At 36.0% G+C, this 144179-nt stretch overlaps 2 protein-coding genes across 2 annotated transcripts; both read right to left on the minus strand.

Moving 5' to 3' along the window:
* Positions 1-18613: 18613 nt before the first annotated feature.
* LOC127557629 (sodium-dependent phosphate transport protein 3-like) lies at positions 18614-67476 on the minus strand. The gene is made up of 12 exons (XM_051990941.1): positions 67382-67476; positions 59892-60017; positions 46012-46193; positions 31661-31894; positions 31486-31573; positions 31117-31203; positions 27343-27461; positions 25374-25539; positions 24939-25121; positions 24690-24831; positions 20124-20214; positions 18614-19191 (listed from the first exon to the last, which is right to left on the minus strand). The coding sequence occupies exons 2-12, from the start codon at positions 59977-59979 to the stop codon at positions 19057-19059; spliced, it is 1515 nt and encodes a 504-aa protein (XP_051846901.1). The 5' UTR covers positions 59980-60017; positions 67382-67476; the 3' UTR covers positions 18614-19056.
* A 10556-nt stretch (positions 67477-78032) lies between these two features.
* LOC127557630 (vomeronasal type-2 receptor 26-like) lies at positions 78033-91410 on the minus strand. The gene is made up of 6 exons (XM_051990942.1): positions 91358-91410; positions 90521-90812; positions 85472-86299; positions 82951-83178; positions 82021-82144; positions 78033-79018 (listed from the first exon to the last, which is right to left on the minus strand). Exons 1-6 carry the CDS (start codon positions 91408-91410, stop codon positions 78033-78035), a joined length of 2511 nt encoding a protein of 836 aa, XP_051846902.1.
* Between the last annotated feature and the right edge of the window lie 52769 nt (positions 91411-144179).

The following is a 144179-nucleotide window of genomic DNA, read 5'->3' on the forward strand; positions in this document are numbered from 1 at the left end:
GGAGATTGGTCTATAATTTTCTTTCTCTGTTTTCAACCTACCTGGTTTAGGTATCAGTACCATGTCTGTGTCATAAAAGGAGTTTGATAGGACTCCTTCATTCCCTATTTTTTCAAATAGTTTATAAAGTATTGGGGCTAATTGTTCTTTGAATGTTTGGTAGAATTCACATGTAAATCCATCTAGTCCCGGGGATTTTTTTTTAGGGAGTTGATTAATAGCTTGTTCTATTTCTTTTTCTGAAATGGGACTATTTAAGCAATTTACTTCCTCATCTGATAATCTGGGAAGCCTATATTTTTGGAGGTAGTCATTCATTTCGCTTAGGTTATCAAATTTATTGGCATAAAGTTGGGCAAAATAACCCCTTATTATTTCTTTAATTTCCTCTTCATCAGTGGTAAGTTCTCCTTTTTCATTTTAAGACTGCCAATTTGATTTCCCTCTCTCCTTTTTCTAATCAGATTTACCAAAGGTTTATCAATTTTATTGGTTTTTTCATAAAACCAACTCTTAGTTTTATTTATTAGTTCAATAGTTTTTTTTTACTTTCTATATTATTAATTTCTCCTTTTAATTTTAGAATTTCAAGTTTGGTAATTGATTGGGGGTTTTAAATTTGGTCTTTTTCTAACTTTTTAAGTTCCAGGCCCAATTCATTGATCTTCTCTTTTTCTATTTTATTCAAGTAAGCCTCTAAGGATATAAAATTTCCCCTTATTACTGCTTTGGCTGCATCCCATAAATTTTGATATGATGTCTCATTGTTGTCATTATCTTGAGTCTCATTGTTGTCATTATCTTGAGTGAAATTATTAATTGTGTCTATAATTTGCTGTTTCACCCAATCATTCTTTAAGATGAGATTATTTAGTTTCCAATTACTTTTTGGTCTATTTACACCTAACTTTTTGTTGAATGTAGTTTTTATTGCATTGTGGTCTGAAAAGAAAGCATTTACTATTTCTGCCTTCCTGCATTTAATTTTGAGGTTTTTATGTCCTAATATATGGTCAATTTTTGTGTAGGTTCCATGAACTGCTGAGAAGAAAGTATACTCCTTTCTGTCACCATTCAGTTTTCTCCAGAGATCTATCATACCTAATTTTTCTAATATTCTATTTACCTCTTTAATTTCTTTCTTATTTGTTTTGTGATTTGATTTATCTAAATCTGAGAGTGCAAGATTGAGATCTCCCACTATTATAGTTTTGCTGTCTATTTCTTCTCGCACAGAGGCTCTTTATCTTTAGCACATTTCTTTTAACCATCTTAAGCTGCCATTTCTAAATGCACCAATGACCAATTAGTCAATAACCATTAATTAAATGTCTACTGTGTACCAGGCACTATGAATTCAAAGAAAGGCTACCTCCCCCCAAAAAAAAACAAAACAAAGAAACCAATCAACCCCCAAAGTTTCTGCTTTTAAGCAACTCGCAATCTAATGGGAGAGACAATAGTGTACATGTATGGTATATGCAGGATCAATTGGCAATAACAGAGGAAAAACACTAGAATTAGGAGGGTTAGGAAAGACTTCCTGTGGAATATGGCATTTTACTTGGGACTTGAAGGAAGCCAGGAAAGCTTGTAGGCTGAGATAAAGAGGGAGGACACTGCAGACATGGGGGATGGTGAGGGCAAATACCTAGAGTTGGAAGATAAAGTGTTGTGCTCAAGAATAGCAAAAAAGCCCATATCAATGTTGATACTCCTTTGGTCTAGGAAGCTTTTCCTCCTTTTAGGACAATTAATAAAGAAATATGTTAGCAACTGTGTTTTTGACATAAGACAAAGAGATTATTAATAAAGCTGTGCAAAAACTTTGTTATCATTAGTTCAAATGTTATACTACATTGGATTTGGAGTGTAAATTAAAAGAAATATAAAGTAAAAGTAGCTGTCTTATACATCGACATTCAACTATTGTAGATTTAAATATTAATATATTTATTTAAATTTAAATGTATTTAGGGGACAGTGCAGTACAGTAGGAAAAGGCATCGGAGCTGCAGTGAATAGACCTTGGCTTGGTTCTATATTAGCTGTGTAATTTAGAAGAGTCACCTCTCTTTTCTGGTCTTCACTGTGCTTCTTGGCAAAATGGCTAAAAACCATGGCACCAGGCAATCAACAGACAAGTAAAATTCATGGAATTGAACCTCACTGATTGCCTGCAATCCTTTTGGACAGTTTCACATCCTAAGTACTTATTTCCTTTAACTTTTGACTCTCTTTGTCATGGCCTGCTTTGATAAGGCTGTTAGATCATGAAGTTTTTGTTGTTTATTGTTTCATTTATATCTGGCTCTTCGTGATTCCATTTGGAGTTTTCTTGGCAAAGATACTGGAATGGTTTTCGAGTTTCTTCTCCAGCTCGTTTTACAGATGAAGCAATTGAAGCAAACAGGGGGAAGTGACTTGCCTAGAATGACATAGTAAGTAAGTATCTGAAGCCGGATTTGAACTTTGGAAGTTGAGTCTTCCTGATTTCAGGCCTAAAACTCTATCCATAGCTGTCTCAGGTAGTGAAATAGAGTCTTATTTTTGTACTTTGGTTTATGCCTGGTAAAGGGGATATCTCTGCTGTACTCCTCTTATTTTCTGATATCAAGAGTATCTTTACTATGTAATGAGTTGATGTTGTTTCTTTAATCCTTTCAAAACTATTGTTCCTCTTCCATCTCACTTGTCCATTTTCGGATTCCCTTTCCAACTAGTATAAAATCACTTGTGTTTTTGCTATTTTTAAATAGTAAGATTTGCATGTTAAACACTTCATTGGTTTCCCTTCTGGGATTTCTAAGAGGATTCAGATTACCACCAGGTTATACCTTATATTAATGATTCCAGCAGATGTCAACAAAAAGACAAGGACATCAATATATTATTTTAAAATGGCACTGTGACTTTTAAAATAGAGTACAGTAAGGTTCCTCAACAGTGAGACTAGAAATTCCTAGAACTGCTATGAGAGGGATTCTTTAGTTAATTTTTACAAATTTTTCACTGTCATTTCTAGAACAAAAGTCATTCACTTTTTAGCAGAGAAAACATAAAAAATAAACTCAAATAAACTTTGAGCAGAGCTGTCATCTCTGCTTTCATTTTTTGTCACACAAGTAGAGGGTTTCATGTTCTTTGGGCCTCCTTTGATTAACACATTTTGGAGATTAAGATTGTCCCACCTACAGCAATAAAAGAGACTGAAGCAGAGGTCTGAGCCAATGGCACCTGTTAAAGGATCCATGGTCCCCTATGATGAAGTAGACCTCAGATCTTCCTCATGATCTGAGATACCTCCTCATTATAGGATCCTATTTTTATAGGGCTAGATATTCAGATTTTCAAGATTAGCTATATCAAGTACAAAATAATTTCATTGTTGACATATGATATATAGACCAAAATAAGCAAAATACTGTTTCATAAGGGTTACAAGTTGGTTGAAGCAAGAAGTGTCTCCAATGAGTAGGTGGTCATAAGATGAATGGATTTCTCTTTCGGTTAAGCAGGAGCAAATAGTACAAGCTACCAGTCAGTGACCTGAGTGGTCATAAGATGGTCGCCTGTTCCTATGGACAAGAGATTGGTCCTGAGGTACACAAATAAATTAGGGGGACATTCCAAGTAATTGTGTCATCTTCCTCAGCCACTGGCCTTGGTCACCATGACAAGGAAGAATAAGAGTGGAAAGCCCTTAACATTCTATAATTAAACAAGTGAACTTAGAATCTGCAGTTTATAGCTCTGGGGCCTTATATGCAGAATTTTGATATAATTCTAACAAATTGATTAATAGTGATTAGAATAGAGCAGGATTCCAAATGATTAATTTCTCATAATAGGTATTATCCTTTACGATCTTTGGTTTATTTTAAGTGTTAGCAATTCATCTCAACAATTAGTTCCTACTGATCCGTGGCAGTCAGATCTAGTGTAGAATTTGTTTTGGGGATTGGTTCTTCCTAGCTTTTAAAGCAGGAGTGAGGAATCTTTTTTCTGACAAAGACCATTTGGATATTTATAACATCATTCACTAGCCATACAAAATTATCAGCTTTAACATTGGCCTGCTATATTTGGTCAAATTTAATTAATTTAATTAACTCATCCCTGTTGTAATTTAATTAACTCACCTTGCAATTGTGGCCAGGTCAAATGATTTTGAAGGACTTATCCACCCCATAGCCAGTTTCCCCCTAATCCCCTTTGAAGGATCCAGGAACCTAAAATTTAATTTAATTAGGAACAGCTAATGGCACAGTGGATAGAACACTAGACTCGAAATCAGGAATTTCAGAATACAAATTTGGTCTCAGACACTTACTATGTAACCCTGGGGAAGTCAGTTAACCTTGTATGCCTCACTTTACCACATTTCCTCACTTAACCTCAGTTTCCTCACCTGTACAATGAGCTGGAGAAGGAAATGGCAAACTGCTCCAATAACTTTTCCAAGAAAACCCCAAATGGAATCATACAACTGAAAATGAATAAAAAGCAACAAAATGAGGGTAATGATAGCATCCACCTTGAAGGGTTGTTATGTGGATCAAATGAGATAACATTTGTAAAAAGTACTCTGAACAGTGCCTGGCATATATAAATGCTTACTTCTCTTTCTCCTTCTTTGCTTTCCTATATTGCCCATCCTCACACAATTAGTAAATCTCTGATTCAGGATTTGAACCCAGATCCTTGTGTTCAAATAAGATATTTGTAAATCTGTTTGAGACCTTAAAATGCTATGTGAATTCTGTTTACATTATTATTATTAATTTTATTAATTATTCAACCTGAAGCACATTCATCATCCCCATACTATACATTGTCTGGTATCCTACCTCCCCACCCAACTGTTTCTTCCAAATCTTGCTTAGTAAACAAAAATACACTTGTTGAGGTGTTCAATTAGATGACTGAAACGATTGAAATAATTCATTCCAGGAGATATTTTGAAAGAATTTATGGGCTAAAAGTAATCTTGAAGCTTTACGATATGCTACAGAGCTGTTTCTAAGCCAGAGATCATTGTGGTTTAGAAACCACTGACCTCCATAACAAGTCACTCACTCCCTTTCTCATTTTATCTTTTTTCTTATTTTTGAGGTGCTAAAATGTGAGGAATCAGTGTCACAACTGTGACAGTGTTACAACTTTTGAATAAAGAACTTTAACACAGTGAATTAGGTATTGCTCAGATAAAGAGAATTGAGGAAAGTCCCATTAGTGCAAAAGGGACATGTTAATCAGAAAATATGAAGGACAAACCTGAGGAAGAACCGAATGCTCCTTCTTTCCTCACTGAGATGTTCTCACCACCATGCAGGATATAGACAGCAAACAGCCTTCATCATGTAGCATCTTCAGTTTTATTAGAGATACTTTGGCTTGCCTTTTCCAGATTAAAGTTTATCTCTTTTTGCAGTTTAATTTTTAACTGCCTTTTTATTTTCTCAAGAAACAGCTTGATGGTTAACTGGATAGAGAAATGAAGTTAGGATCACTTGTTTCTTTAGAGATAAATAACTAAAGTAGTTGCCAAGTAAGTGCTTACAATATGCCAGGCACTATGCTAAACTCTGTGTGTGTGTGTGTGTGTGTGTGTGTGTGTGTGTGTGTGTGTGTGTGTGTAGGTATAGATATAATCCTTCTTTCTGGTTCAGATGACAGTGCGATTCATGGGTTGCCTGTATTCATACAGTTTCCCTCCCTTTTGCTATATTTGTCATCTCACACAGAGCATTGTATGAGATACTAAGTTCCTCTTCTTCCTTTTCCTTTCTTTCCCAGCATATCCTTTTCTCTTTTCTGTCTTCTAAAACCATCAAGACAGCACACAAATCACCCAGACCTTCTGTCTCGTTTAACTCTTTCTATAACTCTTAAATATATTAGAATCCTGAAGTAATATTTGTTTCTTCTGCTTTAATAGCATATAAACACTTCATCATTGTATGTCCCCTTCCAAAATTCATATTTATTTACCTTTATAGTTTTCTTTTTATGGATGTGTTTATATTTTAATAATTTTACACTAAAATTCAAGTTTTTCAGTTTTTATTTCTTTGTTTATTTATGAGTAGTGCTTGAAAGCACTTTTTTTTCCTCCATAGGAAAATTATGACATTTTACAGAGTAAATTATTCATTGTAAGTTTTTGTCCATTGCTTCTGGAATTCATATTGTAAGATATCTCTCAAAGTTACCACATCTTCTGTTATATTAACTATGGGTTCTTGTTACTTGAACTCTCTCTTTCTAGCTAGTTACAATATTTTTTTCATCTAAACACTTGGGATTTAAATTATGGAATTCCTGAAAGTTTTCTTTTTTTCTTTAGGAAGTAACCAATGAATTATTTTTATTTGCTTTTTGTCCTCTGACTTTAATTGATTTTAATGAGTTTCATTTATCAATTGTTGAAACATGGTATACATTATTTTAAAATAATTTTTGACTATGGATATGCAGGTAGCCTGATGATTCTGGATCTAATTTTCCAGGTAAGGTTTGTTTTTTGTTTTTCTTTGTATATCATATATCATTCTAAGATGAGACCTGATAGTCTGGAGACTACCCTGACAGTTTCCCCTTAAGGGAAGCTGTAATTTCTAGAATCTATGCATAGAAATATATGCTTATAGAACTTATTTGTGGTAAAATACAATAGCATTTTTGAAGGCTGATACAACTATCTCCTTGAAATAATATTTTACCTGTCATCAATTTGCTTTTTCTCCCTGATATGCAAACTTTCAAAATAATTATTTATCACTGACCTCTGATATGCAGTTTGACCAAATACAGTTAAGTCAACCAGAGTCATAGTGTAAGAACCCCATCTTAGAAGAATACTTTGAAGAACAAAGCCTCCAGCAAAAGGCAAAATATCCCTTTCCTGCTGAATGGAATAGATTCTGTATGTCCCCCAACTCTGTGCTATCCTTAAATGATTTATGCTCTAGGTTACTGCATATGTTTGAGTTGTATGTCTGGTCTACTTTTCTCTCTCCCCTTCCCTGTCATCGCCATTGCTTGAAATAAAGATTTGCACTGAAATAACTCTTTTTGTTTTACATGTCATTCTGATCACTTGAACCCATTAAGAAGGTTTCTTTTATATCTCAGTCTAGCCATCTTTCCTATATATATATAAACTGGATACCTGGACAAAGACTTATGCTATTGACAGCCACATTTAAACTATGAAACTGTCAACTCAGCTGTGAAAGTAAAGTTAAGTTGGAGAACTCTACATCTTCCTTATCAGAGAGGACTCTCTAATGCCAGGAGACTGTTTCAAACAATTGGAGCAGTCAGCAAGTTGCTGGAATAATATAGACATGAAGGTAGTTTATGTGGGCAAACAATATTCAGATGCCTCAATAGAAATTTGGAAAAAAATCCATAACTAATCTACACAGTGTTATTTTGTTTGGAAGGCATTTTAATTGCCTGTTTTTGATCTATATTTCAGCTTATAAGTCCTTGTGTTCTAGGATAGACCTTGGGTATGGATTAGGATGACAATTAAAAGCCACCTCCAAGGGAAAATATTCTGGAAAAGTTTATGTGTTTCAGGACTTCTAGACATAATCTACAGCAAACATTAGGAGTCGTGTGTGTTTTAAGATAACAACTTTAGTGACAAAATTCCTGTGTTTGGAGCAGTGCCTAGGAATGGCCTTACTTGCCACCTCAACCATATCAGCTGTAGGGGAAGTGAAATAAGATCCCTAAATTAATTTCACTTTTTATCAATCTGGCTAAAAAACAGAAAATGGACTTAACTTTTGCAAGGATGAAGGGGTAACTTTTGATGCTGACAAGTTCATCTACTATAAAAATTTAAGGAGATCCCCAATTTGAGATTAAGAAACTATTAATAGTCTGAAGCGAGTACATATTTGTGTGTGTGTGTGTGTGTGTGTGTGTGTGTGTGTGTAACATCCAGTATATTATTACATTGTCTATATTGTGTACCTTGATAAATCCAATGGACTTTTTCCTGCATCCTGAAAAGCAAAAGGGATGTAAAGAATGAAAACTGTCCTGTGGAATTTTTGAAACCTTCAAAAAAAATCAGAATATCTCTCTACTTTTATTATTCTGGTCAAGTTAGAAAGTCAGACAAAGCAAAAAAGAAAGAAGGTGATCTCCATCCCACCCCACCCCCACCTAAAGAAATTATAGCAGGCATCATAAACTAGAGATTAAATTTAACTGACATGTAATTTCTCTGCTATAAATTTCCAAATTGTGCTTTGAAAGATATCTTTTTTTGTTTCATTTTGAGTTTTGAGGAACCACTTTAGAATTTGTTTAAAGGAAAAATAAAAATAAAACATTGTGAGAGTTACATAGAAACAATATTTAGATCTCTTGCCTTTGTCTGGAAATTGTTTTAGTACAGGAAAGGAAGATTATTTCACATATTAAAAGGGGGGAAGGAACTGCAGTGAGTTTGAAAGTATTCACAGTGAGCTCCAAAATTTTTTAAAATGGGTTTGAAGTATGCAATTTAATTTATGTGCTGCTTAAGAACCACCTTTTATTAACTTCTCTCTCAAGAGCAACTTGAAAGTAAGTAAAATTCATTTGGGAAACTGTTTCACCTTGTCATATTTCTTTCTGTGAATGATATAACAGGATTTGATTATTTAGGTAAACTGAAAGCAAAGTCACCTAAAGATTTTGGAATAGATTATGCATTTCTAAGCTTTAAAAAAAAAAACCAAAAGATAACAGTATTGCAAATAATTGTTATTGTACAACAAAAACGTGTGCTAAATTGTCAAGGAGAAATTCAGCAGTGTAAAAATTAGTTTTAGAGATAGTCTGGGATGTGATTGGGAAATAAAGATGAGGACATTGAGAAAGTAGAAGAAAGGCAGTGAAATATCTGATCAGAATATGAAAATAAGAAAGGAGCAGTTTTGAAAGGCTTTTTATCTAAGTCCATTGAGAGAGAGAAAAAAAAAGAGAGAAGTTTAATCTAAGAGAAAAATGGGTGGAAAGTTAAAGAAAATTGTGGTCTGTTTTCATTGACATAATGTGAATGGAGGGTTTAGAGATAAAGGGTTTGGAGTTTTGGAAAGAGAGGGGAGATTTTTTAAAAAATCTCATTAAATAAAGGAATTAGAATAGCAAATGATAGCTCATTTCTGGAGCTAGCCTATTTCCATTTCTATTCAATTCTGGGTCTAATTCAATTTCTATTTTGTGAGAAAATTTACTCAATTGTGGTAATTATGAAAGCTTTTTGCATTGTCTCATGTGTCTGGGAAGCTGGACCAACCCTATCTGCTGCTTAAATACCCTTAATTAAAGGTATCTAAAGTTGTCCTGACCAGAAGCCCAATCAGATTCAAAGATTGATCAAGAAATTTATCACAATTTACATTTCAAGTCATCTATATAGCTTACCTTAAAACTGACCTTATACAGAACAATCATTTATTGTTTCCATGTTCCTTTGATTGCTTACAGCCATTGGGTGGGACGGGGAAGTAGGACAACTCTTTTTCTGCTTTCAGGGAATTACACCTTGTTCTCCTCTTCCCAACTCAAAAAATCCCTAATATTTCCTCTCAATTGCTTCTTCAGCTCACTTTACAAATGAAAAAACTAAGGCAAACAAGGTAATTTCTCCAAGGTCACACTGCAAGTAAATGTCTGAGGCAGGATTTGAACTTGTCTTCCTGACTCTAGGCCAGTACTCAATCTGCTAAATTAATTAGCTGCTCAATGTAGCACGTACAAAGTTACACAGCTACTAAGTGTCCGAGGCAGGATTTGAATTCAGATCTTATTAATTCCTGATCTAGCATTTGTACCCACTATGTATATTTGTACACAGAGCCAAACCTCTGCCTAAATATAAGGGATATTTTTAACTTGGGGGCCTAAGAAATGGTGATTGTATTCCTAACTTTTCATTTCATATAAACTCAGTAAAGCAGTAGGTGAGGTAACCATTTGGACCTGAGGTGTTGTAATTGCCTCTATGCTTAAAAGAAAATAATTATTGCAAAAGAACATGATTGCCAGCATCTACAACTGCCCCCTCCCCCCGACAAAAATAGCGATCTTCTGTAGTGATAACACTGTGGGTGGTTTTATGGAAATAAAAATAAAGTAAATTACATTTACATGCCCTAATTAGAATCAATTGATTACTCATATATTCCCAGTTGACTAAACCATGTCACTCTGCTGACATATTGTTTCTTTCTTTTAAATTTTTTAAAAATAGCTTTTTATTTTCAAAACATATGCAAAGACAGTTTACAACAATCACCCTTGCAAATTTTTTCTCCCTCCCTTCCCCTATCTCTGGTTCTAGACAGCAAGAAATCCAATATATGTTAAATATAATATATTCTTTCTATTTCTAATTGGCATTGCCCTCCTGTAAACCTTCCAGAACCATTCAAGAAATGAGCTTCAATTTAAATGGTGTTTTTCTGTGTCTGACAGTAGGAAAATATGTCTCAATATATGCTTACAGCCTTCCTCATCTCTACCAAACTTTCAACTCAACACTTTACAATCTAGCTTTCATATTCACCAATCTACTTAAATCATTAAAAATCACACATAATGCATAGTCACAAAATCACAGATTGTTAGAATTAGAACATTATTTTCCATTCTCCATAAACAACCGATAAATTCTTTGTAGATCGATGGACAAAGAGATATTAAATTTTAAAGCTGTGGACAACACTTCTCTTCTAACATTTTAATTGTCTTTTCAAGATTAAGGACTTTAATCACTAGATTGGGATAGAATTTTTATCTGGGTTCTTCAGAGAGGGTGTTATTGTGAAGCCATGCTTCATAATAGAAGTATTTGACCTTTGGGATGCTGGCTTTTGTTTTTGGAGTCACGATGGCTAGAAGTGGTTTGTAATAAGTTTAAACTTTAACATTATTTTGAGGAAGGGAATATGAATCCCCTCTTTTATTTAGGATGGGGTATGATGGGAGAACCATTTAATCATGTCACTCAGGCTTCTGGCTTTTGTGAATCTTGCTTTTTAGATGAGCACTGAAGATATAATAAAACCACCAAACTCCAGATCGAATATGACCAAATAGAAGACAGTAGAACCAGACTACTGAACTTATGAGTATTCTAAGAGATGTATTCACTATTCTCTCCTTAATTCATTTTAGGCAGTGAGATGGTACAATAGGTGGCATACTGCACTTGGAATCAAGATGCCCTGATTTCAAATCCTACCTAACCCTAGGCAAACCATTTAGCCTTTCAACCTCAGTTTTCTTATCTGTAAATTGGAAATAAAAATTGCAGCAACTTCTTGGGGTCCTTGTGAGAGTCTAGTGAGAAAACTGATGTAAAGCACTTTGTAAATCTTAAAGCACTATATAAATTCCAGCTATTATTATGTTTAAAAAGATGCTGTCACCTCTCAGAGAAATAACTGATTAAAGACACTATGTAATGTCTCTTTATTTGATTGCAACTATTTCATTGTAGGTGATTGCATCTTTGATGCTTCCAAGTGGAACAAAATTGAGCAATAATAACCCAACCAAACCATTCTTACTCAGTTCTCAAGTGATAGAAAACTTTATTTCCTCACATCTTGGTAAAAACCAATGGCCACATATAAAAGAATCTAATTTTATTTTCTTGTGATTGAAGAGAGCTATCTGCATCCAAAGAGATCTCTGTGGGAATTGAGTGTGAATCACAATGCAGTAGTTTTACTTTTTTATCGTTGTTCATTTGAATTTTGTTTTCTTTTTTCTTTTTTTCCCTTTTTTGATCTGATTTTTCCTGTGCAGCATGATGATTGTAGAAATATATAGAGAAGAAGTGTACATGTTTGACATATATTGGATTACTCGACAGCTAGGAAAGGGAGTTGGGGTAAGAGAGGGAGAAAAATATTTGAAACACAAAGTTTTGAAATGGTGAATTTTAAAAAGTGTCTATGCATGTGTTTTGAAAATAAAAAGCTTGTAAAAAAACAAACAAGAAAAAGAATTTAATTCTTACATCATAAAAATTGGAGTGAAAAAATGCATAAACTATCTTTATACTGTTTTTAAAATTTAAAATACTGTTTTTAAAAGATAAGATTTTTTGGAAAGAATGTATATCTTTACTCAGCTGCTAATATTTTACCACACTAGTTAAAAATATTAGTCACTAGAGAGAATGAGGAAATCAATTATCTTCACAAAGTCAGTTTGGTAATATTTATTCAAGATTATGAGATATTTGCTTTTTAAAAGTTTTTATTGATTTTTCTGTTTCTTATAACATGAAAATATCTCATGTATCTCTTCCCCACACCTCATATGGCAAATAGAACTTTTTGGAAATGGAAAAAAATTTGCAAACCAAATAGTGAAAAAGTGTGAAAAACACGTGAAAGATGTAACATCTTAGATCTTTCACCTCTATGCAAGCATAAGTTGGAGGTTTCTTATTCTAACTCTTCATTCAAATTTCACTTGATCTTCATAATCTTATCACATTTACTTTTAATTTTTTGGTGTGCATTTTCTCCATTTACATTGTCTTGGTTACTATGTATATTATGTGCTTGGCTCTCTTACTTCATTTGACATCAATTCATATTCTTATAGCACCATAATCTTCCATTACATTCTTGTACCACAATTTGTTTAGTCATTCCCTAATTGATGGGCAACTAGTTTATTTCTAGTTCTTTAATATCACAAAACTGCTTCTCTAAATATTTTTAAATATATGGGGACTTTTTTTCTTATTGATAACTTACTTGGGTTATAAACTCACGTAAGATGCTTTCTATGTAAATTTAAAACTATAAAATTTCTTGGATACCTTTATTGAACCCATTGCTAGTAAACTCTGGTACAAAGGGTCATACTCCTTAAAATTGCTTCTTCCCTTGGCTAGTTATCTTCCTGAATTGTTCAATGTCTATGATGTTTCTTTGCTTCTGGTTAAATGTGTTATTTTCCTGTTCCAATATCTCCTCTCAATGGGAGGGGAAAAGAAAGGAGGTAGGAAACTGTTTTTTTCTCCTTCCTCTAAAGAACTGTTCCTTTTCAGATGCTTAGCTTCAAATAGATCCAGTCTTCTGAACTGTACCACCATAATGTCTAGACAGGTTCACCAATTGATGAACTCATTGCTGAACTTTTTCTATTATTTAAAAATGCCAGAGGTATGGTTAGCTTATTTCATTAATCAATCAGATTTTCCTTTTTGGCTCAATGAAATAAGTTTTCCTCTTAAACTACTTTCTACCTACTCTGTATATATCTTAAATGTAGTTAGATATTTACATGTTATCCCCTCTATTAAACTGCATGCTCTTTTAAGGCAGGGACTGTTTTTTCCTTACCTTTTTCTCAGCTCCAGAGCAGTTTTTGGTAGATTGTAAGCATTCCATAAATGTTTATTGAATGATTGACTAACAGTCTGAATGAATAAATGAAATCATTAATTTAGGGATAGAATCCTGAACCTAGAGTAGGAAGACCTACATTTGAATCTTGCCTTAGACAATTAACATCTATGTGATTCTGGCCAAATCATTTAACCTCTCTGAGCTTTAGTTTCTACATCTATAAAATGGAGATAATAACAACACCTACCTCACAGAATTATTGTGAAGATAAATAATATATGCAAAATGCTTTGCAAACCCTAAAAGCATTATATAAATGTTAGGTATTAATAGTGTTAGTAAAAAATACTTTATAAATGATCTTTGATTGATTGACAGGAGAGTTACATATCCAGAAAAAGGTAAGGAGATATCTTTCAGGATATAGCCCAATATCTAGCTGAAACAAGAGCTCATCCATTAGCAATGTCTCATTTGGATATGAATTTGATGAGTAACAACACTGTGTAGAATCTATTAAATCTGAATGCATTCTTCCCAGAGATAATAAAGAAAAGAGTAAACTCTTGAAGTGTTGGGGTGGGAAACGAATGTTTATATTCCTGTTCTTATCATTGCTTTGAAGTAATTTCCATTTTGTAAAAACCATCTTCAATTGACATTAATTGGTTAAATAGGACTGAAGTGTTAATCAGTGATGATTAGTCTCAGGTAGAACCATAAAAGAAGGGGGATTGAGTCAATAGCACTTTAACCCCTCAATGATGCGTTAGAACCCTGGGAGACAATGTAACTGATATGAGTCTGAGCTATATATTTATCTATCTGTCTATCTGCATTGTGTCCCCATGATTTAAAGGTTATATACATCTATATTGTCACCCACAGACCAGTTTCAGTACTATAATGTATATTCTCTCTTTCCAAACACACATACTCATGTGTGTAATTTTCTTTTCTGTGTAAAAATTCTATACCTTTATCAGTAGAATATTAGCTCCTTCATGGTATACCTTTTTTTTTTTTTGAATCCCCAAAGCTTTTTTATAAAAATGGTGGTTAATAATTTTTTTATTGAATTTAATGAAGAAGCACTGCATATCAAGAAAATTACTTCTCTGTCAAAATTCTTGAATCACAGAGCAAAGAATGGTTAAGAACTAAATTATCATCAAAATTTATTAATTACTCACTAAGTGTACATTGGGTATTGTACATAGTGCTATATATAAAAACTCAAGCCAAACCAAAACAGAACACCAAAACAAAACAGGAATCAAACCATTCCTTTCTATTACGTGCTTACCTACTATTAGCAACTGGAGCAATGCAGAGATATTTTCATGGAAGACTGATCTGCCAGAAGAGGAATTGAAAGACAATAAAACCACAATGGAGGAATGACCCAGAAATGATGAAGGTACTTCAAATATTGATGGATGGTAAAGGGTCTTAAGTTGATGCCATTATAAGGATCTTCAAGGACTTGGAGGTACTTGGCCTGAAGAAAAGAAGAGTCAGCAAGATTGGCCCACTGGTTAACTTTTACTGAATTCTCTCTTGCTCCCTTTTCAATTCAATTCAATAAACATTTATTAAGCACCTGCAATATGCTAGGTACTATCATAAGCACTGGGGGCACAAATTAGAAAAAGTCAGTCCATCTCATTAAGGAACTTAACAATTTAATGGAAAAGGAAAGTGGTCAGGGAGTGGATTATAGGTTATACACAGTAAGGGAATGCCTTGTTCCATGGAGTTAAAACCAAGCAGAGAATAACCTGCAAAGACCAAAGTTTGCATTCTATAAAGGAAAGCTTTGAGTGAACTTTAGTATTCCTCTCTGAAGTCATCCAATAAGAAGGGAGAAGAGGGTGAGAGAGGTGGAAATATCCAAAGTGTTGAATATCCAAGGTTGAATTAGTAGCATCATTCTATAGAGTTTAAACCAAGTAGAGCTGTAGGTAGAAAATGGAGAGAATTAATGGTTTGGTAAGGAAGGAAGATATTTCTACTATGCATCATTTTTGGGGGGAGAATGTTTTTTGAAAGATTCTGAGAATTGACTTCTTCCCAGAGAATGTACTACAATTCAGTAAAAAATAGAGGAAAGAGGGAAAGCTAGGTGGTGCAGTGGTTAGAGCACCAACCCTGAAGTCAGGTGGACCCGAGTTCAACTCTGACCTCAGACACTTAACATGTCCTAGCTGTGTAACCTTAGGCAAGTCACTTAACCCCAATTGCCTCAGAAAAAAAATAGAGGAAAGAACCAAACACTGAAACATAGGAGGTCTGAAGACTGTGTTTTATGGACTTTTTGATCTTGAGTAAATCATAGAACCTAAGAATTTGAAGAGACAACAGAGGCCATCTTATCCAACATGCACTTGCTCAAGAATCCCAGCCCCTATTTTAACAACTTACAAATTAACCAATTAATTCTTGATTATAGCTCTCAGGCAAAGAACTTAAAAATCTTAAATTTTACTTGAAAAAGAACTTTTAAAAACCCAACTATATTTGGATCAGACTTAGGTCTGGCTTGCAAATTCTAACTGTTATTTCTCATTTTTGTATTCATGTGGCAGATAGAATAAGTCCAATCTTAGTGCTATACAATAGTCCTACAGATATGAAAAATGCTTTTTCCTCTCTAATATTCCCTTTATCCAGGACAAATATCCAGAGTTCCTTCAATCATTTCTTATACAGGATAGTTCTCAATTCTCTCACACCATTGTATGTCCTTTGAAAATTGATGTCCCAAGCTAGAGTCAGAACTTCAAATATAACTTCAAATAATTTGTGGAGATATTAAACAATTTTGTTATTAGAAGAGAAACAACAAAGCCAGTGATCAGAGGCCTTGAAGTCCATTTCAAATTGAATAAAGATTTTCTACACAATAAACCTGGTGAGTAAAAATTCAGATTTTTTAAAGACCATCAGTGATAATAAGTTCGCCATTTCTTAAAGCAGTTCATTCCACTTTTGAATAACTCACTGGTAGGTAATTTTCCATTATGTAAATCCTAAGCAGATCACTTAGAGGCATCTGAGGTCATGAGTTTTATTATTGGCTCTCTTTTTTAATATTATTACCTATAAATTATTAGACCTCTCTTTTGTTATTCCATTTCCTTATATCTGCCCAATATTCTTTGTGTACCAGCCTTGGCATATCTTTGGGGCCAGTTTTCTTTTTTTCTCTTCCCTTTTATTTTAATGGTTTTTGATTATAGAATTATAGAATTGAAGATGGGCTATAGGTTTTTTTAACCTGTTTTTATATACCTAGTATTTAGCACAGAACCTGGCTTATAATGAATGGTTAATAAATACTTGTTGATGTATTAATTGAATAAAATTTCTGAGACTTCAGACAAGCATGTTTTTATGGATCTTGGTAAATTGTATCCCATCCAAACATTGCTTCTATATTTTTAACTAAGGTCCAGAAATGCAAATACTGAGTTCAGATGTCATCTTCTTAGCCAGTCAATCATCTTCCAATTATGTCTTTCTCTTCTGAATCACTTACCTTTAACTGGTATTATAAATGAAGATATAATCCATGTCCTTAAAGCCTTCATCTGTCATTGATCAGGGAATCATAATTCTTAATGAGACTTTTCTGGTTCCTTTAGTTGGTAAATTTGTCTCCATTTGAGTCAGCAGAAGTGATCAGTTATAATTCAGGCCTTGGAATATTCTCTATTAGATCCCAGAAACAAAGCACAAGAAGACAGCATACTTCTCTTATTTATACTGGGCCAGCAAATCCCTGTGTTGGTAGCACTTGGCAGGTACTCATTAACACCCACTATTTTGTCTTTGATCATGATAAGATGACCCCTGACATGATGGATGGGTTCTTCATCACCATTCTTTAATACAAAAGCTTCTTTCTCTAAACATGATCTAGGACCATTCCATATCCCACCCTTTGCATAGTAAAGGGCTCATTTAGTTCCCTAAGTTTAGTAGCTTTCATTACTTTTCCATGTCACATTCTTATTTTACTGATAATCATAGCTTAGAATTTCCTTGTGCCTTTTTAAGTCATTTTTTGTTTCTTCCTTAGAACACTTCTTCCCAAAGAACGTTGAATTCTCCTTTATAACCTTGACTCTTTGCCTCAAGTATTTCCTTATTCTAATCTAGCCTCCATTCAAGTGACAAAATCATTTTCCAAATCACAGCCCTGACTACATCAAAGTCTTACTGAATAAACTACATTGGCTCTCTATAATTTCTAGGATCAAATATAAATTTTTCTTTTTTTAAATTAAAGACTCTTTACAAACTGGCTTCATCCTTGTGTATGCTCACTCTATGATCCAATCATACTGTACTACTCTTTGTTCCTCTCATATCTTCAATGTGCTCCATTTTTTGTCTTCATGTCATCCCCTCTTGCTTTTTAACTTTGACTTTGAAAACAATAAGCAAATGAACACTACTAAAACATTCTTCTCTGGCTACTGTTTCCCTACAAATGTTATCTTTTACTATTAGAATGACTAGGACCATCTTCATGTTTATATTGGTTTCCTCTCAATGTAGCATAGTATCTGGTACACTGTTGCTGTTCTGTCACTTTAGTTCGGCTTAAATCTTTGGAGTTTTCTTGGTAGACATACTGGAATGATTTGACATTTTATTTTCCAGGTAATTTTATAGATGAGGAAATTGAGGCAAACAGGGTTAAGTTATTTGCCCAGGATCACATAGTTTGTAAGTGTCTGAGGCCAGTTTTGAACTCAGGAGGATGAGGGTTTTTTTTTAATTCCAGGCCTGGCATTCTATCCATTGCACAATCTACTTGCCCTGCCTGAAACCCAGTAATCTTCCCTACTTCCCTTACATTTCATCTTTTTTCCTTAGTTTCCTCGTCAGCAAAATGAGTTGATTAGATTATAGCATCTTATAGAGCCCTTTTAACTTTTTACATTCTCCGAGTTAAAGTCCCACCTCTGATCTCTAAATCTTTCTGAATCCACTGATAACTATTTACTGGTATGATGCTGGAGGCCTGGAATGACATATTTCTGATTTAGCCATTTCAGGGATGCCGATTTCTTCATCTAGGCATATGGTTAGGTTTCTTAATTTTATACATTCACAGATTCCCCCTATAAAATAACATTAATTGCAATCAACCTGGTCAGGAAGAAATTGAGTCTGTGATAAAAGACACCAATGCAAAAGTTACTAAAGCCCCAATGAATAATTTTAGTGATCTAGATAAAGAGAACTACATCGTAGGGACACAGATGAAAAATGTCAAAAAGCAAATCCAGTGCTTTTAGAAAATAACAATTCTTCTATCAGTTACTATAAGATCATATCCTTCATGGATCAATGAATAATCCTAAGGCATTTGTACAGTTCTGCTTTATACAATGGGCATTTAAAAGTTCAGTTAAACAGGATATCAGAATATGCTGTACATGTAACCCACCTTAGCAAGTCAGGCTTCATATAAACTCTTTAGAATGTATGTTTAGCTTACACAGTTTGCATCTCAAAGTAATAACTGAGAATAGAATTAAAAGCAATTCAAACTTCAGCAGTTCGAGTGATTGAAAAAATAAAATGACAGCAAATAAAAACTCTTTAGAAGTTGCTAGAAAAGTTTTGACTTTGGCTCATCATTCATAAACATTCAGAAGCGCGTGAGTCTTTTCTCCTTAGCCCAGTCCTGGATGTCTGCTCGACCAAAGATTACATAGATGATCATTCCTGCCAGATTAATTGCAGCTGATAGCAAGAAGACATTCTTACAGCCAGATACAGAATCCTGTAGGTATAAAACTTACACTAGTATCATTCCAAAAATTTTCCATTCTTCCAAGTCTCCAAATTTTCCCTTCTGGTAAAATGTAGAAAAGTCCCATGGTAGAGGATCTAATATAGGGTTTTCATTTTGCATTATGGAGAGATTATCTTTTAGAGCTTGATAGGCAGCAAAAAAACAAGCTTCAAAACATGGACAGGGCAAAAGACATTTATAATAAAATTATGATTTGTTCTGTTTTATTTATGTATTTGTGTGTTAGCTTGTGGTTGTCCTTAAGAATGTAAACAGCAATATAAACAAGAGGGTTTTTTAAAAGCAAATTCTTGTGTGATTGGTATCTCTAGCAATCTAACTACTTTTTAGATCATTGAATTCTTACTTAGGTGGTTATCCAAAAAAAAAAAAAAAAATGAACAAAGTGATCTCTGTGAAGGCTATATTAGAATTAGACACAGATTCCATCACAGTTTAGATCTTAGATTAGAATTGGATTTACCAATGAAATCAGTACCTGTACTAGCCCAGCCCTGGAATCAGGAAGGACAATCTAACCTGGAGCATATATTAGCTGTGTGACTCTGAACAAGTTACTTAAGCTCTGTTTGCCTCAGTTTCCTTAACTATAATACAAAGATAGTAACAACGTCTATCTCAAAGCCTTATTGTGGAAACCAAATGAAATGTTTGTTAACAAAAAAAATGTAGCATAATACCTAACATATAGTAGGTGCTATATAAATTGTTATTTTCTTCCCTTCATTGATTCAACACTCTCTAGTTCCTTTTCTTTACTAAGTAGTTTTCACTTGATAAGTAAAATTCAAATTATTTTGAGACAAAAACTGCTTGGGGTTTATTTTGTGTTTCTCTCTATAAAATGTTTAGTCAGGGAAGGATTTAAATTCTATTTCTTAAATGAGATTATGTTTTACCTGATTTATAAGGTATCCAGTAACAGTGGGTGAAATAATTCCTGGTATCATAGTAAAAACTCCTCCAAGTCCCATAAGAAAGCTAGTATATCTGAGAGTAAAAAAAAAAAGTTTCCAGATTAGACAGATTTTTCATTTAGCCTGACATGAGAAATTACTCCATGTTTGAATGGCATTTAGCCTTTAAAAATGCTACTCTGATGCTTCATTGTAGTATGGAGATGACTATGGGTTCTTCAAACAATACCAGAAAGGGATAAGCTTTATAAGATTCTACCATGTTGTCAAGGCTTTGAGTACAACCATGGTAACAGACTGAAAGCAGGACCAGCTTTGTTAAGTATGGGAAAACTTCACCTGGCCACTTGGTGATGAAATTTTTGGCTATGACAACTCACAAAAAAATGGGAAAATGACTCTAATCTCTGTATAGCCCCTTTCACTTTTGCAATAATAAAATGGTGGAAAGAGGTCAAAAAGTGCAACAATCACACTGGTTTTTGGAGTATGTATAAATATGAATTTAGTTGTTAATATTTCAAATGTAAAATTCTTGGTCAATGAGCAATAAATGGACATATTGTAGAGGACCCAAATCATAAAAATCTTTACTTTTTTCAATAAATAAAGCCCAGAGAAAGAAGGACTTTGGAGCTAAATGAAAGTTTGAATCACAGCCTCTACAGAGAGGCAAAGAAAGGAGCTGGTGTAGTATATTTACTATGGATCAAATAGGCATAAAAATATTTTTCCATAGGCTTTCTCACATTGTAGTACTAAGTATTTGCCAAAAGACAATTTAAACAATTGCAGCTTATATACCAACATTTCTTAGTGAGGATGAAGAGTTAGGAAAATTCTATAAAGAACTTGACAAGATCCTTTAGATTAAATCAATATATACTTTGCTATTAGGTGGTTCCAATTAAAAAAAAGGTGGGGAAAGATGAGGATGATGGCATATATATATATATATATATATATATATATGTATATATGAATGAGAGAGGTTAAGAATTGTAGCATATCTTTTAAGAATCACAAATAGCTTCCCCCCCAAAAAAATGAGGAGACATCAGCCATAGGGAATACAATGTATACATTGTATATAGTATTGTATACATTGTACACAAATAGCTGTAACACATCAATGTCCACATTCTTTCAATAAATAAAATCAGGAGAAAGCACTTTGGAGCCAAATGGAAGGATGAGTCACAGAAACTCCATGGAAAAATGAAGAAAGGAATTCACAAACTAGATCTACTGCATGTCCAAAGGTAACAACAAATATAGTTATTTCTTGGAATATCTGTTAATCTTGTATTACAGTACTGTAACTATTTGCCAAAAGACCACCATGCAAATGATTGAAGTATTGAAGTTTTTTCACTAGCATCGATTGCTGAGCATGAAAAGGAAAAGTCTATTTTGAACATGGCAAGGTTTTTCAAATTAAATCAACATTCACTGTGATACTAAGTAGCTTCAATATAATAAATAACCCCATTCAAAGACCTTCTGATCTCTACCTGATAAACATCAGGAGAGACATCAAATAAAAAAAAAAGTTCACCATTGTGATGGAGGAGATCCAGTGCAAAGCCCCACCTGAAGAGAGTTTCTCTATGGATTTGGCAATTATTCAAAGCTTCTGTTTGCAAATCATATATCAAGCTGGTGACATCGAGTCCTAGAACCCTGAAGAGCTTCCTGAAAGAGATTTATAATCATGCCAAAGGATTTGGCCTAACCATTCATACAGGAAAGACCAAGGGAATGAAGAATGTTTATAACATGTAATGGATGGGAAATTGTAGAATTTGTTCAATTTGTATATCTGTGTTTGTAAATCTGTGTTAGACAGTGTAATTGGACAACAAATTATAACAAAAATTGAATAGGAGCAAAAAAGTGAGTTGAATTATTTTTGGGAAGTGGCAAGACTTCTTCAATGACCCCAAGCTTCTCATATAAACAAATGTTCTTTTTTTATACCAATATACTATAAATTTTATTGTACAGCATCAATACAGGGAATACAATTATCTCCAAAGATTTAAAAATGAATATCAGAAGGGAAATATTGTAGGTATGAGCTATCTGCAACATATACCCTTGAAGAACTTTTAAAAAATTTTTAAAAAAGGAAAAAAGGGAAATATATGATGGGAGAAGAAGATAGTCTGACAAGGTGGTGAAGTCGAGGGATGAAAAGTAGACAGCTTGAATTCTACATTAGTACCTTGGAAATGTCAAATGTCAAGAGAAAGCTAGAATGGGCTCTATTATGTAGGACAGATACCTGTAGGGTCTAGGAGGATATAGATAACAGTTTCACAAGATGAACAGACATGGTTGAATCCTGATCTATCACTGGCTCAAAAAGATTACAAATTTAGTTGGTTATTTGAATATAGGCTCTTAGAAAAACAGTAACTGCAATAACTGATAGGTCCAATCTTTTAGGAGCAAATTAAGTTTTAGCCTCTTCTACATGACATGAATAGACATAATTTTATGATACATGGCTCAATACTTAAAAATCTATCAGGGAACACACTGATATAGTAGCTCATTTGTACCAAGGAGACATCAAATTAGGTTCCTACCCTTAGGGAGCCTTAAGATGACAATATAACTTTTCCCCTGGGTCCACAACACAAGGTCTGTATCCTGAGTAAAGTACATGAAACCCACACAGCAGATAATGAAGCTTTGAGGTCTCCCATTGTTATAGATTGATGCCTTGTCTTGTGGCCTTGCTAAGCAGTAGACTTTTTCACTTCAGTCCTGGATTAATTCAGTTAAACAAACATTTCTTGTTTAGCTACCTGCTAGAGGTAAGACACTGGGAATATAAGGGAAAACTGTGAAAACTGTTTCTTCTCTCAAGAAATTTATGTTCTACTGGAAGGACCCACTCTCTATATATATATGTATGTATACTATATATATGATATGCATACATATACAAATTGTATATATAGATTCAAATTGTAAGGATATTTACATATATACATTTGCTATATAGACATACATTTGTGTATGTGCATATATATGCATATGCAATAATACAAAAAAGTAAGCATTAGGGTCATATAAAATTATTCTTGTCCAAAAACATCAACTATTTCTCTGATCCTCATTCAAATGGCAGGTATTTTTGAAGCATCAGATACAAGGTATTTAGCACCTTCCAAGAATATCCAGAATATTATCCCATTTCTCAAAATACTCATCTACAACAGTTTGGCAATAATGGAATCTCGATAATTTCTGCCCCTTTCTCTATTTCACCTGCTGTAATTAGAATAGCAATGCTACTGATTGATACTACAAAACTCCAAGAATCAGAATCAACACACTAATTAAGTTTCTCATATTGTGACTGGGTACAAAGAGATGCAAATCATCAAGTGGATAGAAATTATTTTCTGGCTCATTTAATCCATTTCTGGAAATGGATGAACGGTCACAAGTCGTTTAGTCCGAAATGAAAGATAAGACATCCTGTTGGCAGTTCTGTTTCCATAGCACTTATTATACTTATAAACTTCAATTTTATGTGTGGTCTGCTTCTATGAATTGAGATGATTGATAGATCCAAAACAAATGAGAGCAGATCTGATACTCCAGGCACCTACCTCAGAGAATATGATAGATATAGCTGAGAATTATTATCAGATGGGGCAAAATTCCATTAAAGACACAGTTTAGTGGATTTTGAAAAACTTGTTAGCTTATTACTTCCAACATCTGGAGTTTCATGTGTGGACATTCTTTTCCTCTGCAAATGTAGTTTGAAATCTTTTCTATAGCTCAATAGATCATCTCTGAGAGTAGCAATAGCCAAAAAATTTGCCTTGATGTGCATATGCTAACAAATCGTATTTAATTGGGCTGGTCCTTGAGCGATGAAAAGAGTCTCCATCACTGATTCTGTGTTTAAAGAGTTTCTAAATTGGTAGGAAAAGCTAGAGATTCAGGTATGTTTTGCTACCATTATAGTTGAAAACTACATCATCTCCATATGACTCTGCAGCATCAGAACAGAATCTTAGTGGAAGAAAATGACTTTAAAAAGGATAATAGTAACAGTAAGTCACATTTATTTATCAATTTATATTTTACAACAGAAGTGTCAAACATATAGCCCACAGGTCGCATGTGGCCTATAGTACTACTAAGTGTAGATTGAATGAGAGTAAAATGAAACCAGAGAATATTTAACAGAATAAATAAAATATAAATAATGTTGACATGTGGTTTTCTGAGTCAATATGCAGCTCACAGGAATCCTCATGGCTTAGTGGTCCCTTTTTCTTTTTTAGTTTGACACCAAAGTTTACAAAGTCGTTTCCTTATAATAATCCTGTAAAGTAGATAATATTCATCCCATTCTACAATTTTAGAAATTGACATTTTAAAAGTTGGGATTTTTTCTAGGTCATATACAAAGTGTAATATCAGGGATTTGTACCCAAGCTTTCTAGCTCCAGGATCAGTGCTCTTCCCACTATCCCACACTGCATATGGAAGAGGGGAAGAGGCTGGGAGCCCTACCTGGGAGCGATATCTAGGGAATTAATCATGAATCCCGAGTAACACAGGCAGCTTATTCCCATAGAGAGCATCAGTAAGGTAATAGCAGTGATGGAACTGACGTATGGCACAGCTGTGATGAATACTGATGGGAGAAGCATTCCTGGGGAGCAAGGACACACAAAAAACCATACACACATTGTTGGGAAAAATTCGAGGTCTACTGTAAGAAATTTCCTAGGGTTAAGTGCCCATGTGGAAATGCCTCACCCAGAACTGTGAAGAGTTTCCGAACTACTACTAGACTCAGAATCTTCTTGGACAAGAGGAAATCTGCCATTTGGCTTCCTATGGTAATACAGATCCATGCAGCAATAGAAGGCAGTGCACTCAGAATTCCATTCTGTGAAGAGAAGAATTGTTCAAGGAAGACATGGATACCAGAAAAAAATACTCAGTTGCTCAGACTAATCACAAGGATTGGCTCTTGAGTAAAATGATGAAGTTGATAAGTCTTGTAATTGGTTCACTCAGGCTTACTTTTCCATACCCATCTTTGTGTGGTTAAATAAATACCCCTAATATTCTGTAAACTTGTATACCACTATGCCTACCTACCATGACAGAAGTCTTATCAGCTTCATAGGAAGCAACGAGAATTGAATAAGCCATTCACAGAAGTAAAAGAAATCAGGAATCATATACTCACATTTCTGATGTCAAAATCAAACATAATGTTTATCAGTAGTGGCAGTGATATTGTCAGGTTGGTGACTAACCAGAATCGGCAAAAGCCAGTGATTATGATGGCCCAAAGTGGAAGGGACCTGATCATGGCATTGATGGGCAAAGACCAACTGGGAGAGCTGTTCTAAAAGGAAATGCAACAGTCAGTACAGAAAATAAAGCCTAGAGGAAGTTTTGCTTGAAGCAAAGTGTTTTTGCTATCATTCACCACTTCTGACCAGAATTGTGACTCAGAAAAAAATGCTATTAGGGATGGAAAGGGCAAAGTACAGGGACAGTCCCATTGAAATACAGGGAAAAGGCACATCCTGGCTTTCATAGACTAGCCCTCACACTAAAGAATTAAATGCTATAGTGATAGGAGGTTAGATGGGGAAGCCCAGGTACAGTCATACCAATGGTGCAGAAAATTATTATAAGGCAAAGTATAAGGATGGTCATTGCTAGGAAGAAGAATTCTCTCTTCCTTTTCCTTGTCCATGTTGGTCAAAACTCCATTTGCTGTGCTAATTAGAGTCCTTTTTCTAAGAAATCAGACCACAAATATAAGGTAGAAGCAACAGTCTGAAAATTTGGTGGCATCCTCTTTTGGAAAGGGAACTGGGCCAAGAATCAAGAAGTCTAGACTTGAATCTCAACTGTTCCATTTATTAGCTTTGTAACTAGGGGTGAGTCCATCCCCTTTCTGGGTTCCAGTGTTGTTTTGGTATTATAATGAGGATGATAATGACTGTACTACCTACAATAAATCAAGTGAAATCATTATTTCAGGAGAGTAACTTCTGTGCTACCAGCTGGAGTATGGCACCACATTTTAAATTAGAGATGCATAAAGCTGAGGCTCAAAGAAAAGAGCTTTATGGGCAAGGTGTAGGAGTTGGAATGATGAGAAAGACAACTGAGACCTTTTTCTCAACATTTCACTTGACTCTTCAAGGTACAAAAAGTTTCTGAAGAATAGATTTGAAAAAAAAGAGGGAGAGAGAGAGGATTTCCAGGAGTGAGAAATCAAGATTGTATTAGGGATGAAGAGGAATTGATTTGCTTGAAGAAGTAATATGCTCTAAGAGAAGTATAGTATTTCTGGGAGACAGTCAGTTGATGAGGTGAGCAGTGATTCAGGAGAGTCAGGAAGAATGGAGGAAGCTGGCAGACTCAAAAGAGAGAGCAGCATCCTTCTGCACAAGGATTTTTTCTGAGTGTGTGCCCAATGTCCCAGATAAGAATCAAGTAATTAAAAAAAAACCTTTCTCCTCCTTTTTTTGAACTGTTATTTTCAATCAGAATCCCTTCAATTGGCTAAGCCCATCTTGGAGGTCAAGAATGTTTGGAAGTTCTGGTTAATTGAATGAACATTTTCCCCTCGCTTTTGATTTGGAAGAAAATAGCTCATTGGCCTAAATACTTTGCATTACAATTCCTTGATTTTTGTCATGTCTGTTGACTGATCACCTGGGAGAACTGACTGAGTAGCCTATACATTACTAGTGTAAATGCATTTAAGATTCTATGCTTTTTGTTGACACTATGCTTTTGAATAAATAAACCATACACAGAAATGAGAATGAATTGAGATACAGGTGATATTCTGGGGCGGGGGAAGCTTTTCTAATGGAATATAGGATTCAATAGAGGTTTTGATTGGTCAAATCCACACTGGGGATACCAGTTGATGATAATGCTGCCTCCCAAGGAGGCAGGACTAAGTAGAATTCTGCTTGCTCTTGGAAAACCAGAGTGATCTTGGCACTTTGGCAGAGTGGCTAATTTTGAGTGGAGCATATTATCAAATGAATTTGATAATTTTCATGCCTGGTTGGTGAATGTGATCAGACTAAGGCTAGGAGTGCAGTTGGTAGTTTAATATGCAAAGCATTTTGTAAACAATTAAACACAATATAAAGGTAAGCTGTTTTTATTAACATACCTCTCCAGCCAATGAAAAAGTGATGTATTCCTTTTCACTCTCACTTATATAGGGGTGATTTATGGGATCATCATAAACTAGGAAAAACCAAATAACACAGCAGACACAGCCAATTCCTCCTAGGAAAAACAATACCAAGAAAATGTTGATGGATTTCTTCCTTTGATATGATTCTGCCTCATCTTGGCATCTCTTTCATCTCTCTCTCTAACTCTAACCCTAACCCGACTCTCTCTCTCTCTCTCTCATTCTCTGTGTGTGTGTGTCTGTCTCTCTATCATTTCTATATAATCCATATCAACATTTATATCTCAGTATCTCTATGTATGTTAATATCTATGATATTAATATCTTTATATCAACATCTTCATCTTTATCTATATCACAAATATCTTTCTCTGTATTTTATGTAATAGCCTCAATGTTCAGAAATCTTTTACTCATCTTATGTCTTTTGTTGTTGATTTCTCCCCCAAACTCACTCTTATCATTTCAACTTTCTAACCACCATTTTTTCCTTCTCCAAATATAGTCTCCCTTACTTAGGACTGGGCCTTATCGAATCCCACAAAATCAGAGAGCAAAAAAATCTCTTGATTTGAAAAAATCTTGTGGTCAGCATAGTTCAACTTCTGACTGAAAATTAATTTTATCTACATCATGTTGGTTAGCTGCCATTTGCCTGGAGAACTGCCGTTTTGTAGGACCCCATTGCACCTTAATCAGCTAGTTGTTTAAAAGTTTTCTTTATATCTCTGTGTTCATGGTTTTGTACATTTTAACCACTGCTCTTAGCTCTGCCTTTGAAAGTCCAGCAGAACACACTCATTGATCTTCCAAAATTCAGTCTTTCAAAGATATAAAGATTACTATTATGGCATGAAAGAGGAAATGAATGAGGTTAAAGCTTCTGAGCATATTGATTTGTTAATCAATGAAGGCCAGTTGCCTAACAAATCAGGACTAGTATTCCCCCTCAATTTTGACACTGGACCCCAAATACAAGGAGAGCCAGATTTTTGTACACTAAAAATGATTGAGTAATATCTAATAATTAAAAATCACACTTAACCAGAATACATATTAGGTAATGTAATGGGCTGAAACTCTTAAAAGGTGTGCTTGAATCAGACAACTGAGCATTTAAGGCTAATTACCTATTGGACAATAACTCTATTAGCATATGTTTGGAATTTCTCTTCTCTCAGGTAATGCTGGCTCAATGCTTGGGGATGAGAGAATGGTAGGTAAGGATAAGGGAGTGGAGTGAGAGAGGGGAGAGAACTTCACTTGGCCGCAGGATGGAGAGGAGAAAGTGTGGACTCTAGAATCAAGGAAGGATCCTTGGCAAAACCCCTGATAGTTTTGTCCATCTTCTTCACTCTCCCCTTAAAGACCAAGGACTTTTGCTTATCCTGACTCTAGTTGATTCTGAGGCCTCCAGGGAGATTTCTAATCGATTTCAATCACCTTTGATGGCTCAGTCAACTCCAGTGGTTTACTATTTGTAGTGGTCAGATTATTCCTCAAAATACTACTTTGGATAGTCTTCTCCTTTTCACTATCCAAATGATAGTCTTCATCATTTGCCTTTTGAACATTTCAAATTTGATGATCTGGAGTGATAAAAATAAAATAATTCTAAAATATATATATACATATGTATATATGTATATATATATAATAGTTCTAAAAATAGAACTATTATCTTTCCATCTAAAGCTTTCTTTTCCCCAAACTTCTGTTTTTGTAGAAGGGGACCATTATCCTTCCAATCTCTTGGGGTTGTAACCTTGGTATCATCCTGAACTCCTAATTCTCTCTCCCCACATGTGCAATTGTCAAATCTTAAGATTTTTAGCTTTACAATATTTCTTTCATCTAAACCTTCTTTCCACTCATACAGATACCACCTTAGCTTAGGATTCATCAACTTTATTACTGTAGTAATAGTAGTCTCCCTTCTTCAAGTCTTTCATAATTCCAGGCCATCCTACACATTTCTGCCAAATTGATTTTTATTTAAGTTTAAATCTCACAATGAGTCCCCTATTCAGATAACTACAATGGCTTCCTTTTGCATCTGGAACCAAATTTGAATGCCTCTGTCTAGCATTTAATGTCCTATGCAATATTTTCTTGTAATGAGCTGAGGCTTGAGCTGATGCACTGAGGTCCCAAGCACATGAGGCTAAATAATAAGTGGACCATATTCTATTAATATATAAGCTTGGAGAAAGAATGGCCCCCGCCCATTCTTTGTGCAAGTTCTGATGTGTTGTATAGGAAATTACAATTTTGGTGGGTGGAGGCAGGGGAGTGGAAAAGGAAGGGGAAAGAGAGACTTTTTGCACTGCCATTGCAACGGTTTGCTCAGCTCAGATCTCTCTCTGTTAGCTGGCTTCCTGTCGCAGCTGCCCATATTGCTATTGCAATCTTTCTTGCCCATATTGCTATTGCAATCCTTATTCATCTCTTCACTTCAATAAATATTGAAGATTTTTCCCTTAACCTGAATTCCTGACTCCAGCTGATTTTAAATACGCGGTCATTACATTTTCTAAAACAACAATTTATAGACTCATTTTATATTACTTTCCTTCTATCCATTCTGCATATATACCAGTGTGCCTCATGGAGTTATTCTCTTCCTTAATACACAACTCAAGCACAAACCTTTGCATAAAACCTTTGTTGATTCCCCCAACTACTACTAGTGTTTTATTTCCATTATTATTTTATATTTATCTATGTTGCACATATTTGTAATTATTCACTTTATATTTATTTATATAATAAATTAAAATGTAAGATCTCTTTGAACAGGCATTGTTTTATTATTTGTACTTGTATCTCTAGCACCTAGCATATTGACACAACAAAAACTTGATTGATTACAAGCAAAATTTAAATGCTTTAAAATTTACTCTTTTATGCCTGAACGCATACATTCAGTCCAATAAGATGGGTTAGCATTGTAAAGATATTGTCAGGAAACACTGTGTTTTCCAGAACTAAGGCCCAGAAAACGCAAGCTGTGCCTTGAACTTGGCATAACAACAATCCTTTGCATTCAGCTTCTGGAACTTATGGTCTCTAAGCTTTGGCAAGCATGAAGAGGTCCAGATATGAAATCCTACCATGAATAAAATACTGAAGAAGAAAAAAGCCTCTCCTGTCCCAAGAATAACATCAAGTGAACATCTAGCCAAAAAAAAAAAAAAGATTTCTAGAACTCCAAAAAGACTTTAAAAATCAAATGAGAAGATAAAAGAAACATTTGTTTCAAGAATTAAGAACAATTCAAGAAAAAGCAAGATGATTATGAAAAGAATCTAGTTGATTAATTAGAAAAGGAGATCCAGAATCTTAAGGATAAATATGATTCCTTTAAAACTAGAATTGAGCAAGGGGGAGCCAACAAAGTCATAAGAGACCAAGAAGTAATAAAATAAAATATAGAGAATGAAAAAAAAAAAGAATGTGATATATCTCACAAGAACAACAACTGATCTGGAGAACAAATTAAGACAAAACATAAGAACAATTGGACTACCTGAAAATTACTACAACAAAAAAGAATGTCAATATAATAGTACGAGAAATAATTAAAGAAAATTGTCCTGAATTGTGAAAATAAAAGGGCAAAATAGAAACAGTTAAAATCCACCTCTCATCACATGAAAGAGTCCATATGAGGAAAATTTACAAGAACATCATAGTTAAATTCCAAAACCCAATGGAAACATTTAGATTTGAGGGGAGATAACTTACCAAAGATATAAAAGATGTATGGCCAACCTAGGGATTGACAGATGAATCCGCCCACAAGGAGGACAGTGAAGATCCCTAAAATTGCACCTGAGCAGAAGACAGCAAATAAGTTGTGAATTATGGTATTGAAAGCTAAATTATTATGCTGACTGTAGGCCATTGGACAGAGGAAAAGTGAGTAATGGACATTTTAAAGTTATACAATATTTAAGGCAATTAAGAGAAAAATACACAAATATTCAGGATCCAGGATTCTTCTCCTATTTATAATCCTATTTTAAGGAGTCTCTTTTTTGTTACATCACAATAGAAGACAGTGATAAAGAAATAAGGAAATGTAACACAGCTACCACAATTTAGACTTCTTACCAGATGAGGTAATGCTACTTATTCTACTCCGTTCCAGTGGCGGAGCCCATTTCACCCAGAAAGATGGTGAAGTTCCAAATTCCATCCCCTGAAATGATGATACCATAATTTTTTAATCCCTAAAGAAAGTTGAGGAACACTACATGCTAGTTAGGTTTAGCACATATCTTAGTACCTGGGCCATGCCCTGGGCTGTCCTTGTCAGAATTATGTAAACCATTCCTTGGGCTGCTGCTAATGGTATTAAGAAGCTGAGAACTGAGGAGATGAACAATCCAATCATGAATATTTTTCTTGCTCCAAGCACTCCAGCGAAATACCCACTTGGGGTTAATGTGATGATTTGACCATATGTAATAGAACTGAGAATTATTCCCTGAATTTCTGGACTCCAGTCATAAACAGGGACCTGCAAGACAAGGAGATATCATTTCTAAGTGGTCCATGTAGGAATTGCAATAGTTTTATCAGTGCTGGAGAGGACCAAATTGAACTATAATTGCAGTATAAGAGAGACATCTTTATGTAATGAAAGGAAGGCTGAACTTTGAATCAGAGGAGCTGGGTTTGAATTTCAGTTCTGTTATTCTGCACCAGTGAATTTTCATATTTCTTCATTTCATATTCTTTGATATTCCACATTTGGAAATGAAATAGTTGCATTTGGTCATATATAAAGTCACTTTCAGCTCAAAATTCTGTTGGCTTCCATTCCCATACAACAAGGGGACTCTTTCCACTCTTCCTCCACATTTTAACAAACACATATTAAATGATTCCTACAGGAAGATGACATGAGTTGTATAGAGAAAGAAAAAGAAAAGAGAAGGCAATGTTAAAGGAAGAGTGGAAAGGAGAGTGGAGTTATAAAGTTACAGAAAGCATTCTAGAAAAGTTGACACATTAAGAAAAAGTAGAAAGATATTGTAAGGATGAAGATCATTCCAATCAATTATCCCATTCCACTTAAAGTGGAAAATATTATGCTTTAATACCTCAACTATATAATAAAAATTCTTTATTGAATCAATAGAATCATAGGCTTTAGACTAAGATTGGGAAAGATATAGATGTAGATGCCATTAAAAGCCATTGGATGACCTAGAAGTGGATGTTGAATAAAAGGGATGTTTGAATTAGTTGAGAAAGTGTGGTCAAGTCTATGGTTTATCTATAAAGTAGCAGAACATTTTGGGAGCCAGGGATTCAATCATTCAGCACTTAATGGTGCAGGTCTCCAGCCAAGTTACTGTAAAGGAATTATTGGGTAGGAGAAGGCTCCTCCCCTCTTCCAGAGTAGTATTTCATGAATCTCAGAGGATTTGAAGTTTTGAACTTTTCATTATCATCCTAGTAGTATGGATCTAGTATATACATCAGAAGCTAAAACTGGATCTAGTATATACATCAGAAGCTAAAACTCTTATTCTGTGTCAGGTACTGTAGTAAGTGATGAGGATACAAAAAAAAACAAACAAAAAACAGTCCCTGCCTTCAAGGATACTACAATTTAATAAAGGATACTACATGAAAACTAATACACACACACACACACACACACACACACACACACACATAAAACAAACTATATACAGAACAAATAGGAAATTAGGTAAGGCACTAAAAGTAAGTGGAGTTGGGAAAGGTTTTCTGTAGAAGATGGGCTTTTAGTTGGGGCTTAAAAGAATCCAAGGAGGTCATTAATTGTCCTGAATGAAAAAAAAAAATACTCTAGCCATAGAAGACAGCCAGAGAGAATGCAGGGAGCTGATCAGTGGAATGTTTTGTCTATAGAACAGGATAGTAGTGTTGCTGAATTGAAGAGTATGTTTTTGGGAATATAGTGTAAGAAGACTGGTAAAATAGAAAAGGACTAGATTATGAAGAGATTTGAAAGTCAAACAGAGCATTTTGTGTTTGCTCCTGGAGATATCAGGAAACCACTGGAATTTATCAAGTAGGAGAATGACTTGAGCAGACATACATTTTAGGGAAATTACTTTAATGGTCAAATAGAGAATAGATTAGAATGGGAAGACACTAGAGACAAACTTATCTGCAGATGATTACAATAATCAAGACATGATTGATGAGGGTTTGTACCATGTACCATGGTGACAGTGTCACAGGAGATAAGTCAGCATATTCAAAACATATTAGAAAGATGAAATTGATTGCTCTTTGCAAGAACTTGGATATAGGAGTTGTTTTATATAAATTTTTCTCCTGGTTCTACTCACCTTATTTTTTAAATTTATTTTTTATTAAAGCTTTTTATTTTCAAAACAAATGCATGGATAATTTTTCAACATTGATCCTTACAAAACTTTGTGTTCCAAATTTCTCCCCTTCCTCCCACCCCCTTTTTTAGATGGCAAGTAATCCAATATATGTTAAACATATTAAAATATATGTTAAATCCAATATATGTATATATATTTATACAATTATTGTGCTGAACAAGAAAAATCAGATCAAAAAGGGAAAAAATGAGAAAGAAAACAATGCAAGCAAACAACAACAAAAAGAGTGAAAATGCTATGTTGTGATCCACACTCAGTTCCCATAACCCTCTCTCTGGGTGTAGATGGCTCTCTTCATCACAAGTTCACTAGAATTGATCTAAATCATCTCATTGTTGAGAAGAGCCCCGTCCAGCAGAATTGAACTATAACCTTGGTGTTGCTGTTCTACTCACTTCATTTTGCATGAGTTCATATACGTCTTTCCAGGTTTTTCTGAAACCATTCTCTTCATCATTTCTTACAGTAAAATATTATATTTTATTCATATACTGCAACTTGTTTGCCCATTGCCCAATTGATGGCTTCCCTTCAAGTTTCCAATTCTTTCCCATCACAAAAAATATTTGTTATAAATATTTTTGTACATATGGGTCATTTTATAATTTCTTTTATTTATTTATTTGAGGTATAAAACTAGTAACTTTATTTATTTGGAGTATGGAGTTAGTAACATCATCAAAGTGTTATGTACAGCTTAATAACTTTTGGGAGCACAGTGTACTTATTTCTCATAATCTCCATCTGATTTGCCATTTCCTTTTTTTGCCATCTTAGTGGGATATGAGGTGATAATTCAGTTTTAATTACTATATCTCTAATTATTGAAGATTTAGATCATTTTTTCATATGATAATTGATAGTTTTGATTTCTTTCTCTGAAAACTGCCTTTTTACACCTTTTGACTTGATCTGTTGGAAAATGGCTGTTATTCTTATACATTTGACTCACTCTCTATGCATTTTAGAAATGAGACCTTTAGCCTCATTTCTAAAATATATAGAGAATTGACTCAAATTTATAAGAAATCAAGCCATTCTCCAATTGATAAATGGTCAAAGGATATGAACAGACAATTTTCAGATGAAGAAACTGAAACTATTCCTAGTCATATGAAAAGATGCTCCAAATCACTATTGATCAGAGAAATGCAAATTAAGGCAACTCTGAGATACCACTACACACCTCTCATATTGGCTAAGGTGAAAGGAAAAGAAAATGATGAATGTTGAACGGAATGTGGGAAAACTGGGACACTGATACATTGTTAGTGAAACTGTGAATGGATCCAACCATTCTGGAGAGCTATTTGGAATTATGCTCAAAAAGTTATCAAACTGTAGTGTTACTACTGGGTTTATATCCCAAAGATATCTTAAAGGAAGGAAACGCACCCACATGTGCAAAAATGTTTGTGACAGCTCTTTTTGTAGTGGCAAGGAATTGGAAACCGAGTGGATGCCCGTCATTTGGAAAATGTCTGAGTAACTTATGGTATGTGAATGTTATGGAATATTATTGTTCTATAAGAAACGACCAATAGGATGATTTCAGAAAGGCCTGGAGAGAATTACGTTAATTGATGCTAAGTGAAATGAGCAAAGCCAGGTGATCATTATATATGACAACAGTCTATATGATGATCAATTCTGATAGATATAGCTCTCTTCAGCAAGGAGATGATTCAAACCATTTCCAATTGTTCAGTAATGAAGAGAACTATCTACATCCAGAGAGAGGATTATGAGAACTGAGTATGGACCATAGCGTAGCATTTTCACTCTCTTTGTTGATATTTGCTTGCATTTTTGTTTTCCTTCTCAGGTTTTTTTTTTCTTTCTAGATTGGATTTTTCTTGTGCAGCAAGATAACTATATAAATATGTATACATATGTTGGATTTAACATATATTTTAACATATTTAACACGTATGGGACTACCTGCCATCTAGGGGAGAGGATGGGGGAAGGAGGGGAAAATTTGGAACAGAATGTTTTGCAAGGGTCAATGTTGAAAAATTATCCATGCATATGTTTTGTAAATAAAAAGCTATAATAAAATAATAAAAAAAGAAATGAGACTTTTATCAGATATTTTCCCCCATTTTGTTGATTTTGTAAAATTATTTTAGCTCTTATCATTCTCTTCATCTCCCATTTAGTCATGAACTTCTGCTCTACTTATAAGTCTGACAGGTCATTTCTTCCATCCTCCACTAACTTCCTTAAGATATGACCCTTTTCCTCTTAATTATGCACTCATTTGAGCTTACCTTGGTATATGGTGTGAAATAGTGACCTATATCTCATTTCTGTCAGACTATTCTCCAGTTTTCCTAGTAATCCTTTTTAAAATAATGAGTTCTCACCTCAATAGCTAGGATCTTTAGGTGTGAACTTTGTGTATGTGTGAACTGTTACACTGATCAATCTCTGTATTTGTTACTCATTACCAAATTGTTTTGACAATTACAATTTTATGTTTAACTTGAGATCTGGCACTGTTGAACACTCTTCCTAGTTCTTTTTTTTTTCAATTGATATACTTGATGTCCTTGAACTTTTGTTCCTACAGATGAATTTTAAAATTGTTTTTCCTAGTTCTATGAAGTAATTTTTGGTAAATTGATTAAATGAGTAAATTATTAAATAATGTATTGATTAAATTAATTAAGGTAGTATTATAATTTTTGTTCTATTGATTTGAGCTACCCATGAGCCATTAATATTTTTCCAATTATTTAGATATATCATTATTTGTGTGGAATATTTTAGAATTGCATTCATATAGTTCCTGTGTATTATTTTGACAGGTACTGCCAAATATGTTTTTCCTGTGAAGAGTTATTTTAAGTGAAATTTCTCTTTACATCATTTCCTGATAGGTTTTGTTAATAATATGCAGAAATGCTGTTTATTTACGTGGTTTTATTTAATATCCTGAAGCTTTGTAGAAGTTTTTTAATTGTTTAAATAATTTTGGTTAGTTTTCAAAATAAACTATTTTATTATCTGCAAAAAAAAAGTAATAATTTAATTTCCTCTTTATCTCAATATATTCCTTCCATTTTTTTTCTTGTCTTAATCTTTTTGGTTTTTTGCTACAGCTATCATTTCTAGTACAATATCAAATGATGATGATAATAATGGATATTCATAATGCACCTTTGATCTAGGTTATCACCATTATACTTAATACTTTCTCTTGGTTTTAAATAGATACTACGTATCATTTTAAGAAAAACTCCATTTGTTCTAATGCTTTCTAGTGATTTTTAACAGGAATGGATTTGCATTTTATCAATTTTTTCCATCTAATTATATAATTATATGACTTCTATTTGTTTTGTAATTTATATGGTCAATTATGCTTATAGTTTTCCAAATATTGCATTCTTGGTGTATTTCCAACCTGGTCATAATATATGACTGTTGTGTTATGTTGCTATATTCTCCTTGCTAATATTTTATTTAATCCTTTTGTGTCAATATCTATTAGACACCTTGGCCTATGGTTGTCTTTCTCAATTTTGACTCTGTGGTTTAGATATTATATTTGAAGTATAGAAAGAATTTGATAGGATCCCTTCTTTACTTGTGTTTTTTTTTTCAAATACTTTATGGAGCATTGAAATTAATTGCTCTTCAAATGTTTGGAATAATTCACATGTAAATATCTGACCTTTTTTTTTTCCCCTTGGAGTTCATTTATAAATTTATTCAGTTTCTTTATAAAGACAAAGTAATTTATGGACTTTATTTCCTGTTGTGTTATTCTGGGCAATTTGCATTTTTAAACTTCATTTAGATTGTCATCTTTATTTTTATATAGTTGAGCAAAATAGCTCCTAACAATTGTTTTAGAGTTTTTGATAGGTTGTGAATTTGCCTTCTTCATATTTCACATGAACAATTTTTCTTTTTTCTTTAAAAAAAAAAACAATTTAACTCATGGATTTTTATTTTACCTTTAAAATAAAAGCTTCTAATTTTATAATCCACTTTTTACTTTAAATTTTGTTAATCTCTCCTTTGATTTTCTGTTTTCAGTATGTTTTTTTGTTGTAGCTGTATTTGTTGATGTGGTTTTAAATTTTTTTAGTGTGAAAGAGGTAAAATTTTCCCCTGATCCCTTCTTTGGCTGCATCTCACACATTTTTGAATGTTGCCTTATTGTTGTCATTTTCTTTACTGAAATTCCTTATTATTTATATAATTTGTTCTTTGGCCTACCTTTTCTTTTGGGTTATTTGATCTTCACTTCAAAGACTTTTTATTGAATTAAGTAAAAGATGAATGAAATAATTCTGCTTTTCTATATTTGTGAGGTTTTTATGCCTAATATAGAGAAAATTTTGTGACTTTACCTCATACAGCTGAGAAATAGGTATGTTCCTAATGATTCTAATATCCTAATATTTTACAGAAGTTTATGATATTTAACATTTCTAAAATTATAATTAGATCCTTAACTTCCAGACTTTTGGTTTGATATTATTTAGTCCAAGAAGGTCAAATTGAAGTTTGCTCAGTATATTTTAATATTTCTTTCTATAACTCATTTAGTTTTTCCTTTAAGAATTTAGCTGCTTAAATAACTGTATGGCCATGTATACATATATTGTATTTAACTTATACTTAAACATATTGAACATGTATTCGTCAACCTGCCATCTGGGGGAGGGAGTGGGGGGGAAAAGGGGAAAATTGGGGCAAAAGGTTTGGCAATTGTCAATGGTGAAAATTACCCATGTATGTATCTTATAAATAAAAAGCTATAATAAAAAATAAAATAAAATAAAATGTTTGCTCATATATTGATAAAAATAATTTAGATGCTTTGCTATTTGATGCATAAATGTCTGATATTGATATTAATGCATTGTGTATGTGGTCTTCTAACAAAATCTTTCCCCACTTAGCTCTTTTTGTTGTTGTCATTCAGTAATATCCAATTCTTTCTGACCCTATTTGGGATTTTCATGGTAAAATCCTGGAATGGCTTGCATTTTCTTATCCAGTTCATTTCACAAATGAGGAAACTGAGACAAACAGGGTTAAGATACTTGCCTAGGCATTTACATAGCTAGTAAGCATCTGAGACCAGATGTGAACTCACAAAAATGAGTCTTCTAATTCTAGGCCTGGCATTCTACTCACTGCACTATCTGGGTGAGCTATTTTTAGGTCTATTTTTGCTTTTAGTTTGTCTGAAATCATGATTGCTACACCTTTTTTACTTCCATCTTTTTTAAACTTCAGATGAAGCGCAATAAATTCTGCTCTAGCACCTCATTTTAATTTAGAATGTTTCTTTCTGTTTCAAGTGTTTCTTCTAAACAAGATATTTTTGAATTCTGGTTTCTAATGCATTCTACTGTTTTCTTATGTTTTATAGTTTCCTCCCAATCACATTCATAGTTATGAGTATTACCTGCCTATTTTCTCTCTATCCCATTCTCTTACACTTATCCTCTTTCCCCCCATTGCCCTTACTTTTAATTCCTCTCCTAATCTATGCTAACTTTTGTTCTTCTCTTTCCACTTCCCTTAACCATTTCATATATTTCACAAGTTTTTGTACATATTTATTGTTCTCTCTTTTAATCAGTTCATTTGAAAGCAAGACATCATCTATTCCCTGTCCAGTTCTCCATCCTTATTGTATTAAAGTTCTCTTTGCTCATCCCATTAATGTGAGATAATTTTCCCCATTCTACCTCTTTCTCCCCTTTCTCTCTTACATTTATTTTCTCTACTTATTCTATTCTTCCCTAGAAATCATCTAAATATAATAGAATCACATTCAGGGCCTCTGTCTAATTAGAGTTCTATGACCCCTGATAATGAAGTTCTGATAAGCTATATGTACCTTCTCCAAAATACAATAAAATACAAATTACTTCCAATGTGCCAAGCATTATGCTAAGTATTGGGCCTACAAATAAGAAAAAAGAAAGAGAGCCGGAATTTATAATCTAATGGGAATTACAAAAAAGGAAGCTGAAAAGCATGGGTGGAGGCATAGAGAGTATCAACTGCCTGGAAATAATGATAATGCAGTTGAGATCAAGCAGGAAGAGAAATGAAGAGTTTGTTGAACTTTTGGGCACCCTTTGATGGGAAATTGGGGGAGGGGACTTTTACTTTTCTCTCTAGCCCTCCAATCAAAAGAACAAGACAACTGAAGGTACGGATGAAGTGTGAGTACCCAAGTACCAAAGCAATCTCTTGGTGATGAAGGTTGGAAGGGATGGAGAATGGTGGAGTGCTAGAGTTGAAAAGAATCAATGAAACTGGAGGGAAAAGGAATAGCTGCCTGAGCTCCTGGACTCTCTTTAAGGGAAGCTTTGAGAGAAATTTTTTTGTTCTGTTAGCAGTCCTAATCATATAAAAATGTAATCAGTTTAATTGTGTATAGTTCCTTATGACTTCTCACTCATATTTACCTTTTTATGGTTCTTTTGTCTCCTGCATTTTTGTGCCTTATTTCAACCTCAGTTTTGATGATTTCCTTAGAATTCTTTAAAGTCCTCTATTTCATTAAGTATTCATTTGCCCCCTGTAAAATTGTGCTCATTTTACTAGATAGGTTATTTTTAGTTGGTAAGTCTTTGCCTTAGAATATCATATTCCAACTTTACTCCTTTATACTGGTTGCTATTAAACTACATGTGGTATTGATTGTGACTCGGTATAGGTTTTTTTCTGGATACTTGCAGTATTTTTTCTATGATCTGGGAGCTCTGGATTTCAGTTACAAAATTCTTGGAAGTTTTCATTTTGAGGTTTCCTTCAGAAAGTGAGCAGTCAATTCTTTCAATTTCGACTTTTCTTTTTGCTTCTAAGATATATGGATAATTTATCTTAAATTATCTTCCCTTTACTTGTTTTCTGGATCAGTTGATTTTCCTATGAGATACTTCACCCCCCCCCCATTTTTTTCAGTCTATAAACTTGGTTTTATTATTTTCCTGTGTTGCATGGAATCATTTGCTCCTATTTGACCTGTTCTAATTTTCAAGGAATGACTTTTTTAGTAAAGTTTTAGTCTTCTTAATCCAAGCTACAAATTCTTTTTTCATATTGTTGTGCCTCAGTTTCCCTAATTGTACTGCTTCAGTTTCCCTAATTGTCTTGCCTCAGTTTCCCTAAATTGTTCTGTCTCAGTTTCCCCAAATTGTTCTGCCTTGGTTCCTTGAATTGTTCTGCCTCAATCCCCCTGGTTGTAACCCCTCTTCCTGACCATTAGGACTGAGATAATTAGGGCTGTAGATGGCCACTCTGATATTCCAAAAGAATCATAAAACTCCAGATGTCCTATTTCAGATATCTAATTGGTATCCTCTATCTCCAAGCTTCAGACTTTCTGGCTCTAGCTGGACATCTCCTTTACTCCCAGTTTATCAAAATTTATGGTCCTATCCCCCAACCTGTCAGAATCAGATTGATAGTTCCTTCTTGGAGATTCCCACTCACCAGAGTTTGGACTCCACCACCCTGTCTTTGTGTACCATGATAGCTTAAGAGCCACATATATCTATTTCATTGGAAACACACATTCCTTGCTGATGTTTAAGCTGATGCTGAAGCTAATGCTGCTGAATGCTTTGAGACATCAGCCCAGGGACTTAAAATCTCTCCCTCTCAGAAATCCAAATAAAATAGTAAAAACTCTCTAATCTCTATCTTGCCTCAATTTCTCCGGCATTACAATATTTTTTTCTTCACCCACTCTTATCCATTTTCCTATCCTTTCCTTTCCTGCTCTCATTTGGTATTTCTTTTTTTGCTGAGGCAATTGGAGTTAAGTGACTTGCCCAAGGTCACATAGCTAGGAAGTATTAAGTGCCTAAGATCTGAGGAAGTGTTAAGGTGCCCTGACAAAGTTTCTTCTAATCTATTGTAAGGTGTTCTTACAATCAATGTTTGCTCAGGGATACCTTGGGATCTCTCTTTGATTCTTTGCTTCCTGTTTTTGTTCCCTGCTTCTTTTCATCACCAGGCATTGTAATGCTCCCTGTCACCACTAATGGCATGTTCCTGTCGTGACTCTTTCCCCAATATCCACAGAATTCTGGATCCTTAAGCCACCTTGGGCCGTAAAAAAATAATTCACTGTGCCTTCTCCTTGATTCTTCCAATCAGAGTTCAGGTCCTCCTGACTTCAGGGCTGCTGTTCTATCCACTGTGTCACCTAGCTGCCCTTCTCATTTGGTTTTTAAAATAATTGTTTAATTTCTTTTTTAATTTTCCTAGCAATTTTTATTGAACTTGTGTCCAAGTGCATTGGGAGTGGGTGGGTGAGACTTTGCTTATAGATTTTTTCAAATTATTTTCTTTTGTATTTTATCTTAAACTTCCCTATCACCATAAATAAGTTTTTATGATGAGATGATTTTCTTTTTGTTGGTTCATTTATCCAACATACTTGTTGACTTTGGATTTTATGTTAACTCTGGGATGTGTAGGAATATCTAACCTGAGCTTCTGTCCACTTATGTTGTTCTGTTTCTTTTGACAGCTCTAGTTATGCCTTCCAAAGTGGTATGATCATTCCTCTTCTAGCCTGGTCCATATTTCAGTCTACTTCTTCTGATTGGTTGGTTGTTTCTGTTAACTTCTGTTTGCTTCAGAAACTATTGGCCCAATGGGAGGTTTGGCAGTTTAGGGCAATTAAATCATTGGTTCCCCTTTGATACAGGATACTGTAGTCTGCTTCTGAGATCAGAGCCAAACATCTATTGTTTGCCTCCCAGACTTTGTTCCATATTAGAGCTCAATGCTCACAACCAGATCTCTCTACTCTGAATCTATGACCCAGAAATGGGTAGGTAACAGAGCTGCCAGATGGCATCTGTTCTTACAATCAATGTTTGCTCAGGGATACCTTGGGATCTCTCTTTGGTTCTTTGCTTCCTGATTTTGTTCCCTGCTTCTTTTCATCACTAGGCATTGTAATGCTCCCTGTCACCACTAATGGCCTGTTCCTGTCATGACCCTTTCCCCAATATCCACAGAATTCTGTTTCCTTAAGCCACCTTGGGCTGTAAAAAATAACTCACTGTGACCTTTCCTTCATTCTTCCAATCAGAATTCTGCATGGTGCTGTCTCTACACCTTGGTGTGGGAAGTGGGTTTGTTTTGATGATCTCATCTCATCATGATTTCAAGTATCATTTTGACTCCCAGATCTACATATCCAATATTAATTTCTCCCTTGAACTTCAGTCTCATATTATCAATTGCATATCAAATATCTTTTTAATATTTCAACTTCAATGGAACTGATTATGATTTACTACCATAAAATAATCCTTTTTCTAATTCTCTCTATTTATGTTGAGCGAACTTGCCTTTCTATCATCCTAAATTTATGTATTTGAAGGCTTTAATGACTTTTCCCTGTCCTTTACTCCTAATATCCAGCTAGTTTGTTAGTCTTATGGATTCTACTTCCAAATGATCTCTCAAATCCATCAGTTCTTCTACAGTAACATCACCATTATCATAAATAATTGCAGCTCTGACAAAGTTTCCTCTAATCTAATATGATAACCTCCTAATTGATTTCTCTATCGCTTTATCTCTACTTTCTGTATTCTCTCACTTTAAGTTGAAACTAAAATCCTACCTTCCACAAAGAAGCCTTTACCAACCCCTCTTAATTCTGGTGCCTTCCTTCTGTTAATTATCTCCAATTTGTCCAAATGGTAGCTTGTTTGTATTTATCTGCATGTATTTACTTCCTTATTATCTCTCCCATGAGATTATGAGGTTCTTGAGAGCAGAGATTATTCTTTGTCTTTCTTTGTACTCAGTTCTGGAAACATAATTGGCAATTAATAAAAGATTATTGAGTTATTGGCTAATATTTTCCTTGCAAAGATGCCAAAATAATCTTCCCAAACTATTGACGACTATATCACTACTTTGCCCCAAAACATTTAGTACCTTCTCATTGTTTAGAAAGAAAAATGACAGCTTTGCCAGTTGGAATCAGAACCTTTAACAAAGCTAGCTCCAACCTATCTTTTCATCAGTGCTCAAATAATGAGCTAGGTAGTTGAATAGAGTCTGAATTTAGAGTCAAAAAGGCCTGAATTTTAATTCTGTCCTTTACTAGTTACATATTCAATATGTAACCATGGGCAAGTTATTTAACCTGTGTCAACAGTGTCTTCATCTGTAAAATGAAAATAATGATAGCATCATTGTTGTAAGATTCAATAAGATACTATGTAATGAGATATGTAAATAAGATACTATGTAAGATTCAATGAGATACTATGTAAATAAGATACTGTGTAAGATTCAATGAGATACTCTATAATGAGATATATAAATAAGATACTATGTAAGATTCAATGAGATACTATGTAATGAGATACTATGTAAATAAGATACAATGTAAGATTCAATGAGATACTATGTAAGATTCCAGAGATACTATGTAATGAGATACTATGTAAATAAGATACTATGTAAGATTCAATGAGATACTATGCAAGATTCCAGAGATACTATGTAATGAGATACTATGTAAGATTCAGTGACATACTATGAAAAAATGTTTTTCGAATGTTAAAGTGCTACATAAATGTTAACCATCCTTATTATTAGATTATTTCTTCACATGTGTTCCTACTTCATAAACCATATTCCAGTCACTAGTAATTTGTTGAATTCTTCCCTCCAACACAGGCCATTTGCCATTCTAAAATTGCAATTTTTCTTAATCTTAATCTCTCCAAATTTTTGTCTTCTTTCAAGGCTTAGATCAGGATTCACATTATTGATGATTATAAAGAACTAATATTATATAGCATTTATCATGAGCCAGGAACTACCCTAATCACTTTATTCTTGTTTGATTCTTTTTCTTATTTGATCTTTTTTAATCCTTTTTCTTAAAATAAGGTCCTTTTTCTTATTTGATCCTTACAATAACTCTGAGAGGTAGATGTTATTATTAATCTCATTTTGCAGAGGAGGAAATTGAGGCAAATGCAGACTAAGTGACTTGTCCAGAGTCATACAACAATTTTTCCTTGAACATCACTATTGTTTGTACTTTCTCCCTATTCAAATTATCTTCCAAAAACTTCAACCCCTTGCTCCTAATAAAATATAAAGTATGTGATTATTCTCATGGATAAGATGAACATATATGAATCATATGGGTCACAGAATGGGTAGATGGGTATACTCTAAGAATGATTGTTCATAGTTCAGTATTAACTTGATAAGAGGTTTCCAGTGGAGAGCCTCAGGAATCTATGCTTGGCCCTGTGCCACTTAACATTTTTATCTATAAAGACATTGGTAATATGCTCATGAAATTTGTATATGATGTGGGAAAGATAGTTAGCAAACTAGGTGATTGAATAAGGACCTAAATGATGTTAACAGGTTAGAGCACTGTGCTGAATCTAATGGGATGAAGTACAATAGGGATAAATGTAGAGCTTTGCACAGATATAAAAAAAAAAATCTTAACAATGGTAGGATAGGAATAGACCACAACAGCCACTAGGTGTTTTGAAAAGAATTTTGGAGTTTTACTGGACTGCAAGCTATATAGGAATCAGGAGTGTGAAATAGCAGCCAAAAAAAGCCAGTGGAAGGAGGAAAGGGAATAAACATTGATATAATGTCTATTACTTCAAGGCACTGTGTTAAGCACTTTTTACAAATATTATCTCATTTGATATACATAATAACCCTTAGCAATAGATGCCACAATTATCCTCAGTTTACAGTTCAGGAAACTGAGGCAAATAGAAGTTAAGTGATTTCCCCAGAGTCACACAGCAACTAAATATAGGGGGCTGGATTTGAAATCAGATATTCTTGACTGTACCACCAATTGTCTAATAATGTAATGATGAAATATTTTACTTCATTAGAGGGAAGATCATTTCTAGAATGAGGGAGTAATAATCTCATTGTATTTTTTTCATTTTAGTCTTCACCAAAAGTATTGCTTTCAATTCTAAGGCCCATGGTTTGACATTGATAAACTGAAGAGTGACTAGAGCAGGACAAACAGGATGGTGAAGAGCCGTAATTTTGTGATATATTAGTCTGTGTAGTAGAGTCCACCCTTCCATTGTATCTGTATGACTTCTAGGGCTTAATACAATATCACATATGATAGAAAAAATACAGGATTTTGGAATTAATCAATCAATGAAAGAAGTTTGATCTGTCATCAACTTACCCCTGCATCTGGGGTGACATCAGACTGCCCCTTCATGGAAACATTGGTCTGATTAGATTGGCCTGTACTGTTCACCATGGCAACAATGGCAATACTCAGACTCAAATTTTGTGAGGTAGTTACAAATAGACAGAAGTGTATGATGATTGCCAGACCATATCTTACTGACCAGAATCCTGGAACTGGAGAACAAATAAAGAGTTATTGTGCTAATAGTCTCTTTAGACTAAAATATTTTAGTAAGGCCTGCATAGGGCCATTGTCTTTCTGTTTTGTCTATTGTTTGTCACGGGGATTTGAACAGAATAGTATAAAAGGCAGTGGTTGGCAGGGCAAATATTGGATTGAAATAGATCCCAATAGAATATCCTCATCACCCAATCATCCTCAACCAAACCGTACCAATTATTCTGTACTTTTTTCACACTGTAACTATGAATCTCATCCCTTTGCATTCTCTTTTCTTTCAAGACTAATTGTTTTTCATCCAGCTAAACTGTTTCTACTCCATACCTTTCACCATTGCCATAACCCCTGCCAAGATACATTCCTATACACCTGCTCTGGAGTAGACACATATTATGTACACATATTATAAAGAGACAAATAAGCTATAGATTATGGAGAAGAAGTGAATTTGAACTTGGATATAAAATATACCTCTTGCACCTTACCCTGATACTCAAATAATTCTTTTATTGATTGACAGTACTAGAAATGCTAAAATTTTTATTCATCATATACTTATTGTTATACTTATAGTTCACAGGGATAGCCTCCCCCAACTTATAGGGAGTAAATCTCTTCAGGAGTGTTTCCTTCAATTTTAGAGTACTCCATGTATGCTGTGAGTCCACAACCCTAAAAATTATACATGAGTCCTTGTAAATGTATTTAATTTTAAATAATGAGACAGCACACAATTCACTCAAAATAAGAGGTATTTGGTAGAATGGCAGATATAATGAGAAAAGTAGCAATAAAACATTCATCCATAAACATAGGTGACCTAAAATAAACACAAGAAACATGGTGGAGACATAGAGATAAAAGACATGGAAAGACATACACACGGGAGCAAAATTGGTTAGGGAATACATGTGGAGGGATGTACAAATGAGGAATACATGTGGTCATAGAACAGCTATGGTGAAAGCAGACACACAGAAGATGAATTCATATAAAAAGACCACATAACAAATTTCTTTTTATGTGTTCAGCTCCTATTGACATTAATCTCATAATCTTCATTCTTTTAGTCACTAGATACAGGGAGATATTCTTGTAGTCTCCAAAGCATGCTGCTGCTGCTGCTGCTCTCTCTACAGAATATTGTTTTGTCAAACATCGCTCCATTGGGTGCTGTTCCACCATTGGATTCTGCTTATCCTTTGTTGCATACTTACTCTACACTATCTCTAACTTCTAGATCACCTAAAATCTTGGCTATGATGCTGCCTTTATTTTTATCCAGATATTGTGGGAAAGGGAGGAAATAACTTGTTCCAAAACCATCAGACACCCTGGCCCCAAATCCAGATTCTGAAACTTCTCATTTGTCAAGCAAGAGGTGATCAAACCCAAGCACAAACCTCTTTAGGCCAAAGAATGTGTTTTTTTCAGCTATTAATTTCCTTAGGTTTCTTTTTTTTTCTTTAAAAGATTCTTCCTGAGAAGTGGTTATTGAAGTTTTTCTTGTAGATTTCAAATGAGAAGTGACCCAGTTCCTCTTTGATCAGGGATAAAGGTAGGATTCCAGCAGATATATATCTATAGATTCAGAAGTGGAAGGAACCTTAAGAGCCCATCAAGCTTAACACTGTCATTTTACATGAGAAAAGTGATGATTAGAAGTTGAAATGGTTTGTGGAATTATTAAATGCCTGGTTGGGATGTGAATCTAAATCTTCCTAACTTTCAAGATCTGGTAAATTACATGATGTTTCCTATTGCCCATAATTCTTTACTCTCCACTAAACTTATTCTCTCCCTTCATGTAACATGAAAAATTTCCTGAAAACACTAGAACCTGAGAAAGATGCTTATATTTTGAGAGTACATAGACTATTATTCACTGGGAAAAAATGAAAAAGGAAAAGGAAAAGAATAACCTGGAAAAGGAGGTTTTGAAATAGTGAAGAGGAATTTTGAACACAAAGAAAAGAGCAAAATCCAAAAAGAATAAAATATAACAACAATAATAGCTCAGATTTGTATAGTACTTTTGAGTTTACCCAATGTTACTTTCACATTAACCTTGTAAAGTATTTGCCTATGATCACACAGCCACTAAGTGGTACACCTGGACCTTTAACCCAGGTCCTTTGATGCCAAGTACAGTAGTGTTTCCATGTTATCTTATTGACTCACAAAAAAATAGAACTATCATTGATCACATGATTTTAGAATTGCAGTAGATCTTAGAAACCAAGTAGAACAATCCATGTCCAGCAAGAATCTCCTTATATCTCCATTTGGCTTATGCTGGTTCAAATGATCTTAAATGAGAAAACACATCTAATTCATGATATTCATCAGTTTACTAAATATAATATAAAGACACTTTCATTACTTGAACTCAAATTCATCTCTGCAATTTCCATTCAGGTTTATCAATATATTCTCTGGAACAAAATGAAATATATTTAATATTCTAAGTAACATAGTTGCATTGGTCACACACCCAAAAGACATGTTCTCTTATTCAGCAAGAATACCATTGTTACTTCACCTAAACTATATGGAATGATGCTTAGATCTTTTACCAAGTTGGTGGGCCTCCTCCTTATGTTCCCAGGCTTATTGATATAATTCCTAAAATGTGATACTTATAGCTGAACTCAACTCCAAATTTGATTAAAGCAGAGTAAACTAGAGCTATTACCTTCTTAATCCCAGACACTGAATCATACAGAAGAGGGACTAGAGCTCTGTGTCAGAAGGCAAAACTCGTAAAAATGGATAGGTGTTTCATACATGGGGAATTTTAAGGAAAAGTATTCTAAAAATTAGAACCTTTCAAAAGTGCTGGCTCTATAAGGGTATAAGTTTTCTAACTGTATTCTTTCCAACAGAAACTACATGTCTACTTGTTGGAGTTATTATAGAAAATATCTCTTGATAGTTATAAGTTGAAATAGATGTGCCTTGAATTTTCTTCCAATTCTTAAATTCAGTGACTCTATGATGAAGTTAAAGGACATGTTTAGGTTTAGGATATGTGCTATATTATTACAACATAAAATACATAATGAATTCATGAGGGATCCAAATAAAATTTTATGGGAAATTTGCAGGAAAAGAGTGATGGCAAACTCAGAAATAATGGCTATTTGGCAAGATAGGTAACAATTAAGTTAGACTTTAACAAATGGGAAATAATTCAACAAACAGTTGAGATGTTGTGGGGCTTTGTTTAAACACAAGCAAAGTCTCAGAAGCAGAAAAAGGTGAGCTATATAATGTCTAATTTCAGTAGTCTAGATTGGATGAAATATAGTTGAGGTAGAAATTTACTGTGGGAAGCCAGTGAAGCTATAAGAGATCAAGAAATAAAACAAAATATAAAGAATGAAAAAATAGAATAGAATGTGAAACATCATATAAGAAAAGCAGATCAGGAGAATAGATCAAAAAGAGAAAATATAAAAATAATAGGACTACTTGAAAATCATGACCAAGAAAAGAATCTTGATGCAATAATGCAAGAAACAACCCAAGAAAATTGTCCTGAAATGATAGGATATGAGGAAAAAGTAGAAATAGAAAAAAATTCACTGATTACCACCTCAAAGAAATCCTTTGTAGAAAACACGTAAGAATATTATTGCCAGATTTTGAAACTCCCAGAACAAAGAGAAAATTTTGCAAGAAAAAAGAAAAAAACAATATTTTGGAGCTACAACAAGCATTGTACAAGATCCATCAGCAATCCAATAAAAGACCACAGGTCCTGAAATCATATATACCAGTAATCAAAATAATTAGGTCCGCAGCCAAAAAAATCATATCCAGTAAAATTACTTGTAATATTAAATGAAAAAAATCATGTTTTTTAAATTATTTTGTTTTTAGCTCAATAAAAAAGAGAGTCAAAAGAAATTGAATGTATTGCCACAAAATTGAAGGACTTGAGTAACAAGACTGAATTTTAATTAGTAAACAGTAGGGAGAAATGAAATGTTTTCAAAGAGAGGAGGAACATTACCATATTTCATGTGGAAAATTAATCTGATGGTGTTCTGCAAGACAAAGTATAGCAAGACAAATTTAAGACAAACGTCTAGACAAAAGCCTAGAAGTCCACAGGCTGACTAAGAGAGTGCAATTAGTTCAGACAGATAGTAACGATGTCCCTAACTAAGATGATTGCTGTGGAAAAAAGAAGAACAGACTTGGAATCAGAATCAAGAAGATCAGTGCTATCTCTATAATATAAGAAAAAAAGAGAGTGAAGTCAAAGATAACAACAATGGGGAAAAGAAGGAACTGATGCTATTGTCAGAAACACAAAAGTCAAAAAGAGAAATGGAATTGTTTTGAGATGAGATGATAGTACTAGTTTTGGTTGTGTTGAGGTTCGAGTGCCAATGGGATATCCAGGAGAAGAAAGCCTTCTGGGCATATGAAACTGAGGAGAAAAGTCAGCAAAAATGATAACTTTTGCAACTCATTTCAAGAGAAATGATAATTAAAATTATGGGAGTGAATGAGTTTGCAAATGGATAATGATTAGTATAGAAAGAAAATACAGAAAAGAGTATTGGTTAAAATACAAATGAATGGATTTAAAAGATGTTGATGAGGCAGAAGGAGAAATTAGGAACTGTGAATTGAACCAGGAAAGTGTCATGTCTCACAAACCAAGGGACAGGTTTCCAGAAAGAAGGGTTGGTCAATACTGCTAAAGGTTACCAAAATGTCAAGGAGGATGATAAATGAAAGGAAATCACTGGGTTTTTAGGAAGTAATAAATAAAACTTGAGAAAGAAGGAAAACTGGTTCAGAGAAAGATTATCTCATTTTTGTGTTTTTATCTCTACCATCCAAGCAGTGTGTACATAGTACACAACAAGCACATAGTAATGCTTGTTCAATGAGTGAATGATGAATGAAATGGCTTGTCAGAAGTCAGATTCCAAGGGCTTGAGGAAATAATATATGGTGAGAACATATCATCTGGATACATTTTTCAAGAAATTTATGCATGAAGGGAAGTAAAAAATCTTAGAGTACACTATGATTAATTCAGTTTTTTAAAAATCTCTTTTAGCTTAGTATATAGTAAGTTCTCAAGAAATATCTCATGAGTTAAACTGAGGAGAAGATGTGCATATGTGTATGTGTGCTGTATTGTGATCCACGTATATCTCTGGCTTAAGAAGCACACAAGCCTTAAAATGATTTTTGGAAATTTTCCAAACAAACTCAATTGTCTCATCTGATATAATAAACTCTTTAAAAACAGAAACAGTTTTACTTTTGTCTTTGTAGTTTTATATATTTAGTGTATTTCTGCTCCTGTGCATTATTGACTTTTGGTATGGTGGGTAAGAATAGTTTAAAAACACTTTGGCAAGAGATCTGACTAAGCAAAACCATTCTAAGGTCATTTAAGAATTAAAATAGAAAGTGACAAATAAAAGAAAAATGGAAAACACCTGCAGAAAATACTGTTAAAAACTGACTCCAGGCACACGATCTCTCCCTTCCCTAACAGTGTGGGGAGTCAGCCATCTGAAATGAGGAAGATTGAGGGAACCTCTATTGAATAGGGATGCCAGTTGAGTTGGACTATAGAATCAAAGACACAACCTGGGGTGAAAAGGAACTGTCACAATCTGGTGAATGCAGAAGCAGTAAGGCAGGAACATTGCTGACTCTAGGCACTTGAAGGGGAGTGTGATTCTTAGTTTTGGGTTCCAGGCCAGAGGACAGAACTAAAGGAGGAGCTAAGACCAGAGACACTCTCCCCCAATATCACAAGACTAGAAGTAATCACACTAACAAGTTCTTGTTTTTTAAAATAAGGCAAAGGAGAAAGAACAACATCATAGATGGTTGGTCGAAGGAAGACCTAGAAGGAAAAAATGAGGCTCAACTTCAGAAGAGGATACTAAAGTTAAGAAAAAATACTCTCCTCTCCCAAAGAGTTACATCAGTTACCTGCCCAAAAAGAATTCATAGAAAAACTTTAAAAAAAAAAACTTTAAAAATAAAGTGAGAGAGATTGAGGAAAAACTAAATAAAAAATAAAAATAAAGTAAGAAAAACAAGATTATAAAAAAAGAAAGCCAATAAATAGAAAAGGAGAAATAGAGTCTTAAGAAAACGAGTCTTTAAAAATGTGAATTGGGTAGGGGAAGCCAGCAAAGTGATGAGACCAAGAAATAACAAAAACAAAATGTAAAGAATGGAAAAAAAAAAAGAGAAGAGAACATGGGATCTTACAAGAAAAACAACTCATCTAGAGAATAGATTGAGAAAACAAAACACAATAATTGAACTACTTGAAAGCTATGGTTAAAAATAGAGAATCTTGATATGCAACAATATGCATCTTGCATCTTACAATAATGCAATATATAATTAAAGAAAATAGTTCTGAAGTTTTAGAACAAGAGAGGATAGTAGAAATAGAAAAACTCCATCAATCAGCATCTGAAAGAGATTCTATGAGGAAAAAGCAGCATTGTTAAATTCTGAAACCCCCCAGATCAAAGAGAAAAATTTACAAGCACAACAACAACAATGAATTTCAGATATGCTGGAGCCACAATTAGAATCACACTAGACCTATCAGCAGCTACAATAAAAGACCCAAGGTCTTGGAATACTATATATCAAAGATCAAAAGAAGTGGGATTGCAGCTGAAAATATCATATCCAGCAAAATTAACCGCAGTCTTAGATGAAAAAAGTAGATATTCAATAATTGCCAGACTTTCAGGATTTTGTTACAAAAAGAATTTTGAACTCAATAGAAAATTTGGCATATAAAAAATAGAAGGTAAACATCAAAAGTTAATTTCAAGAGACTCAATAAGGACAAATAGTTTATGTTTTATACATACAAATATAAACTAAATTCTAAGAGTGTCATTAGTAATTGGATATTTCAAAAGAAAGATTGGGGCAGAGCTGAGTATGATAGGACTTTAAAAACAGAACTATGTAAGAAAAGGCAAAAACAATAGTTATGTCATCTGAATGAGGTGTGAGAGCAAGAATTAGATGGTATGGGGGGATTAGATGAGGGAGAAGAACTGGTAGTTTTGAAATCCTACTCATATTAGAAATAGGTTAAAGAGGGAATAAAGCAAATATACCTAGAAAGGTATAAAACTTCAAAATTTATAAAGAAATAAGAAGGGGAGGAATAGGATAAGGCAGAGTATCCAAGAGATATAGATTAATGGGAATTGGATAAGGTGTGTAGATTAATGAGAATGAGATAAAAAGCAAGGGAAAAGATGGGGGAACATGATAAGGAATAAATGGGGGAAGAGGGAGTTAAGTAATAGAAAATCAGCTAGCTGATAGAAGAGTCAGCAGGGTTAAGAAACAAGAGATATACAAACACAATAATAATGATCAGGAGTAAAATTTATTAAGAAAAAAAGCAAGAGTAGTAATCATTGATTTTAGACTAAGTTAAAGTTAAAATGGATTTAATTAAAAGACAAAATAGGGAAACTACATTACATGCCAGCCATATTAATGTTGTAATAGACTACTCAAAATAGCCAGATAGTCTAAAGTTGGAATATTGCCATGATAGGAAATGATGAGTTAACCTAAAAAAGATCATGTTATCCACTTTCAGAGTATAGTACAACCTTGCATATATGTATGTGAATGTATATGTGCATATTTGTGTATGATTACAGGTATCTATGTATACCAGTATGTATGTACACACAAATACATCCATATTTAACTGTAGCTTGATTGGGGGAAGTGAAAGGAGGAGAAAAGGGGAGGGAAAGAATAAAGTAAAAAAGTTTACAGCAGAGAATATGAGAAAACCTACAAAGAAGCAAAGAAAAGATAGACTGTTTTGATAAAATGTATTCTATTATTATATATACTTTCTTGAAATGGAAATTTATTGCTAGATATTTCAAATCCTCATGTTCTGCTATGCACATGACAATTTTTTTCTTTTTCTTAATTGTTTCTATTGTAATTTTTCTCTTTTGTATTTGTTTTAAATAAATAGATTTTAAAACAAAAAAAGAAGGTGGGAAAAATATCAAAGATATAGATAAAAATCTTAATTCTTATAAAAACTAAAAAAAAAAAAAAAACACAAGAAGACACTGAGAAATCATTGACAACTACCTATTTGCTTATGCTCATATACAAATTCTTATGAGTCATCTGAAATAAAAGCATCCTCAGTGGGGGTTTTAGTAGAGAACAAATTTCTGAAAGTACCATTCAATAATATAACACATCTTTACTTCTTCAAAACTTTTAAAAGATATAGAGATATAAAAACTCATTGTGTTTATTGTTTGCTAATTATGAAAAAAATTGGTTCAGTGGAGCAAAATCTTACCTTAATACCTTTAAAAATGTTGTCTCTTACTCATACATAACAAAAGACATTTGAAATTTTCCAAAAAATATGTATATATTACCATATGTAAACCTAATTAAAGACTCCTTAATTATGAACACCAGGTGAGCATCAAACAGGTAGATGAATGCTCAGAAATGATGTTTGCTAATATAAAGGAGAAGATCCAGGACAGCTAAGTTAATAAGGATTTCTCTAAGGATGCTTGGGAAGTCCTCCAGATGTTCCTATTGGTGGATGAACCAATAAATTGGATGTTTTTATTACATCAAATAGTAGGACATTTACAGAGCCTCCTGGAAGAGATGTGTTGCCACTTAAGAGAATTTGACCTGACCATGCATCTGAAATGCTAAACAGGAATGTGTGTTGCCAAAATTATGACTTGTATTTGGGTGGGAAATCTATGGATATTGCTCATCAGTATGGATTACAGAAAGAGAAGATGGGCAGGTCACATGATGCGAAAGAGGAAAGTGCTGAATAGCCCAAGTGTTCCTCTGGCACCCTTACAATGTCAAGAGAATTTGAGGAAGAACTCAAGGGTCCTGGATAGCCCACTTGCAGTGCATTTATGGAAGCACAATGGAGAGAATAATAAGTTGGAACATTGTGGATAGGTTATGATACTGGGGAGAACTTCCAAATTGAAAAGTATGTATGTACTGATATATTGTTGGTGGAATTGTGAATACATCCAGCCATTCTAGAGAGTGATTTGGAACTATACTCAAAAAGTTATCAAACTGTGCATACCCTTTGACCCAGCATTATTACTACTGGGCTTATATCCCAAAGAGATCTTAAAGAAGGGAAAGGGACCTGTATGTGCAAAAATGTTTGTGGTAGCCCTTTCTGTAGTGGCCAGAAATTGGAAACTGAGTGGATGCCCATCAATTGGAGAATGGCTGAATAAATTGTGGTATATGAATGTGATGGAATATTATTGTTTTGTAAGAAATGACCAGCAGGATGATTTGAGAGAGGCCTGGAGAGACTGACATGAACTGATGCTGAGTGAAATGAGCAAGACCAGGAGATCATTATATACCTCAACAACAATACTATATGATGATTAATTCTGATGGGTGTGGCTCTCTTGAACAATGAGATGAACCAAATCAGTTCCTTTTGTTCAATAATGAATAGAACCAGCTACACCCAGCGAAAGAACTCTGGGAAATGAGTGTGAACCACTACATAGCATTCCCAATCCCTCTATTTTTGTCTGCCTGCATTTTTGATTTCCTTCAACAGTTAATTGTACATTATTTCAAAGTCCAATTCTTCTTATGCAACAAAATAACTGTATAGATATGTATACATATATTGCATTTAACATGTATTGGTCTACCTGCCATCTGTGTGAGGGAGTGGGGGGAAGGAGGGGAAAAATTAGAACAAAAGGTTTTGCAGTTGCTGATGCTGAAAAATTACCCATGCATATATCTTGTAAATAAAAAGCTATAAGAAAAAAAGAAAAAAAAAGAAACATTTGTGTGTCTTTTAAGCATTGATTATTTTGAGAATCCTCAGCACTTGATATAGTTCTTGTCAAATAATAGATTTTCAATAAATGCTTTTTAACTGGTTGTTTGTTAGATAATGTCAGATTATTATCATTTGTATAATGGACCCCATGTTCCTGGTGCTATTCCAGGCTAGAATGGTTTTTTTTTTTTTAATTGCAGAAAACTTCTGTTAACTACCTCTAACTTCTCGAACTACCTCATTTTAAGAAGATTCTTCTTGTTGTTTTATATTTATGTTAAATTCTTCCTTGGCTAAGATTTTAAAAAGATAGTAGCAAATATTAGTAGCAAATTAGTAGTAAAAAAAATTAGTAGCAAATAGATCCCTAGATGATGTTTGGGAACTTATCACCAATGGGTAGGAGCTTAATTTCTTTTATTTTAAGAGTATCTTTAGGAGAGGATTTCTCTGTTTAGAACAAGATTGCATTTGCAGACCTGCTTCTTCATCATTTTTGCCACAACACAGCTCCATTTTGATTACCTTATTGTGTGTGTGTGTGTGTGTGTTTGCAAATTATGTAGTCACTAAAGTCAATCATGTAAATCTTATGAATAAGGTTGCTCAAGAAGAGAGGATATTTCTTATTTGTAGGATAGTATTTTTTAGACTAAATATTAGCGATGTTTCCATTTTAATAATTTTTGAAGCATATTTTACAGAATATAGATTATATTGACTCAGAATGAAAGTTCATTCACAGAAAGCTGAGTGAGATTGAAACCTTAAGGATGGGAAGTGAAGAGGGAAAGCAAGAATAGTATAAAAGTTGAATGAATTAATACTTTCTGGTAAGCAGAGAGGATACTGTAGGCTTTTGGGAAGTCAACCAACACGCACATTTACTGATTATCCTTGATTCAAGCTACTTGGCTGGTGCCATATAGTAGCATCATCTCTTAACCAAATTATATAAGGTGCTTGCTAGTTAATTAATTGACAATCTGCTTTTATTAGGTTGCAGAAAGTAGAGTAATAAGCTAGTGTGGATTGTTATTATAGGGTTACCAACTAAATAAATAGCCTATTCCATTTGCCATGTCTTTCTTTTGTTTTGTTTTTGCGTCATAATTTCCTGATAAGTTCTATCCTGTGAACTCTGTTTTATAATAAAGAAAAGAAAAGACTCAAAAATGACTAAGCAACTCTCATCATAATACAGCATTTTGATTCTAAAGTTCTCTGCCTTTCTACCAAGAAAAGGCAAGCATGTTTCATCAACTGATCATTTGTTCCTTGAGTTTGAGATTGATTATTGCTCCTTACATAATTCCACAATATTGTTGAGGATCACAAAGAGATTTTGTTTATAGAAAGATTTGGGGTTATATCTATCATTAATAACTTCATTCATTAAAATGTTTTTATTAGTTTAAATAACTAACAAACTAATTAAGTGTTAATATATATAATATTTTAAATGAAAAATTGATTTTCTAAAACAAAATTTCTTTCAAATCTCATTATTGTCTGGATTAATAGAAGACAGCTGGATTCTTATTTCTACATCTGCCTTGAAGTTGTTGTCCTATATTATTTTGGTTTAAGTGCTTGGCTGAAGAAAATTTTTCCTAACAAATATATAGTTGGAGAAAGGAGAAATATTTTTGATCTTTTAAGATAATTATAGTTAGTCTTTGACACAAGGTCCAAACTCACAAATAGTAGTTTCTTAAAGATTAGTTTCAATATGGAAATAAATTTATATATATATATATATATATATATATATATATATATATGTACATATATATACATGGATATATATAATATTAAACATACATTTTATATAAATATATATAAAGTAAAACATTTAAATAACTTAAATTCTTTGCTGGTCCATATTTTTGGGGCCAAAGAGAAAAAGTCTAATTGCTCTGTCATATGAATTCTTAGATACCTAAGGGAGCTGTTATGTACCCCCCCCTCTTCTTTTTTAGGTTAAACATCTTCAAGTCTTTCAGTATTTTATATGATATAACTTTAAGGCCTTTCCCTATCCTCAGGATATTTCCCTGGCAAGTCACTTTAGCCTGTTTGCCTTCTTTTCCTCTTCTGTAAAACTGAACTGGAAGAGGAAACAACAAACCACTCCAATATCTTTGTCAAGAAAATCCTAAATGGGGTCATGAAGGATTGGACCCTATATCTGTTTTCTCTTTCATAGTCAAACCTCTAAAAAAAAAAGTTGTCTATATTGTCTTCATTTCTCAATCCCTAATAACCTCTGCCATATGACTGAAAGTGCTCTGTGAAATTTAATAAAGTTTAGTTTGGTTCTAAACTGAAAGGTCTATTGGTCATGAACATACTTGAATTCACTGAAGTTTTTGAAATTGTTGATCATTTTCTCCTTCTGAATAATCTCCTCCTTTGTCTTCTGTACTGCTGCTCTCTCCTGGATCTCCTCCTACCTGTGTGACCATTACTTCTCAATCTCCTTTGTTGGATTATCTATTAATTCATTAATGATTAATTAATTCTACATATTAATATATTTTATAGAATATATTATAGCACATTATTATAATATCAATATATTATATATTATAAAATATATTGTGTCATAATATATAATATAATGATTATTATATACTATATAGGTTGAACTTTGAAAAATATTAGGAATTCTAAGATGTGGAGAAAAGAAGCAAATACATTCCAGTAATAAGAAGAAAATTGTATAAAGGCAGAGGGGAAGGTTAAGTGTATTTAAAGTTGAATCCACCTGGAGCTATAATTATTGGAACTTGTTATTTAAGATCTTACAGCTGATATTATTCTATTTGACTTTAGGTATAATCATAAAGAAATGCTATCAAGCCACTGATCCATGATGCCAGCAACCCCAGGGGATTGACATCCATGAACTGTAGGTAGAATTCTCATAGGAAAGGTTGGAAGAATGACTTTTGGCATGGAATGAAGTAGGGTTATCCTGCCTCGATTTCTTCATGGCATTTTCTCTTGAATGAAAAATATCCCATCTAGCTGACTTTAAGCCTGGCTCAATACAATTGACTATCCACATGATTCTGGTCTAGGACTGACATAAAGATAGGGGGACAGTTTTCCATTTACTGTATAGCTATGTCCTCTTTTTTTATGGGATGAGTAAAAAGCAATTCTTACCCATATCTCAAGGAATTGGAGCTCTCAGAATTCCAGCAGCTGGAGTAGAGTCACAGATATATTGTACTAGATTTATTTCTAAATCCCATCCACATACTCTGTTTCAGTCAAAATGATCTAATAACAGTTTCTCAAACTGAGCATTCCATCTCCTGTTCCCATGTGTCTTACACTAAACATTAATTAGAAAAGCTAAATGAATGTGAATACACTGGAAGAATTTTGAACTGGCTGTTACCCATTTCTAGAATGCTTCCTCATCTCTACCTCTCAGAATTCTTAGCTTACTCCAGGGTATCTCAGATGTCCTTTTTCATGTAAAGATTCCTTTATCTCTGCCTTGCATGAGTTTTTAATGTGTTCTCCATCCTCAAATTACCTTACATTTCTTTATATGTTTATACCTTATTACAATAAAAGGCAAACTTTTTCAGGAAAGGAAGCATTTTTTTGTTTCTATCATCAGGATCTTGTGAATTTCCTGACATAGAGAAAATATTCAATAGATATTTATTAAATCGGTGCTGAATACTTTGTTTCAAGTAAGCGCCCAATAAATTCACTGAAATGAATTCATGACTTTTCAGTGTAGAGATAGATTCTTTGCTCTGTAACACTTTCATGGCTTTACCTTTTTTTTTCAGCTGATTTTCATCAGGTTGCATGTCTTGTAGATTAACGCTCTCTTTGACTATATTATCATCTTCTGGGACAGCCATTATGTTTTTTCTTTTTCCAAGAATTGTTTTTTTACCTTCTGAAAGAAAACCACCATTAGTACAATTGAAAAGAACTTCCATGAGATTGCATTATATATTTCTGATTATGTCTATTAAGAATTCACATTCAGAACCAGGAGATCATTATACACTTCAACAACAATACTGTATGAGGATGTATTCTGATGGAAGTGGATAAAGAGAAGATCTAATTCAGTTCTAATTGATCAATGATGGACAGAATCAGCTACACCCAGAGAAGGAACAATGGGAAATGAGTGTAAACTGTTTACATTTTTTGTTTTTCTTCCCAGGTTATTTTTACCTTCTGAATCCAATTCTTCTTGTGCAATAAGAGTATGGTTCTGTGCACATGTATTGTATCTAGGATATAATATAACATATCCTAACATATATAAGACTGCCTGCCATCTAGGGGAGAAGGTAGAGGGAAGGAAGGGAAAAGTCAGAACAGAAGTGAGGGTAAAGGATAATGTTGTAAAAAATTACCCATGCATATGTCCTGTCAATAAAAAGTTATAAAAAGAGTAAGTCAACCTAAAAAAAAAGAATTCACATTAACAGGTATTTTACCCTATTATATAGAAACTTTGTACAATTTATGACATATTTCAAATTTGCTAACAAGAAATCACATAGAGTTCACACCAAACATTAACTAGAAAGGCTATTCACTAGAGTAATTTTGTTCAAAAGAAAGAAAATAAAAGTAAATTCACTGTTATTTTGGAAAGTTTTTGCTTGTTGGGAAACTGAAATTCAGTGCTAAAACATACTCAAAACAAAAGGATGCTGCATTGGGTCCCCATAGTATATCTCAGAAAATAAGGCATCTGAAAGGGAGGAAATATGTGATGTGCCAAACATATAGAATATGGCTAACAGATAGTGGCAGATGAGTCTAAAGGAAGAGAATAAGCATTTTCTCTATGTGCCAACACTGTGTTAAGCACATTGAAAATATATTAATCCTTATAATAACACTGCCAGGTAGGTGTTGTTATCATCATTGCACCATAAGGCTAAGGTTAGTTGATTTACCCAAAGTCACACAACTGTTAAGTGTCTGAGGCCAAACTTGAATACAAGTCTTCCTGTCTCCAGACCCAGTATCCTATCCATTGTGCCACCCACCTCTTGGCAGATATGTGAAGATATTTCCATTTCACTTTGAAAAATACTCCACCTCTTGGCTCTTGACATTTTCTTTCCCATTCCTGTAATGCTTTCTCTCCTCATCTTTGTCCAGTGGCTTACTGCCTGGGATATAATAAATATTTATTGACTGATTGGTTGTCTACATAAGGAAAATGATATCTTATTGGCCAAAAAAATAAAGACAAAGATCCTACTGGAAGCTTATTTTCATCAACTCTTGGGGAAAGCAGAGAAAATATCTGTAAGTGAAATAAGTGATATACTGAAGGTTTAAAAAATGTTACTGATAAATTTAGAGTCAGCCAACCAGTTTGGGAGAAGACTTGTTAACAATTAGTTATGGAGTATATGTGTGAAGAAGTAATGAAATTTATTGATCAAGTAGGAAAAGAGTCCAAAATTTTAAAAAATGGTAGGAATTGACATTAACATATAACTAAATTTTGGGGAGTGCTTTATAAATATCATTTTATCATCACAATCTTAGCAACCCTGTAATGTAGGTGCTATTATTATCCCCATTTTACATATGCGGAGACACAGTAGAATTAAGGGACTTGTTCTAGGGCACCTAACTAGGAAATGTCTGAGGCTAGATTTAAGTTCAGATCTTCCTGACATTAAGTAATCCTCTAACCACCAGACTGCCTAGCTTTCTGTTAGAAATGTGCAGAAACTTTTTCCATCTTATTCTGTCTTGGTCAGATCCTATCTTATTTCATGTACCAATGAAGACACATGTTCAGGTCTTATTCCTATCTCTAAGAGTTCGGAATGGCTCAAACAATCCATCATATTTCAAGATAACACAATGGATGCCAATCAAGATTTTAAAATATCTTAACATGGTAATCATGCCAAATATACTATTGTATAGATATCTAATAAGGGTAAATCTTATTTCCAGATGAAGAGGTTGTCAGCTACATGAAAAGAAAATTCTTCCCAAGTACAATAAGATGGAGAGATGAGGCTACTCAAGTTAATTTGAAAAATGAGTTTTAATGGATTATAACATCAAAAGGAGTCAATAGGGTGCTGTGATAAGCAAAAATGCTAGTACAACATTGAAGTCCTTGAAGGAAGAACACTATACAGAATATAGGAATTCATGGTCCTATTGTAATTTACCCTAGTAAATCCACATTGAAATCCATATTTTAGGACTGATACTGATCAACTGGAGAGGTTCCAGAGTAATTCAAGAAGGATGTTGGGAGATCTCAAGACCATACTATTAATGAATCAATATAAAGACATGAGTTTTTTTTTTATTTTAGATAAGATAACACTTAATATGAGTATGAGAGTATGAGAGAAGCCTTTAAGAACTTTAAGAACTTACATACAAGAGGAATTTTAATTGTTTTTGCCCCAAAAGGCAGAGCTATGAGAAAAGTTTTGACACATTAAAATCATTTTAAGGGAGAACTTCTTAAAAATTAGAACTAACCCAAAGGAGAATGGGCTACCTTAGTAGGTTGTACATTCTTCCTTATTAGAATTTTTAAGTAGTTACATGACCAATTGTTGATAATGGGTTCTTGAGGTAAGAGTTGTACTAAGTGAAATTCTGAAATCCTTTCCTTGACATTTTATACATCTGAAAATAAGAGATTACTAGCATTCCACAAAAAATATCTTACTGATTTTGTTCACCTGTGGTGTTTTTCTTCTTTAAAATATAATAGTTCTCCTGACTCAAATTTATAAGAAATCAAGCCATTCTCCAATTGATAAATGGTCAAAGGATATGAACAGACAATTTTCAGAGGATGAGATTGAAACTATTACCACTCATATGAAAGAGTGTTCCAAATCATTATTGATCAGAGAAATGCAAATTAAGACAACTCTGAGATACCACTACACACCTGTCAGATTGGCTAAGATGACAGGAAAAAATAATGATGAATGTTGGAGGGGATGCGGGAAAACTGGGACACTAATGCATTGTTGGTGGAGTTGTGAACAAATCCAACCATTCTGGAGAGCAATCTGAAATTATGCCCAAAAAATTATCAAAATGTGCATATCCTTTGATCCAGCAGTGTTTCTATTGGGCTTATATCCCAAAGAAATACTAAAGAAGGGAAAGGGACCTGTATGTGCCAAAATGTTTGTAGCAGCCCTGTTTGTAGTGGCTAGAAACTGGAAAATGAATGGATGCCCATCAATTGGAGAATGGCTGGGTAAATTGTGGTATATGAATGTTATGGAATATTATTGTTCTGTAAGAAATGACCAGCAGGATGAATACAGAGAGGCTTGGAGAGACCTACATGAACTGATGCTAAGTGAAATGAGCAGAACCAGGAGATCATTATACACTTCGACAACGATATTGTATGAGGACATATTTTGATGGAAGTGGATTTCTTTGACAAAGAGACCTGAGTTTCAATTGATAAATGATGGACAAAAGCAGCTACACCCAAAGAAAGAACACTGGGAAACGAATGTGAACTATCTGCATTTTTGTTTTTCTTCCCGGATTATTTATACCTTCTGAATCCAATTCTCCCTACGCAACAAGAGAACTGTTCGGTTCTGCAAACATATATTGTATCTAGGATATACTGCAACATATCCAACATATAAAGAACTGCTTGCCATCTAGGGGAGGGGGTGGAGGGAGGGAGGGGAAAAAAAAATCGGAACAGAAATGAGTGTCAATATAATGTAATTATTAAATAAAAAATTAAAAAAAAAATATAATAGTTCTCTCTGGAAGAGCAGGTTTCTTGGGGAAGTTTTCTGGAGGCAGCCTTAGTTTCAGTTGAAAGTAATAATCACTCCAATGTAGCCAGTGTTAAAAGTTCAGATCTTTTATTACTTCCTCTAAAATAGCCCAATTAACTTAGAGACCTATCTCTCTGCTTGGTTCCAAGAGCTCTTGCAGCTTTGTCCTTTGCTTCTGCCTCTACTTTCTTCCGCCTCCAATTCAGCACAAAGGTGAATCTGTCTTGCCTCCAAGAGAGGGCTTCTGGCTCATCTCCCAGAATGTTCTGTGTCTGCCCCAGCGTGCTCCTCTCCAATCTTATTCTGCTGAACTCCTGACTGAGTCTATTTCTTATATTTCATCTCCCAAAGGTTTACCTCTCCCCTCCCAAGGGAGGGATTAAAGGAGGTGTGAATTCGGATATCTCATACTAAACCCTGAAATCTCCCAAATGTGTGAACTCCAATGAGTAAAGGTGTGAACACAAGCATTGTATCAATTAGTTCTACTTAGTACCTAGTTTCAGGTTCTGGCTCAAAACATCTCCTTGTAAGAGCATATCAATGATACTGAACCATGCTAAATTAGATAATTATTGTCTCTATCAACTCTAATGACTTAACAGTTTGTAAAGATTCCAACATTCACCCACCACTAACTCTCAAAATCAGATAGAATTTTTCTCCTTTAAGGAATTTTATCAAGTTATAAAAAAAAAACTATAGTCAAATTATAGCTATAGGTTTGATCACTTCATTTATATCTTAGTAGAAAAATCCACCTTCCTTTGAAAAGAGAATATTTAACAATTAAAAACATCTTATCTCCTCTACATCAAGGTATCTCATATAGGATACTGAGGAAGACAAAACCAAATTAATATAATTCTTTTTCTTTTGTCTGGGCTTGTGAGTTCACCATGTAATGAGCTATTTATTAGAAAACCCTTTGTAGAAATGCAAATTGGCAGTTCAGGTGCAAGTTGCAATTATAGAGAGTTGTTTGGCCCTGAGGGATTAAGTTCCTTGCCCAGAACCACACAGCCAATATATGTCACAGGATCACCCTGACTCCAAGTCCAGCTTTTCATCAGTGGTTATATACACCAAACTATAGAAAGTAGAGAGTCATTGTCTTTGCTCAATCCTTGACAAGAATTGCCAACAATAACATCATATTATGGATTTAGAGCTAAAAGGGATCTTAGAAGTTAGCTAGTCCAATCCACGTTTTTTATGGATGAGGAACAGAAGCTCAGAAAGGTTAAGTGACATGCTCAGAGTCACACAGGTGACAAAAACAGACCTAAGATGTTTGAGTTCAAAAAAATAGCTGATTTATATGAACAACTAGGTGATGCAGTGGGTAGTGTTGGACTAGGAGTCTGAAAGACTCATCTTTCTCAAACAATTGCCAGCTGTGTGACTGGGCTCACAACTTTTTTTTACCTCAATTTCCTCACCTATGAAGTGATTTAGAAAAGAAAATTGCAAACCACTCCAATATTTTTGCCAAGAAAACCCCCAAATTGGTTATGAAGTGTCAGATATGACTGGGAAATGATTGAACATTTCTAAAGTACATATTGTATGCCAGGAACTGTCCTAAGTGATTTGTAACTATAATATCTGATCTTCACAACAATCCTAGGAAGTAGGTGGTGTTGTTTTCCCCATTTTACAGATAAAGAAATTGAGGTAAACAAAAATGAAGTGACTTGTCCAGGGTCATATAGCCTATAAGTGTCTCAGGCCAGATTTGAACCCATTTCTTCCTGACTCCAGGTTATATATTACCTATCTGCTTTTTCCATTCTATGATGCTGCCTTTAGAGAATAGGTTTGGGTAAAGAAGGAAGAGAATAAATACCTCAAGTATTTCCCAAATGGCTTAAAATGATTTAAAAATCTGAAAACCCCTCTCTCCCCAAGATCTTTAATTCAAAAGGTGCATACATCTGCTTCAAGGTATATACATGAGGACCTAAATGTCACCAAATGATAATTAGCATATTTCTAAACCTGTGACATCTGAAGGAACATGACAAAAGTCTCTCAAACATCCAAGTCTCTCCTACCTTTCACAATAGTCTAATGATAATAAATAAAGAGAACATAGGGGCTAGGTTCACTTCTTTCACTTTTTTCTTTTTTCTTTGCAAGTGTGATAAGGGTATGGTTCCTTACATATATTTGATGCTCAATGTTTGTTGCTGCTACTGAAAAGACATGGGTATTGCTTTCATTGCTCAATTCTTTAGTAATTTTTTTTGTTCTTATCTCAAATTTAAGGATCCTACGAGAGTTTTATTGTCTGTTGACAAACCACATTGACTCTACCATTACTGAAACTAAGTAATTGTGAATTAAGTTAAAACAGTTATGCAGAGGTATGGGACAGTGGATAGATTGCCTTAAACAGTAAGAAAGGAATAAGGAAATAAAGAAATAGATAGATGATAGATGAATACAGACATTAGATTAAATTAGGGAATCTGGGATGAATTTGTAGCACTGAATGGAACACATAAACCTGATATATACTATATTCCAAGTAATTCTTGCTACCTCAGCTCAGGAACTGACAATTCACATAAATTATTAGATTCCTACCTGAAAAATTATAAAGTAGTCAGCATTGTTCTTCTCTCCTCCCCATCTCCCTTTCTGAAATTCCTATTATTTCCTAATTTCTTTTTCTCCCTCTACTCTCCCTCAATATTACTATCAGTAAAAACATAGATTGAACACTTAGAGGGCCCACTTTTGGGCATTCAGTGCTCTTTTGTCTTTATCATTTCTTTTGGCTGTTAGATTCTTCCCTTAACTTCCTCCCCAATCAGGAGTATCCTTCCTAACTTCTTTTCCTCCTTTTCCTCTGCCAATCAAAGTTCTAGTTCCCATGTGTTCATTTAGGTGTTGCTCTGATTAAAGTAATTCACAGGTGGGATGAATGAGGGTAACTCTCCTACGAGGCCTTGGGCACTTTGGAAGAGAATACTCAGATAAAAGATGGTTGGATTTAGAGCTGTGAGAAAACTTATCAATTAACTAATTCAATACTTTTATTTCACAAATGGAGAAATTGACATGCATGGTGATTAATCAGCTTGCTTAAGGTTACAGAGTTAATAAATATCAGAGCCAGGATTCTAAACCAAGTCTTCTGATCAAAATCTAAAGTCCTTCTGATTATACTTCCATGTCACAAATGAGGTAATTCACAAAATTTTTTTTCCCCTTTGGACCATGTGTTGCATATGTTTTTAATGAAGTCATCTTAGAATATTCCAGATGATTGCCTTCTCTCTTAAACAAATTCACTCAAAACTCTATCTATTCCCAAAGGAAGGAAAGTATAATAAATCTGCATTGCACTATCAATCCAGCCCTCATCCTTACCAAAGATCCTGTCCTCAAGGTCTTAGTAAAGCAGTTATTAATTGGGAGAAAGCACACAAAGGGAAAAACCAATTCCTATCATAAAAGATCAAAGACAAACCTGAGGGAGAATAAAATGTCGATTCTTGCTCCTGAAGACTTTCTCACCATTATCCAGGATCCTGCAGGCAAATAAATAATCATGTGACATCCCAGATTTCATCAGAAATACTTTGGCCTTAATTCCTGAAAGTTACAACTTTTCATTTTACTTTGTAGTTAATTTTTAACTTCCTTCCAGTTTTTTTGACCGATGGACTGAGGTTTCATATGGATGCCTAGTTTTTATTCTAATGGTAACAATATTTCTAAATCAATTAACTGAACATTTTTATTGTATTTATTGTATTATAATAATAAGTAATACATAGTATTTTAAGGTTTGCAGAGTGCTTATACATATGCTATTGAGTTAATTTATCCTCAGAACAACCCTTTGAAAAGGGGGTTTTTGTAATCCTCAGTTTACAGATGAGAAAATCAAGAAAGGTTGAAATGGCTTGCTCAGGATCACCTAGTTAATAAATATTGAAAGCAGTATTTGAACTCAGATCTGTCCCACTTTCAAGTTCTTTATCCTATTCACTATCCCATCTATCTCTCTAGAGCTACTTTAACTTCATTCACATTTACTTAGTTTCAGTGATGGTAAGAATCAATCTGGTTTGTCAATAGGCTATCAAACTCTGATAGAGCCCTTAAATTCAAGATAAGAACAAAACAAATTGCTAAAGATTGAGATGGGCAATGAAAGCAAGACCATATATTAAAAGTCATCCTTCTGGGAACCAGGGATCTGTGATAAGGGAGAATCTACTGTAGCTGTCAAGGCAGGGATCTAAAGTCCTGAGGTAAGAAATCCCATTTATAAGGACAATGTATCTGAAACAGAGGGAAAATTTCCAAATGACTCAGTAGGAGTGATCAGGAAAAATTATCATCCTTTGGCTTTATAGGTAAAGGTTTTGTTGTCTCCATTAGTTGAAGGGCTAGAGTCCTTCAAAGAAGAAGGTATCAGAACAGCTGACTGATATCCTTATGAGGTCTGAGGGATATGATCTTGAATCTTTCTGAGTCCTACATTCCAGCCACTGTCCCACCTGGCTGTCTAGCATACAATATTTCATATCTATGAATGAGGGTTATCATTCTCCTAGACCTCAGGTGTTTGCTCCCAGGATTAATTATCACATAGGAGTTTTAGTCTTATAAACTTCTCTTTTGATCTGGCAAAGTAATGTTATCACAGTTCTTTCAAGATGCTTGACTCATACTTTCTATGTGACTAGTCAGCAGGCTTAAGATTCTAGGAATTCTAGCATTAGGATCTACTTTCATTCATGGTACAGGAATTGTAACAAAGGATCTGGTGGAAAATGTTCCCTTAGGAATCTGTTTGCTGAAGGACACCTCAGACCATGTCTGGATATATTTAACCTATCCCAGGGTATGACTAGTGGAATTGACAGCCAACCTGGGCAAGGAACAGTACCATCATTGTCTTGAATTTTCTTTATATGTCCCTAGATCCTCTCACCTTCACTGAACTTTACTACCATTCTCTCTGCTGCCATTTTCTCTCTCCCTTCCTCTCTTCATCCTCTAGCCAAAATTGTCTATTATTTCTTAAAGAAAACAGTGAGAAGAGCTACAAAGTAAGGAGTGCTACCATAAAGTAGGAGAAGGGGTCCTTCTGTGTCTTATCAAAGGACCCAGTAGGAAGAGAATAGAAAGTATGATAGGAAGTTTGAAGAAATAAGAAAAAGTTTGCAATAGTTATCATGGAAAATGTAATAGAGAATCAGCAAGGGACAGATAAAAGAATTGCTATACAATTGTGAGGTCCAACTTGAAATTATATCAGAAATGGCAAAAACATTATATTTAGAGAAGTTTTGGGGTCATAAAGAGGAATGGGTTGGGGGAAAGACTGTAAAAATGTCTAGAAGTTTACAAATGATAAAACACAAAATTGTTCTGACCTGAATAAAATAAAATTCAAAAGAGATAAATGTAAATTTTACACTTGAGTTAAACTGTAGAAACAAGCTGTATAGGATCTTGCATGAGGAACAGCAAGAAGGAAGTCAGTGTTGCAGGATGATAGAGTTAATAGAGAGCAATGAAGTAAAGTAAAATTTGTAAACATAGGAAGGTACCAGGTGTAAAAGGCTTTAAACACCAAATACAGTTTTGTATTTGATCCATAAAGGGCAAAGATAAAGGAATTTATCCAGGTTTCAAAGATTCAAATAGGTGTACTAACTGACTCTCCCCCTCTTCTGATGTCAAGTTGTGAAGTTGTGTATGACATCTATCACAATTTGCTATTACCTTTAACTTGTTTATTGAGTAGAGAATTGTTCAATGTATTGCACCATTTGATGCTTATTAAATATTTGCTGACTGAATTCAACTCCAAAACATATCCTATTTAATAGGCACAAAGAATTGTGATAAGTAATGGGGAATCAAAATCACAAACCAAATGGATCCTTTCTTTAAGAAGTTTGTGCTCTGTATAATAGAGTTAATTTCTTGACAGATCCTCCCATAAAGGCACTTGCAAGGTTGCTAATACAACCCATTCTAGGGAAAGAGAACAAAGATAATCAGCCCATGCTGGAAATTTTTATTGCATTTTTATTTGTGGGTTTTTTCTATAATTTACTGACAACATCATCCTCAGAATTTACAAACCTAATTTTGAAATACTTGACACTTTTCTGAGACTCTGAGATTTTTCTCTTTTTTCTCTGTTTGACATTCATAGACTTTTATGTATTGCTGGGGGTTTGTTTTAAGCAAGGTCATCAGAACCCATAAACAGCAATTTCTCACAATTTTAAAGTATTTTATTGAATTAGATAATGTTTGAGAAAAACCATCATGTCATAGAATAATTTAGCATAAAAGGAAGGAAGATGTTTTATTTTTATTATAGGTTAGGAACTATCCATGAGAGATGTAATGTTCTTCTTTTCTAAAATATAATTGTTCTCTGGGAGCAGGTTTCTTGGGGGAGTTTCTGGAGGCAGCCTTAGTTGAGTTCAGATCTATAATCATCTCAAATGCAGCCAGGGGTTAAAGTCCAGTCCTTTTATTGTCTCTTCCAAAATAGCCCAGTTAGCTTTCCTTGGTTCCAAGAGCTCTTGTTGTTAGTCCTTTGCCTCTGCCAGCTTCAGCCTCCAGCTCTCTCTGAATCCTGGCTCTGAATCTTCCCCACTGAATTTTGGCTCTCTCAATCTCCTAAACTGACTCTTGGCTGAGGCTCCAAGAGCTTCTTACATATGATCTCTTAAAGGTGTGAACTCAATGGTTGACTCCTCTTCCAAGAGTGGGATTGTGGGAGCTGTGACTTGTGAATCTCCTCCACTGCATTTGTAAATCTCATACTGAATCCTGACTTGTGAATCTCAAACGCCAATGTGTGAACTAATGTGTGAACTCTTAAAGGTATGAAAGATGTACACTCTGAACTAGAGAACTGTTAAGCACAATGCTAAAATTAGACAACTGACTTATCACTTTGTAAGAATCCTAACAGAGAGAGATTGACTCAAAGAGAAAATCTCTTACTTAACTGGACTCTGTTTATCATTATCAGTTAATACATATGTAATATATAATGAAAAGATTAAAAGAAATCTGTACAGTCATGGGGCATCACAAGCTCCTATTAAGTTTTCTACAAGGAGAGATAAAAAGTTTTCAGATATGGATGTGTAACATTAAATAATTTTGTTAGCTTCTTTTCCCCTTTTAATTTCTTTCTGTACCATTCTGCTTCCCTTTCCCCCTGATTTTCTCTTCTGGAAGGAACTTTACTTTAATGATGTCTTATCTCCTCAGTGACAAGAAATTTTGACTATATGAAGTGTTTGTGAGAAAGTGGGGGGGGGGGGATTATTCACTGGGTTGATGTGCCATTGACATATGCTGTGCATGTACAAGTATTTTATGTCTATGTGCTATTTTTCACTTTCTTTTTTTTTTAGTCTTCTGATACAAAATGACTAATAAGGAAATGTTTTACATGATTATACATGAATAGCCAATATCTGATTGCTTACCATCTCAGGGAGGAGGAATGAAAGGGAGGGAAGGGGGACTATAATTTGGAGCTCAAAATTTAAATCAAAATGTTTAAAAAATATTTAAAAGAAAATTCTTGCTTCCAAAGTCTTTCATGGTGTCGAGTGGTTCAGCATCAGAAACAGATATGGTATTATCGATGGAAATATCTTAAAGATTCATTAGCAACTGTTTTGCCATGGTTTGCCATGGTATCCATTTCTAGTTCTATAAAATAATATTTTGGTAATTTAATAGGTATGGCATTGAACAAATAGACCAATTTAGGCAGAATTGTCATTTTTATTATATTAGCTTGGCTCAGCCACAAACAATTGATATTTTCCAATTGTTTAGACTGACTTTATTTGTGTGAGAAGTATTTTGCAAGCGTGTTCATGAAGTTCTTGGGTTTGCTTGACAAGTAGACCCCCAAATATTTTATTTTATCTACAATCATTTTAAATGAATCATATTCTAGAATAAAACTGTTTTCTTATTTAACATGTGTGAGCAGGAGCAGGAAGGTAGCTCTTTTTGCAAGTAAAAGAGCAATTAGTGTTATGAGAGCAAATAGAATTGTGATATATTTTTTTTAATATTGAACTCTAAGGTTTGAGGATATCTTTTCTTGCAAGATGCAGAGAAGAGAGAATTCCACCATGACCCATACTGAAGGTGGTATGTATATTCCTATTGTGGTCAAGTGACAAAGTATAAGCTAGAAAGAAGGTAAAAAGGCTCAAAGACAGCCTATCCAGTTTCCAGATCATTGAGCCAAATGAAATACTTCTTTTTTTTTTGACTGAGGCAATTGGGGTTAAGTGACTTGCCCAGCGTCACACAGCTAAGAAGTGTTAAATGACTGAGGCCAGATTTGAACTTAGGTCAGAATGAAATACTTCTTAAAAAACAAACAAGTAAAATGAACAAGAAGGGCTTCAATATGGAAACAGAGGCCAAAAAATGCATAGATTTTAAGGGGAATCCAATATCAGGAAATTGAAGAACAGAAGATTATAACAGGAACAAACAAAAGATTCATTAGACTCTGTTGGGAACTAGACTGAACAGGAAATAATTAATGTGGAAGAATAAAGGACTCACCAATACAGAATTTGAAAAAATCATTATATATGTGATGTCTTCCAAGGAACTACTAAGATGGACTCACAGCTTTGATCAAATGAGAACTCAACCAATTAGAGCCAGAATAAGGACAGCTTCGTATTAGTGTTTGGTTAGGTCCTGATGCATATATACCTAATGATATTCATAATAGAGTGGTTTTCTATTTTTTTGGCAGTAAATAACCAAAATGTGAAGAAGAAATGCCCAAGTTTTGTCAAACCACACAAGTACTATCTCCTTTCAATAATTCATTCACAAATTATAACTATTCATAGAAATAATTTTTAAAGTATTGCTAAAGAGGAGGCCATCTAATTATTAGCAACATCGGATAAAAATATTAGATGCATAATGCAATGATGGTACTATCAGTACAATCCATTCAAAGCAAAGAATTTAGAAAGTAAAGGCCCACAAGAGAAAAAAATAGAATGTCTAGAAAATACCATTTGAGAATATCATGTGGATTGGGGGAACATAATTTAAATACAATTATGATGTTTTCCTTCTGAAAAAGGGATGGCCCAACAAGAGCCAATAATAATAAATTGACTTAAGGCATTGCAAATATAATCAAAAAGGGTTTAAATTGAAAATGAAGGGAGAAAATGATCTCTATTATCTACCTGGCAAAATACCAGAGATTCTTAACTTTTATACCAAATATACCAGGAGTTCTTAATATTTTTGCATGTCATAGATCTTTCTGATAGTATGGTAAAATTAACAGACCTTTCCTCATAATAATGTTTTTAAATATATGTAACAATAGGACTGAAGAGTGAGCCTATTTGTAGCAAGGAAGACACTGTCTTCATGTGATCTAAAGGGAGGGTACTATAGACATTTCTGGCCTCCCCTCCTCCTACCCTTCTTTTATTTATGCCAGGAAGGTAAACAAGTTGGACCAAGAGGCCACTACTTTGCTCTTCTCAAAGAGCAGGTTACAAGTACATCTGTCCACCCCCTTAAATATTATTAATCTAGGAGATATGATCGGGTTCCATCTAACTTTTGATCACTTGGGAAGAAGTGGGCACCCCCAAAAATGGGCTTAACCTAACCCTTTCTGCCCAATATCCTTTTTCTACTAAAAAGAACTTATAGTAGGATTGTCTTTTCCTTTTCTCTCTTGAAGTTGGAGGCTGACTTGACACTCAGTAAAGATTTTTACTTGGAGAGTCTCCAAAGAAAACAAAAAAGAATTTTTTCTTGGAAGGTTTCAAAGAGCTCTAGCTTGAACAGTCCTAAAAGGGGAATGGCTGAAAACTGAAATTCATACTCAGCAATTCTTCCTTGCCCCTTACACAGGACGAAGCCCTCATATTTACCTAGAAAGAGAGAGTCTCATACTACTGGACTTTAGGATAGAAATTGCATTCATAAAAATTAAATACAAAGAATTACAAAGCAAACCAATGATATTGTGGAGAAGCATGATGGGAGAGTACTTGGCAGAGATCAGTAGGGATTAGGAAAAGAAGTGTATTGTCACCTAGGAATAACATAAACCACTTATAAATAAGAGAAGGGAAAGACAGAGTTCAGGAAACAAATTAAAATCTTGCACAATTACCCAGAGAGTACCTAGCACTTTCTCTATGCTCAAAGCAGTTAGGTTAATATTGTCTATTAATATCTTTCAAAATGTTAATTTTATCCTCCTAAAGGAAAAGTCCTATGTCTTTTAAAAGCCTGTAAAAATATAATTGTTGTTCTAGATGACTTGTGAAGTCCCTTACAATTCTAAATTTATGATTTTCTTCTGGATATGATTTTAACCCATGAAGCACTGTTTGTTGTAGTGGATATAATGATAATTCTGAAAGGAAAGGCCTATTTCATCTGAAGATTTTTGATGGATAAGGAAATAAATGCTGGGAAATACATAACCTACTGACCTTAGATTTGGGAATAGTAGATTACAAAGACTTTAGAAACTGGACAGATCAGAATCTGTGACATAAAATTCTGTAAGAAAAATCAGACTAGGAAAGATCTCTAAAGAATAAAATCTCAAAACAATAAAGAAAATACAGTAAATTCCACTGATAAGTGAAAGGGAATAAGCATTTATAAAATAACTATGATGTATCAGGTACTATTCTATCTGTTTTTGTAAATATCTCATTTAATTTTCAAAATAAGTCAACAAAGTAGGTGCTATTATTAGCCCCATTTTACAGTCGAGAAAACTGAAGCAAATAGGATTAAATGATTTGTTCAGGGTCACACAGAAGTAAGTGTCTGAGGCCAGATTTGAATTCTGGGAAAATTAATCTTCCTAGTCTCACACATGATATTTCTTGTACATGATGTTCCATCTTCTGCTTCCATATGTTTCCACAGACTGGCCCTCAACCTCCCCCCCATCTTGATTGTTCTCCTTCATTCTCTGCTGACTCCAGATTCCTTTAGGGCTTAATTTAAGCATCACATTCCATAGGAGCCTTTTTCTGATATGCCCAGGTTGTTGGTGCTCACTCACAAAACTATACTTTTTTTTTCCCCCGAAGAAAAGCTTGAGGACAGGGATTGGTTTTTTTCACCATCTTTCCCCACCTAATGTTTAGAAAAGTTCTAGGGACTATAATAAGGGATTGACAAATTCTTACTGAATTGAATTAAATTAAATCAACCTCTTGGTACTATGAAGTGCTATGATTGTAAATTTCAAATGAGTTCCATATTTCCATCCTAGGAAGGATGTTAAACATAGGAAGTTTCTTCACTGATGAAATATGACACCATGCAATAAATTTAACAATAAATTTTAATACCATTCACAAAATTTATAAAAAGAACAGAAACTTTTTAAAAAGTAATTTATTAAACAATTATTAATTTAAAGAAATCAAACATCAAAAACAAAATATTTGTTTCATTTGATTATTTCAATTTCCATTTTCACATAATGCTTTTTCTTTCAATTTTTTTGGTTTCTATTCCATTGTCTCAGATATTATTAATATTACTTTTTTTTGAATTTTCATTCAATTTCATTTTGCATGATATAGTTTAGATAAAATTTTAATGAGGCTATATACATACTATTTTGCATTAAATGGATTTTTTGTAGTCAACACATGGATAGTTTTAAATCTCTTTATCTGTTCTGTAGCTTTTAACTTTAATGGGAAAATTTTTGTCATTTACATTTTATTGTCATAAAAATCTCTTTTACTCATCTCAGTCCAATTAAACTATTAAAATTATTTTATGAAACAATATGTTTTTAAGAGTAACTGAATTGTATTCTTTTCTATGGTTTAATTCACATTTTTCTTTTTAAATAGAGTTTTGACTTTGTGAATACAAATTTCTTTCAGGACTTCTGCCTTTGCAATTGCAAGATCCTTTTCCTTATTATTATTTTGGTGCTATTATTTCTCAATGCCTTCCCTCAGACCTCCAATATCCCCAAAAATAGAAGTTCAAAGGAGATCTGAATTATCCAGTTCAAAGTTATTATTATTTTTTTTAATCAGGTCTAACTTCCCAAAAGAGAGCTATCTAAAAGTGAGATGAATTTCCTCAGGGGATAATTCAATTTCCATTACCTGAGGTTTTCAAACAAAGGCTGGATGGGATCTAGATGGCTATATTATATCATGGATTGTTAGTGGTTATAGATTAGACTAGAAGGCCAGTCTGAAATGTTATGGTTTTTACTTCTGTGTATCAGTTTCATTATATTTAAAAGTACCTTTAATAATGTAATAGCTAGTATTACCTATCATTTTAAGGCTTCAAACGTGCTTTGCTGTTTTTTTTTTATTTGATCCTCACAGCAATTCTGGAAATATGCTATTATTCCCTCCTTACATATGAGGAAACAGGGGGAGACATAAGTCTGATTTATCCACTTATATATATAATGCTACTATTGTGCATATTTTCATTTGAATTTGTTGTGACATTATAAACTGTGGCTCTATTTCTATAGAACACAGCTAGTTAGTGTTTGAGATAGGATTTAAATTCAGATCTTCCTGACTCCCAATCTACTACTCTATGAATCATTCCAGCTTCCTGCCTTAATAATAAAAGAATACTTATGTAAAACCACATACTTCACAGTTAATACAATACTAGTTAAAATGTCAGTGGGATACTTTATAGAATTAGAGTGTCAGCAAGTTATGAGAAAAACAATGAACAAAATAGCAAGATAAAGTATGAAAATTGGCAACAAAAATAAAATAATAATAATGGTGGGGGACTTTGTCAGATTTCAAATTCCATTTAAAAATCAATTATTGTAAAGCTCTCTGACATTGAATTTCAAAATTAGAAGAATAAGTGGCTCTAACATTTAATAAATCTAAAATCATAAATTAAATGCAAAGCATTTTATAGTTTAGCAAAAACTGTTAGGAAATTTCACTTGCATGATGAAAAATAGAAATAGAGCCACAGTTTATAATGTCACAACAAATTCAAATGAAAATATGCACAATAGTAGCATATATATTATTGCTATTGTGGAAAGTGTAAAGGGCTGAAACTCTTGAGTAGGTGCACTTGGACAACCGAGCACTTAAAGCTAATTACCAATTGGACAATACTCTATTAGCATATGCTTGGAAAATGGCCTGCCCCACTACTCTGTGCTGGCTCAATCTGTTGGTGTATACAGAGAATTGTAGGAGGGATTAGAGGGTGAAATAAGACAAGCCAGAGTTACTTTGGGGCAGTAGAGGAAGAGAAAGAAGGTGTGGAGATTCCTGTGTCCATTCCCTTCACTTCTACCCCTAAAGACCAAGAATAAAGACCAAGGACTTTTGCTTATCCTGACTCTGGCTGATTCTAAGGTATCCAAGCTAACTCTTTCTTCACAGAAAGGATCAAATTTCTTAGCTTTTCAAAATCCAGAAGAAACTATAAAAGAAAAATAGATGAATTCGATATAAACAGTTTTAAAACTATTTTGAAAACAGTGGTGTTTAATGAATAGTAAAGAAACACATTGAGGGAAATCTTCTCATAATGTCACATCAAAGTCTGGCATGCAAAATCTAAAAGGAATGGACACAAATTTAATAGAGAAGCTTAAAAGGTAGCACTCTAATGGTGACAGAAATTTGGAAAAGCACCCTAATCATTCAAATTCTATAATAATCAGCTATATAAAAGTAAAAAATGACTTTATGGTATTGCCATAGAACTACAAGAGCCCTAAGATGCACAAAAGTAACTTTGTGTATCAAATGTCTTCAGGTAATATGAATTCCAGTTGATTCATGCTTAACACCACAAACATCTGTTATCCTTTCGCATCAGGTTGTGAGCACTTAATTGGAGTCATAGCGTGCTTGAGAGTGATTTCAGTAGCTTTAATTCGGATACTAAACTTAATTTGTAAGTCAAAATCTAGCAGCAGCACTTGTGCTACTATTTCTTTGATGGCATAAAATTCCATCAGTAGAAAAAGAAGCCACTTCCCTCATTGACAAAGAACCTCGGGCAATAGATGTGTCTTCTTTTAAGTGGATACTATGATGTTTTCATTTGACTGACTTCCTATCCATCCTAGATGAAGCAGGAGAATAAGGTGCTGAGGGAAGAGTCTGCAAGTACATTTCTTTGATGCCACCTGATGATCTCTTTAACAATTTGTGTGTGTGCCCATTAAGCTTAAAGAGAATCATGTAACACTTGGGTACAAAGATGCAACCCAATAGCCCAGCACTGGAGGCCAAAATGGAGAAGATTTCCACAGCCACCATGGCCTTCCCTTTTGTGCTATGGTAAGTGGGAAGAAAGGAGATCCAGACACTGAAGAACACCAGCATGCTGAAGGTAATGAATTTGGCTTCATTGTAGGTGTCAGGAAGGTTTTTGGCCAGAAAGGCCACGAGGAAGCTCCCAAGGGCCAGGAAGCCCATGTAGCCCAGGACACAGTAGAAGGCAATAACAGAGCCCTTGTTGCACTCAATGATGATATACTCAGGCTGAGACTGAATGTCTGCAGCTGGGAAAGGGGGAGATGTTCCCAGCCAGATAGCACAAATAATAACTTGAATGGAGGAAAATATAATGACCATGGAATTATATATTCGGGGTCTCATCCATCTCCTAATTATGCTCCCTGGTCTGGTAGCCTGGAAGGCAAAAACCACAGTGATGGTTTTGCAAAAAATTGAGGAAATTGCCATTGTAAATACAATCCCAAAAGTGGTTTGTTGAAGAAGGCAGGTAACTTTGGTTGGATGACCTAAGAAGAGCAAGGAAGAGAGGAAGCAAAGAGCAAGGGAGATAAGAAGAATATAACTTAGAACTGCATTGTTGGCTCTGACTAGAGGAGAGCCTCGGTGCCTCACAAAGACCCCAAGAATAAAAATGGTAAGAAGTGAGAAGGAAAGGGCAACACATGTCATAGCCATGCCTATGGGTTCTTCATAGCCCAGGAAGACCTCAGCCTTGGGGACACAGTGATTCCTGTGACTGTTTGAATACTGATCTTCAGGACACTTTTCACATTGCTCCATATCTGAGAAAGGAATCATTTCAGTGATTCATATAAGTAGTAGTCCAACATTTCCCATGGAATAATTACATCAGCTGGGCTAGTGACACTATCAAATCATTAACCTCCTTCACATAATCCCAGTTCTCCCTAATAATTTCATCTGCTACTCTACAAAAAGGTTCCTTTCTCCTTTGCCTGAACTGTGACTCTAAAGGTAAGTTTTATTTTACTTTATTAAATCTTCACTGGGAATCTCAATAAAGAATTGGGGTCCTACGTAGTTGCAGATTAATAAGATTTAGCATTGGAAACAAACTCAGTAATCCCTAAGTTTAATTCACATCTAAAAAAGAGATTTCTCATTACAACATATTCAATAAGTGATTGCACAAAAACAATGTTTGAAGACCTCCAAAAATGAAGAACTCACTACCACTACAAAAGTTTCCCATTCCATTTTTAGGATGTTAGGGAGTATTTCCCTTAACATTAAGCTTAAATTTGCCTCTTTGCTACAACTTTGCCACCCAAAATTGCCCTATGAGTCCAAAGAGAACAAATCTAACAAATCCTCCATGAAACAACACTTAAAATATTTTAAAAGACAGTTATTAAATACTCATTCTCTTCTCTAAGTAGGAATCCTAATCCATTTAAATGATTCTTACATGATTTGGACTTAAGTTCCTTCACCCTTCTGGTTACCCTCTGCTTAATAGACTCAAATTTAACAATGATCTTCCTGAATTGTGGCCTCTCTAACTGAATTAAGACTCCAGCAGTTGTCTGATCCAGAGAGAAGTACAATGAGACTATTGCTATCTTATTATAAAAATTCTGTTTTATTAGACTGTGAGCTCCTCAAAAACAGTGACTAGTTTTTGCCTTTCTTTGTATCTTAAAGTGTAGCGCAGTGCCTGACACATAGTAGGCACTTCATAAATGGTTACTTAGACTAATTAAAGGTGGTCCAAAATTATATTATCTTTGGAAGATTATCAAATCACCCTGTTGACTCCTACTGGACTTATAGTTCCCTAAAGCATTCAAATAAAATTTAGACAAGTTGTTGTCAAACTATGCATCTGTCACTGGGGCTTTTTATATACTCCTGTCAACTCACACTAATATATCATACTGTGCTGTAACGTTTGACACTTACATTGAAGACTTATTGACAAGGCTTCTATCCAGAAAAGGGAAAGGAAGTTTCTACTCCATACATTTGCTTTGGTCATTCTTCTACCTTAAAAGTTTTTAAGGAGTAAGGAAAGGGTCTTATAAAATTTAGGGACAGTGAGTTTTTCTCTGGCCAACAGACAGGACAATGGTCTTCACTGGTGAAAATCCATAGAAGAAAAATAATTTACTTAGGTCATGCAACTTGGAGAATTAGGTGCATCCATTTATCAAGTAGCATTTAAGAGACTATGCTGCACCACTGATGAATATACAGAATAAAAAAAAGAATCCAGGCTTGGTTTATGAAGAAAATTGACCTGGTCTCTTTAGGCTTCATTTTGTTCTTGCTCAAATTCTTTTGTAATTAAGTAAAAAATAATCTCAAAAAATATTAAAGAATGTCATAATCCCGAAATTAATGGATAAGTTATTGGTAATGAAAGTTTTTTTTTTATCTTCACTCAGAAAATGGGGTTTAAAAGAAAATCTTCCTTTGGAGGTACTTTGCCTGAATTCTTTTAGGTAGATAGCTATTTAGATAGCTGTTACCAAAGAGCTATCAACCAGGCAACTCCAGACAGGGGTTCTAAACTTTATGTTGTAGCAGACATTATTACATTATGGTAGCTTGTTTGAACCAAAAAACAGCAATAGGGAACAAAGCCAAGTAGAGGCAACAAGACTTGGAAAGCAACATAGAAAAAATGTGTGGACACCAGAATAGCCCAATGGAATAAAGTGCTAATTAGAGACACCATGCTCACTGAGCTTCAGATTCAATGAGCCCAATACCCTTTGATCCAGCAGTGTTTCTGCTGGGCTTATACCCCAAAGAGATACTAAAGAAGGGAAAGGGACCTGTATGTGCCAAAATGTTTGTGGCAGCCCTGTTTGTAGTGGCTAGAAGCTGGAAAATGAATGGATGCCCATCAATTGGAGAATGGTTGGGTAAATTGTGGTATATGAATGTTATGGAATATTATTGTTCTGTAAGGAATGACCAGCAGGATGAATACAGAGAGGACTGGCGAAACTTACATGAACTGATGCTAAGTGAAATGAGCAGAACCAGATCATTATATACCTCAACAACGATACTGTTTGAGGATGTATTCCGATGGAAGTGGATCTCTTCGATAAAGAGAGCTAATTCAGTTTCAATGGATCAAGGATGGACAGAAGCAGCTACACCCAAAGAAAGGACACTGGGAAATGAATATAAAACTGCTTGCATGTTTGTTTTTCTTCCCAGGTTATTTTTACCTTCTGAATCCGATTCTCCCTGTGCAACAAGAGAACTGTTCGGTTCTGCACACATATATTGTATCTAGGATATACTGTAACCTATTCAACATGTAAAGGACTGCTTGCCATTTGGGAGAGGGAGTGGAGGAAGAGAGGAGAAAAATCGGAACAGAAGTGAGTGCAAGGGATAATGCTGTAAAAAATTATCCTGGCATGGGTTCTGTCAATAAAAAGTTTAAAAAAAAAAAACAGATTCAATGAGCCCAGATGAACAAAGCACCCAGGCAAGGTACTGCACTTGGTGAAGAACAATATGATAGCATCACCAGAATATTTCAGAGGAATTACCTTCTTTGAGTCCTTTATGTGTGATTCTTATAAGACTTCACTTTTCACACTATTGGTGTGTATATTTGTGAGACAGTATTTGCATTGCACAGGGTGGGTGACTGTTCTATTGCAAATATCTTACTAAGATGTTCAATTTAATATCTTTGAAATACATGAATCTCATTGCGAGGTCCTCATACAAAGGAAAATGCATCAGACAGTAGCTGATAGAAGAAAGACTAATTTATCCCCCCCAAATCCCTCACCTCTATTCTTTGAAATGTATCCCTTTTCACAAAGTCTACAGTCAAAGCAGCAATGGGGCCACCCTTGTCGTGGAATTTGACTGGATCCAGGAAGGCAGCTCTCACTGCAGACAGAATGAGGAGCCTGAGAGGACAGAGAGAAATATAGGAAGAAACAGAACACAGAGATCATTGTATCCTTCAATGTTCCTTTGGAGAGAAAATCTTTTCTGAGATTTCTGGATCCAGAAGGATGGTACACAAAAGACATCAGAGCTAATTTTTTCAGGGTGTTATCACATTCACCTAAGGAAGTATTATTGGATAAAAGGCGCAGAACAGCCCTATGGAATGAACATAAGCTTGAGCCTAATATCAGTGTCTTCATATATGTGTCCACTGAGGAACTCACAGACAGAACTGAAAGTTAACTCAATGTTCCAAAAATTCATATCCTATAGATACCCTTATGTATTGTGTATTATGTGGAGAAACCTCCTAATTTCTCTGTTTTTAAAATGTTAATGGATAGATTCATGAGTGAAAGGTTTTATATCCTGTGGCTTACACATGATATTGTCTCCCATTATGCCTTTGCATAGGTCCTTCTCATATCTGGAATGTTCTCCCTTTTCACCTTTATATCATAGAATCTTCTGATTCTCTCAGGACAAAGTTCGATCACCTCTTTCTGCATGAAATCTTTCTTGCTTTGTTCTCTGTTCCTATATATGTGTATATATACCTATATTTGTATTTATTTATATACATACTGTCCTCTACTGGAATGTCAGCTCCTGGAAAGTAGGGATTGATTTATTCTTTGTATCCTTATCCCCAGCACCTAACACAGTGATTAAAACATAGTAGGCAAGGTTCTCAATACATTCTTGTTCACTAGTTGATTGTTTACAACTGTCAAAGTCACTCTTTCCACATGTAGTGCATTACCTGTGATTGGTCTCCTCTCCAAATGATAGAGCTTTCATTGATAGTCAGTTCTTTTCCTGATGGGTCCATGGTATCAACAACACCAATATTCACAAGGAAAAATGATTTTTGGAGAGTCTCTTGCCCATTTAGAATGTCATACACAGCAGGGGAATCTCCATTGGCATCAAAAGCAATCTCTTTTTCATGATGGATCCAGAAATGAACCTTCTTGATATAATACAATAGCTGGTAACAACAACAACAACAATTACTTGATCTTTCCAGAGAAAAGGGAGATTATTATTAGATTTCAGGCTTCACTAACCCTAAGATATTAAGTAAAATTCTTGCTCTTTTTCTTTGAACTAAGTTTGACAATTAAAATTATGTAAGTTCTCTGTTGGTCTTCATTGCTGAAAATCCATAGAAGAAAAATTAGGTGCATCCATTTATCAAGTAGCATTTAAGAGACTATGCTGCACCAGCTCGGGACAGTGGCTGGAGAGTTGGCTCCAAAGACAGAAGGACCTGGCTTCACATGCTACCTCTGACACATGCTAGCTCTATGACTTTAGACAAGTCAATTAAACTTTGGATGCCCATCATATTAACCTCTAAAACTATAAGTGAGAAAGTGTGCATCTGCAATGGTCTGGGAGATTGCTCGTCTAGAAATTCCCTATACCATTAAAATCATAGACCTAGTCCCTTTCACTTTGTGTCTGGCATAGTATGTGATTTCAGTGACAAAAAATAAAAATGAAAGTACTCTTGTGGAGCTTCTATTCTATAAAGGGTAACAATAAACACATAAAAGAAAATGTTAAATATATGCAAATTTACATATAGATGAACTCTGTTAAGAGATGATGCCCGTTAAGAGAATCTAGAAAATAGTAATGGGCTCTAAGAGGTAGAGATGAAGATAGATTTTATTCCGAGCATGGATATAGCCTGTGTCACAGGCACAGAATTGAGAAGGGATGCTCTGTACAAAGAGCAATGAGCAAATAGACCAGTTTGGCTAAACCAAAGAATTTGTGAAGAAGAGGAGCATTGGATGAGCCTATGGAAAGGTGGACTAGAACCAGTTTGTAAAGGATTTTGAAGACCAAATAGGCCAAATTAAATTTTATCATAGATGTAATAGGAAGTCAAGTAGAAGGCTAACATAATCAAACCCATACTTTGGGAATATCACTTAGGCATGAGTGAAGAGGATGAATTTGAGAAGGGTGATACTTGAGTCAAGGAAACCTATTAAGAGATTATTGTAATAGTCTAGGCAAGAAATTATATGGGTATGGACTAAAATTGAAAGAAATGCAAAAGATGGTGTGGCTATAGAAATGATATGACTTGATACATCATTGGATATGGTGGATGGAAAATGAAGGAGAGTTACAAGTCATGGGTATCTCCTAGGTTGCAAAACTGGGTAACTGAAAGGATATCAGTCTCCTTCAAGAGAAGCAGGGAATTTAAGAAGACACATTTCTTCAGACTAATTGTAGGTAGCATTTGAAGTCAGCTGAATTCTACCCTTCTGTACATGTCAGCATAAGGTCTGGTTCATGAATTTAAATAAAACTCATTATTTCAGAAATGCTGGATTCCCCATCCTCACAAACTTTACATAGTGACTTGCATATGATGTTGTTGAGTGATTTTCAGTCATGTTCAGTTCATGACTTCATTTGAGATTTTCTTAGCAAAACTACTGTAGTAGTTTGCCATTCCTTCTCATTTTACTGAAAATGAAACTAAGACAAACAGGGTAAAGTGATTTGCGTAGGATCACACAACTAGTAAGTGTTTGAGACTGGATTTGAACTCAGAAAAATGAGTCTTTTTGACTCCAGACCAATAAATCTTGGTTGAATTGAATAAAATCTCCTCTGTCAAAGCCATTTTTCAGTTTGAGTTTATGAGTTCATTCTCACATAAAAAGTTTGAGACAGCTCTGGCTAAAGCTGTCTTTAATATAAAAGCAACTATGATTCTTAAAATCGTTGACTCCAAGCTTCAATTGTTTCCTGCAGATTAAATGGATTTGGTTTAATATAAGGAATATCTTTCAGATCGTTAGCAATATTATCTCAAAATGAAAATGGATTCCTCTATGTTTGCCAAAAATGAAATGTCCAGTGAGGAGTAAAACACCCAAATGAAAGCAATAATGTGTAGAGGAATTCTGATGAGGATGGGGGCTATGATCAATGATCTATGGAATCTCCTACAACTTCCAAATTCTTTTGAGAAATGTGTACATTCTTCAGAACAAAAGTGATGATTTCTCAGCTTTTCTGGGTCCATTCTTTTTAACCTGCTACTGTATATCAGTCAACAAGAATATTTTAAACACTTACAGTATGCCTGGCACTATGTGCTTAGAAGTGTAGACGAAACTAATCCTTATCCTCAAGAAATCTATGTTGTAATTGAGGAGGAAAGCATGTAAGTAATTAGATCCATATAAGAGCATACTCATTATTCTTTATCTATAGCTACATCGTTGCAATTTTATTTAGCTTCTCACCTGCCATGGCTGGAAATCCCAGATGTCAGCACATGTCCCATTCCCAAAAGGTCCTTCTCTGATATTACAGGAGCTCAGATCCTGGAGGGCATGAGCGATGCTGTACGTAGCAACATAGGCACCATAGGTCTCACTCAGGGTATTCAAAGTCAATGAAGAGATGGTCTGGCCTTGTAGATGATCTTTACCCGTGCAGAATTTGGATCCTTCTGGTTCTGTCCTGTTATTCAAGCAAGGAAGTCCCTGGATGGGCCACTTACATTTAAATATTTTCCCCCAAAATCTTTTTATGTAATCATTCTCTGGAATCTCATCTACTTGCATGTGGCCAGGAAATTCAGAAAATCCTTTAATCTTTCCTATTTGTCTAGAAATGGCAAGAGTTTGGGAAATGTTTGGGTAGGAAAGAGCAATCTCACTCTCATCTATGTTTCTTCTTATCCATATCTTTCCTGTGACATCCCTTCCTGAGAGTTGCTTTAAGATGAGGGAAAAACTGAAAGTGTTCAGAATCACCACAATGGCTTTGGCTGAGATAGTTCCCATTGTTCGTGCAACACATTGGAACTTTTCATGAAAATTTGAGGTGGGAATATTCATGAGAAACTCTCTGCAGATGCCAGCCTTCTTCAACTCATCACTCAGGAAGTAGCTGGCCTGATTGCCAAAATCATCATCTTGAGCCATAATTCCCACCCAGGTCCAGCCAAAGTATTGCAATACTAAGGCCACACTATGAGACCAGGATTGATCATTGGGTGTTGTCCGTAAAAAGGAAGGAAACTGAGTTTTGTCACTGAGACTGACTACGCTGGATGAATAGCTGACCTAAAAAAAGAAAATATTCCTGTAGATGAGCTAGTATGTCATTCTCAGAAGAAGGCATTAATAATTAATTATAAGATTAATGTGAATAGTCATAAAGATACTCAGGATTTATATTCTATACAGTAGAAGGCTACTAGGTGGCAAAAATGAGTTGAATAAAGAATCAGGAAAAACTGAGCTTAAATTCTGCCTCAAGTAACTAGTTATGTGACCCTATTGAGCAAGTCTAGACCTTTTGTCTCAATTGCCTAATCTATAAAATGGATATAAGGTTTACTTCCCAGAACAGTTGAGAGAATGAAATGAGAGAATATTTATAAAGTACTTTGTAAACTTAAAAGTACAACCATGGTATTAAATCTCCTAGCAGGGGCAGCTAGGTGGCACAGTGGATAGAATGCTGGCCCTGAAGTCAGGAGGACCTGAGTTCAAATTGGCCTCAAATACTTAATACTTCTTGGTTGTGTGATTCTGGGCAAATCACTTAATTTCAATTGCCTCAGCAAAAAAAAAAAAAAAATCTTATAACAACTGTACCTATATTTTTGAAAGGACTCAATAATAAACCTAAACATTGTTTAACACACCTCCATTCATCATTTTACTTCATTTACAATTGTAAAAAGGCCAAATACATAATTTCACTTAATAAATATCTACATAAGATTAAAATTTAACATATTAGAATTCTATAACTATTTATGTTTGTAGTTGCAAAACTTCTACAGGTCCATTTAACAATCCCTCATGATATCAAAGAAGTGCCTATGATGGTAACTATCCTCAAAAAATGAAATTGTGAGTTCTGTTAGAAAGGACCACTCTGCATTCTAGACACTCTAAAACACAACTTCTTAACTTGAGGTCTGTGAACTTAGTTTGACCCTTTTCTTAATTAAAAATTAACATAATATGTTCCCTTTGTGAATCTAAATGTTTTATTTTATTCACTTAAAAACATTATTCATATATGGAGTCCACAGATATCCAAAGGTGTCCTCGATCTAAAGAAAGCTTAAGAATATCTGATAAAAATGAAAGCTGTGGGTTTTTTCCTGAAGAAAATTAAAGAAATATAATTTTGTAAGTATTGCCTGCTTTCTAGATGGAATTTTCTTCATTATATATTCTGACAATATTTACTCAATATTTAAGCTCAAGTGCTGCATTTTTCCCGAAAGAAAGGTAATAGTAGTTATATATGTGCCTTCTAGTGTTAATTATTTCAATCACTGTTAGCAGATGATGAGCACCTGAATTAGGATGGTGGCCTTAAGAAAGAAAAGGAACTGACAGATACATGAAACATTACAAAGGAAGAGTTGAACTGTCAGGACTTCTTAACTTATTGAATTTGAAAGGAAAGGGATATAGTAAAAGATTTTCAGCCTAAGAGACTATGATAAAGGTGATAAAATTAAAACATATGACTATCTAGGTTTTTTTTTTTTTAAGTTTGGTGAAATTGAGATGATGAGTTGAGTTTTTGAAGTAGAATTTGATAAGATGGTATACTCAAGGGCTGATGCCTAACTTCCAATTAGATGTACATATGGCTCTGGAAAGAGAGGACTTAGGATCAAATTCTGCTTTTGATATTTACCAGCACTCTGATCAAAACATTGTTCCTGCCTATGCCTCAGTTCTTCTATCTATAAAATAGAGAGAATTGGATTAGATAGCCTCTGTGGGCTTTTCCAGCTCTATACCTGTAATTATGTGGTTCCATGAAATATATTGTAAAGCTAGATTTTGAAATTTTTATATATTCTAGGTATACATACTGAATAAAAAACCTAATCCCATAAGGGTAACTAAGAAATGCGAAGAATTGAGTCTGAGAGAACAATTAGCATGAAACATGCAGAAAAGTAATCAAAAAAAGAAATAGGAGGAAAATTAATAAAGTTCAACTTCTCATAAGTCAAAGCAGAAGGGAGTGTTACATGGTGCAGAAAAATAAAGTATCTTGAAAACAAGGGACAAAAAAAGTTTTAATTAAAAAAATAAAATCACCACTTTTATTAAAAAAAAAAAAAAAGAAAACAAGGGACAACTTTCCTTGCCCCATTCAAGTCTCATATTGAATAAACATGAAGAACAATTTTATAGGTTTTATAGCATTTGCCTTATTACTAATCCCTTGAAATGTTATTTGATAAAAAGTGTTGTCTTTTGAGTTTCATATTTCTAATTGTATGGAGATTATATTCAAGGATATTCTATTCCTTGATGATTATTTAAATAGTTATAATATTCTCATTTTTATAGTTCAAAATAAGGGTGAATTATTATGATTAGAATACATTATTTAAAACTTGGGGAGAATTCTGGAAACTTAATTTTCAGTAATGATTATATTTCTTCACTTTTGTATTTCACTATATTCAAAAAAGATAGTATAATGCTCATCCTGGATCTATAAAATGAGTCATCTGAATTAGGATGGTGGCCTTAAGAAAGAAAAGGAACTGACAGATGCATGAAACATTACAAAAGAAGAGTTGAACTATCAGGACTTCTTAACTCATTGAATTTGAAAGGAGAGGGAAATAGTGAAAGATTTTCAGCCTAAGAGACTATGATAAAGGTGATAAAATTAAAACATATGACTATCTAGGTTTTTTTTTTAAAGTTTGGTGAAATTGAGATGATGAGTTGAGTTTTTGAAGTAGAATTTGATAAGATGGTATACTCAAGGGCTGATGCCTAACTTCCAATTAGATGTACATATGGCTCTGGAAAGAGAGGACTTAGGATCAAATTCTGCTTTTGATGTTTACCAGCACTCTGATCAAAACATTGTTCCTGCCTATGCCTCAGTTCTTCTATCTATAAAATAGAGAGAATTGGATTAGATAGCCTCTGTGGGCTTTTCCAGCTCTATACCTGTAATTATGTGGTTCCATGAAATATACTGTAAAGCTAGATTTTGAAATTTTATATATATATACTAGATATACATACTGAATTAAAAAACCTACTCCCATAAGGGTAACTAGAAAGAAGAATGCTAAGAATTGAGTCTGAGAGAACAATTAGCAAGAAACATGCAGAAAAGTGATCAAAAAGAGAAATTGGAAGAAAATTAATAAAGTTCAACTTCTCATAAGTCAAAGCAGAAGGGAGTGTTACATGGTGCAGAAAAATAAAGTATCTTGAAAACAAGGGACAAAAAAATTTTTTAATTAAAAAAATAAAATCACCACTTTTATATATAAAAAAAAAAAAGAAAACAAGGGACAACTTCCCTTGCCCCATTCAAGTCTCATATTGAATAAACATGAAGAACAATTTTATAGGTTTTATAGCATTTGCCTTATTACTAATCCCTTGAAATAATATTTGATAAAAAGTGTGTCTTTTGAATTTCACATTTCTAATTGCATGGAGATTATATTCAAGGATATTCTATTCCTTGATGATTATTTAAATAGTTATAATATTCTCATTTTTATAGCTCAAAATAAGGATGAATTATTATGATTAGAATACATTATTTAAAACTTGGGGAGAATTCTGGAAACTTAATTTTCAGTAATGATTATATTTCTTCACTTTTGTATTTCACTATATTCAAAAAAGATAGTATAATGCTCATCCTGGATCTATAAAATGAGTCATCTGAATTAGACATGTGTAGATATTGAAATGACATCATTCATTTCAAGGAAAACTACAATTTGATTCTGTTAATACTAAGCATACAAAACAAATTAAGAGGAATGAGTAGAACTAGCAGTGAGACAGAATTGGCTTACATATAAGGAAAAAGCTTCCTTACTGTTAGAGTTATGCAAAAGCAGAGTGGATAGTCTTAGAAGGCTGTGAATTATCTACCTGGAGCTGAATAACCACTTCTTGTCAAGTAGATTGTATTATTGGAATAGATCACCAACTATTGGAATTAGTAAGCTCTGATTTCTCAACAATGCCAAAGTTCTGTGATCTAATTGATCAGATATCCCCTCCTATGATACAAATGACAGCCAAGCTATGAGGGCTCCTCTTCAGGGAACTGGTCACTTGATAATAAATTGTTTGTCTATGGCAACCCACAAAACAAAGATTCTAATCCAAATTTACAAAATCTGCTTTGTAAGTAAAGTCATATGTGACTGAGGATGTGTGACTTCTAATTTTGCGATTAAAGAAGTCTCTTCAATAATATGGAAGCAGGAGGTAACTCAGAGAATAAGAAAAGAGTACAAGGTCACTCACCTGAGGAAATTTGTAAAGACCTAACCATCTGGCCATGGGGATAGAAAGAGATGAATGGGCTTCTCCAACAAAAGCAGCGAGGGGAGGGCTAGATCGACAGCTATAATTGGGAACTGGATCACCCTGACCTTTCATGAGGCTCCCAATCCCCTGAAGAGCCTTGAATACAGAGTTCCCAGAATCCCAGATAGAGTATCCCAGGGTGAGGTTGGGCAACAGGTGCACATCTTTATTGATCTCCTCAATAGCAAATATGAAAGCTCGAGCTACTTGGTAACCCCATGTTGAAAATCTAAAAAGAAAAAGGAAGAAAATTGGTATTTGCTCCTAACTGAAAATAATACCATAATGTAAGAGAATGTCCAATGTACACAATTCATATACCCCACGTAATATGCCTCAAATGTGGATAGGGACTGAACTTGTGATTTCATCAATAAAGAGAACTCTCACATTAGAGAATTCTTTAAGCTCAAGCATATCATCACCTTCTCGAAAGGGATAGTCTTAGAGAGTTATTTGGGGTACTAAGAAGTTGAGATACCCAGGATCACAAATCAATTAGAGTAAGAGATCACACTTGGGACCAGATTTTCCTGGGTTCAAGGCCCACTCATTACCTGCCACATAATGATTTCTGTCTTCTGGGTCAAAAGCACCAGTTATTTTTCAGGTTGCTTTTGGGAAAGATTCCCAAGTCTTCCTCCTCCATCATACTACAATCTCTCCTTGGAAGAATTTCTCATATAAAATTGTCCTCTTCTAATTCTTACCAGTGTCATTGACCACAACTAATCATTCTAGCATCTTTCTCCATGGCATCCGTATTTGGTTTACAACTTAGCCCTCTTAATATCATCCTCGAAGATTTCAATATCCACATTCTTCATGATTCTTTGTGATATTCAGTCTCTAACCATTATGCTACCTAGTTATCTCTCAAATTAAGTTCCTGAATCCTATTATAAGCAATTCTGTTAATGCTTATGTTTTTTGCTTAATATTTATTTTCTGTATAGGAATAAATCCCTAATTCATATTACATGTTAAATATCTTTTTTACTTCCTTTTCTCCAACTTTGGGGAAAATTTAATGATGAACAATTAGCATCCTGGAATAATCTTTATTTCTGATCCATTTGGGCTCACTGGAGGAAATCTGTTTATTTGTTTCCTGAGGGGACACAAAAAAGTTTCTTCCATTATTAGGACCAACTTTCAACATAGTCCTTATAATCAAGCATTTTCCACGGCTGCAGAATGGGAGAGATTAATCTACCCATTCAAAAAAAAAAAATCTATACTAACTTTGTCTAGCATAAAACTATCTGTCCTTGTTTTCTCTACCCTTCTTTATAACTCAGAGAATGCAGACAGTTGTGTTTATTGTAGGAATGACTGTCTGTGTGTGTGTGTGTGTGTGTGTGTGTGTGTGTGTGTGTGTGTGTGTATGTGAGAGTTCCATTTGTCATATTAACTTGAAGTTCAGTGAAAGACTTAGGTCCACTGTTGGAAGCATTTACACATAACTGAGAGGCCAGAACTGAAACCTTTGAGCTTTTGAAAAGAGTAGTTAGCTCATAAACTATGAGAAAATCATCCCAAAGGTGTCAAGGATATTTAAGAAACGGTATTTAACAATATTTAACCCCATCAAGACCAAGTTTTCCCAGGCCTGAAAGCAGTTAAATACATATTCCTGGGTAGATAACAGTAAAAGACATTTAGGCCCAAGTGGTCTAACATTAGTTTCTTGCTGTTAGAACCGAATCTAATAGGAGAGATATATCAGGAAATTACTTGAGTATCAAATGCACCAAAGAGAAAGAAATGGCATCAATATTTTATATATATATATATATATTCACACACACACACATACACACACATACAAAATTGTAAAGTTTCTAAGTTGTAAAGGAAAAATTAAATGAAGTGTACTAAGCAATAGGCAGTAAAACTCCAAGAGTTATGAATCAAATGCACTTCAGACCAAGAGATTTACCAAATATAATAAAAAGATAAACCAGGGAGAAGTCAAACACCTGGACAGAATTTTTAAAAGATTGGCTATTATCAATTACTGAATTGAAATAAGGAGTAACTGGATGTTTCTCGGATGGGCATGGATTTTTTTTTCAAATTTACAAAGAAATGCAGAAATATTTACCATATTAAAAAATGTATCATTTCAAAACACTAATATTAGCATAGTTTCAGCAAGCACAATATGATTTTTAAAGTATAATCAATAAAGAACCTTAGAGAAAAGGATTCAAACTTAAATGGAGAATAAATAATTTAATAATAATAGCCAGTATTTCTATAGTATGTACTATTTGCCAGGCTTTGTGCTAGTAGTTTTCAAATATTATTACATCTGATTCTCACAATACCTACCTGGGGAGTAAGTACTATTATTATTCCCATTTTACAAATGAGGAAACTGAGGCAATTAACAAAATGACTTTCCAAGGGTCACACAGCTAGTATCTGATGCTGGATTTGAACTAATGTTTTCTTGCCTCCAGGCCTGGCACTCTATCCACTGTACTTCCTAGGAAAAAAAATCTGACAATCAGCAGATCAGTTCATCCCAGAAAATGACAGCAATGATAAAATATCTCTAAACTTTGGTAATTTATCTAAAGGAGTACTTTGTTGTATGTTGATATCTCATTGATAAAAGAATCAATGGAGACAATGAATTCGGTCAATAAATTTAGTTTGAAGCTAAAGCAAAACAACAATAAAGAGAAACCTGGGGTAAAACTTGAATAACCTGACCTGGAACAAAGTAAGCAGAACCAAGAAAAGAAATTATACAAAATATTTTGAAGACAAACAACTTTGAGTGACTTAAGAACTCTAATCAATATAATGACTAAATATGACTCCAGGTGAGCAAAGATGAAACAAATCACCCATCCCCTTGAATGAGATAAGGTGAGATCTTTCAAGACAGTTGTGAAAATCGAGTAAGGCTTCATCTATTTCAAAGTTTGCGTAGGCCTGAAGGACTTTAAGCATTAAGTCAAAGGCATACTTAAAAGTGTCTCCCCCTGCTATTCTTCCAAGGGCATACTTAAAGTCTCCTCCCTGTTATCCCACTAAGGGCATACTTAAGTCCCCTTCTTGTTATCCTCCCTATTTCAACTAAATATGGGCAACTATGTACTTATTGGTCAAGTTCAATTTCTTGGGTAGTTCCCGCTTTTAGAATGTAAGATCCTCAGCCAATAAGGATGAGGGTCAGTGGTGGGAGAGGGAATTTGCGTTATGGATTGAAAGCGTTGACCCTGCCCCCTACTGTGCTTCCTCCCTTCGATTCTCTGCTCAATGGGTGGGATCCCCGATTCTCTTGAGAACATATAATAAACTTTGCTCTACTTCTAGAGATCTCTCCAGTCTTTTTTATTAAATGGTTTCTGACCCACACACTCTGATAGAAAGATGATGGACTTAAGTTGCAAAATGAGACATATATTTTTGACATGACAAATGTATGTATTTTATCTTGTATGTATATATATTGTTTTGATTCTTTTTCACAAGAATTGTAAGAATTTCCCCACTTGGGGAAATTTGAAGGAAGGGAATCTAGCCATAGTTTTATGAAAAAAAAAAAAAAGAGAGAGAGAGAGAGAGAGATAGGAAAAAAGAAAGGAAGGAAAGGAGGAGGGAAGGGAGAAAGGAAGGAGGGAGGGAGGAAGGCAAAAGGAAAGAAAAGAGGAAGGGAGGGAGGGTAGAAGGAAAGAAAGGAGGGAGAAAAGAAGGAAGGAAGAGAGGAAGGAAGGGAAGGAGGAAGGAAAGTTCAAATTGGAATTTTGTCACTTAGTGTCTGGGTGACTTTAGCATTAACATTAAGAGGAATAAGGAAAGGCTTCTCATATAAGCTGAATTTGAGCTGAGCTTTACAAGAAGCCAAGAAAACCAGAAGACACAAATATCACTCCATAGAAGAGACACCATAACAATCCCAAACTGGATATAGGTTTAAAATCAAAGCCAAGAGTTTCCATTTTAATGATGGAACAGGAAGGTACCTGTGGGGGAAGGGTTGGAGAAAAAATTCAATTATCAGGATCTCACTGTAAAATACCTCGTAACAATCTACAAGTACTCACTGTGTAAAGTATGTCTCGGAAGGCTGGGAAGTGACTGGAGACAGAGATGAAAAGGTGGTGCTGTGAATAGGGAAGATTCCTCCAATTATTATATCCCCCATCCTCTCAAATATCAGGTTTTCCCTTTTGGGTCCTAGAGCCTGGGGCTCTGTGGGAATGCAAACAAACAAAGATCCAAGAAGAAAAAAAATCAATGAACAGAAATACATTTTCAAAATCCCTTTCCTGCGAGCTCTGTAGGCATGACGGATTGAAAGAAGAAAATTGTCAGCACCTCTTTCTACACTTGTGTGCCAAAACTAGTGAGGCTCCTGGAATTTATCTCCATCCTCAGGGATCTTTTTCATCCCAGATCTAACATGTGGGTTCAGCGATCCAAACCCTTAGGAATAGCATTTGCAACTTGAAAGACTCCTCTACTCCTTTCTCTAGAGGGAACATTGGGTTCAAGTTAATTTGGGACCTAAGCCTTGAATCCCAATGTGTTTCACTCCCCTTGGTCATCACATCCCCTAGGCCCAGGGCTACAGGGATTTCTTTTCCCCCTCTCTTCCTTCTTAAAGCCTAGGGAATGGGAATGGATAGAAAACCCAAAGGACCAAAGTTCACAGGAGAAAGTGTTTTCTGTGCTTCCCAAATATGTTGCCAGTTACAAGCAACACCTGAGATCTCTCTGAGACGGAGCAATACTTCACAACCACCTGAGTCCTCTGGTGACTGAGGCACCCAGTGTTTCCTCCAGAGAGGCCATTGAACCAATTGCCATCATTTTATCTAATGACAGAGTAATGGTCCAGAGAGATCATAATGGGAAGAAGGGTGTGTGGAACAGGGACCTCAAATTCTGCCAAGCCTAATAGCTGCAATAGAAAGCCTCTATATCTTCTATAGCCTAAATGCTCCAGGCTTAGGTGATAGAGTGTTCTAATGCCTTCTTGTGACAGTTTAAATGCCCTCAGGAACAACATTCCCAAGTCTGCACTCTATATATAGGTTCTGAATTAAAAGTGTCTAAAAATAGTGAAAATATTCTCTCTCCTCAATTCTTCCCCTCAATTTGCCTTGAAAGAAAAGGAGTCTCCTTTTCATTATACACTTCAACAACAATAATATGTGTAATGCCACAGTCTCCTTGAATTGCCCTACCTCAGGCTATCATACCACCCTGCCTTCTTGATCATGAGAATAATTGATAAGGATAAAAGATCTTATAATTTAGAATATCAGATTCGCTCTCCATCCCAATCTATTAGAATATCAGATAACTTTCCCATCTCCTAAGTCATCCCCATCTGTTCCCCATTATATCATTGTTTCTGTCACCCTATAAATAATCTCTATACCCCACATTCGATACTGGATACTTGAAGACAAGAGTCCGATTCAGTCAATTGATTTACTCTCCAATAAATTAAGTTATTATAACTTTCTAACCTCTGTCTTGCCTCAGTTTCTCCAGCATTACAATATGAGAATCAATTCTGATAGAAATGGATATCTTTGGCAACAAGAAGATCAGATTCAGCTCCAATTGATCAGTGGTGATCAGAACCAGCTGCACCCAGAGAAAGAACATTAGGAAATGAATGTGAACTGCTTGCATTTTTGTTTTTCTTCCCAGGTTATTTTTACCTTTCTAAATCCGATTTTTCTTGTGCAACAAGAGAACTGTATAAATATGTACACATATATTGTATTTAAGATATACTTTTGTTATGTCACAGTTCTTTTATTATCTTGACTCAGTTTCCCTAATTTGTCCTGCCTTGGTTTCCCTAAATTGTCCTGTCTCGGTTTCTAATTGTTCTGCTCAATCCTGCAAAACTACCCCTCCCTCTTAATCATCAGAATATTTGATAAGGATAAAAGATCTTATATTTTAGAATATCAGAATGCCTCTCCCCATCCCAACCTATCAGAATATCAGATACTGTCTTATTAAGATGCTTCTGCCCATCTCTGGAATGCCTCCCCCCATTATGTCATCCCATCTTCAGTGGCTCCCCCCACCCTGTCAGAGTCCCATTCCCACTCTCAGCACCCTGACTTTTCCTCTGCCTTAGTCTACCCCCGTGTCTGAACCATGTGTATATATGTCATTGAGAACTCACATTGTTTGTTGGGATTCTTGGAAATGACAGTCTCATTCAGCCCTGAGACCAAACCGTGGATCCATTTGGTCCCAGTAAATCTCTCCCTTTTAAATAAAATATTGCAAAATTAATTTTAGAGATTATAAATTGTCTTTAATGGTACATTCTTGAGGTTCTTCCAGGAGTCCTTTAAATTTGGTGTTCTCAGTCTCATTCATGTCATTCCAGTGAAATCTGTCCAAAAGCCTCTGTCTGTTTCTTTTATATGAGAGAGAGGAATTGTGGGATACGAGAGAGAGGGATTATGGGTTTTCTCCCATAGTGCTCTCTGGCCCTAAGAGCTTCAAGGGAGGTGTGAATTCAAATATCTCATACTAAACCCTGAAATTTCCCAAACATGTGAACTCCAGTGAGTAAAGGTGTGAACACAAGCATTGTATCAATTAGTTCTACTTAGTACCTTGTTTCAGGTTCTGGCCCAAAACATCTTCTTGTAAGATCAGATCAATAATCTATCAACTCTAATGAGTTAGCAGTTTGTAAAGATTCCAACAAAATATTAAATACTCTCTAATTTCTATCTTGCCTCAGTTTCTCCGGCATTACACTTTAACATGTTTAACATGAAAAAAAAAAGAAAAAAAAGAAATGTTGGATATGTCAAAAAAAAAAAAAAAGTCTCCTCCTTTAAATGGGATTTACTTTCCTCTTCTTGTATCCATGTTCACTTATTAGCCATTGAAAACAGCCCAATTTGGATGATCTTTGAAGATTTTGTATACATACGATTACATAATCATTTAATTGTCTGAAATTGTGCAGGTAAGTCCAAGAAGACCTTAAAGGTGTGTGTGTGTGTGTGTGTGTGTGTGTGTGTGTGTGTGTACAGAAACAGAGAAGACAGGGCATAAAGATTTTAATCACTTTTTTCACATTTTTCTCTCCTCTATTCTCCTACTAATCCTCATTAACCAGCTTCTCCACTTTCATAAATTAATGAAAAAGTATTTGCTTAGCAGCTACTCAGAATCATACACTGTGTCAAGCATTTAAATTACAAACAACTAGAAAGACAATTTCTGTTTCCAGGGAGTAACTTTGACATCATTGTGTCATTGTGTGTGTGTGTGTGTGTGTGGTGTGTGTGTGTGTGTATGTGTATGTAATTGTTATAGTTTTGCTTACTTCATTTTCCATATTTCTTTACATTTAATAAACATTTATTAAGCCCCTACTGTGTGCCAAGAATTAGCTGTACATGCTCTCTGACAACTTCAAGCATTCTTTTCCTGGAATAGGAGTTTGACTACTCATTTTCCATTGTCTCTCCTAATCTCTTTTTTCTCCCCATGTGGAAAGGTGAAGAACTTACAGATTAAGCACATATTGATCAAAGACTGTTAGCTAAATTGATTGAAGCCTTAAGGCCTCAGGTTTGGCTTCTCCGGAGTCACATGATTTTAGATAAGGCTTGGACTACATTCCATTGTCCAAAGAAGGGATTAAAAATATATACATGGCTGAAGAAGCTGTACCTCACCTTATCTACTGCATTCTACTGACCAAATAGGGGAATACAGACTTATGTGACCATGACCAATCACAACATATAGAGAGTGGGATTTGGGGGAGTTCTTTGTCTGAAATGTATAAAAGCTGGAAGCATTTTCAAGGGGATGGCCCTCTCCTCCTGTGAATTCAGCTCACAGACCAGGATGGGGCCTGATTCTCGAGATTCTAATAAATAATTCTGCTTTCTATGAGTGATCTCTGTAGTAGTCAATTTGGGTAGATCTTTTTGTTCCAATTATCTACTTATCTTCTTTTGAATTTCACTCAATCAAAATTTTCAGTACACTCCAAGTTATGGTGGCTAGAGTATACCAATCCTCCAGGATATTAACACTATTTTTTCAAATTCATCATTCAGATGATCATTTTTCCATATTTAACTATTAGGAGACTTTAATTTCTATAGAAATTCCCTCAAATTCCCTAACCTCCAGAATTATTTTGCCCAGCTATAACACTACTAATACCAAAAGAAATTAAAAAGGGAAAAACTTATGTGTAAAAAAATATACATAAGCAGCTCTTTTTCGGTAGCGAATAACTGGAAACTAATTCCTCTATTGATGAATGGCTCAACAAACTGCTATATGTAATAAAATGTAATATTATTGTATCTTAAGAAATGATAATTAGAAAAAAGCAAAGTGAGCAAAATTAGTCAAAATAACTGATACATGACAACATTTTAGAGATAAACCACTTTGAAATACTTTAGAATTCTGATCACTGCAATAATAAAGCACGAATCAAAAAAAGAACACAAAACGTACTATTGACTTCCTGTCAGAGAGACAATTAATTTAACAATAGAGGCACAATTGCTAGTATTTACATAGTTCCTTACGATATTTAAAGGTCTTTTCATATGCTAATTTATTCCATTTGGCCAGTGAAAGAATTTGCTTTGCCAAACTGCTGAGATTTGCTTCATTGTGAAGGGGGAGAGGAAGAAGAGAAATACCTCTGAAGTTTAAGGTTTCTTTCTCAACATAAGGTTATTAAATGCACAAAGTTAAATATATAAAATTACAAAGGAAATAAACTATATTGAAATAAAACTATCAAAATAAAATCTTTAAGTTCACTCCCAAGTTAAGAAATTCTAGGATAATGGATAGAGCTATTACTGGACTTTGAATCCAGAAGATGAGCTTCAAGAATTCATTAGCTGTGTTACCCCAAGCAAGTAACTTAAATTTCTTTTTCCTTATCTGCAAAATGAACTTTTTTTGTCAGCCTTCCATCTCTAAATCTGTTTCCTTTATTTCTTTTCATCAATTATAATGTCAGAGAAACTGAGGAACGATAGAGATTAGAGAGTATTTAATATTTTATTTGAAAGGGAGAGATTTATTGGGACCCAATGGAGCCATGGTTTGGTCCCAGGGCCGAATAACACTATCATCTCCAAGAATCCAGCCAACAATCTGAGTTTTCAATGACATATATACTCGTGGCTCAGACACAGGGGGTAGACCAAGGCAGGGGAGGAGTTAGGGTGCTGAGAACAGGGAACTGGATTCTGACAGGGTGGGAGGAGCCACTGGACATGGGATGACATATTGGGGGGAGGCATCCCGGAAATGGGGAGAAGCATCTTGATAAGACAGTATCTGATATTCTAATAGGTTGGGATGAGAAGAAGCATTCTGATATTCTAAAATATAATATCTTTTATCTTTATCAAATCTTCTGGTTAAGATGGAGAGGTAGTTTTGCAGGATTGAACAGAACAATTATAAACTGAGGCACAACAATTAGGGAAACTGAGATAGGACAATTTAGGGAAACTGAATCAGGATAATAAAAGAGAACTGTGGCACAACACAATGAGGTGATTCAAAGAAATTCCAATAAACATGTTGTTGAGGTCTAGATTTGGGGGACCTAAATGAAATTAGGGTTTAGTTAAGGTCTAGTGGCAGGTCTGGGGTACAGGGAGTCAAGCAAAGTTCCCCTGCAACCCCCTTGGATTCGGCGCAAGGATACGGTGGCAAATGGGGTCTAGTAGCCGTTCTCAATAAAAGCATTTATTGGCCCAGAGAGCTAGATTGATAAAAAAGGTTTATTATTGGGTTTGGAAGTAAGGAGATAAGTGAAGATAGAGATAAGGAGGGCACTGGACAAAGGGTCCAGTGGACAGAGGGTCCATATTTGGAATCTCTGCCAAGAGGGGTTCCCAGCAGTGGCCTTTTTATAATAGGAAACTTAGCTCGAGGGGCTTTTGGGTGTAGCCCCAAAGTTGGCTCAGATCCAGGTGGGGCTGGGACAAAGGGACTAGGTTTTGTGAGTTAAAGGGTAATTTACATTATTAACTAGGAGAGGTTGGGAATCTAGAAACTAATCTTTCCCACATCAATGTGATGGAGAGAGCCTTCTGAATCCAGAGAGAGGACTATAGGAACTAACCGTGGAGCACAATATAGTATTTTCATCCTTTTTGTCGTTGCGGTTTGCTTGCGTTTTTTCTTTCTCATTTTTTATCTGATTTTTCTTGTGTAGCATGATAAATGTGAAAATATGTTTAGAAGAATTGCACATGTTTAACCTATATTGGATTACTTGCTGTCTAGGGAAGGGAGCTGGAAGAGGAAGGGAGATAAAATTGAAACACAAGGTTTTACATGGGTGAATATTAATATTTTGAAAAATAAAAAGATATTATTACTTTAAAAGAATGGTTGGAATAATCTTTCAAATACATGGGGGGATTTTAAAAGGAAATGTGTGGCTTTAAGTCAAAGGATTCCAAGCACTGTTATTTCATATATCCTGTAAGTATTTTTCCCTTGTTGAGGCAATTGGTGGAGGATGGATTTTCTCAAAAGAAAACCTGAACCTGAACATCTACCTTGAGTGGCTGGATTGGAATTAAGATTATAATTGCTGTGAGTGGCTAACCAGCATTCTCAGGAGGAGGAAAATTGGAAGTTGGATGGGCAGTCGTAAGGAGGAGATAGAATAAGGAAGTGTTGGATTATAAATAGGTAAAGGGTAGGAGGTGTGTTGGAGATAAGCTTCAAGACTGTGTGTTTCAATTATCAGGTGTTGATTTTTCTTCTTTCCAACTCCCCCTCATCATGAAAAAGAAATAAAAGAAAAGGAACTCCCCCACCCTTTTAAACAAATATCCCTAGTCAATCATCATTGGATGGAAATACATATAGCCCTAGAAATACAAGCTCCAACCTATCTGTTGCATTCAGAGAAGCTGTGAGAAAAAACACAAATCCAGAAAGGGTAAGAGAAACCCAGATTCTCTTGTGCATGGTTGTTTATGCTGGCAATTCATTGGACTTTTCTGGCAAACAAGTTGGAAAGATGATCACAGAGGATTAAAAGTGTCAATAAAATAGGTAAAACAATTTTGTTCCCCCTTATCATCCAAATCTGCCAAAGTCTGGACACAGGGCAGAATCTTTGAACCCATTGACGGGGACAAGCTAGAAAATTGTTTCCCATCTTCTCGCTAGACCAGCTTGCTTTGCTTGGGTCCGACCTAAACAAAGGGCACAGCTTTCTCCCCAGAACTCAGGATGAACCCCAGCAATTCAAGGTCCTTTGGGAATCCTCAGCATCGATCTCTTGCCAGTGCTTTGCAGGTTTCTGCAGCGGTTTCAGTATTGCAAGTCTTTCCCAATGAAATCATTTGGCTTTTTGTTCTGCCCATGCCAAAGACTCTACCAAACAGCTTTTCCCATCTCACCCAGATTCCCGGATGACATGCTCCAGCAAGACCCTTCGGGTCAAAGATCTTCGGATGAACAGAGTCACCTGCACCTAGGGAGAGCACTGTGGGGACTGAATACAAATCGCAACCTAGGATTGTCACTTCTTTTGTGCTAGTTCGCTGGCACTTTGTTTTCTTTCTCATTTTGTGCTTTTTGATCCGATTTTCCTTGGGTAGTAGGATCATGGGGGAAATATGGACAGAACGATTGCGCATGTTTAAGGTATATTGGATTACTTGTCCGGGGAAAGTATTTGGGGTCGAGGGGAGGGAGAGAAACCTCATTGGGACACAAGGTTTGGCAAGGGTGAATGCTGCCCATTATCTCTGCATATGTTTTCAAAATTTAAAAAAAGTTTTATTTTCAAAAAGACCACACTGATCCCATGGGCTTCTCGCTGAATTTTCCCCTTGTCTCTGGAAGACTTGAATTGGGTTGCTGACAACGCGGACAGCGCGGTGTGCAGGAAGCCTTTGTCTTGGGACTCCCGGGGATGAGATGGTAAGGGCTCTGCATTTTGCTCGGGCGTCTCTCTCAGACAGTCTCTCCTTGAGCTTCTCTGATTCTTTCCTGCTGCGCATCGAGGACGGACTAGGTGAAGAGACAACCAGAATGAAGCACCCTGCATGTGTTACGGCCTCTTGCCCGGGCTGGGGACAGTTCCCACCTCTTCCTTGTCCGTTTCTCTTTCTCGCGCCTTGCTCAAAGATAGCAACTCGTGCTGGCGGTGCTGATGGTTTTCTGTGAAGGCGATCGCCCTATGGATCTCTGCTGAGCAGTGGAGCGCCCCCAATCAAAGAGTCCTCGGGAGAGAGTGCTGCTCCTGGCTGCAGGAACACGCCAGTTTCGGTCTTGCCTCAGGCGATGTGGTTCTGGACGAGCCGGGCAAGTTGCTTGTGTAGCCCAATCTCCAACAGGTTCTTTCTCCTTCCTTGCAAATGGATATAATAGCACCTAGCTGAAAAGGTAGCAGTCCCATGCAAGGGAAATCCGCTGTTGGAAGGGACAGGAGCCGAGCCGAAAATACCGCGTCGCTCTGGGTTTTGGCCATTGGCAGAAGCCTGAGATCGCGGACGTGTGAAGCCGGAAGCAGGGCTGGCACTCCTTGGCAGGAGGCGGATTCACACTTTCTCTACAGCCAGGAGACAGAGCAGGCTTTCCCTGCGGGGGAGGATGTGGGAGGAGGGCGCATATAAAAGGGCAGCCCCAGCTCCTGGGCAGGCATTCCCTCCTGACAGCTAGCTTGGAGCGGCGCTGCACACAAACGGTGGAGAGAAGAGAAGGAGAGGTGCAAGTGGGAGACGAGAAAGGAGAATTAGAGAAAGAGAAGGACTCGCCATCCCTGGCTGCACATCATCTAGCCTGCCCCTCCCGCACTAGGTCAGCCACTGGTGCCACAGCCATGTCCAATTCAGGGCATGAAGAAAGGAGAGCCAGTGAACAGAATGCTGAGGGAGGATTCCTTTGGTCTGGTCCGACTCCCCATTTTGTGGAGATCCCAATGGTCAAGCGCAGGTACGGTGATCCTAACGAGGCAACCCATGGGGTGGAGGCGGGGAGAGGAGAAGGTAGGATTTTTGAGTAACTCTTTTCCTATGTCCCTGCCCTAGTGTCTGGCACAGAGGAAGCCCCAGCTCCACGGAGATTTCAGAGCTCTCCAAAAAGGACAATGCATTGAGTGAGGGCCCAGAATTGACTGACCTCTTAACTGCAGTCCAGCTCACTTTCCTCATCTAACCAGTGGCAAGAACGTAGCCCCTACCTCAGAAAGTTGCTTTAAAGAGCAAATGAAACAATGGCAATCGTTCTCTTCAGAGACTCAAACTCTAGCAACTGTGAAGGTGATGCCACCTAGTGTTTCCAGTTCTTCCTCCTTCACTTCCTCACTTACTCTTCATGGTCTCTCTCTGCCTCTCTGGCTGTCTTTGTTTTTCTTTCTGTCTCTGTGTGTTTAAGGGGAGGGCTGTGTATCTATTTTCCCATAATTGGGGAAAATAGGCTCCATAATTGAAGCCTACTCTAGGCCCCAGGAAAAGTGGGTGGGAAGGATATAGGACACAAGATAATTGTAATGAGCCAGAACTCTGGAGTTTACTTGAAACAAGGATTCTTACAATAAGGTGTTAAGACAATGAGTATCTAGTTTAGCATGGTGATTAATAGTTCTCTAATTCAGTATGATTGAATTAATCTTACAACAAATAATGGTTTCCTGGTGATATAATGATTGGCTTATATGTAGTATGATGAATGGATTTAATTGTAATAGAGTATTAAGAGGTCAGACAAAGCAGTGGCCTCTCTCTGACTGAGAACAGCAGACAGAGAACAGGAACTGACTCTCAGTCTTCTTGTATCATCCTGACAAGAGGAAATCCATTCTGGGTTAAATCTCCAGCAGCCATTGTAGGTGGCTTCCCTGTATTCCAACAAATGATGACTTTGTGATTTATTTATTTTCCATGATTAGCAAAAATAAGATTTCATCAGCATTTCATTTTCAAACTGCTGGCAGAATTCATTGTAAGGAGGGAAGAGTTTAAAAGAGAGCCCAGCCCTTGAGTATTGCCTAAATTATATGAAAACCAAGCCCTTAAGAAGGGAGAGGAAAGGACTTCTGGTTCCAGGTAACTTGCAGCTTTGACAGGAGCCAAATCACATTTCTGGCTTAAATATCTTCTCTGAGGCTTGCTCAAAAATGTCAGCTCCTTGCATTGTGTTGTTTTTGTTTTGATGTTGTTTTTGTGTTGTTTCTGATGGAAGTGGATCTCTTCAATAAAGAGAGCTAATTCAGTTTCAATTGATCAAGGATGGACAGAAGCAGTGACACCCAAAGAAAGAACACTGGAAAATGAATATAAACTGCTTGCATTTTTGTTTTTCTTCCCGGGTTATTTATACCTTCTGAATCCAATTCTCCCTGTGCAACAAGAGAACTGTTCGGTTCTGCACACATAGATTGTATCTAGGATATACTGTAACCTATTCAACATGTAAAGGACTGCTTGCCATCTGGGGGAGGGGGTGGAAGGAGGGAGAGGAAAAATCGAAACAGAAGTGAATGCAAGGAATAATGCTGTAAAAAATTACCCTGGCATGGGTTCTATCAATAAAAAGTTATTAAAAGTATAAAAATAATAAATAAATAAATAAATAAAATTTTAAAAGGGGGGGAATATTCACTGAACTGAAAGGTTGCTAAAGAATATGAAGAGACTATATTCAGAGGAGGGAATCAAAATAAGCATCATCATAAGAAAAAGTGCTGTAAATCACCAGAGAATACAGAAAAGCCCCCTTGAAAAAAACTGCTCTTTTAGTACAACCTCCAACATATCTGTTGGGTTCAGAGAAGATTAGAAGAAAAACACAAATCCTGAAAGGGTAAGAGAAACCCAGACTCTTTGGAGCATCCTTGTTCATTCTGGAAATTCATTGGACTTTTCTGGCAAACAAGTTGGAAAGATGATCACAGAAGATTAAAAGTGTCAATAAGGGAGGTAAAACAATTTAATTCCCCATTATCATCCAAATCTGGGAAAGTCTGGACACAGGACAGATTCTTTGAACTCACTGACGAGGACAAGCTAGAAAATTGTTTCCCAGCTCGCTAGACCAGGGAATAGCTTGCTTTACTTTGGGTCCGATATAATCAAAGGGCACAGCTTTCTCCCCGGAACTCAGGTTGAACCCCAGCAATTCAAGGTCCTTTGGGAATGCTCAGCATCGTCTTCTTGCCAGTGCTTTGCAGGCTCCTGCAGCAGTTTCAATATTGCAAGTCTTTCCCAATGGAATCATTTGGCTTTTTGTTCTGCCCATGCCAAGGACTCTACCAAACAGCTTTTCCCATCTCACCCAGATTCCCGGATGACATGCTCCAGCAAGACCCTTCGGGTCAAAGATCTTCGGATGAACAGAGTCACCTGCACCTAGGGAGAGCACTGTGGGGACTGAATACAAATCGCAACCTAGGATTGTCACTTCTTTTGTGCTAGTTCGCTGGCACTTTGTTTTCTTTCTCATTTTGTGCTTTTTGCTCCGATTTTCCTTGGGTAGTAGGATCATGGGGGAAATATGGACAGAACGATTGCGCATGTTTAAGATATATTGGATTATTTGTCGTCCGGGGAAAGTGTTTGGGGTCGAGGGGAGGGAGAGAAACCTCATTGGGACACAAGGTTTAGCAAGGATGAATGCTGCCCATTATCTCTGCATATGTTTTCAAAATTTTAAAAAGTTTTATTTTCAAAAAGACCACACTGATCCCATGGGTTTCTGGCTGAATTTTCCCCTTGCCTGTGGAAGACTTGAATTGGGTTGCTGACAACGCGGACAGCGCGGTGTGCAGGAAGCCTTTGTCTTGGGACTCCCGGGGATGAGATGGTAAGGGCTCTGCATTTTGCTCGGGCGACTCTCTCAGACAGTCTCTCCTTGAGCTTCCTGATTCTTTCCTGCTGCGCATCGAGGACGGACCAGGTGAAGAGACAGCCAGAATCAAGCATCACACCTTCCTAGCCATTCACGAGACGCAACAGGCTCTCCCTGCATGGGGAGGGGTTGGGAGGAGGGCGCATATTAAAGGCCAGCCCCAGCTCCTGGGCAGGCATTCCTTACAGCCTGCTATCTTGGAGCTCAGCCTCATGCAAACTTTGGTGGAGAGAAGAGAAGGAGAGGTGCAAGTGGGAGACGAGAAAGGAGAACTAGGATAGAGAAGGACTCGCCATCCCTGGCTGCAGATCATCCAGCCTGCCCCTCCGGCACCAGGTTAGCCACGGGTGCCGCCGCCATGTCCGATTCAAGGCATGAAGCCACGAGAGCCAGGGGACAGAATGCTGAGGAAGGATTCCTTTGGCTACCTTCACCTCCCCAGTTTGTGGCGAGACATTTGGAAGACTTGGAAGATGCCCTGTTGTGCCCAGAACGCCTACCCGCCCACGAAACTCAGAACGGGAAAGGCCATGGCAGTGACTACGCGGATGCGGCCGGGTCTGACCACAGCGACGGCCAGCACCCCGGGGATCCCAGGGCCAATGGTAGCCACGGTGATCGTAGCGAGGCTGGCTCCAGTGTCGACCATGGTGAGCATCTGGCGCGAGTGGCGGCAGAATTGGAAAAGGGTTCCAAAGCTTGGGAAGTTGTCTTTCGGGGAAGAAGAGGGGGACTCCCTTTAGGAAGGGTTCAATGGACGGGTTCTTTTTCAACTTTGGGGGAGTCATTCCCAAAGATCCACAGGGACTTTGTCTTCATTTGTTTTGGAAAGACGATTGTCGCCCCGGGGATTTGTTCCCTTTTTGAGATCGCCCGTAAGTCTGCTCGCCCGCTTATTGCCCCTCTTTTTCCCTTTCACAGGCCAACTGCAACTACGGGGAATGCCCTCTGGTGGCTGCTGCCTTCACAGGACGCCGGAACATAGCTGCCAAGTATGTGCTGACCAGAGGGAGCTGGGAGGGCAGCAGGAATGGAAAGCGAGACGCGGAGGGACAGATCCCCGAGCACTCTTTTCCCGCTCCGAATTGGAAGATGGGAAGGCCGCGGCAGGATCCGGTCACGCAGAAAGCAGTAGCGATAAAGGGCATTCCGAGGAAGCAGGCCTTGCACCTCCTTCCTTCCCGCGATTTGTCCCGGGACAAATGCAAGATTTGGAAGATGCCCTTGGAGGTCCCGAGCTCGAGGCCGATGACCAGCTGTGCCACAGGAAGCCTAGTCACTGGACTACACGGGTGGTGAAAGAGGTCTGGCCACTCTTCTCTTTCTAGGTCTCTATCCGGACCTTGGACTTTACAAGTAGAGCTGGGGAAAAGCTGGAGCCACTTTCCCATTCGTGGAACATGGCCCAACCAGCAGTCGTGGTAACAGATTCTAAAGCCTGCCAGACCTCCAAGGGCACGGGGCAAAATGCTGAGGAAAACCTTTCGTGCCCATACAAGGCAGAAGGGAAGGCGGGCTGCCCGGGTACTTGGCAGAAATGCAGAATCCTTGCCGATGGGCTTTTTGCAAGTTGCCTTGAGAACCGGACCACATTTTCTGGCTTTTCTCTTTCACGCTTGGCTTTGTTTGCCACAAAAAGCCATTGCTTATCTGAGATGCCTCTCTGGGAGGGGAGGGGAAGAGAAGGGAGGGGAGGAGAAGAGAAGGGAGGGGAGGAAGGTGGGTGGGGGAATGATAAGGAAAATTGTGAAGCTACACCTCAATCAAAGTTCCTGGAAAACCACTCCTCGTTTTGTTCATTGTACTCTTTAGAGTTTTCTCTTTCTGGCTAGGGATGGGCTTTGACATACTAGAGTGGGAGGGTGACATTGGCAACCAAAGGAAGACTATCCTGAATGGAGGGGGTGGGGGGAGGGGACCCGCGGGGTGGAGGAGAGAAGGTAGGATTTTTGAATAACTCCTTTCCCATGTGAATGGCCTAGTGCCTGGCACAAGAGAAGCTCTAAACTCCATCCAAATTTCAGAACTTGGCAAAAAGGACAATGCAGTTGTTGATCTCAGTTGTTGATGACCCAGCGATGATTGTCCTCTTAACCCCTGTCCACTTCACTTTCCAAGAGGTCAATGGTGGGGAAATAGCCTCTACCTCAGAAGGTGGCTTTTAGGATCAAATGAAACAATTCGCCATCACCCTTGGCAAAGGGTCAAATACACTAACCACCTGCTTGCTCTCTCCTTTTTTGAGGCATCTTTAAGGGGATTAAGCTTCCAATTCAGGACCATTTCAAAAGAATAATGGTAAATGTGACAAAATTATACAGAAAAAGACATTCTCAGTGAAGAGATAAAACAAGAGTCATACCAATTAGCAGATATAGGAGGGGAGTGGAGGAAGCAGGTTGAAATTCTGGTGATGGAAAAAGCATTTCAATAAAATCTATTTTTACAAACACTATTTTTGTCTGGGGTTATAGTTTCAGGGCTTTCTCTGTAGGTTTCTTACAATATTCTAAATAGGTAGAAACAGTCTGTCTTAATTTGAAAGTAATTCCAAAGTATTGATATTAACATTTTCTTCATTTGCAAATATGGTTTTGCCTACATAATTTGGTTCCCTTGTTGAGACCAGTTGACCATCCTCACATGGAGAATGTGACAGTGGGATTAGGATTTTTCCCACATTCCTTCCTCCCTTTCTTTTCTGAGTAAAATCAGGGATTGTTTTTTCATAGGGAATGTTGGAATCCTTACAAAGTGTTAAGTCATTAGAGTTGATAGACAATAATTACCTAATTTACCAAATTAGATTAGTATGATTGAGCTAATCTTATAAGGAGATGTTATGGGCCAGTGCCTTGAAACAAGGTACTAAGTACAAGTGATAGAAACAATGCTTGTGTTCACACCTTTAGAGAGCTCATATAAGCAAGAAGTATTTAAGTACTCATTGGAGTTCATAAGTATGGGAGATTCTCAAAGTTAACTTTGTAACTTTGTGAATTCACACCTCCCTTGAAGCTCTTAGGGCCAGAGAGCACTCTGTGGGAAACCCATAATCCCACTCGCGTATCCCACAATCCCACTCTCAGAAAAGGAACATAAATGGAGGTTCAGGGAGCCAGTCAAGGGAGTTACTTGGGAACATTGCCAGGGGTTGGAGAGGAGCACTCTGGGAGATTGAGAGCCAGAAGCTCTCTCTCCAAGGCAAGACAGATTCATTTCCAACTTTCACCTTGGTGCTGGCTGGAGGCTGAGGAAATCAGAGGCAGGAGCAAAGGACAAAGCTGCAAGAGCTCTTAGAACCAAGGAGAGAGAGAGAAAGAAAACTAACTGGGCTATACTGGAGACAATAAAAGATCAGAACTTTTAGCACCTGGCTGCATTTGGGTGATTATTACTTTTAACTGAAACTAAGGCTGCCTCCAGAAACCCCCCCCCCCCAAGAAATCTGCTCGCAGAGACAACCATTGTATTTTAAAGAAGGAAAAATACCACATTTTGGTGCCCAAATAGGGACAAGATGAACAAAAACTAGCAGGCATCACTGGATTCCTTGAGATGAAAAATTGTTGATGAGACTATTACAGTACTGCAGAGCTCACAGGAACTATTAGATTCCTGACACATGAACTAATGGACAATGGATTCCTTTTGGACTATTTCTAGGACTTATGGACATGTATAAATTCTCATGTTGATTCATGTTATTTGTTACATTACTACTAGCCTGTGTTATGTTGCTATGTGCTTATGTAATTATGTGTAATGATGATGTTCAAGATCTTAAGCATATTATTCTTTTGGGATTCGCCAATGTGCTGTGAAATCTAACCTCTTGACAAGTCTCCCTTCTGTTCCTTCACATGCATCCTATTTTTCAATTGATTTGTCCTCTGCTTTTTTCCCCTCTCCATCCACTTGGAAACCAGGTTTTATTTGTTCTCACCTTGAAAGGGAAATAATACAGCTCAACCTGCTTCTGACGGTTTCTGAGGTTTCCACAATAATCTTGACAATGAAATCTCCAATCTTTCCAGCCTTCTGGGGATCCAACCATCAGTATATGGATGATTTTTCCTGCTTTGTTCTCTAGAACCACCTCCTGTCAGAGAGATACAATGACTTTATTAAGTTAGTTATACATATATTGTAGTAGACAGTGACACAGATGAAGCTTAAGGAGGCCTTCCCCTCAGATCACTATTTAGGTTTTACCACTTCTAAGGGACCTTAGAATGCCTTTTACCATACCAATAATGGAGTTCCCACTTTTTTGCAGGAGCCTCTAAATAAGAAAAAAAAAAAAAAAAAAGCAAAGACATGATTATACTAGCATCAAAACTGGTTCTTCATATCTCAGGCTGAAAGCATATACAACTGATCATGCAATAACAATTCTGCCTTATACTCAGACTCAGGAATAATCAAATGGGTTCTTATTCAAAGAAACACAATGGGGAAACTGAGTTAGAAGGATCCCACCTTAAGCAAAGCTCAATGTTGTACTCCCAATACTTGTCTAGTTACAAACCTCCATCTGAAACAGTTCAGAATCACATTCCTCTAAATAACTTGTGGCATATTTCTGTCAGATGGTAGATTTGATGATCCATCAGTCAATCTTACCTGAATTCAAAACTCCAAACAATATCAGTTACAGTTCCAAGAAATTTCATCTTAAAGAGCAAATTTCACCATTCAAAGGTTCAAAAGATTTAGCTCTCAAGGATCACATATTCTAAATAAGTATTGACTATAATCTTACATTGATAACAGTAAGAGCTTCATCCTAGAATGTTCACAGCTTATCTTAATAGCTGAATAGGTGGTTTTAATTCAATATTACACAAATAATTTTCTTTTAAAAAACTCATTAAGCAATAATCAAAAACTCAAGTTTTAGAAATGTAAAAAATTCCATTGTATATTTTCTATAGCAAAAACATGTTCAATGATTAACCATGTTCAAGAGACAAAGGCAGACTACTATTCTCAGAATCCCTTTAAATAATGGGAACGGACATACAATGTATACTTAACATCTGAAAGAATGTTGAAGGGTTTTGTAACATCTTTAAGGAGAAGGATTATTGTTGAGATTTCAGCTTTTTCTGCTGAATTGTAATGAATTTGTATCACCTTATTATTCTTCTTATTTATATAGTATTCTGCTTTCCCTAAACTGAGCCATCAGTAAATGCAATAAGTGCAGAATAAATAGGATAGTTCTTTATTATTTGGGGGACTATTCATTGATATTTTTCACAAAAGGTGAGTAATTTTATCGAGTCTAGGAAGAGCTGGTGATTTGGAGATATTGATTATTTAATTTATTCATTAGATAAGTTACCATTATGGCATATAGCATAAGACAGACAAAAAATTGGTGGAGTAGGTGAATTCATTCAAGTATTCCTTGTGATTAATATATGGCTACAATAGGGGACACAGGAATAGCAAATATTACCCCTTGTACATTTTCATTAGGAAGTATTCTTGTTAATTAGGCCTCAGATAAATATTTCTTTACAAAATGTAGTTCATGTTTTGCCTCTGAAGATGGAGTTCTAGGAGAGTTCAATGAAGAGTCTTCTTCTAAAGTGGAAAATAAATGGGAAAGTGAAGGTATCTGTTGCATGGATGGAAGCCAATTAATAACATCTAACAGCCTTTGAAAGTCATTAAGAGTTTGTAATGGATTTTTTTCTTATTTCAAGTTTCTTATTTGAGAGTCCATGAGATGGCCAAGATGTGAAAAGGGGGCTTGTTACATAAATATTTTCACGTATTGAGAAATTGAGAATGGTAGAGAGTGGATATGACTTGGCAAAACCTCCTCTAACTTCTCAAACCAACAGCAGATTAAGTAAAGTGGTTTTGAAGTCAAAGAATCCACAAATATCGGGAGTACAACACATTTCTAGAAGAAGATACCTTGGAAGAACTTTAGAATAGGTCTTTTTCAATCAGCCAGACTGTAGTACAGGGAGACAGGGCAAGTCAGAGCGTTGCAGTTCCATGTACCTGGAAATCTTCTGTGAACCTCTTAAGCCACTCTGTCCTGGTTGCAAGCAGATGGTTTGGTAGATTGGCTACTAAAGGAAAATAGGGAATTACATTTTAATTAATCCACATGAAATATCATTTGCCCATATGCCTTAATTAAAAACTTTATATTTCAACCAATCACATGGCTATTTCCTTGCTTCTGTGTTTAAAAACTTAATTATATGCAGTTCCAGAGATTTTGAAGGGAGCTAGTCATATAGTTAGGTTTTCCCTTCTGCTTGATAACTTAAAATTTCTTCTGAAATTTCTTAGGGTTCTGAGTTTTGTTTTTAGAAAGAACCCTAGGTAACATTAATTTATTGGGTAGAAGTTCTATCATTTTGATAATTGGACTAGCCCTTCAACATAGCATTCCTCTTTGTCTCTCCCTGTGCTTCTTTCCCCTCTCATGACTATTAGAAAATAAACTAGATATGTAATCTGGTATCTTGATATCCTGCTTTGTAGGGCAGTGGGATGTAGTATTCACTAAGGTCACCAGTTGAACCCCATGACCTACCAGGAGAGAATCCCTTTTTCCAAAATAAATTGTGGGGTTTTTGTCCTGATAATGTTGAATTGATTCTGCAATTTTGACTAACCATTCACCTAACATAAGTCCTACACATTGAGGAGGACCTTAGGTTAATGGGGGAAATTTGAACGTGTATTAGTCAAGAACCAACTGACGAGGGTTGAATGTTAATAGGTCAAACATGAATACCTCCAATAATTCCAATCAGGAGTAGATTTCCCCCACCTTACAAAATCTCTATCCTCACACTGCCAAAACCACAAAAGTTTACTCTTAATGGGAAACGAGTTTCTGGGTTTATTCAAGATCTTGGGCATATTAGTTCTTTTGGGATTCACCAATGTCCTTTTAAATCTAACCTCTTGACAAGTCTCCCTTCTGTTCCTCCAGAGGCATCCTATTTTTCAGTTGATTTGTTCTCTGCTTTTTTTCCTCTCCATCTACCTGGAAACCAGTTTTTATTTATTCTCACCTTGAAAGGGGAATAATACACCTAGTGAGGGTTTCTGAGATTTCCCCAATAATTTTTATCACTCAGTTGACAATGAAATCTCCAGTCCCTCCAACCTTGTGGGGATCCAACCATCAGTATATGGATGATTTGTCTGCTTTGTTCTCTAGAGCCACCTCCTGTCAAGAAGATACAATGACTTTATTACGTTACTTATACAACTTGTGGTAGAAAGTGACCCAGATCAATAGATGCAGAAAAAGCATTTGATAAAATCCAACATCCATTCCTATTAAAAACTCTTGAGAGTATAGGAATAAAAGAACTTTTCCTTAAAATAATCAGTAGCATCTATTTAAAACCAGCAGTAAGCATCATATGTAACGGGGACAAACTGCAACCATTCCCAATAAGATCAGGAGTAAAACAAGGTTGCCCACTATCACCGTTACTGTTTAACATTGTATTAGAAATGCTAACTTTGGCAATAAGAGTTGAGAAAGAGATTAAAGGAATAAGAACAGGCAATGAGGAAACCAAATCATCACTCTTTGCTGATGATATGATGGTATACTTAGAGAACCCCAGAGACGCTACCAAAAAGTTATTAGAAACAATCCACACCTTCAGCAAAGTTGCAGGATACAAAATAAACCCACACAAGTCTTCAGCATTCTTATATATCACTAACAAAATCCAACAGAGTTACAAAAAGAAATTCCATTTAAAGTAACTACTGATTGTATAAAATATTTAGGAATCTATCTGTCAAGAGAAAATCAGAAACTTTGTGAGCAAAACTACAAAACACTCTCCACACAAATGAAGTCTGATCTAACCAACTGGAAAAATATTAAATGCTCTTGGATTGGGCGAGCAGATATAATAAAGATGACAATATTACCTAAGTTAATCTATTTATTTAGCACTATACCAATAGACTCCTAAAAAACTACTTTGATGAACTAGAAAAAATAACAACAAAGTCATATGGAAAAACAAAAGGTCAAGAATTTCAAGGGAATTAATGAAAAAAAAAATCAAATGAAGGTGGCCTAGCTATACTAGATCTAAAATTATATTATAAAGCAGCAGTTACTAAAACCATCTGGTATTGGCTACGAAGTAGACTAGTTGATCAATGGAATAGGTTAGGTTCAAAGGACAAAACAGCCAATAACTTTAATAATATAGTGTTTGACAAACCCAAAGACACCAGTTTCTGGGATAAGAATGCATTATTTGACAAAAATTGCTGGGAAAATTGGAAATTAGTATGGCAGAAACTAGGCATTGACCCACACTTACCACCTTACACCAAGATAAGGTCAAAATGGGTTCATGACGTAGGCATAAAAAATTCGATTATAAATAAATTGGAAGAGCATAGGATAGTTTACCTCGCAGACCTGTGGAAGAGAGAGGAATTTATGACCAAAGAAGAACTAGAAATCACTATTGATCACAAAATAGAAATTTTTGATTATATCAAATTGAAAAGTTTTTGTACAAACAAAACAAATGCAGACAAGATTAGAAGGGAAACAATAAACTGGGAAAACATTTTTACAATCAAAGGTTCTGATAAAGGCCTCATTTCCAAAATATATAGAGAATTGACTCTAATATATAAGAAATCAAACCATTCTCCAATTGATAAATGGTCAAAGGATATGAACAGACAATTCTCAGACGAAGAAATTGAAACTATTTATAGACATATGAAAATATGCTCCAAATCATTATTAATCAGAGAATTGCAAATTAAGACAACTCTGAGATACCACTACACACCTGTCAGATTGGCTAGAATGACAGGGAAAGATAATGTGGAATGTTGGAGGGGATGTGGGAAAACAGGGACACTGATACATTGTTGGTGGAATTATGAACACATCCAGCCATTCTGGAGAGCAATTTGGAACTACGCTCAAAAAGTTATCAAACTGTGCATACCCTTTGATCCAGCAGTGTTTCTACTGGGCTTATACCCCAAAGAGATACTAAAGAAGGGAAAGGGACCTGTATGTGCCAAAATGTTTGTGGCAGCCCTGTCTGTAGTGGCTAGAAGCTGGAAAATGAATGGATGCCCATCCATTGGAGAATGGTTGAGTAAATTGTGGTATATGAATGTTATGGAATATTATTGTTCTGTAAGGAATGACCAGCGGGATGAATACAGAGAGGACTAGTGAGACTTACATGAACTGATGCTATGTGAAACGAGCAGAACCAGAAGATCATTATATACCTCAGCAATGATACTGTGTGAGGATGTATTCTGATGGAAGTGGATCTCTTCGATAAAGAGAGCTTTAATTGATCAAAGATGGACAGAAGCAGCTACACCCAAAGAAAGAACACTGGGAAATGAATATAAACTGCTTGCATTTTTGTTTTTCTTCCCGGGTTATTTATACCTTCTGAATTCAATTCTCCCTGTGCAACAAGAAAACTGTTCGGTTCTGCACACATATATTGTATCTAGGATATACTGTAATCTATTCAACATGTAAAGGACTGCTTGCCATCTGGGGGAGGGGGTGGAGGTAGGGAGGGGAAAAATTGGAACAGAAGTGAATGCAAGGGATAATGCTGTAAAAAATTACCCTGGCATGAGTTCTATCAATAAAAAGTTATTTAAAAAAAAAAAAGAAAGTGACCCAGAAGCAGCTTAAGGAGTCCCTCCCCTCAGATCACTACTTAGGTTTGACCACTTCTAAGGGACAATGATGCCTTCTACCATACCAATCAAGAAGTTGCCAATTTTTGCACAAGCCTCTAAATAAGAACGGATTGCAGGCCCTTTTAGAGGATGGCTGCCTACTGATGCCTGAGTATGGTCTGTGGAGAAACTAACCAGTATTATGGGAGGAATATCTCCTAAATTTCTGAGGTGGATAATTGTTGACATATATATGTGTGTGTATATATATATATATATATATGTATATATAGAAGTAAAAACCTACATCATTATTATTATGCTCAAGGACAAGTCCAGGCCTCAGACACAAACTCAGGGCTTTTCTAAATTCTAATTCTTGGGTTGTAAAAGAAGCATTGTAGGGCAGCCAGGCAACAGCCTTCTGTTACCATCTAGGTTTCTAAACCAGGGTATCTGGTAATTCCCTGTTTTCTTTATCACTTCTGGGTTGTCATTGTATTTTCTGTGATACTTGATAGACAAAATTGTAAATGATTGGGAGGTGATTGGGAAAATGATTTTCTCATTTTTCAATTAAAATATATGTGTATTCTTAGTTCCAGCAACCTTTTAGCGATAGTTGATTATTCGATAATCATACCTGTTTGTTCCAATGTCCATTGTGGAAATTTGCAGTGTAAATGTGGTTTAAATTGAACTTAAAAATTAATGAAAATTTTACCTGTTGATTGGGAAATCATCTAACTTTAGCACTTTTTGGAATCACATTAACATGGGTCTGAAACACAAAAGTTTTAGGGTACACATAGGAAAAAAAAAGACATGAAATGGAGGACATTACTGAAGTGTAAATATGAGAGAAGAAATGGAGAGAATAAAAAGATTTTTCTGGGTGGCATTCATTCTGAAGATGTGGATTCATACCTCCCTCCTAGAAGTCAATAAGGCTAATGTGGAAGAAATTACAGAATTTTCCCAACTTCCAATAGTCAGAAAGCTTCACTCCTTTTCAAGGACATTAAGGGTAAAAATACTTGTTAAGTTTGTCCATCACTTTCCTTTCAAAATGAATTTCTTCATTCTGTACAATAAGCTCTCTAATCAATGGTATCAGAAACAAGGGACTGGAACAGGAAGAGATTCAGTGTCAAACCTATTAAAGATGAGGGTTGGGTGGGGATGATACGGGGTGGGGGTGGGGGGGTGGGGCTAGGTTTAAATGCAGGGGAAACATTCTGGATAATACAAAACATCAAAAGTTTAATCAGAGTTTAAATAGAGAAAAATGATTACAGAAAGTGCAACATTTTTACACAAACAAAAACAATACAAATAGAACCAAAAAAGGAACACAGCTTAAATTTGAATAAACATATGCATCAAGTTGTCCTAAAAACTCAAGAAGCAATTTCTATTCATCATGAGGGGGGAAATATTCACTGAACTGAAAGGGTGCTAAAGAATATGAAGAGACTATATTCAGAGGAGGGAATCAAAATAAGCATCATCATAAGAAAAAGTGCTGTAAATCACCAGGGAGTAGAGAAAAGCCCCACTGAAAAAAACTGCTCTTTTAGTACAACCTCCAACGTATCTGTTGGGATCAGAGAAGCTTCGAGGAAAAACACAAATCCTGAAAGGGTAAGAGAAACACAGACTCTTTTGGGCATCCTTGTTCATGCTGGCAATTCATTGGACTTTTTTGGCAAATAAGTTGGAAAGATGATCACAGAGGATTAAAAGTGTCAATAAGGGAGGTAAAACAATTTAATTCCCCATTATCATCCAAATCTGGGAAAGTCTGGATACAGGACAGAATCTTTGAACGCACTGACGAGGACAAGCTAGAAAATTGTTTCCCAGCTCGCTAGACCAGGGAATAAGCTTGCTTTGCTTTGGGTCCGACCTAAGCAAAGGGCACAGCTTTCTCCCCCGAACTCAGGTTGAACCCCAGCAATTCAAGGTCCTTTGGGAATCCTCAGCATCGTCCTCTTGCCAAAGCTTTGCAGGCTCCTGCAGCGGTTTCAATATTGCAAGTCTTTCCCAATGAAATCATTTGGCTTTTTGTTCTGCCCATGCCAAGGACTCTACCAAACAGCTTTTCCCATCTCACCCAGATTCCCGGATGACATGCTCCAGCAAGACCCCTCGGATCCAGGATCTTCTGATGAACAGAGTCACTTGCACCTAGGGACAGCACTGTGGGGGCTGAATACAAATCGCAACCTAGGATTGTCACTTCTTTTGTGCTAGTTCGCTGGCACTTTGTTTTCTTTCTCATTTTGTGCTTTTTGATCCGATTCTCCTTGGGCAGTAGGATCATGGGGGAAATATGGACAGAACGATTGCGCATGTTTAAGGTATATTGGATTACTTGTCGTCCGGGGAAAGTGTTTGGGGTCAAGGGGAAGGAGAGAAACATCATTGGGACACAAGGTTTAGCAAGGATGAATGCTGCCCATTATCTCTGCATATGTTTTGAAAATTTTAAAAAGTTTCATTTTCAAAAGGACCACACTGATCCCATGGGCTTCTCGCTGAATTTTCCCCTTGTCTCTGGAAGACTTGAATTGGGTTGCTGACAACGCGGACAGCGCGGTGTGCAGGAAGCCTTTGTCTTGGGACTCCCGGGGATGAGATGGTAAGGGCTCTGCATTTTGCTCGGGCGACTCTCTCAGACAGTCTCTCCTTGAGCTTCCTAATTCTTTCCTGCTGCGCATCGAGGACGGACCAGGTGAAGAGACAGCCAGAATCAAGTATCACACCTTCCTAGCCATTCACGAGACGCAACAGGCTCTCCCTGCATGGGGAGGGGTTGGGAGGAGGGCGCATATTAAAGGCCAGCCCCAGCTCCTGGGCAGGCATTCCTTACAGCCAGCTATCTTGGAGCTCAGCCACATGCAAACTTTGGTGGAGAGAAGAGAAGGAGAGGTGCAAATGGGAGACGAGAAAGGAGAACTAGGATAGAGAAGGACTCGCCATCCCTGGCTGCAGATCATCCAGCCTGCCCCTCCGGCACCAGGTCAGCCACGGGTGCCGCCGCCATGTCCGAATCAAGGCATGAAGCCACGAGAGCCAGGGGACAGAATGCTGAGGAAGGATTCCTTTGGCTATCTTCACCTCCCCAGTTTGTGGCGAGACATTTGGAAGACTTGGAAGATGCCCTGTTGTGCCCAGAACGCCTACCCGCCCACGAAACTCAGAACGGGAAAGGCCATGGCAGTGACTACGCGGATGCGGCCGGGTCTGACCACAGCGACGGCCAGCACCCCGGGGATCCCAGGACCAATGGTAGCCACGGTGATCGTAGCGAGGCTGGCTCCAGTATCGACCATGGTGAGCATCTGGCGCGAGTGGCGGCAGAATTGGAAAAGGGTTCCAAAGCTTGGGAAGTTGTCTTGCGGGGAAGAAGAGGGGGAATCCCTTTAGGAAGGGTTCAATGGACGGGTTCTTTTTCAACTTTGGGGGAGTCATTCCCAAGGATCCACAGGGACTTTGTCTTCATTTGTTTTGGAAAGACGATTGTCGCCCCGGGGATTTGTTCCCTTTTTGAGATCGCCCGTAAGTCTGCTCGCCCGCTTATTGCCCCTCTTTTTCCCTTTCACAGGCCAACTGCAACTATGGGGAATGCACTCTGGTGGCTGCCGCCTTCACAGGACGCCGGAACATAGCTGCCAAGTATGTGCTGACCAGAGGGAGCTGGGAGGGCAGCAGGAATGGAAAGCGAGACGCGGAGGGACAGATCCCCGAGCATTCTTTTCCTGCTCCGAATTGGAAGATGGGGAGGCCGAGGCAGGATCCGGTCACGCAGAAAGCAGTGGCGATAAAGGGCATTCCAAGGAAGCAGGCTTTGCACCTCCTTCCTTACCGCGATTTGTCCCGGGACAAATGCAAGATTTGGAAGATGCCCTTGGAGGTCCCGAGCTCGCGGCCGACGGCCAGCTGTGCCACAGGAAGCCTTGTCACTGGGCTACACGGGTGGTGAAAGAGCTCTGGCCATTCTTCTCTAAGTATCCGGACGTTGGACCTTATAAGTGGAGCTGGGGGAAACCCACAGCCACTTTTCCATTCGTGGAACATGACCCAACCAGCAGTCGTGCTAACAGATTCTAAAGCCTGCCAGACCTCCAAGGGCACGGGGCAAAATGCTGAGGAAAACCGTCGTGCCCATACAAGGCAGAAGGGAAGTCAGGTTGCCCGGGTACTTGGCAGAAATGCAAAGTCCTTGCCGATGGGCTTTTTGCAAGTTGCCTTGAGAACCGGACCACATTTTCAGCCTTTTCTCTTCTTTCACGCTTGGCTTTGCTTGCCACAAAAAGCCATTGCTTATCTGAGATGCCTCTCTGGGAGGGGAGGAAGGTGGATGAGGGGATGCTAGGGGAAATTGTGAAGCTACACCTCAATCAAATTTCCTGGAAAACCACTCCTCGTTTTATTCATTGTACTCTTTTGAGTTTTCTCGGTTTCTTTCTGGCTAGAGATGGGCTTTGACATACTAGAGTGGGAGAGTGACATTGGCAACCAAAGGAAGACTATCCTGAATGGGGGGGGGGGGGGGGGGGAGGAAGGAGGGGGCGCGCGGGATGGAGGATTTTTGAATAACTCCTTTCCCATGTGAATGGCCTAGTGCCTGGCACAAGAGAAGCCCTAAACTCCATCCAAATTTCAGAACTTGGCAAAAAGGACAATGCATTCGGATCTCAGTTGATTATGACCCAGCGATGATTGTCCTCTTAACCCCTGTCCATCTCACTTTCCAAGAGGTCAATGGTGGGAAAATAGCCTCTACCTCAGAAAGTGGCTTTTAGGATCAAATGAAACAATTCGCCATCACCCTTGGCAAAGGGTCAAATACACTAACCACCTGCTTGCTCTCTCCTTTTTTGAGGCAGCTTTAAGGGGATTAAGCTTCCAATTCAGGACCATTTCAAAAGAATAATGGTAAATGTGACAAAATTATACAGAAAAAGACATTCTCAGTGAAGAGATAAAACAAGAGTCATACCAATTAGCAGATATAGGAGGGGAGTGGAGGAAGCAGGTTGAAATTCTGGTAATGGAAAAAACATTTCAATAAAATCTATTTTTACAAACACTATTTTTGTCTGGGGTTATAGTTTCAGGGCTTTCTCTGTAGGTTTCTCACAGTATTCTAAACAGGTAGAGACAGTCTGTCTTAATTTGGAAGTAATTCCAAAGTATTGATATTAACATTTTCTTCATTTGCAAATATAGTTTACCTACATAATTTGGTTCCCTTGTTGAGTCCAGTTGACCATCCTCACATGGAGAATGTGACAGTAGGGTTAGGATTTTTCCCACATTCCTTCCTCCCTTCCTTTTCTGAGTAAAATCAGGGTTTTTTTTTTATAAGGAAAATCATTAATTTATTTCATTGTCCAAATCTAGACTTTCTTGGTAAAGAACCACGCTATTTTAAGGCATAGTTTATAATTCCAGTTCTCACCAATCCTAGAAAACTTAAGAGGACTCAAAAAATGACTGAAATTTCCATTTGTGATTTCCAGGTTCTTGGGAATTACATTTTAATTAATTCACATGAAATATTATTTGCCCATGAACCTTATTTAAAAACTCCTTATATTTCAACCAAATCAGAGGACTATTTCCTTGCTCCTGTGTTTAAAATCTTTACAATCTACTATAAGTAGAAATAAAAACTTGCCACTCTTCATTCTGAAATATCAACGATATTACTTGAGATTTTGTATATGGTTAATGTATGATTAACAAGGAAGAGCTGGTGATTTGGAGATATTGATTATTTAATTTATTCATTAGATAAATTACCATTATGGCATATAGCATAAGACAGACAAAAAATTGGTGGAGTAGGTGAATTCATTCAAGTATTCCTTGTGATTAATATATGGCTGTAGTAGGGGACACAGGAATAGCAAATATTACCCCTTGTACATTTTCATTAGGAAGTATTCTTATTTAGGCCTCAGATAAATATTTCTTTACAAAATGTAGTTCATGTTTTGCCTCTGAAGATGGAGTTCTAGGAGAGTTCAATGAAGGGTCTTCTTCTAAAGTGGAAAATAAATGGGAAAGTTGATGTGAAGGTATCTGTTGCATGGATGGAAGCCAATTAATATCATCTAACAGTCTTTGAAAGTCATTAAGAATTTGTAATGAATTTTTTTCTTATTTCAAGTTTCTTATTTGAGAGTCCATGAGATGGCCAAGATGTGAAAAGGGGCTTGTCACATAAATATTTTCACGTATTGAGAAATTGAGAATGGTAAGAGAGTGGATATGACTTGGCAAAACCTCCTCTAATCTTCTCTCAAACCAACAGCAGATTAAGTAAAGTGGTTTTGAAGTCAAAGAATCCACAAATATCTGGAGTACAACACATTTCTAGAAGATACCTTAGAAGAACTTCAGAATAGGTCTTTTTCAATTAGCCAGACTAGTACAGGGAGACAGGGCAAGTCAGAGCGTTGCAGTTCCATGTACCTGGAAATCTTCTGTGAACCTCTTAAGCTACTCTGTCCTGGTTGTAAGCATATGGTTTGGTAGATTTGCTACTAAAGACAGATTGTAAAACACTAAGTCCCAGAAGAATGCCAGACCTAGCCACCATTATCCAGGACCAGAAATAAATCAGCAGAATTGCCTCAGGGCAAATTAAAGCAGCTGTTGTTCCTTTGCATTGAACAGACCTCAGGCCTTAAAAAAATAAAAAACAAAAAAGAACGCTTACTATTAGCAGTTTTTGTGCAGAGACAGAACAGACTTCAAATCCTAAAGTTCCTAAAGGCAAAGCAACTCCAGAAGCCCCAAAGAGATATGAGCTGGTCCCCATTTCACAAGGCTTACTTCGAAGATTGCATAAAGAGAGTTAGAAGAAAAATGGGGAAATTAAATGAAGTCATGCAAGAAAGAATGGGAAAAAAATGGAAAAAGAATGCAATGAACAAAAATACTTAATTGGCCATTTGCAAAAGGAGCTAAAAAAGCTCCTAAAGAGCTTAAAAAAAGCTCCTAAACTAAAGAAAATAACACACTAAACATTAGAACTGAACAAATGGAAGTGATGACTCAATAAGACTTCAAGAATCAGTCAAACAAAAACAAAAAAAGAAAAAAATAGAAGAAAATATGAAATATCTTCCTGAAAGTCATGATGAAAAAAGAACTTAGACATTATCTTACAGGAAATCATAAAAGAAAACTGCCCAGATATTTTAGAATCATTGAAAGAATCCACCTATCACCTCCTGAAAGAGACCCCAAAATTAAATCCCAAGGAATATCATGGCTAAATTTCAGAACTGTCACACCAAGGAAAAGATATTTCAAGCAGCCAGAAAGAAGCAATTTAAATACTGAGGAGCTACAATTGAGATTACCCAGGACCTACCAGCTTCCATCTTAAAGAATCAAAGGGCCTGGAATCTGATATTCCAAAAAGCAAAAGAACTGGGATTATAGCCAAGATTAAACTGTTCAGCTAAAATGATAATGATCTTTCAGGAAAGAAGATAGACATTCAATGATATAGGTGAATTTCACCTATTTCTAATGAAAGGACCAGAAATGAACAAAAAATTTGATCTCCAAACACAGAACTCAAAAGAAGCATAAAAAAGTAAAAAGGAAAGAATTCTTGAGAACGATATTTCTGTCATGGCTATACTTAGAGAATATGGGTATAATTTGATTTTATTATGATAATATGAAAAAGAAACTAGAGGTGGAAAGGGGATCATACTAGAAGAAAAGGAAAAAGGAGGTAAAGTAAGAGAAATCACATCTTTTGAGGAAGGGAAAACAGAAGAATCAAGGGAAAGATGTAAAAAGTTTGGAGGGGCTATAAAGGGAGAGAAGACTGAGGGAGATGGTCATTAAAAGCAAAATACTAGGAGGAAAGAAGGGGATAGGAAAGAGAAAAAAGCATAACCTAGGGTAAATAAGATGGCAGAAAATACAGTATTAGTTATTTTAACTCTGAATGTGAATGGGATGAATTCCCCTATAAGACAGAAGTGGATAGCAGACTGGATTAAAAACCAGATTCCTACAATATGTTGTTTACAAAAAAACACATTTAAAGCATAGTGATACATACAGAGTGAAGGTAAAGAACTGGAGCAGAATATACTATGTTTCAAGTGAAGAAAAAACAGCAAGAATAGGAATCCTGATCTCAGAACAAGTAAAAGCAAAAATAGATCTAATTAAAACAGATAAGGAAGGAAACTATATCTCACTAAAGGGTATCATAGATAACAAAGCAATATCAAATAGTAAACACATATTCACCAAGTGGTATAGCACAGAAATTCCTAGAGGAGAAGTTGAGAGATGCAAGAAGAAATAGCAAAACTATACTAGTGGGAGATCTCAACCTTGCTCTCTCAGAACTAGATAAATCAAACCACAAAATAAATAAGAAAGAAGTTAAGGAGGCAAACAAAATGTTAGAAAAGTTAGTTATGATAGATCTTAGATAAATTAAATGGAGACAGAAAGGAGCTTTTTCTCAGAAGCTCATGGAACTTATACAAAAATTGACCATGTGTTGGGACATAAAAATCTCAAAATCAAATACAGAAAGGCAGAAATAGTAAATGATTTTTTTTCCAGATCATAATGTAGTAAAAATCACATGCAACATAAGACCAGGAGAAAATAGACCAAAAAGTAATTGGAAACTAAATAATCTCATCCTAAAGAATGAATGGGTGAAACAACAAATCATAGATACAATTAATAATTTTCAAGAGAATGACAATGATGAGACAATATACCAAATTTGTAGGATGCAGCCAAAGCAGTTATTAGGGGAAAATTTAGATCTCTAGATACCAACTTGCATAAAATAAAGAAAGAGAAAATCAATGGATTGAGCTTGCAACTAAAAAAGCTAGAAAAAGAACAAATTAAAAAATCCCAATCAAATACCAAACTTGACATTCTAAAAATAAAAGGAAAGAGTAATAAAATTGAAAGTAAAAAAATGACTAGATTAATAAATAAAACTAAAAGTTGGTTTTATGAAAATAACCAGCAAAATAGATAAACCTTTAGTTAATTTGATTAGAAAAAGGAAAGAGAGCAATCAAATTGTTAGTCTCAAAAATAAAAAGGGAGAACTTTCCACCAATGAAGAAGAAACTACAGCAATAACTAGGAGTTACTTTGCCCAACTTTATGCCAATAAATTTGATAAACTAAGTCAAATGGAGCATTACCTACAAAAATATAGATTGCCCAGATTAACAGAAGAGGAAATAAATTTCTTAAATAGTCCCATTTTAGAAAGCTATTAGTCAACTCCCTAAGAAAAAAATCCCCAGGATCTGATGGATTTACATGTGAATTCTACCAAACATTTAAAGAACAATTAACTCCAATACTATATAAACTATTTTTTTAAAATAGGGAGCAAAGGACTCCTGCAAATTCTTTTTATGACACAGACATTGTACTGATACTTCAACCAGGCAGAATGAAAAGAAAGAAAATTAGAGACCATTTTCCCTAATGAATATTGATGCAAAAAATCTTAAATAAAATATTATCAAAGAGATTACAGAAAATCATCAAGTAGGATTTATACCAGGAGTCTAGGGCTGGTTCAATATTAGGAAAACTATTAGTGTAATTGACTATATCAATAACCAAATTAACAAAAAACATATGATTATCTCAATAGATGCAAAAAAAGCATTTGATAAAAACCATCATCTATTCCTATTAAAAACATGAGAGAATATAGTACTAAATGAACTTTTCCTTAAAATAGTCAGTAGCATCTATTAAAAACCATCAGCAAGCATCACATGTAATGGTGATAAACTGGAACCCTTCCCAAAAAAATCAGGGGTGAAACAAACTTGCCCACTATCACCATTACTATTCAATATTGTATTAGAAATGCTAGCTTTGGCAATAAGAGAAGAAAAAGAGATTAAAGGAATTAGAGTAGGTAATGAGAAAACCAAATTATCATTGTTTGCAGGTGATATGATGGTATACTTAGAGAAACCTAGAGAATCAACTAAAAAACTATTAGAAATAACCCACAACTTAAGCAAAGTTATGAGATACAAAATAAATCCACATAAATCATCAGCATTTTTATACATCACTAACAAAATCCAATAGTAAGAGATACAAAGAGAAATTCCATTTAAAATAACTGTCGATAGTATAAAATATATGGGAATCTATCTGCCAAGGGAAAGTCAGGAATTACATGAGCAAAACTATAAAACACTTTCCACACAAATAAAGTCAGATCTAAACAACTGGAAAAACATCAAGTGCTCTTGGATAGGTCAAACGAATATAATAAAGATGGCAACACTACCTAAACTAATCTATTTTGTACTCTACCAATCAAAGTCTGAAGAAACTATTTTACTGACCTAGAAAAAATAACCACAAAATTCATCTGGAAGAACAAAAGGTCAAGAATTTCAAGGGAATTAATGAATAAAAAAGCAAATGAAGGTGGCCTAGCTGTACCAGATCTAAAACTATATTATAAAGCATTGGTCATCAAAACCATTTAGTACGGCTAAGAAACAGAGTAGTTGATCAGTGGAATACATTAGGTTCACAAAACAAAACAGCCAATGACTAGAGTATCTAGTGTTTGACAAACTCAAAGACCCCAGCTTTTGGGATAAGAACTCACTATTTGACAAAAACTGCTGAGAATATTGGAAACTAGTATGGAAGAAACTAGGCATTGACCCACACCTAACATTGCATACCAAAATAACGTAGAAATGGGTTCATGATCTAGACATAAAGAATGAAATTATAAATAAATTAGGAGAACAAAGGGTAGTTTACCTCTCAGAGCTGTGGAGAAAGAAAGAATTTGTGAGCAAAAAAGAACTAGAGATCATTATTGATCAAAAAATAGATAATTTTGATTATATTAACTTAAAAAGTTTTTGTGCAAACCAAACTAATGTGGACAAGATTAGAAGGGAAGCAATAAAATGGGAAAACATTTTTACATAAAAAAGATTCTGATAAAGGCCTCATTTCTAAAATATAGAGAGAATTAATTAAAATTTATAAGAATTCAAGCCATTCTCCAGTTGATAACTGGTCAAAGGATATGAACAGATAATTTTCAGATGAAGAAATTAAAACTATTAATGACTTTTTGGGCATAATTCCACGTTGCTCAGAGAGAGAACTTTGGAAACTGTATGTAAATCCATATGCTGTATTCAATTTTTTTTTCATTTTTTTCTGTTTTGTTTCCTCTTGTGGTTTTTTTTCCTTTTGTTCCTATTTTTCTCTCTCAACATGTGAAATTATGCATATTTAGCCCTTCCAGTCATGTATTGCATTCTTTTTAAGTGTCATTATGAACAACATTTTCAGATTTCAAATCACTGCTTCTGTTTGCCATATAATAGAGCCTATCCAGTGCTTGGCAGACACTCCAGAGTGGGTAGAACAGTCATATGAAAAGATACTCCAAATCACTATTGATCAGAGAAATGCACATTTCTTTTTTACAAATACTGGAGAATTCCAAGGGCTAGTAGAAAATTTAATATGTCCTAATTTGAACTGCTTAGAGATTAATTACATAGACCATTTCATCTTTCCTTTGATAGAGGCCACTGTTCTACCCACACTGGAGTGTCTGCCAAGCACTGGATAGGCTCTATTATATGGCAGACAGAAGCAGTGATTTGAAATCTGAAAATGTTGTTCATAATGACACTTAAAAAGAATGCAATACATGACTGGAAGGGCTAAATATGCATAATTTCACATGTTGAGAGAGAAAAATAGGAACAAAAGGAAAAAAAAAACACAAGAGGAAACAAAACAGAAAAAAAATGAAAAAAAAAAGTGAATACAGCATATGGATTTACATACAGTTTCCAAAGTTCTCTCTCTGAGCAACGTGGAATTATGCCCAAAAAGTTATCAAACTGTGCATACCTTTTGATCCAGCAGTGCTACTGGGCTTATATCCCAAAAAAATACTAAAGAAGGAAAAGGGACCTGTACATGCCAAAATGTTTGTGGCAACCCTGTTTGTAGTGGCTAGAAACTGGAAAATGAATGGATGCCCATCAATTGGAGAATGGCTGGGTAAATTGTGGTAGATGAATGTTATGGAATATTATTGCTCTGTAATGAATGACCAGCAGGATGAATACAGAGAGGCTTGGAGAGACTTACATGAACTGATGCTAAGTGAAATGAGCAGAACCAGGAGATCATTATATACTTCAACAACGATATTGTATGAGGATGTATTCTGATGGAAGTGGATCTCTTTGAAAAAGAGAAGAGCTAACTCAGTTTCAATTAATCAATGATGGACAGAAGCAGCTACACTGGGAAATGAATGTAAACTTTGTATTTTGGTTTTTCTTCCCGGATTACTTCTACCTTCTGAATCCAATTCTTCCTGTGCAACCAAAGAACTGTTTGGTTCTGCATACATATATTGTAGCTAGGATATACTGTGACATATTTAACATGTATAGGACTGCTTGCCATCTGGGGGAGGGGGTGAAGGGAGGGAGAGGAAAAGTCAGAATAGAGAGTCCAAGAGATAATGTTGTAAAAAATTACCTAGGCATGGGTTCTGTCAATAAAAAGGTATAATTATTTTTTTTTTAAAATTCTCTCTCCGGATGCAGATGGCCTTTCTATTCAAAGTTTACTGGAATTGTCTAACATCACTGAACCTCTGAGAAGAGCCAGGTCTTTCATAGTTGATGATCATGTAATCTTGCTATTGCTATGTACAATATATTGTTGGTTCTGCTTATTTCATTCAGCATCAATTCATATAAATATTTCCAGGCCTTTCTGAAATCATTTTGTCTATCAATTTTTATGGAACAATAATACTCCATTACTTTCATAAACTTATTCAGCCATTCTGTAATTGATAGAATCTACTAGTTTTCCAGTTCTTTGCCACAGCAAAAAGAACTGCTAACAAACATTTTTGCATGTGTATGTCCTTTCCCCTCCTTTATGATTTCCTTGGAATACAAATCTAGTAATGACACTGTTGAAGGATATCCATGTTTATTGCTCTTTGTGCATAGTTCCAAATGTTCTCCAGAATGATTAGATTAGGACTTTGTTTCTTGATGCCATAGCTGCACTGCAGGGACCATGGGACTCTTCTCTTCCAGGGCCTGGGGTGACTGAGAATAATTTGACTCCATCCATGGAGCAGCTGGTGACTGTTTAGTCCAATAATCAGAAAAGATGAAGCTTGATGCTTGGTTGCATTTCCCAAATTTGCATGCATGCTCTCTCTCAGACCTGTAGGAATCTGTGTGAACATTTGATATGAAAACTCTCTTCACTGCCTAGAAGACAGCAGGCCTTCATTCCCTGAAACCTTGACACTTGGCAAATGCTTAGAAGACTTCTGAGATAAATTAATCAAGATTAATTGTTTCTGGGGAGTAAATAAGTGGATTGCCCTTAAGAAGTACATCAGGGATAATGGTAACTAGATGAGGTGCTAAGAAGAGGCCTGAATGGATAAGGGAAAGAAAGAGAGTGTGGAGGTAAGGGAATTTATACAATCTAAATATAATAGGACAGGGCAAGAGATCCTTGGGGAAAGTATATAATAAGCTGGCACCAGCCCATTTTCAGTGATCTCAAAGAAGAGAGTCCCATTGCCACAGTGTTCCTGACTGAAAAACCTCTTGGGAAGACATCAAAGGTAAGAAATCAAAACCAATTATTTTTTTCCTTCTTGAGAAATGTCTCTTTGTTTTCTATGAAAATGGTGAGATAGCCTGAGGAAGTGAGGGAAGACATAATCCATTTATAGAACTCCTACTTAGGATTAGATTAGAAACTCCAAACAAATTCAGTGCTTGGGACTTGATGCTGGCTGACCCCAAATCAACTTTGTTGTTCTACCCTAACCTCAGGCTCCCCCTCTATCAAAATGGGCATTTCCAGCTTGTAACATCCTTCCACAGCCTTTTAATGTCAAATATGCAGAAACAAATAGCTCTAAGCTAAGAGGTGAGCAGGGTGATGACAAGAGACCCAGGCCATTCAGGGGAGCAGCTTCTAGATTTGGATCCTCTGCTAATTAGATGTGGAGGACCTGGACTAGCTGGAATAGGTATTCACAGAGAATTCCTGGGAAAGCTCCTCAACTAGGCCCCAACGGATTTTAGTGTGGTAGTGTATGTTCTATAACCACAGTGGGCAGCCAGTCAGCTCTCAGTAGAGAACAATAAGCCAGTGTACAAGCTAATATTGAGTCATTAGCATGTACCAGCCTGAGGGCTAAGTGTAGGGAAAACCAGCCAAGAAGACTGGGAAAGAAGAATCAGACTCCTAGGAGAAAAGAGTGTCATCAAGGAGAGTTTGTGCAAGATTGGGAAGGGATGGGACTGTACGTAGGCTACGAGAAACACAGTGGAAGGGGATGAAGATTGGAGAAGTTGACAGGTTACATAGGCACAATACCCCAAGGAAGGAGGGAAGAGTTGAGATCAGGGCTGGCTGCAGAAATTGTTCTAGCAAAGGAAAAGATCACTTCTGCTTGAGAGAGAGAGAGATGGGTGAAGACATCAAATGGATTTGACAGAAAGAAAATTGGCTCAGATTTTAATCCAATGGCTTCAGAGTCAACCAGTTCAGAATGAGGTCATAGCTTTCAGCTGAGAAAAGAGAGAAAGAGAGAGGACACGCTAAGAAAAGCTGGAGGGAAGGACTGGAAATGTTGAGGATAATAGCTGTGGGCAGTGAGCTTATGATTCCAGTTACAGAGTTGAAAAAGAACTGGTCAATACTCATAAAATTTAAAGCGATTCAAAATTAATACTCTTCCCATTTCACCATGACATTTTCCCTATAATTTTGTTCATAGCTGAGTACACATGACCCTAACCTCTAATGAAAATCCATTTCCTTCATTTTTTTCACAGTCAAAGGAACTTTCTCAACCTGGCAGAGAAGTTTCACTGTTTCAAAAGACAAACTGTAGAAAAGTGACAAAGTCATGGAAGAGGGAGAAAAGAAAGAAGAGCAGAAAGAGAAGGAATCAGGAAACCTATCTGAAGATAATCAAGACTTCTCCTCAGGTTCCATGTTGGCCATAGATGCTACCATGGCAGTAACAAGTGATCCAGAGAACAGTGGTTCTGAGGAAGAATTCATCTTGCTTCCTATGCCAACCCAGAGATATTTAGACCTGATGTGTTCTGACTTCTCAACTCCCGACCAGACTGATACCAGTGACAACAACAGGACTGAGGACAATGGAGGTGACCATTCTAATGAAAGCAGTAAGAACCATAACAGCAGCAATCATCACAGTGGCAATCACTGCCATGATGATGACGACAATGATGTCTACAATGACTATGGTGAGTATAGAAAGGGGATGCTGAGAAGGACTTCTGGAGGGCTCAAAATGTTGGGAATTTGTTCCTAGAATGAATGGGAGAGGGAATCTAGTAGGGAGGATCAAAAGGATTAGTTTGGAAATTATTCCAAAGTATTGATATTGACATTTTCCTCATTTTCAAATATAGTATTCCCTACATAATTTTGTTCCCTTGTTAAGATAGGTTCCTCACATAATGCATGCTTCATTGTTCTCTTTCACAATGTCATCTTACAAAAACAAGAAATGCACACTGATGGCTTCTACCTTCACATGCTGCAAAGTAACTTAGAAGAGAACAACATACACAAAAGTGGTTGAGGAAAGTAAAAAACCTGTAGAAGAAAAAGAGGGAACAGGAAGAAGAACACAAAGAGTACAAAGCAAGAAGTCAATGGAAAGATCAGGAAGACCCACCTTCAGGCTCCATTGTTGATACTGTCACCATGTCTGCTTCAAGAGAAGAAATCTCTGAGGTTCAAGATAATCTTTCCTTGGTTCCCAGACCTGCTCTTTTTGAAAGGGTAGAACCAGAGCCCTTTCTCAGACATTTTTTCTTTCTGTGTTCTTGCTTCTTCCCCTTTTGTAGGTAGAGCTGAGGAGCATCTGGTGCCAGTTTGATTCTAGCATATTTGATATTCTAGCATATCTATATTTATACATAAATATAGATATCTGTAACTTGAAATGTCTGTCCATGGAAGATGGAGAAGCAATGCTGATTGAAATTCTGGTGATGGAGAAAAACATTTCAATAAACATTTCAATAAAATCTATTTTTACAAACACTATCTGTAGTTATTTCAGTGTTTTCTCTGTAGGTTTCTCACAGTATTCTAAATGGGTATAGTCAGTCTGTGTTATTTTGAAGTAATTACAAAGTATTGACATTAACATTTTCTTCATTTGTAAATATGGATTTCCCAAATTCATTTTTTTACATATATTCTTATATCTAATGGTATTCTTCTCTAGAATTCGACGGGGAGAAAAAAGAACTTCATATATTTAAAAGGAATACCAAGATTTGCAGTTAATCACCATTATTAATTGCAGAATTTAGAGAACTCGGGATGAAACTCTTCTATGGACGCTTCCTTCAGAATCCTAAACATTGTCTACTACTTAGCAGTGCTTTACAGGCTCCTGGAGTGGTTTCAAGATTGCAAATCTTTAAAAAATTATGACATTTGTCTTTTTGTTTTGTGAACGCTGAGGACCCTACTCTTCCCCCCCCCCCTCTCATCCAGATGGCTAGATCACATGTTCCAGCAAGACCACTCTGGATCAATGGGTCTCGTGATGAACAGAATCAGCTGCACCTAGAGAGCGCACTGTGGGGACTGAATGCGGGTCAAAACTTAATATTTTCGCTTCTTTTGTGCTAGTTTCCTTGCTTTTTGAATTTTCTCACTGTTTTTCTTTGTGATCCGATTATTCTTATACAATAAAATTCTGGAAATATAAACAGAATTATATGTCGAAGAAGTTACAGGGAGGGGAGGTTTTTAAGGTTGAAGGGAGGGAGAAAAAAATGGGAACACAAGATTTTGCAAGGGTGAATGTTGAAAATTATCTATGCGTATGTTTTGGAAAATTCAAAGTTTGGGGCAGGTAGGTGGCGCAGTGGATAGTGCTGTCACTTTCACAATACTGCAAAGGATGCGGGGACACAGCTGCCAAGTAGGTGCGGGCAGCGGGAATGGGAAGCGAGCTGCGAAGAGCGAGATCAGCGAGCATTCTTTCCCGGCTACGAATTCGAAGATGGGGAGGCCGCGGCAGGATCCGGTCAAGCAGAAAGCAGGGAGGCTGAAGTGCTTTCCGAGGGAGCAAGCCTTGCGCCTCCCTCCTCCGCGCGCTCTGTCCCGGCACGATCTCAAGATGTGCAAGATGCCCTTCGGTGTCCCGAGCTCGCAACCGACTGCCAGATGTGTCACAGGAGGCCTTGCCGCTGGGCTGCATGGGAGGAACGAGAACGGAGTTCCAGCTGCTCTTCCTACCCATACCTTGGCCCGTGTGACCCAGCTCCACTTACCGATGCCTGGAGCATTGCCCAAAGTGCCGTCGTGCACACAGATTCTACAGCCTGACAGACCTCCAAGGGCACGGGGAAAACGCTGAGGAAAACCGTCGTATCCATACAAAGCAGAAAGGAAGACAGGCCTGCCCGAGAACTTGGCAGAAGTGCAAAGTCCTTGCCGATGGGCTTTTGCAAGGTGCCTTGAGAGACAGGCCACTTTTCGGGCTTTTCCCTTCCCCTTTCACTCTTTGCTTTGCTTGGCACAAAAAGCCATTGCTTAACTGAGATGCCTCTCCGGGAGGGGAGGCATGAAGAGGGGAAAAGGGTGGCTAGGGGAAATTGTGCTCACGGACAAAAGCTACACCTCAATCAAATTTCCTTGCAAAACCTTCCTCGCTTTGTTCATTGTACTCTTTCGGGTTTTCTCGGTTTCATTCTGGCTAGGGATGGCCTTTGCCATCTGTGTCACTTCGACAACTAGAGTGGGAAGGCGACATTGGCAACCAAAGGAAGACTATCCTGAACCCGTGGAGTGGTGGCAGGGGAAGGAGGGAGATAGGATTTTTGAGTAACTCCATTCCGAGAGGGTTAGGAGGGCACCGAGTGTAAGAAGCAAGATGTGAATGGCAAAATCAGCAAGCATTATTTTCGACTCCATTTTCTAATCAATATTTTCTTATCTCAAATTTCTGGGGTCCGATTATTTGAGAGTCTAAGTGATAGACAAGCTATGGAAAGGGGTCTTATTTCAAGAATATTTTTATGTAATGAGAAATTGACATTGTTTACATCTGTGCTACTACATAAAAAATATCATCCATATAGTTAACTATTTTGGAATCTCAGTATTTCAGCCTCATTAAAGAAGTCAGAAGGCTAACAGAATTTTGTCACGTTGTAGTACCATTTGATAGAGTCACTGTTCTACCCACATCAGAATGTGTGACAGCCACTGGATGGGATTCACTATATGGCAGAGAGAAGCTACAATGACTTCTACTTGAAATCTGAAAATAACCAAGATTGTTCATAATGACTGGAAGAGCTAAATATGCATAATTTCATCAGTTCAAGAATGTTTCTGCCCTAAAGTTTTATAGGACTTTTCCTCTGAAACATGTTTGAAAATAGTCATTTTTTTTCCCTTCAGGATCTTCCCATTTCAATACTTTAGAACTTTGTTTTGGTAATGCTACCATACTATCCCTCTTTTCCCACATGCACAGTAATTACCAATTTTACTCAACTCACATGCAATGGTAAAAATGCCCAGCCTCTTAAGTTACATTTACTGAGTTAGCAAGGTTGATAATCAGAACAGATTTTTTTTCCATTTTTAAAAAATTTTATAATAACTTTATATTGACAGAATCCATGCTAGCATAATTTTTTTACAACATTATCCCTTGCACTCGCTTCTGTTCCGATTTTTCCCCTCCCTCCCTCCACTCCCTCTCCTAGATAGCAAGCAGTCCTATATATGTTAGATATGTTGCAGTATGTCCTAGATACAATATATGATTGCAGAACCGAACAAGAACAGATTTTTAAAACACATTTTCCACATCCTGTTAGTTTTTCAGTTTGTATTATAATACCAATCAGGGTACTGGATGACAAAACAAGTCTGGGTTCTATGATCTCTGAAAGAACCCATTACTTAATGTATTGTATCTAGGATATACTGCAACATATTTAACATATATAGGACTGCTTGCCATCTTGGGGGGGGGGGGTTGAAGGGAGGGAGGGGGAAAAAACGAAACATAAGCGAGTGCAAGGGATAATGTTGTAAAAAAATTATCCTGGCATGGATTCTGTCAATACAAAGTTATTAAATAAAATAAAATTTAAATTAAAAAAAAAAAGAACCCATTACTTATCAAGTAAAGTAAAACAATATCACAAGCAAATAAGTTTCCAATTTTAACACATATACCAATTTAAAGTTATTTTAAAATTAACCTATATTTTAGTTTGTGACATTCCACCAAATCTATCTAGAGATTCCATTCATGGAAAATTGCCTTTTCGTTGTTTTCCCAATTCATCTAAACCTCTTCTCTTTTGTAAGCAAGGAAAGAGTTATGTGGCCATTTTTGCTTCATATGGGGTTTTAACTTGAGATTCTTCCTGGCATGGTGTTGGAATCCTTACTAACTGCTAAGTAATTAGAGTTGATCTAATCTTACAAGAAGATGTTTTGGGCAGAACCTGAAACAAGGTACTAAGTAGAACTAAGTTCAATGAGTTCACACCTCCCTTGAAGCTCGTTGGGCCAGAGAGCACTATGGGAGAAAACCCATAATCCCTCTCTCTCGTATCCCACAATTCCTCCCTCTTGGATAAAAGAAACAGACAGAAGCTCTCGGTCAGATTTCAGTAGAGTTACGCCAGAAGCCCTCTCTCTGAGGCAAGGCAGAATATTTTCCACTTGGCTGGCTGGTGGCAGAAGTGTTCTTCGGAGAGGAAGAAGCTACAAGTCGAGATTTCACCGGAATGACATGAAGACTGGAGCTGGCTGGAGGCTGAAGACAGCAGAGGCAGAGGCTGAAGGACCAGACCTTTGGATTTAAAGACATTTGGAGAGAGCTCTTGGAACCAAGCAGAGAGATAGGCCTCTAAGCTAACCGGGCTATATTGGGATAATAAAAGATCTGAACTTTTATCACCTGGCTGCTTTTTGAGAAGAAAAAGATTACAACAGCATGGTTCCATAAACCTGAGTTCTGATAAACTTAGAGGCTTATCTGGAACAAAGCTCAAAGGGCTATCAAACTGTACATGCCCTTTGATCCAGCAATGTTCCTTATTGGGCTTATATCCCAAAGAGCTCTTAAAGGAGGGAAAGGGACCTGTATGTGCCAAAATGTTTGTGGCAGCCCTCTTTGTAGTGGCTAGAAATTGGAAACTGAATGGATGCCCATCAATTGGAGAATGGCTGGATAAGTTATGGTATGTGAATGTTATGGAATATTATTGTTATGAAAGAAATGACCAGCAGGATGATTTCAGAGAGGCCTGAAGAGACATGAATTGATATTAAGTGAAATGAGCAGAATCAGAACATCATTGTACACAGCAGCAGCAAAATTATACAATGATCAATTCTATTGGATGTGGGTCTTTTCAACAATGAGATGATTCAGGCCAGTTCCAATGATCTTGTGATGATAAGAACCATCCACAAGAGATAGGACCAAAGACAACAATGTTCCACATGTTTTTAAACATTCTCAAATTGTCTTTTACTTACATAGCTCCCTCTTTCTTTACCTTTTCCAGGACTTGTATATATTGGCTTCTATCTTTAAATTGAATTTCCCCATTTTTAAAAATTCTTAGCAGCAATACAGAAATTTCCTGTTTTAAAAATTCTTTCCCCACAAGCCTGGTGATAATCCTCTTGCCTATTTTTTAATGCCCTGGAGTCTTTGATAAGATGTTTCTTTGTTTCTTCCATCTCCTTTTCTGGAGATGCTTTTACTCTGTCACTTTTCAAGCACCAATTGCCAGCAATCAGGGTAAGTGCTGGATAAGGCAATCATAATATCATAATATCAATGGGACCAGGTGAATTCAAGCTTATATTTTAAAACTGATTTTATATCTTATAGCTTCTCTTTTATACCTCACCATAAGCATATTTTTCTCTGTTATACCTTACACAAATGCCAGAAAACCACAGAAAGTATAACCAAGGCTGGGACATTTCCTTGTTCTTTGAGTCAAGGACTGTAATGACCGTGTATTTAAAATCAGCCAGAGTCAGGAACTCAGGTTAAGGGAAAAATCTTTAGTCTTTATTCAAGTGAAGAGGTGAAAAAAGATTGCGATAGCAATATGGGCAAGAAGAATTGGGATAGCAATATGGGCAGCTGCGACAGGAAGCCAGCTAGCAGAGCAAGTGGGGGCTGAGCTCTCCTCCCCTTCCTTTTCCACTCCCCTGCCTCCACCCACCAGAATCGTCATTTCCTATACAACACATCAGGACTTGCACAAAGAGTGGGTGGAGGCCATTCTTTCTCCAAGCTTATATATTAATAGAGCATGGTCCAATTACTATTTAGCCTCATGTGCTTGGGACCTCAGTGCATCAACTCAAGCCTCAGCCCATTACATCTCCCACTTTCTTTTGTTTTAGAACACAGGTGATCATGCCATCCCTGACTCCTCAGGGAGGTCAGAGCCCCCAAGGGGAAGTGATTACACCCTCCCTGACTTCTCAGGAAAGGAGGTGAAAGCACTAAAAAGAAGATAATCACACCCTCCCTGACATCTCAGGAAGGGAGATGAAAAGCACCAAAGGGAAGTGGGGGTTGCTAGCAGGTTTCTGGGCTGAAGGGTCTTATTATGCACAAACCCATCAGCATGGGAAGTATTACACAAGCACATAACAACAACGCAGAGGCTATTAGTGATGAATCTCCCCACAATCAGTGCAGGCTTGATGTGGTGTAACAAATATGAATTATACACCCAAGTAACGGTATAACAAACAATATAAATCAACAAAGGACTATCCTGTTGTTTGTATTCATTTTTGAAAGCACCCTGTCTCAAAAACACATTCGGGTATGACCACTGTTATATTTTCAGTAAATAATCCAAAAGAGCTCAGGCATGGATTATCAACTGGGAAAATAGTCTTGGCAAGTCCCCTAAAGTCTTCCAAGTGACCCTGCCCTGCTTCCATCTTCCAAAGGACTTACCACTGCCTCCCCACAGGTGATGAGACCAACTGAGTCAAATGTGTTCCATATGTGCAGGGTATCACGTCAGAGCTGGGGCCAAATCTTGAATGTCTTTCTTGAGCTTTCCTCAAGAATATCAACTCCTTCATTGTTTTGTTTTTTTGAGGAGTTTATCTGTTTTGAGGAGTGGGACATTAAATGACAGCTCTGAGACTCCACCTAATGCAAGACTCAGAGATAGAGTTCTGCTCTTGGCATAATGAACACCTAAATTTTGATCTTTTCTCAGAAAATTAGTAGTTGTGACATCCCGGGAAAGTTGTTGAGTTACTAAGTAGCCTTCAACTCTTTTCCCATCTGTAAAATGGGCATAATAGCATCTATTTGAATAGATAGTTGTCAAATATAACTGAAATCAGATAATTTAAGGGACATTAGCCAAGCTTAAAATGCCACCTCACCAATATTGGTTGATTTGGTTTTATAACAAAACTACAATTGTGTGTGGGAGAAGCCTGAGATTATTGATCTATTTCTGGGTATTTGCCCTTGCAATGATCAAGGCCCTTTTGAGCCATTGTTTTTGTATTTTTCTTTGAAATGATCAAGTCCTTAGGCACAGCCCCAGGCCCAGTCAGATACCATTTAATAAAAAGCTGGAGAGATCTCTAGAAGCAAAGCAAAGGTTATTATATGTTCTCATGAGAATCTCACCCATCGAGCAAACAATGAAAGGGAGGAGGCACTGGAGCGGGCAGGATCAACACTTTTAATCCTTAACACAAATACCCCCTCCCACTACTGACCCTCATCCTTATTGGCTGAGGATCTTACATTCTAAACCTGGGAACTACCCAAGAAATTGAACTTGACCAATAAGTACATCGTTGCCCATATTTGACCGAAACAAAGACACTGATATCATAGAAGGATAACAAGAAGGGGACTTAAGTATAACCTTAGGATGGCAGTGAGGGGGCTTAAATATGCCCTTGACTTAATGCTTAAAATCCTTCAAGCCTATTCAAACTTTGAAATAGATGAAGCCTTACTCAATTTTCACCTTGAAAGATCTCACCTCATATTCAGTCACATTCACCCAGGTGGTTGCCATAACTGCTTAGACTTCAAAAGAAATCTCTGCCTTGAGCTGAATCCTGTAGCTTTTCCTAAAAACGCAGTTAGCTCCTTTTGTTCTCCTGCTGAGGATTCTTCCTGATTTGGTGCCTGCTTGATGCCTGTCCTAATGTCTACAGGGTGTGCCCCGGACCTTTAGCCAGTTAGACAAAACTTACACCCGAGGCCTCAACATCCTTTCCCAAGAATGAGCTGATCCAACCAGCCAAAGATCATAAGGGTCAGTTTTGCACAAGAATTGTCTTTGCACAGACTTGTTGCTTATGCAAATGGGCTGTTGTGTGCAAGATACATGATGAAGGGTCGCAAGATTAATGCAGATTCTTTTTGTTCTGTTCCCTAGCATTCTTGTTGCTAAGGTCCCTAGCAACCCTGAATGTGACTCATTGATAGGCTTGGCACACAAGACCCGCCACACTGGACTGCTCAGGTGGCAGCTGATTGACAGCCCATATTCAGGGTTATCAGGTCAGACAGGGAGTGGGAACCTCTCTGAACCCAGAAACAGCACCCAAAGTTCTACCACTGTCAAGTAAATTTGAACTGATGGTGCACTTATTTCACTTTTTCTTTCTCAAAAAAAAAAAGGGGGGGGCGAGGGAATCTTGTTTAAAATGTAATGAAGCAATCTTGATTTCTGTTGATTTTCTGCTTTATAGTCCTGCGGGGAACACTATGTGACTGAATGCATTCAAAAAGACAAAGGAAAGCAATGGCATAATGTTCTACATCTTGCCACTTTCTGTTGTTTTTCAATTGATAATTACTGGTTTTCACCAATTAGATGAGTTCCTTCTGTCATCGAATTATCTTCTTTATATACCCTTTTTCTGCGTCACTGTGCAAAGATTCAGGCTGCATAGCTGCATATAGTCTTTAAACATTGTATCCAGTTCTCCATCCTAAAGATGCTGAGTTCTATTTTTGACTTCAGATATCAGCACTCCATTTTCTTCTTCAGGAAAAAACGGTTTTGTTTCCTGAGAAATGTATACAAAACAATTCATTGATCGAGTAAATAAATGGATAGATTTGTTCATTTAAACTCAAAATGAAAGACATCAGTCCAATGGATCAATAGAAAGTCTGAGAAAAGTTGAGGACCCTTGGGATTCTGGAGCTTTCAGATGTCTGATGTCTACACGTGGAGACTCCAGAAGAATTCCAAACAATTCCCTGGATGTTTTAAATCATTTCTGGATTGATTTTTAAGATATTCTAACTTTTGCTGTGATCTTTGGTTTGGATTAAAACCAAAGATCCACAAATAAAAAGGAAAATTCTCCATCCCAGGGTTTGTTTTTATTTTTATATTTCTTCCAGAAATGTTGAAGTTGAGGCTGATTCAAATGGTCCCAGTTTTTTATTTGTCAAAGATATCAAATTAATTTGGTTTCATAGAATTTTTTCTGTTTTGTTTTGGAAATTTTTTTTTGCATTATTTAAATGGGGCTCAAGTCTTGGAAAACACCATTTTGAAATTTTTTTTTTACCACATTATTTTCCCAGTAAGGGAATTTTTTTTTTCACTAAAAAGAAAAACAGTTTATTTATCTATTGAAATATATCAAGATTATAGAGTTTTGAGATTATTTTAAAACTGTGGGGAAAACTCTTGGAATTTTACATAATTCCAGGAACTTACTCCCTTTTGAATTATCTTAGTGAATATCACTCTATAGAATTTAAGAAAACATAAGAATTAAATTCTACAAAGTTATATAAAAGTAAATGACCCTTAGAATTTCCCCTTAAAGATGAATGTTTTATGGTGATGAAGGAAGCAAGCTTGTTTGAAAGTAATCCCAAATCAAATGGGAGTGGGGAGGAGTAGATTTATGATTTGTACCTTTATTGAAAATCTTATTAACTCATTCTTGATCATGAAAAGAGATTGTTTAAACTGTGTTTCCTCCAGTTCCAGAGATCCTTTCCCTCTGATATTTTTACATTGCAGATCAGGCTCCCAAATAAAGACGTGGGGGAAATTGCTGGAAAAGCGTCGGAAAACTTGAGATACATTGGTATTGTAGAAATTTATTAGCTGTGTAATCTTAAGCAAGTTATCCTTTTTGTTTGCCCTACTTTCCTGACATGTAAAGAAAAAAAAATAATAATGGTGCTCACATTCCAGGGTTGTTGGTAATGTGAAAATAATAATTGTCCAGTGCTTACCACAGTGGCTGACATAATGTGAGCACTATATAAATGTTGACTATTGTTACTGTTCTTATTTTCTTTAACAGAATGTAACTGTTCCATGCCTGATAACTATAAAGTGGGTTTAAGTTTTTTAATTTATTTTTATCATTTTATAAAATTTTTTAAAATTTTTAACTGATTTTATATGAGAGAATTTGTAAATGCATTTAACTGAATTGATGTCACCTAAAGTTTTGTTTCATGTCTTAAATACACGATATTGTTATATTATTGTATTTCTAAATAATCTTACATTGTGAAATTTGAGAGAACATTCTAATAGAAATGCTGTTAGACAAAACTGCTTCTTTTTAATCTGGATGCTGTTAGATTATGAACTGAGCTTTTAAATAGATGTGACAAAATGAATATTTGAAAACTGTGAAATAGTTAATGAGTTTAAATAGATTATAGTTAAAATAAGTTAATGAAGTTTATTTTGTTATAAAACTTTTTTGTTATAAAAACTTTTATTTTGTTATAAAACTGATAATTTTAGTATAATAGCAAATTTCATATGAAAAAGTTTTGCTATTATGAAAGTGTATAGGATGCTTTAAAGATATAGCTTCAACATATTAATGATGAATCAATTATAAGGTATTTGCTATATGTCTGAAGCCCCAATTTGCTGTTACTTTTAATTGATTAGTAAAGATTACTGAAATGTTAACTGTTAGGGAAACATCAGGATAGATATTCAAGCCCTAATTTGTAGTGAGATTTTGCTTTGTGAGATAAAAATTCCTGGGACTATAATATACTAATTGTCATAGAGTCAACAGTAGAAAATGGCATGTCCTGCAATCTGGGAACAGCTAAGTTGAATATTGGTGCCTGGAAAAATTTGGGGAATAATCTTGGCAAGATCCTTTTGACTCTATTTTCTCCAAGGTATTATTTCCATTTTGAGAAAGAAATTGGTGCATCATGAGTCTTGTTTTTGATACCCTATGATTATATGAGTGGCTGTTTGATATGCTTCAGGCCTGAAATCCAACAGAGCTAAGGGAGTTTTTCTCCCGTATGTTATATGACATTGTTATAACAACCTTTTTTGGATATAGCAAGTTTCTATAATCAGGAAGTTTTAAAAATATAATACTAAATCTATTAAATAATAGATTTATACTGGAGAATCTCTATGTTGCTACAATAGGATGCAAGTATGAGCATCTTACAACTTTAATCTGTGGTTTTGGTCAAATTATAATATAGGGATAATATCCTCCTAAGGGGAAAATGATTAGACAAAGTAATACAACAATGATTTAATGTAAGTGTTTTCTAATTAAATGGAATAGTAACTTTTGAGAAAGCATCAGAATTTGACTATTTTCTTTAATAAAAAGTATATGGAGATGCAGAGCCAATTTGGTGGAGTAAAACAGGGACTTTTTTGACTCCCTCCCAAACCCTTTCAAATATCTCTAAGTAATGACTCCACACAGTTATTATAGAAGGTCAGTACCTACAAAAAGATGAAATGAAACAATTTTCCAGCCCAAGATAGCTTAGGTGAGCAGGAAGGAAGAAGGAAATTATTGCACCAAGATGAGAGAGGAGCACAATCCAACACAGCTATGATCTCTCTGGGTGACTGTATCAGTGGCAGCAATGAAAAAAAAAATTATGATCATAGAAAATTACTATGGTGACAAGAAAGATCAAAACACACACTCAGAAGAAATTAATAAAGTAAAATTTCCTACACCCAAAGTCTCCAAGAAAAATATGGTCTCAAGCCTTGGAAGTACTAAAAAAGGGTTTTGAAACTCAAGTAAAACAGGTGGGGAAAAAATTGGGAAGAGAAATGAGAATGATGCAGGAAAATCACAAAAAACAAGTCAACAGTTTGATAAAGGAGATGCCAAAAAACACTTAAGAAAACAAAATTCTAAAAATACAAAGTAGGTCAAATGGTAAAGAAGGCACAAAAAGCCAATGAAGAGGAAAATGCCTTAAAAAGCACTGGCCATTGACTAAATGGAAAGAAATGCACAAAAATTCACTGAAGGGAAAAAAAAAATCCTTCGAAAGTAGAAGTGGATTGTGATCACTGCTTATTTTAAAATCAGCCAGAGTCAGGAATTTAGGTTAAGAGAAAATCTTCGATCTTTATTCTCTGTAGAGGGGAAAGGGGATTAGCAATGTGAGCAGGCAGGACAGGAACCCAGCCAGCAGTCTCTCTCCGCCTCTCTTCCTGCCCCTCTGCCTCCACCCACCAAAATCGTCCTTATGTCATTTCTTATACAACAGGTCAGGACTTGCACAAAGAGTGGGCGGGGACCATTCTATCTCTAAGCATATATATTAATAGAGTATGGTCCAATTACTATTTAGCCTCACGTGCTTCACCTCAGTGTATCAACTTGAGCCTCAGCCCATTACAGTGAATAATGGAAAAGATACTGAAGAAGTAATTTCTTAAAAATTAGAACACAGGAAATGGAAGCTAGAAATCAAGAAACAACAAAGCCAAAAGAATGGAAAAAATAGAAGACAACAGGAAATATCTCTTTGGGAAAACAACTGACATGGAATATG

This window comes from Antechinus flavipes, chromosome 3 (assembly GCF_016432865.1).
Source record: "Antechinus flavipes isolate AdamAnt ecotype Samford, QLD, Australia chromosome 3, AdamAnt_v2, whole genome shotgun sequence".
Classification (NCBI taxonomy): domain Eukaryota; kingdom Metazoa; phylum Chordata; class Mammalia; order Dasyuromorphia; family Dasyuridae; genus Antechinus; species Antechinus flavipes.

Excerpts from the sequence above, each read along its gene's own strand:
- LOC127557629 (XM_051990941.1), bottom strand. The coding sequence starts at position 59,979 with ATGGCTGTCCCAGAAGATGATAATATAGTCAAAGAGAGCGTTAATCTA. Across the intron at positions 20,215-24,689 it reads TCCCTAGATATCGCTCCCAG|ATATACTAGCTTTCTTATGG; the intron begins GTAGGGCTCCCA and ends TTTTACTCTCAG. Across the intron at positions 19,192-20,123 it reads CTGGATACCTTATAAATCAG|GATTCTGTATCTGGCTGTAA; the intron begins GTAAAACATAAT and ends TTATACCTACAG.
- LOC127557630 (XM_051990942.1), bottom strand. The coding sequence starts at position 91,410 with ATGAAGAATGTGGATATTGAAATCTTCGAGGATGATATTAAGAGGGCT. Across the intron at positions 90,813-91,357 it reads GATATTAAGAGGGCTAAGTT|ATTTTCAACATGGGGTTACC; the intron begins GTAAACCAAATA and ends TTTTCTTTTTAG. Across the intron at positions 79,019-82,020 it reads ATACATTTCAAAGAATAGAG|ATATGGAGCAATGTGAAAAG; the intron begins GTGAGGGATTTG and ends TTCCTTTCTCAG.